We start from the raw sequence: 144,179 nt of genomic DNA on the forward strand, positions 1-144,179 counted from the left end.
TTGAATAAATGCATACATTTCAAGTCAAAGACCAGCTGAATAAAATTAATAGCAGAACTTGGTTTCTATTATTATTTCTTTTTAAAAATAGATATTTATTCCCTGTTAAAGAATGAGAGAGGGTAAAGAGAAAGAAAAGATACAACCTTGTGTAATGTGGGTTGAATCTGTGGCCTCTGGGACCTCAGCCATGCAAACTGGTGCTTTAACAGATTAAGTTATCTCTCCAGCCGATTAGCTGCCTTTATAATAAGCAGTTTGCAACTGATCAAAGATGGCCAAGTTTTATTCCTTTACTATATCGTTCCGTCCAAATTCTGAGAAACACTGAATGTGATGGGGGTAAGGGAGCGACAACATACACTTTGTGTGTTAACAAGAAAGTGAAAGGGTGAGTTATACAGGAAAATGAGCCGTACCTCTTGAACAGTATTCTTAAAGTATTTCTTAAACAGTCTCCTAGAAAGCTCCCTACTTTTATTTTTAAAATTTTTTCTTTTGTTAATATGAACCATCATCATTTGTTTTTATAGTTCATTTGGGAAACAAACTAAGAGAAGATACTGTTTTTGTTGAAAACATGAACTTTTTTCTTTTTGACTTGAGAAACCATTTATTCTTCTGATTTGTAAGCATATTTTACATATTATCTTAAAACACCAAATGTATATAATATGGGGATTCTCTAAGGAATGATAAAACGTTACAACTCAGCTACAATTACATTAAGCTATTAGACAGTACAACAGCATATACATATTATATTCTTTTCACTGACAGAGGAACATGCTTTCAAAAATATTTTATTGGATGAAACTTTCTTACTCTCGTGAAATTTTTTATTTCTTTTAATATAGTTTATTATGCCTTTTAAAATTCTGTTTGATAAAAGCATTGGTACATTATAAATACCTGTAAAGAAAATAGAGTTTAAAATTCCAAGAGAAATATTATATAGGTTTCCTCTTTCACATTTTCACAAAAATCACACAGGCACTAAAAAGAGACTGACAAAAATACTTTGTATCTGATCAATATACTCCAGACTGGGGGAAAAAACATGACTTAATTTAAACGTTAAAGCTTCCTGTAGCATGAAACTTTGGCTGCAATCCGTTAAGTTGAGTGTGGCTTTAACTAGGAGGACTATTAAAAACTTCATATAACTTCATATAGTTAGTTCCTGCTAAGGAATGGGGAAGGATGACTTTTCATTTATTCCCACTTATTTACCTATCTGAGCCCTATTTTTGTTTCTTACCTGAAGAGTTACCTAATCCCTCTCAGCTTCTTTTCAGTGTTAATTTTTTTTGATATACTGCAATATTCAAAATTAGACCCAGCACTGCAAATGAAACAACGTGTAAAACACCAAGGACAGTGTGACATTACAACTTCTTTAGGAGAACTTCCTCTAAGCATTACAGGTGTTACTCTAGAGCTACTCTCATTCTGCCCAAAATCAAATGGTAGAGTAAGGGGTGAAGGCAAAGCAGAGTGGGTAAAACATTACCAATCATTTTTTTTTTTTACTTATTGACTTTAATTTTTTAATTATCTTTAATTATTGGATAGAGACAGCCAGAGATGGAGAGGGGAAAAGGTGACAGAGATGGAGAGAAACAGAGAGTCACCCGCAAAAATGTTTCACCACTTACAAAGCTTGCCCCGCACTCTGCAGGTGAGGACCAGGAGCTCTAACCCGGGTCCTTGCACACTGCAACATATGCGTTAACCAGGTGAGTCACCACCTACTCCTCCCCCCAACCCATCATTTTTCAAACTGTAATAAATCATTCTCTTTCTGGCTTGTTTCAGTGATGTGTAGCCTTATTAAAAAGAGGGGGTGGGCGGGGCTAATAAGTTGACAAATAATCAATTAAGAAAGAAGCATATTCAGGTAAGGTAAGAGTTAGTGAATATATATTGCAGATGAACTTTCAAGGTCCAAAGTAATAACTATTGGCTAAAAAGTAATTACAATATAGCACATTTTCATAGTTGTTATACAGATTCTTCCTTCCGAAAAGAAGTTGAGGATATTTGTGTGCTAATGCATTTATACTTCGTGCATGCTCAATTAATGCAGGAAGGGGCAAAATCAAATGCCTGTCAAATGCTGCCCAGCAGAGTGGTAAGCCACATGGCACAGGTCTGTCTGGGTAGCTGCCACTCAACTCCAGCCAACTGCCACTGTGCAGAAAGATCTGATGAACAGGTGCTGTGTGAAAGCTCAGGCATCCAAAAGACATATTTGCAAAAACATTTTATTTCTAAACAAAATCTACCCAAATGGGTCAGGTAGTGATGCACCTGGTAGAACACATGCATTACCATGCACAAGGACACAGGTTCAAGCCCCAGCTCCACCTGCAGGGGGTGGGAGGGAAAGCTTCGCTAGCTGCAGGGAGTGGGAGCAGTGCTACGGGTATCTCTCTTTCTGTTTCCTTCTTTCTCCTCTCTCTATTTCAAATTGTCTCTATCAAAAAGGGAAAGAAAAGCAAATAAATAAATAAAAGGAAAGAAAAATGGGTAGCCAGGATCAGTAGAGATATCACTCGGGCTCAGCTCTGGTGATTTACAACTGGCGGAAATGGAAAAAAAATCGATCTGAGGGATAAATACAGTTCGTGGACTACCAGCTTGTATCCTCTGAGCTAAAGTCGAGCAGCGATTTGGTTACAATTTGGATACTATTATCAGTAAGACTGGGGAAGGTCCTTTGAGTTAAAAAGAATAAGAAACACACACTCACAGTATGACAGACCCATTAAAATATTTGTTGGTTCATCTGGTTGTGCCTTGTCAATTCACTCATGGGGCTAGATTAGTGTCCGAACACCACACATTACTCCAAGTTATTCCACAGGGGAAGTTCTAGTGCTGTAATGTCTTTCCCTTCTTTTCTCCCCACACCATATCTCTCTCTATCTCTCTCTCTCTCTCTCTCTCTCTCTCTATATATATATATATATATATATATATATATAGAGAGAGAGAGAGAGAGAGAGATATAGATATATATATCTATATATATATATAGAGAGAGAGATAGAGAGAGAGAGAAAGAGAGAGAAATAAAAGACTACAAAAGTTGATCTGGAAGCAGTGAACTCAAACCAACCAAACAAAAAGAAACTCCTGTTCAAAAGGATATATCAAACAAAGCAAGCAGGTGAAAAACCTCCCACTAGCTCCCCCCATTAACATTTCCAGTTATTATATTATCTATGGTTCTCTGTGTTTGTGACTTCTTTCCTTAATTATCATTAACCAAATATATATCTAGGAATTTGTCAAGTCTCAAACATAGGTTTGTTCACAAGAATGGGTATAAATAGCTCTCTTGGGATTTAGTTTGTGGCTAAGAAAGGAGACAGGTAATGAAAGCCTTTAAAAGAACGAAAACAGAGGCAGGTGAGAGCACTCGACCCGAGTCAGAGCTACCTTTGGATACCTGGAGGCCTCTGCATGGTACACCAAGCAAAGAGGAAAGTTCTTAAATTGTTCAAACCAGATAATTTGCATCACAATATCTGTTTCTGGATTCAAAATAATCCATCTTTTCTCCAATCTAACCAGAGGACCACTCTCTGAAAGAGAAGTCCTTCGAAGTGGGAAAAGCTAGATGATAGATCTAACATTTATCTCTTCCACTGAGAAGTTACAAAGTATCTGTTGATATCAAAATCGTAATAACCACATGGCAAAGACAAGTTGTAGGAACGATTCTCTTTCTCTATCATTCTTTTTCCAATTACTTTTTCAAAGTAATCTCTCATCCAGGTAATGTCTTTTCTTTTAAGAAATGAGATGGGAGGACTCAAGAAAGCATTTGAATGTGGTGTGAGGACCATGGGTAGTGTGCAGCTTCTGAAAGAACCAACTCTTACTTTTACACACAGGGAAGACAAGTTTTGAAGGAACTTTGATCCATTCAAGTTTGATTTACTACATAAACTCATTCCCTTCAAATGACCACTTTAGGGAGAAAAAGAAGTGCCACAATGAGTACTATAAACATAGTAATGACAAAAACAATCACTTCAGATACAGGCGAATCTAAGGAAAATGAAGAAGTGTGAATATTTTCAATTTAGGACCACAGGCTTATTTTAATTTTCGTCTCTAAGAATGTCCACCAAAGCTTGCAGCAATCGGTCATCTCTGTGCTTATAAGGTTTTGTGTTGTAGAAACCATCCACATAATCATTATACAGACTGTCCTCAGAGTCTTTAAGCTGGGAAGGCTTGTTCAGCTTTTCCAGGGCCTCATAGAAATTTTTTAAGGGAATGTTGAGCTTTGCACTTGGGGGTTTCTTTGGCAATTGCCTTGGAGATGAGTTTTTGCTGAAAGCACTTTGCAGGAGTCTCAGCATGGCCTCTGAAGGGGCTCCCTCTGCCACCTCGTTCCTCCCGCCCCCCACCATAGCACCGGTGGGAAGAGCTGAGGTCAGGATGTTCTCATGCAGGTTCTCTTGTGTCGGTTGCTCCTAAAATACAGAATGTCACCAACAAAGAGAAGAAGACTCATTAGTTACAGTCAGGCACGTCAGTTACAGCATGTGGCTATGACCTGTTTAGGGGTTAGAGAGAGCAAAAGGTGTGCAGTCACAATAACTCAGATTTTCATCTTTCTATTACTGCTTACTGACTGACCCTCGGTATAATTTTACTCTTTCTGAACCTCACCTATAAAACGGAAGTATGAATACCTCCAGTTCTGTGGTACTGAGGTGATGCTTACAGGCACTCATAACTGTTAGTCTCCTGTACTTGCCAGTTAAATAGCTATTAAACTTCATGTTAAGGCATTTAATACTACTGAATTCATTAATTTTAATTTTTAAAATTCTGAGTTAATTAGTAATTAAAACCATAAGTTCCTATCCTATGGAAAACATACAATTTACCATTCTAGTTCCCTTTATTTCCCATCCATCTTTGGAGAAGGAGCTGATGTTAAAACATGGAATGTCTTAAAAAATGAAAAAAAAATTGATGAAGCAGCCATGTTGGAGCTGTTTCTCAACCCTTTGCTCTGCAAAAACTGGAAAATGGGGCCTGGGGAGAGATAAAGGTAATGGGTTGGATAAAAGGGAATTGAAGAAATTAGAGAAGCAGTTCTTTGTGAATAGTTGTGGAAGAATTATAAATTTCTTGAAGAAATGCTATGTTCTTGTATCTTCCAAAGTACCCATCACAGAGCCAGACTTCTAAGGTCATTTTTGAAAGTTTTGATAACCTACCTGATACATTTGATATGCTGGGCTGGGTATACAGAGATCAAGGAAATATGCTTCCTGCCTACTGTCTGATAAGGAAATGGCCAACAACCTTCATGGGCTGAGACCCAGAGACATGAATAAGTGATTTGAGTTATCCTCAGAAATTTTCTGAGAGAAATTATGACTCTGTACCACTCCTCTGAGTGCCCAAGAAGTTTTGACTAAGAATTCATTAAGGCATGCCAATGGAATTTGATCACGTGAACCTTAGGGATTATTGGTTAAATGAAACCATTTAAACAAACATACAAGCACTTGGGTGCAATATAAACGTTAGGTTCATGTGATCTTGCACAAAGGTAGCTGTCTTCATTAGTGACCATTAGTTACAACTTGAGGAAATTCACATCAGAGAACTTAATCATTATATATATATATTTTTTTTTTAGAGGGAAAGAGAGAGTTCACTAATGGAGAGGGAAGTTGGGTAGAGATGGGGAAAGAAACAGAGAGACACCTGCAGCATTGGTTCAGCACAGATGATGTTTCATTGCAGGTGGGAAGTGGACTGAGTCTTGAACACCAGCTCCTGACACAATGCTAATATGTGTACTCTATTGGGTTCACCACCATCCAACGCTGATAACTTAATAGTCTTTAATAATTTATTAATTTATGTTTGTAAATAAATTCCTGAGTAAAGGAATACATTTAAAGGTAATAGGGTTTCACCTTATAGAAAACAGACAGCTTGTCATTCCTATTTCATTTGCTCCACAAATGTTTGACTCACTCTCACTCACCCAGAAAGGTAGGTGCAACTTTATCAGTTTCATTTTCTATTACAGCTAAAAGACAGCATGCCAAGAACCTAGTCAGACAGACCTCTCCAGGAGCCACCATCTTCTCTACCCCTCTTCTGTCATTCTGAACAGTGTTGTAGGATGTGTACACACGAGGTTGGTTCATGTGTTCTGGTTGAGAAGAGGTCCCATGCAAAATCAGCTTCCAGTTCACAATCCTTCCTTCATTTTGTATTCTTCCAGACTAATAAATAAACATACATAATTTTACATGAGTGTTTACATCCAACTGCTTCCAAACACTTTAAAAAGATTTCATCGTTAAAAAACCAAGCTTAAAATGTTGTGCATTCCAAGTGCAGAGCTCAGCATACAACCATGTAGATCATTGGGTTCACTCTTGCTATGACAATTGACAGATTAATATCTGGAGCTTGAAGGAATTCTGCTAAGTGAAGCAAGTCAGATAGGACAAGATAGATGCCATATGGTTTCACTCCCATACAAAATATAAAGAAGCAAAACAAAAAAAACAAACAACACAAAACAAAAACAAACTGATAAAGAGAACAGATTAATGATTCATAGAAGAGAAGGGGTAGGTGGAATTAGTGAAGTGGGTAAAGCAGGTAATTGTGCGGTGGTAAGTGAAAACTTATTGGTAATCAGAACTCAGTCTATAGAGATGCTGAAAGATACACCCTATATAATCTTACAAAGATGTCACTTCAGTGATTTTTTTTAATTAATAAGTTCAAGGTGTTGAGAATTGACTGGCTAATTCATTTAATAAAATGCAGAAGGCCATATAAACCTGTTAAATGTGTTCCTCAACAGTTGATTACAGCTTCTATAGACAGAATTTCTTTTTTACCAATTATGAACTTGTATAATATTCCACTGGTAAAAAATATATATACACATATGTATTTCAGCTTCTATGGTGTCTAATAACTAGACTTTAGCATGAATTAGTCCTTAAATTTTACATTTGTGGAATGATAATTTTAGAAACTATCAAAAAGTGTTTGTAAATAGTAAGACAGGAATGAAAAATGCTTTCCATTGTATTTCATAATTTAAAAGAAAGATCTTTACTAAAAGAGTATATCTTGTCTAAAAGCAGTTACTTATATATAGCCACTGTAGAAAATACTGAAGTTCCAGGGCCAAGTGGTGGTGCACTTGGTTAAGCATACAAGTTACAATGAATGCACAAGGACCAGGTTCCAGCCCCAGGTTCCCTCCTGTAGTGGGGGAGAAACTTTGCAAGTGGTAAAGCAATATGTCCCCCTTCGCTGTTGATTTCCGGCTATCTCTATCCAATAAATAAAGACAATTTTAAAAAAGAAAATACTGAAGTTCCTTTATGTGTGTAGATTAAAGCTAATCTAGCAATCAAGCAACTTTCTTTTTCTTTTTCTTCTCTTCCTTCTTCTTCCTCTTCTTTCTTCTTCCTCTTCTTCTTTTTCTTCTTCCTCTTCTTTCTCCTTCCTCTTCTTCTGCTTCTTCTCCTTCTCCTTCTCCCTCTTTCTTCTCCTTCTCCTTCTCCTTCTTCTTCTTCCCCTTCTTTTCTACCATTGCTCAGCTCTGACTTATATTTGTGTCAGAGATTAAAACCTGAGCAGATCTTGCATTTAGCTATCTTAGTAAATTCAGGTGATTGTGATTGTAGAGGCTAAATTTCTTGCAGCTAACTGCACTCTAATGTTTTGATATGACACTTGGATTCATATCACAGTCTATCACAGTATGTATTAGTATATCTTTTATCCTTTACATAGAAGATAGCCTAAATTTTAAAAATAACCCAGGGACAACTAAATAGCTCACTTGCATAGGGTTTCTCTGTCTAAGAAGTAAATAGTCAAATGGGCAAGTCTTGAAATAAAACATGATTTCTTTAACTCTACTTTGAGATCATCAGAATTATTTAGGATCCTGATTAATGGTGATACCAAAATAAAAACACTTCAAGGTTTTTCAAGTGAGATTGTGTTTATATATCATCTCATTCATACTTACCATATCTGTAATTCGCAAAGTCCAGGTGCCTATAGGATTCTCTCCCCATGTGTGAACAGACATAAAGTCCCAGTTCTTGAAGCCATTGGGAGATGTGTCCCGTTCTCTTTCAGCCAACAGTATGGTGCTGGTCCCTATTTTCATGCAATAGATAGATAGAAATGAATAAATATGCTGAGAGCTTTGAAAAGGATGCATTTTAGTATCTGATAACTGAAAAAATTGGTACTCATCTTGTCTTTTTTTTTTTAGTGCAAAACCAGGACTGAGACATTCACAAGAAAAATATTTCTATACACAATACTTAAGGAATTATCTAGCATGTAATACATTATTAATAAGTGTCAATATAAAAATAGTAATCTAGCAATCTCATATGATATAAAAACTAAAATGAACTTTTCATTTAAAAAAATGAAAACTTTAAAAACTTTTCATTATAAAAACTAAAATGAACTTTTCATTTTAAATTTTCAAATTTAAGCTCTCTCTAGGTCAACAAATAATGTTTCTTTCTATAAAAAGGAAAGTAAGGATTAAAATTTAGGACAGCTGTGATCTATTGCACCAAAGTCAAGGGCTCCAAAGAAAAGAGTTCAAAATGGGCTGAGAAAGCATTGGAGACTCAGTGCAAAATGGCAGAAAAGGACTCCAGCTGGTGGTGGGAGGTGCATAGACAACTATCAAGATAAGAAATTGTACTTATATGATAACTACTTTCTTATAAATTTTTATTTCCACCCATAAAGTGGTTTTAATAAAATGGTGTCTCTTTTAATAAAATGGTGTAAATTGGCCTGAATTTTGAACTATATGGTCGTCAATGAAAATTCAGGCCAAATTTTTTATTTTTAAGGCCAATTCTAAAATGCAAAAAGCATAACTCCAGAGTTAACAGAATCCACAAATCTCTAGGGAGTTTGTATTCTATAAGAAAATTATATAAGTAGCTCAACTCTGTAGGCCAACAAATAATGTTTCTTTCTCAAGAAAGGGGAAATACAGAGGGGAAACTCCAATAGAATATAACATAAAACACAGCTACAGAAATTAAATTTAGTTCCCCAAAATCCAGTCTAACATGAAAGGCATGAAAGTCTAACTGGCATCAGTGTTTACTGATCAGATTGTGGGTTGTGGTCAAAAGCAGGTGTCAGCCACAGCTTATCTAAATTGGTATATTCTCAGGAAAATACAGCTTTCATATTTGGCTTGAATCATATCATTATGGAAATTTTGCTATTCTAAGCACTCTCTAGATCCACAACTTTTTCATGCTATTTATTGAATATACCTTGTTATATTTATTAATAAATTATCAGTTACTTTAACTAACATAGTCCCTGAGAGAAATGAATGATAGATCAGTGAACTGGGAAACTGAACTCAGTCTGAAAGTGTGTTTACTCCAGAAAGCTTCCTTTATTGCATTGGTTAGAGTGAACAGGGAGAGAAAAATGAAAAATATGCATATACTTTAAGACCTAAAAATATCTATTGGAAGATTGAGTCCTATCAATAAAATACTGGTTCACTGATTTGGAATCATTCGACTTACATAACACTTTAAAACCTGTGGTTTAGATGAAATATTGAAAAAAAAATTACCAGCAGCAGAAGTGAGTGTGACATGAAGATCCCCTCTACGGGAATATTCGATTGTTGCTTCGAATTGTACATGTTCCAGGGATTTAATAGCATTTTCTTGTCCTTCACAGGCTTTTGTTGGAATTTCAATAACAACTTCTCCATTTGCTTTTAGTTCTCTAGATACAATAAAGATCATGTGAAATCATTCAATTTACTGATGAAGAACCATCTCCCATGATTTTTATGAATGTATAAACATGCACGTTGATGAAATATTCAGTTAAGCTTCTCGCTCCCTACAACAAATGGAGTCCCCTTTGATGTTAATTAAGAATGAATTTTATTTTGGTTCCCTACTCCAAATTCAGTCAAATACTACTTTGTGTTCCCCTTTCTGTTCTTCTTTCTCAACTTCTGATCATCCCATATTCATCTTTATCTTTCTGACTTAGCTCGCTTAGCATAATTCCTTCTAGCTCCATCCAAGATGGGTCAGAGAAGGTGGGTTCATTGTTCTTAATAGCTGTGTAGTATTCCATTGTGTATATATAACACAGCTTTCTCAGTCACTCATCTGTTGTGGGGCACCTGGATTGCATCAAATTGATGGAGGTTACAGTCAACAATATTTATGCCTCTTTCCCATATTTGAGAGCCACTCTCTTCCCTGATCCAGCTTTCTGGTCCTTTTTCCAGTCATGACATCATGTTCCCAGACAATAACTTGGATCCACCTGCATATCAGATTTCAGGCTCAGGAAAAAAAAAAATACAACTAGTATAGCTACAGGCCCTTTGGAATATAACTAAAATATGCCTAATAGCTATCTACAAAATGGAGACCCCCCCCCCAAATCTTCATCTGCACTATTCAAGCCTTTAGGTTCACGATTAGTCAACAATTTGTTTGGCTTTATATGTTAACCATCTTTTCAGTCACCAGGTTCCAGATGCTAGTATGATGCCAACCAGACTTCCCTGGACAGACAACCCCACCAATATGTCCTGGAGCTCCGCTTCCCCAGAACCCTGCCCCACTAAGGAAAGAGAGAGGCAGACTGGGAGTATGGATCAACCTGTCAATGCCCATGTTCAGCTGGGAAACAATTACAGAAGCCAGACCTTCCACCTTCTGCATCCCACAATGACCTTGGGTCCATACTCCCAGAGGATCAAAGAATAGGAAAGCTATCAGGGGAGGGGATGGGATACAGAGTTATGGTGGTGTGAGTTGTGTGGAGTTATACCCCTCTTATCCTATAGTTTTGCCAGTGTTTCCTTTTTATAAATAAAATAAAAATAAAGTAATTTTAATATATATAAAATCATACCATTTTTACAAATTCGTAGAAAACAAAAAATGCTCAAAAGTAGTGATCATAATATTTATGATCACTGAGTTAATGATCAGAGAAATGTAACATCAGTCAGATAGCAATTACATATAAAATCTAGGTGAGGATGTGGAGAAATTATTGTTCACTGGTGGAAATATGGAAAAGTACAATCACTATGGAAAACAATATGAAAGTTCCTTGAAGAATATTAAAAATAGAACTACCATATGCTCCCACAATCCCCTGGCTGAATATCTCCTAAAATAACTGATGAGATCAGATCCTGGTGAGATCCCATGTTCACTGCATCACCATTTACAATAGCCAGTTTGTGTAAACAAGATAAATGTCCACAAACAGATGAATTAATGAAAAGTAAAGTCTACCTCACCAATGTGTCCTGGAACCTCACCTCCCCATAGACCTGCCCCACTAAGGAAAGATAGAAACAGGCTGGGAGTATGGATCGACCTGCCAACACCCATGTCCAGTGGGGAAGCAATTACAGAAACCAGAACTTCCACCTTCTGCACCCCATAAAGATCTTTGGTCCATACTCCTAGAGGGATAAAGAATAGGAAAGTTTCCAATGGAGGGAATGGAATCAGAACTCTGGTTGTGGGAACTGTATGGAATTGTATCCCTCTTATCCCACAATTTTGCCAATAATTACTAAATCACTAATAAAAAAAGAAGTTGAAAAATAAGAAGCACCAAGCAGAACTTGGACTGGTTTTTTTTGTATTGCACAAAAGTAAAAGACTCTGGGGTGGGGGTGGGAGGGTTCAGGTCCTGAAACATGATGGCAGAGGAGGATGTAGAGGAGGTGGAATTGTTATGTGAAAAACTTAGAAAAGTTACACATGTACAAACTACTGTATTTTACTGTTGACTGTAAACCATTAATCCTTAATAAGGAAAAAAAGAAGAAGAAGAAGAAGTGGTAGGGGCAACCAGGAGGAAATAACGTAATAATAGGGTAGAGCATTTGCATGTGGGAGGTCACAGTTCCTACCCCTGCAACACCAGTGGCCAGAACTGAGCAATATTCTCATCAAAAGCATAAAAACTGGATTTTAATATATACATACAAGGGAGCATTGCTAAACTTTTAACAAAAATAAATCCTTCGATATGCAACTATATTTAACATTTGCTACAGGACATAAGTCAGCTACAGAATAAATATTATAGGATTCCACTTACACAAAGTATATAAAATAGTCAAAATTCATAGGATCAAGGAGTGAAATGGTGGTTGTGACATAAGGGAGGATGAAATGTAGAGTTACTAACAAGCTTGATGTTTCAAGTAAACAAGATGAATAATTTCATCTACAGTATAGTCAATAATAATTACTATGAAATTGAAGTTTATAGTTTTTATACTCCATAATGGCCTTGGGTCCATACTCCCAGAGGGTTAAAGAATAGGAAAGCTATCAGGGGAGGGGATGGGATACGGAGTTCTGGTGGTGGGAATTGTGTGGAGTTGTACCCCTCTTATTCTATGGTTTTGCCAATGTTTCCTTTCTATAAGTTAAAAAAAAATAGCAAGGGAGGGCAGGAGGTGGTATATATGGTTAAGCATATATGTTAATACATGCAAGGACACGGGTTCAAGCTCCCACTCCCTATCTGCAGGGGGGGGGGGGGAATGCTTCATAAGGAGTGAAGCAGGTCTGCAGGTATTTTCATCTCTTAACTCTCTATCTCCCCCTCCTGTCTCAATTTCTTCCTGTCCCATCAAAAATAGGAAGAAAAAAAAAAAGGAAAAAGTGGTCAGTGAGAAGAGCAGATCTGTAATCCTGGCACTATGCCCCACCCTGGTGGTTTAAAGAAAAAATAAAAAGCTAGATATATCATATATAATTTAGTAAGTTTTTTCTTGAGTTCAACATTAAAACGGTCCATTACTTCAATTATTTTCCTCTTAAGAAGTTTTTTTTTGGGAATCCGGCGGTAGCGCAGTGGGTTAAGTGCACGTGGCACAAAGCGCAAGAACTGATTTAAAGATCCAATTTAAGCCCCCGGACCCCCACCTGCAGGGAAGTTGATTCATGGGCTGTGAAGCAGGTCTGCAGGTGTCTTTCTCTCCCCCTCTCTATCTTCCACTCCTCTCTCCATGAAGAAGAAGAAAAAGAAAAGATTGTTTTTTTTTTTTTCTTTTCTTTCTTTCTGTCTTTTTTTTTTTAATGGATGGAATTAAGCTAACTACCCTTGGGTCTTTTGTGTGAGTGGGTCTTCATATAATTACAGTTGCCTTGGCAAAATCAACAAAAGAATTACACCATACCATGCTTCTGTGATCAATTGTGGTGGGCCAGACTTTATGTATGTGAGCACTAGGAGAGAAGTTCTTTCATATACGTTAAGTCATGAATCACTTGAGTTTATTGTGATAATGCTAGTGCTACTTCCCAGACCCTGCATTTCATAAATTTTAAGGTGAAATTTTTCAACATTATAACATCTTTGAATCTGGAGGCATTTTAAAATTGATGGTGGATAAGTTATATTAGCAATAATTTTTACAAAAATATTTTATAATCTTTATATATTTGGTAGAAACAGCCAGAAATCGAGAGGGAAGGGGGTGATAGAGGAGAGACACCTGCAATATTGCTTCACCACTTGTAAAGCTTTCCCCCTGCTGGTGAGGACAGGGAGGGGCTTGATCCAGGGTCCTTGTGCATTGTAACATGTGCACTCAACCAAGTATGCCACCACCTGGCCCTGACAATGATTTTACTATGATATGTATGATATCAACGTTATATATCCTAAATATAATATTACATGGTCAGTAGACCACAAAAGGAATATGCAAACAAAATTTGCATATCTATTGTCTTTCAACGAGTCCCTATGGACCCACATGACAAATACCATTTCCATCTACCTCAGAAGAGAAGATGAGGAAAACCAAGTCAGGACAAATATGATCCAATAATGTTGCAGGCACACATTTGTTCAAAGACCCTAAAGACACTTACCTAGGCTCAAAGCTGTTGTCCTTTACAACACATTCCTTCTTTTCAGGCACAGTCCTCCACGTCTTTGGATCAGCCAAGTCCACCAGAGCTTTGGCATTTAGCAATCCGAATCCAAACCGACTGTTTACCATCAAGCCTGCTCCATTCTTCTTCCATCCAGGGTTACTGGCCAGAGGGTCATACTCAGAGGTCCAGACAACCAGGTGCTGCATATCTCGCCAGGTGAGATTTGGGCTGGTGAGGAAAAGACCCAAAATATCATCCAGAAATAAGAGTAAATTTCATTGCAAAGCAAGTGCCAGAAATAAACATCTCCATTCAGACGTTATTATGTGTCCTTTGCATCCATATTTAATTAATTCTAGTGTGCATTACTGTTGGTATGTCTTTCCATTCAGAACTCAAGATACAGTCCGGAAGGCTTTTCACCATGCAAATTAAGTTTTTACTTCAAGCAAAACTCAGTCTTCATTATTGTAGAAAGTGAGATTTGTTCCTTGATATCTACTCTAACTGAAACAAAAATTAAAAATGACAATACTTCCTCCATGTCTTCTACTAACAGTATTGGTACCTTTCAGCATTAAGAACCCACATAATGAGGGGAGAGGTAGTAGCATACCTGGTTAAGTGTACATAGTATCATATGCAAGGGCCTGGGTTCAAAGCCCCCACTCCCCACCTGCCAGGGGAAGCTTCATGGATGGTGAAGCAAGTCTGCAGGTATCTGTATTTCTGTTTCTCTATCTCCCTTCTCCTCTCAATTTCTCTCTGTCCTATCAAGTATAATATAAGGGAAAATTAAAAAGGAAAAAAAAAAGAGCCCATATAATGGGACTTTGACTTCCTTTTTAAGATGACTCAGATTTTAAAGACACAATTTGAATAATTACTCATTTTACCCTCCCCTGCCCCCGGGGCACTAATCAACTCTGGTTTATGGTGGTTGGTAGACTGAACCTGGTACTTTGGAGCCTCAGGCATGACAGCCTCTTTGCATAACCACAATGCTATGTAACCCCTCTCCCAGCCCGCTAATTACTCTTTATTTTATTTTCCTTTTATTAAATCAAGACAGAGAAGTCAAGAAGGAAGGGGAAGGTAGAGAGATAGAAAGGTAAGTACCTACAGTACTGCTTCCCCACTCAGAAGTGAAACTCCCCACATGGATCTGGTTCTTGAGCGTTATAATGTATGCACTTAGTCAGATGCACCAACACCCGGCCCCTTAACTGCTCTTAAGTATCTTTCCCTGCTTTTCTCACAGGGTCCACCCACCTTGCACCTACCAGCCTGTTTTATTTTTTGTTTGATTGTTTTTCAGATAGATGGTGATGGTGTAGATAGATAAGATAGATAGATAGGTAGATAGATAGATAGATAGATAGATAGATAGATAGATAGATAGATAGATAGATAGATAGATAGATAGATAGAGGGAGTCCGGCAGTAGTGCAGCCGGTTAAGCGCACATGGCGCAAAGCACAAGGACGGGTTTAAGGATTCCGGTTGTAGGTGTCTATCTTTCTCTCCTTCTCTCTGTCTTCCCATCCTCTCTCCATTTCTCTCTGTCCTATCCAACAACGATGACATCAACAACAATAATAATAACTACAACAATAAAAACAACAAGGGCAACAAAAGGAAAATAAATATTTAAAAAAGATAGAAAAAAAAAGATGGGGGAATGGGACGGAATGGGACCAGACAGGATGAGACAGGACAGGATAGGACGGGACAGATGGATATAGATGGATACATGGGTAGATAACTCAGTACCAAATCTTCCTCCAGTACAGTGGGAGACAGGTTCAAACTTGGTTTGTACACATGGCAAGGTAGACACGCTATTCAAGTAAGCGTGCTTTTTGACCTTGTTTGTTTGATTTTTTTGACGCTACTTCTTTACTTTTTTTTTTTTTTTGCCTCCAAGATTATTGCTGGGGCTCAGTGCCTGCACTGCGAATCCACTGCTTCTGGAGGCTACTTTTCTCCTTTTTCCCTTGTTGTTTATCGTTGATGTTGTTGTTATTGTTGGATAGGACAGAGAGAAATGGAGAGAGGAGGGGAAGACCGGGGTGGGAGAAAGATAGACACTTGCAGACTTGCGTCACTGCTTGTGAAGCGACTCCCCTGCAGGTGGGGTCTGGGGTCTGGGGTCTGGGGGCTCGAACCAGGATCCTTACGCCGGTCCTTATGCTTTGAGCCATGTATGCTTAACCCGCACTACCACTCAGGCCTCCCCTACTGTTTCTTTTCTTTTTTCCTGCTTCTTTCCTAGCAATGTCTCTTATTCCTTCCTCACCTTAAAATCCACTACCAGATCACATGTCCCAACCCCAACACACACAGACTGTCAACTGGTGCACCTTTTCTTTTTTCTTTTTTAAAATATACATTTAATTTAATGAAAGAAAGAGAGATACAGAAAGAAAGATTCAGAGAGACCAGGACACTTCTTAGCTTTGACCCTGGGGCTTTTGAAAGTCTCCTTCCCTCCTTCCTAGTTACATTTTTTTTCCCTCTCTCTCTTTTTTTTTTTCCTTTATTGGGGGTATTAATGGTTTATACTCGACAGTAAAATATAGTAGTTGGTGCTTGCATGAGTAACATATCTGTTTCCTGCATAACACTCTAACCCCCCTCCTAGGGCCTCCTCACCCATTATGTTCCAGAGTCCTTTACTTTGGTGCAATACACCAAATCCTGTCCAAGTTCTGCTCTGTGTTTTCCCTTCTGTTCTTATTTTTCAGCTTCTATCTATGAGTTGGATCATCCCATATTAATCCTTCTGTTTCTGGCTTATCTCACTTAACATGATTCCTTCAAGCTCCATCCAAGATGAGGTGAAGAATGTAAATTCACCACGAGTAGTATTCCATTGTATATATATCTGGTGCAACTTTTTATGGGGAAAGTGAAATGAGGGGAGTAAGAATTGTTTCTGGTTTCAGACTTCTGCCTATACAATCAAAGTGAACTATTAAAAGCCAAACTCCTTCATTTTTGGTATCTTCTTTTTAATTACCTCCTCCAACACCTGACACATTAGCAAGTTTCTCTTCTTCAGCCCAACTGAATTATTTACAAACATACCACTAAATCCAGAGAGTGAGTAGTGAAAACCTCCAGTGATTCTCATGGAGTCACTTGCGTCAAAATCATCTGGAACATTTAAAAATTATGAACATTTCTGAGAGGGCTGGGCAGTAGCACACCAAGTTAAGTGCACATAGTATGAAGTGCAAGGATGCTGGTTTGAGGCCCTGGCTCCCCACCTGCAGGGGGATCACTTCACAAGCAGTGAGGCAGTGAAGCAGGTGTCTTTCTCTCTCCCTCTCTATCTCCCCCTCCCCTGTCAATGTCTCTTTTTCCTATGCAATAAAGTGAAAAAAGCCAGTCACCAGGAGCAGTGGATTCGTAGTGCGTGCCTAAAGCCCCAGCAATAGCCATGGAGGGGGAAAAAAATCCATGTTCAATCCTAACCCCACTGAACCAAATATCTTTGGTTAAGATATAATTTTTTTTCAAAACTTACTAGTTCTGTGTTACAGATAAAATAGAGAGAGTTAGAATGGGGGGGAAATGTAAGTATAAAATCACTTGAGAGAAGTAGAAGTCATTTCAAATCATGAGATCTGAATAGAAGGTAATGAAAAGCATGTTATTTTTATTATTTTTTTTATCACTAATGTCCTGTGTTATCTTAAGCAAATCATTCATATCCCTAGGTTTAAGGTGACTTAGCTAAAGGTGAGAGAGCTGAGTAAACAACTTCCAGAATTCTTTACTACTTAAATGCTCTTAAATGCTCAGTATCATAAATACCTCTATGCAGAGTTTGTTTTCACCTTGATCATTGCACATTCAGGAATAATTACCAGATGAGGTATTACTTTAAAAAATTAACTATTCTCTCAGTATAGAAACAAATTCTTTATAATAAATCCTTATTACTGGAATTATTATTACTGAAATTATTGCTTCGTTGTTGCGTTTCATATGGAATTTTAGATAAAAAAAAAAAAGACTCTTACCAAGGTAGTAAATGAGCAACATGCCAAGTCTCCGACTGAACCTGGGACATGACGGAGCCTCAGGCATGAGAGTCTGTGTGCATAGCCATTATGCTGTCTACCCCTACCCAAGTCTCCATTGCGTCATCAATGCCAGCAGGTGTGTATATGGAAGCTGAGATAGGGTAGCAGATTAAGAAGTCATAAGACAGACTTGACAATCATGATAGCCAATCACAAAGACAGACTTGATTTTTATACCGGCATCTATTTTATATTAAGTTTCCTATTTTGTTTTGCTTTCCTTAATTTTCTTCAACTTACCATTTGCAAAATATTCAAGGGGGCTTCGCCGTCATAAAATCAAGCCTATTTCCCTAACCACTATTCCTCATTTGTATAATTGCATTTCATAAATGAAAGGAGCTGTGAACAACAGAGTATCTCATTTCTGACAGCCTTCCTTTGTTAGTTAGTGTTCAATGATCCACAATAATTAGATAAAGAAAACTGCACTGGGTTGCTAATCAAGGATATGTTTATAGAAAATAAATTTTACGAAATTAAATATTGAATTTAGGAATGGAATCTAATTAGTAGAATGTTCGTAAGTTAATCTAGAGATAAAATTCTAAATTGAAAGAGTTTCAGAGGCTACCTGGTTCAGTCTCTCATGACACTAAGGTGAGCCTAGATGTTGAAGATTTTCTAACCTGGAAACTTGCCAAAGTTTCATACCCACATAATCAAGGATTTATCCAGTGTGATTTATCCAATGGTTTTATACACCATTGAAGGCCCATTTCTTTTTCCCCTACTATTGATAAAAACAGAGGATTAGAGCACCTGTTTAAAGCCTTCAAGGATGCAAGGGGATTCAGCAGTTCATGTCATAATATATGTTCTCTGTTAAAAATTTTTCTCTCTCTTCTCAGAATAGTGAGGTGACTGTCATCTTTCTTAGGTAATATACATACATACACATATATGTGTGTGTACATATATATATATATTAAGTTTGTGACAGTTTATTTAATAATGATGCTACAGGCATTACACACACACACATACACACACATATGGAGAGAAAGGGAGAGAGAGAAAGAAAGAGAGAGATTACAGGAGACCACAGCATGGAACCTTCCTTCAGTGGGTGGTCCTAGCGTCAAACTTGGACCACACATACAGCATAGCAGTACACTATCCACATGAGCTATTTTGCTGGCCCACATTTTTTTGAAATAATTCCTACTATAATATGTGTGTGCATTTTTTTCTTAAAAGGATTACATTACTAAAATAAAGCCATACACGTACTAACCAAAATGGGAGTTAAAGATCTGAATTAGAATCACTTTGTAAGTTATTGGTTACATCTCTCCACCTCTCTTAGTTTATTCATTTATAGATAAAACTCATAATTTCTATAATACAAGAACGTCAGAATTATTATCGTACAAGAAGTTAGCACAGTTTCTAACTCATAATAACCTGATAAAATGCCAAGTTTTATTATCCTTAATAAATTTAGCTTAGAAGTTTTCTTCAGTTTCCACTGTTGATCTTTGAAGAACAGGACATATTTACAGGTCTCTTTCAATGTAGATTATCTAGCAATAAAGCTTGATCAGACGTAAAATTCCGTAATTTGGATGGTTTCGAATTATCATCTTGGTATAAATGATTAAACACAGCTCTGAAAAACGATTCCTTTAAGAACAGATATCTTGATAATAACCATGAACTTCGGCAGAAAGGCTATGAATGCTAAGATAGTTTCTCAGTCATGAACCAATCAAAAATGGAAAGAATTAAATTCTTTTTATATGAGCCAGAGATCATAAGCTCATAACATCTCTTAAATCATGAACAGTGTGAGAATTTTAAGGAGCTTATTATGCATTCTGCCTCAGAAAATATTCACAGGTCTGCAACAATTTCAAAATATGTGTTCTTCTGCAAACTTGTCAGTGTACTTCCTCACAATCTATGGGACCTCTACTTTAGAAATTCTCCATAATAAATTAATTTAGATTGAAGAAAATACCATTTTTACATTATTTTCTCCTCCTATGATGAAAGGTTTGAAGTATTAGAAACCAGAGACTGAAGTTTTAAAACTTCAATTTTGTGTGCTACTAATAATACATCTGTTTAGTTAAATATTTGCACTCTACTGATCATTATGCAAGTATATTCTAGGATTGGCTAGTTATATTTACATCCATCTGGTAAGTGCTGGGTAAAAATATAAAAGAGGGGAGTCGGGCTGTAGCGCAGCGGGTTAAGCGCAGGTGGCGCAAAGTGCAAGGACTGGCATAAGGATCCCGGTTCAAGCCCCGGCTCCCCACCTGCAGGGGAGTCCCTTCACAAGCGGTGAAGCAGGTCTGCAGGTGTCTATCTTTCTCTCCCTCTCTCTGTCTTCCCCCCTCCTCTCTCCATTTCTTTCTGTCCTATCCAACAACAACGACAACAATAATAACTATAACAATAAAACAACAAGGGCAACAAAAGGGAATATATATATATATATATATATATATATATATATATATATATAAAAGAGGTTTAAATTTTTAAGGATAGGTTTCTATTAGTAGTTCCTTGTAGCTAATGCCTTATGCCCTGAAGTCATAAGTATCATGTGCCTGTTTTACCACCTACATGTAACTGTTTTTTTTTTTTTTTTCTTACTCTGGACCCCTTAGCATTGGCTTTGATAATTCATGTTGGATGATCTATACTAATATCTTCAATTTCAAACCTCTGAATCTACTTATTTTATTTTTATTTAATATTTATTTTCTTTTATCTGAGATCAAGTGACTAGAGTGCTACTCTGACATATGTCTATAGTATCTGAGATCAAACCCAGGGCTTCAACCATGCAGGTCCAAGCTCAATCACTTAGACATCTCCATAGAAGCTTAATTCTGAGACCTTATAAAGAAAAGGATTAAACCAACTGAGGTCGGGAGTCAGGTGGTAGTGCAGTGGGTTAAATGCACATGGTGCGAAGCATAAGGTCCGGCTGCAGGGGAGTCACTTCACAGGTGGTGAAGCAGGTCTGCAGGTGTCTTTCTCTCCCTCTCTCTGTCTTTCTCTCCTCTCTCCATTTCTCTCTGACCTATCCAACAACAATGACATCAGCAATAGTGACAATAATAACTATAACAATAAAAAACAACAAAGGTGAAGTAAGCCCCCACCCCTATGGACATCTAATCTTTGACAAAGGGGCCCAGACTATTAAATGGGGAAAGCAGAGTCTCTTCAACAAATGGTGTTGGAAACAATGGGTTGAAACATGCAGAAGAATGAAACTGAAACACTGTATTTCGCCAAATACAAAAGTAAATCCCAAGTGGTTCAGGGACTTGGATGTTAGACCAGAAACTATCAGATACTTAGAGGAAAATATTGGCAGAACTCTTTTCCACATACATTTTAAAGACATCTTCAATGAAACGAATCCAATTACAAAGAAGACTAAGGCAAGTATAAACCTATGGGACTACAACAAATTAAAAAGCTTCCTCACAGCAAAAGAAACCACTACCCAAACCAAGAGACCCTTCACAGAATGGGAGAAGATCTTTACATGCCATACATCAGACAAGTGGCTAATAATCAACATATATAAAGAGCTTGCAAATCTCAACAACAAGACAACAAATAACCCCATCTAAAAATGGGGGGAAGACATGGACAGAATATTCACCACAGAAGAGATCCAAAAGGCTGAGAAAAACATGAAAAATGCCCCAAGTCTCTGATTGTCAGAGAAATGCAAATCAAGACAACAATGAGATACCACTTCACTCCTGTGAGAATGTCATACATCAGAAAAGGTAACAGCAGCAATTGCTGGAGAGGGTGTGGGGTCAAAGGAACCCTCCTGCACTGCTGGTGGGAATGTAAATTGGTCTAACCTCTGTGGAGAATAGTCTGGAGTACTCTCAGAAGGCTAGAAATGGACCTACCCTATCATCCTGCAATTCCTCTCCTGGGGATATATCCTAAGGAACCCAGCACATCCATCCAAAAAGATCTGTGTACACATATGTTCTCAGCAGCACAATTTGTAATAGCCAAAACCTGGAAGCAACCCAGGTGTCCAACAACAGATGAGTGACTGAGCAAGTTGTGGTATATATACACAATGGAATGCTACTCAGCTGTAAAACATGGTGACTTCAGCGTTTTCAGCTGATCTTGAGTGGAGCTTGAAAAATTCATGTTAAGTGAAATAAGTCAGAAACAGAAGGATTAATATGGGATGATCTCACTCTCAGGCAGAAGTTGAAAAACAAGATCAGGAGGAAAAAAAACAAGTAGAACCTGAAATGGAATTGGCATATTGCATCAAAGTAAAAGACTGTGGGGTGGGGGTGGATGGGTGGGGAAAATACAGGTCCAAGGATGACAGAAGACCTAGTGGTGGTTGTATTGTTATATGGGAAATTGGGGAATGTTATGCATGTACAAACTATTGTATTTACTGTTGAATGTAAAACATTCTTCTTCTTCTAGCGTTTGCCCTTCTTCTGTAGCCAGTCAACAGCGTCAGGTTGAGCCTGATGTAAAGTTTCGAGACCTCCTTTGTATCTGGAGAGGTGGCAGTCGTTGACTATGTGGGTCATAGTCTGTCTGGAGCCGCAGGGGCAATTTGGGTCGTCTCTGGCTCCCCAGCGATGGAACATAGCGGCGCACCGGCCATGGCCTGGCCCAGTCATAACGTGCTAGGTCAAAGCCGGGTTGACGCTTGCAGGGGTCTGTGATGAGGTGTTTGTTCTTTACCTCGGCTGACTGCCAACTCTGTTTCCAAGAGTCTGGAACAGAGAAGTTCAGTGTAGGCATAGGGGACCAGATTGGGTGACGAGACATCAAGCGTTGGACAGGGTGGGCGAAGATATCCGCGTATATTGGCAGGTCCGGTCGAGCATAGACGTGGGAAATGAACTTAGATGATGCCGCATCCCGACGAATATCTGGTGGGGCGATGTTGCTAAGAACTGGCAGCCATGGAACCGGGGTGGAACGGATGGTTCCAGAAATTATCCTCATGGAGGAATATAATTTGGAATCGACCAAGTGGACATGGGGGCTACGGAACCATACTGGGGCACAGTATTCTGCAGTGGAATAGCAGAATGCCAGAGATGATGATCGTAGTGTGGAAGCGCTCGCGCCCCATGAGGAGCTGGCCAGTCTTGCAATGATGTGATTCCTCGCGCCCACCTTTGCTGCAGTTTTTATGAGATGTTCGTGAAATGACAGAGTGCGATCGAGAGTAACGCCAAGATAGACTGGCTGGGCTTCATGCCGGATTCTCGTATCGTCAAGCTGCACATTAAGCTCACGCGAGGCCGAGGCATGGTGTAGATGGAAAACAGATGATACCGTTTTTGCAGTGCTAGGGATTAGTCGCCATTTTTTACAGTAATCACATATAAGAGACACATTAATTCCCCAATAAAGAAATAAAAAAACAACAACGAAGGCAACAAAATGGAATCAATAAATATTTTTTAAAAACTGAGGTCTTAAGTTACTCTATTTTATAGACAGTAAACTCAATGTTCAATTATGGATTAATATGCCTAAAGTCACACAGTGATATAGCTAGAACTTAAAGTCAGATGGTCCCTGCACTTTTACTACTTAAACTTCCTCACATCTGGTTTGGATTGGCAGATATTAGTTGTAGCTCATGTTTGTAGGCGTTTTTTTTTTTTTCCTGTCTATCCCATTCCAGTTACAAGTAAGCATGATTCTGAACACAGACTCTCCTGAGCTTCAATGGTTCCAAGCTTCCCTCTGTATTCACTCAGCACCTGGACTAACTCTTCCTTTACAGACATCTCACAAACCTTTCCAAGTAGCTACTCATGCTAAGCCTGTCTTACTCTGTGAATGTATATAGTAGTTGTCTCACAGCTAAGGTACTGGAGACTGAGTCAGTTTCAAAGGAAGACCCAAGGCTCTCAGGTCCCAAGGGACAAAGACTCTGCAACTTCAGGGCATTGAATTCCAGCTATGACACAAGCCAAGATGTTCTACTTTTTTGTTACTTAGCACCTTGTCCACTCAGTATGACATGAAGGGCAGTTCTGTTCTCTTTCTAGACAACTGTGAATGTTTTCAAGGACAACCTCCTTATTAAGAGGGATTATAGTAATTTGCAAGTTTAGTCACTTCCTCTAACATGCAACCATAGCATCTGACTTGACATTTAGATTTCTCACTGCACAAGAGCAGAGCACAGAAACGAGGACAAATAAAAAGTTATGACTATATACTGTGAAACAGACTGTTCCTTTGTATTATATATTGAGCTATTTGGTAACTGTTATAAAGTAAAATTACATTATTTTTATTTATTTATTTGTTTTACATATATATTTATTTACCCTTTTTTTAAATTGTTGTTGTTATTGATGTTGTCATTGTTAGATAGGACAGGGAGAAATGGATAGAGGAGGGGAAGACAGAGAGGGGGAGAGAAAGATAGACACCTGCAGACCTGCTTCACCGCCTGTGAAACAACCCCCCTGCAGGTGGGGAACCGGGGGCTCAAACTGGGATCCTTACACAGGTCCTTGCACTTTGCACCACATGCGCTTAAGCTGCTGCTCTACCACGCAACTCCAAAAATTAAATTATTTTTAACTGTACGCACTAATATAATATCCAGTATGCACTATAATAATATAACTTTAATATAGTAAAAGGCCCAATAATAAAAGGCATAAATAAGTGGGTTGCACCAAAGTAAGACACTCTGGGGTAGGGGGGAAGTCTAAGGTCCTGGAACATGATGGCAGAGGAGAACCTAGTGGGGCTTGAACTGTTATGTGGAAAACTGATGAATGTTACACATGTACAGACTATTATATTTTCTGTTGACTGTAAACCATTAATCCACCAATAAAGAATACATTTATGTTTATTAAACATAATTATTAATAAACATAATTTATTAAACATAATCTGTTTAGAGGGTGTGGAAATTTTTCTAAACATAAAAGGTAAGGGGAAAACCCTAAAAACTAATGTGCTGAGAAATAGAAAACTATAACTACTTATAATAAATACAAATCCTATTAATTTATAATCTTATAAATCACTGTTAACATATCAGGGGTGGAAAATAGATTTAATACTTCAAGTTCTCTAAAAGTATTTAATATTTCATATGTGTAGGATGATCTAATTCTGACAGTGAGTGTAAATTATTCAATGAGCGAGCTCTTGCTCTCTCTGAGTGTGTGTGTGTGTGTGTGTGTGTTTTAAATACTTATGTTACCTACAAGCTTAGGTCAGCTATGTCAAAACTATTTGGCCCTGTCAGTAGCTAAAATGGTGATTAGTAGATACCCCTAAAGGGCACAAAGCACTTTTAAACTCTTTCTAAGACTACAAGGAACCCTTCCCATTCTCTTTAGGATACTTATTTCTCCTAATCCTGGAACTTCTAAGACTATGGCCATATTGCTTGATATTTCTTCTCTCTGATCCCTTACCTCTGTTGACCTCAACTAAATTAACGCTACCGGTACTTCCAGGTCACTTTATGTTGCTATTGACTTATTACTACAAATTGTTGCCAGAGACACCAAGACTGAGATATCAGCCTCCTAACTCCTCTAATATGGGGAGATCTTTCCTAACACATATGACCACCTAGTTCCATTTCAAAATGCACATAATCTAACAGAGTTATGAACACTAGATATAGGCTAAGGTTTAGAGTACTGGGAACAGTATACATGTATCCATAAGCAAGAGGCAATTATACAACTCAAAGTTAAAGTGTTCAATAGCCCTCTATAATTAGACTTGAATTTAATAAGACTGGAGTCCTAGTAGAATGAGATAAAGAAGACATTATAAATTCCCTAACTGATCAGATATAGAACAAATGAGCTTGGCATTCTAAATGAAAGTCCCAAAGAAGGTAGACCCCCAGAAACCCCTAATACTGGTTTGGATACAACAAATACTTTAATAAGTAGGGGAAAGTCTAAACTCATCTGATAAAGAAAGGACCACAAAATCTGGATAAGGGTAAGAGACTGGCTGGCTCAATAACGGCCTTTTTAGTCAATACCAGACAACCCTATCATCTAGGGCCCTAGTTAGGGAATCTTTGGATTCCCACACAGGTATGTTAGGCCTAGACCTCTAATAGATCCCTCTCTTCATCATCACTAATCACTTCCATCAGGAGCATCAATGTAAGCCCTCCCATGGGTTACTCCAAGAATTTGTCTCCCTTATAAATTAGCAACAGTAGGCGTAGGGACTTTCCGAAGTGAGGGTGGGTCACTGTACCTTGCCACTCAGAAAGACTGGTCCTGAAATTAGTGAAACCTAGAATGTTCCTAGCTGTGATCATGAACTACAAGCTCAGACCAACAGGGACTCAGAGGTTACACAGGCTTCTATGTTAAATATAAATATATATGGGCCCTGGGTCAGGCTGATGGGGTAAATTATAAATTTTATTCATAGATTTTCTTTAAGTTTGAGAACTACTCTCTGCCCTCATCCAACTTTCTAGCCTTATTCTCAACTCTTGACACCATCTTCTCAGACAGTATTTTTGTCTACCTCCATGTTAGTTATCAAACTCAAGCAAAACTATGGTAGCTGTGGGCCCCTTGGAACATGTCTAGAATGGACTTCCTAGCTTCTTTCTACCCTAAGATCTCTAATATCATCTGCTATGTTCCTATGTTTTTGGCTCCTGTTAATTAATAATATTGTTATGCTTTGCATTTTACCACCTTTCACCCACCAAGTTGCAGATGCTATACAATTCCATGCTGACTTCCTCAGGTAGATGACCTCACCAATGTGTCTGGGAACCTCACCCTTCCTGAGCCCTAACCTACCAGGGAAAAATAGAAACAGGGTAGGGATATGGATTGATGTGCCAATGCCCATGATCAGCATAAAAGCAATTATAGAAGCTAGAAACCTCCCCAAATTTTTTTTTTGGGCCAGTGGGGGAGAAATGATAGAGGAAGATGACCATCTCCAACTCCATCAGGACCCTGAGAGAGAAGGAAAAAGGTAGGAGATTTGGAAGTAGTAATAGGTGTAGGTTTGACTTAGAAAGAGAAAGAGAAGGCAGGACCATAAAAATTAGGCAAATACATACAGATAGTTACAGATATGCTAGTTAACCCATATCTGCAACCTTGGGAGAACTACTGTAGCTTCCAGTGGAGGCAAAGGGAACACAGATCTCTGGTGGTGGGAACAGTGTGAAACTATACCCCTGTTATCGTTATAATTTTGTAAATCAATATCAAGTCACTAATAAAATTTTTAAAAAAAGAAAATAGGCACTTTCATGCATATAGATCTGGTGGGAATATAAAATGTTACAAATTTGCAGACAAATTATTATTATGTGACCTTATTATTAAAACACGCATGCCCTTCAACCCCAAATTTTCAGTTCCCAGTGTTCATTCAATATTTATGGACAAAGGTATTTGTGTAATCATTATTAGGTGAGCTTAATAAAATTTACGTTTATATAGTAGAGTGCTATGAAAAGACAGAAATCCCAGTCGTAATGCTCATGTCTTCTTCTGTAGCACATCTGTTATAGAACTAGACTTATATAATCTAAAAAACAAAGATTTATTTTTATTTATTTATTTATTTATTTATTTATTTATTTTACTAGAGTACTGATCAGCTCTGGCTAATGGTGGTGCAGGGGACTGAACCTGGGACTTTGGAGCCTCAGGCATGAGAGTCTGCTTGCATAACCATTATGCTCTCTACCCACTGCCCACAAAGATATTTTATACACTTTTTTCTTCTGATACTACCCACAGTCTGGAGCAGGTCTTATCTATGGAGAATTAAATGAAGGATGAAGTCCTTACAACTGAGTAGGAGACAGATTGGGAGGAGATCAGGAATGTTTAAAGGTCAGGAAACACTTAGAAATGAAAGCGGGGTGGTGGCACGCCCACTTGAGTGCATATGTTACCTTGTACAAGAAACGAGGTCCAAGCCCCTGGCTCCCACCTCTCTATCTTCCCTTTCCCTCTCAATTTCTCTACTTCTCTATCAAAATGAAAAGAAGGAAGGAAGGAAGGAAGGAAGGAAGGAAGGAAGGAAGGAAGGAAGGAAGGGAGGAAGGAAGGAAGGAAGGAAGAAATGATAGCCCCTGGGAGAGGTAGCTTCATTGTGTAGACACCAAGCCTCAGCAATTAACTTCATGGCAATTCAAAAAATTAATTAAAATCATATTTTCTAATTAGAATAAATGAGCAGGCTGAAGACATCTCAGAAGGAAGAGCACATGGTTTGATCCCAGACAATCCCTGGAACACCAAAAACAGCCATAAAGGGAGCTCCATGTATGGTGGAGTATTGCTGTGATGTCTCTTCCTCCCCCCTTGCTCTCTGTCTAATTTTCTCAGTATATAGGATAAAATAAATAGGACTGGATGGCCTGCTAAGCATCTTTATGCATGTATAAGGGTGGTGATTCATGCCCACGTGCTACATACAAAAACAGAGATGAGAAGGTGCTTCTAATGTAGCCTAGGTAGATATATTAATTGCAAAATAATGTGTATGTTAAGATTCCAGTTTGGTAATATGTGTGTATTAAAATTACATGGATAGGTGGGGAAGACAGAATAATGGTTATGCAAAATTACACGGATATGTGAACAAGAAGAGAGCTTAACTTTATTATTTTTTTTCTAGTTTTCTAAGTGTTCTGCTGTAACTGGGTATTCAGAAAACAGTATATGATATGGAGAAGAAATTTTAGCTATGGATTGACCTGCCAACATCAATATTCAGCAGAGAAGCAGTTATAGAAGCCAAACCTTCCACCTTCTGCACCCCATAAAGAATTTTGGTTTATACTCCCAGAGGGGGAGAAATATTAGGGGAGGATGACCAAAGGACTCTGAATACCAATTCCATTAGGATCTGGAGACCAAAGAAGAAAAAAAGGAAGCACACTAGGAAGTAGTAATAGGTATAGGTGTAACTTAGAAAGGAAGAGAAGGCAGAATTATAGGGAAAAAAAGGGGGTGTATAAATATAGATAGATAGATACATACATACATACATACATACATATATACATAGATATAGATAGATAGATAGATAGATAGATAGATAGATAGATAGATAGATAGACAGAGAAATGAGAGTCAACCCGTGTCTGGCCTTTGGAGTACTACCGATATTTCCATTGGAGGGAATGGGGCACAGAACTCTGGTGGTTGAAATGGTGTGGTACTGGACTTCTGTCATCACGTAGTTTTGTGAGTCAATAAAAAGTCACTACTAAAATTTTTAAAAATAAAATAAAACCTTAAAAACTAAAAATCGTATGAGAGTCAGGCAGTAGCAAAGCTGGTTAAGCACACATGGCGCAAAGCGCAAGGACCTGCATAAGGATCCTGGTTCCAGCTTCTAGCTCCCCACCTGTAGGGGAGTCGCTTCACAATCGGTGAAGCAGGTCTGCAGGTGTCTGTCTTTCTCTCCCCCTCTCTGTCTTCCCCTCCTCTCTCCATTTCTCTTTGTCCTATCTAGCAACAACGACATCAATAACAACAAAAATAACTGCAACAATAATAAAAAAGGGCAACAAATGGAAAATAAATAAATATAGAAAAAATTTTTTAAAAATAACAATAAAAATCATAAACAGCCTGGGTTATTGCTCAGAGGCTGGACAACCCCAGGCTTGATTCCCTACATCCAATGTTCCAGAGCAATGTTCTAGTCTCTTTCTTTCATAAAATAAATAAACCCTTTAAAAATTGTGTGTGTGGGGAGTCTGGCTGTAGTGCAGCGGGCTAAGCGCAGGTGGCGCAAAGCACAAGGACCGGCATAAGGATCCCGGTTCGAACCCCGGCTCCCCACCTGCAGGGGAGTCACTTCACAGGCGGTGAAGCAGGTCTGCAGGTGTCTGTCTTTCTCTCCTCCTCTCTGTCTTCCCCTCCTCTCTCCATTTCTCTCTGTCCTATCCAACAACGACAACAACAATAATAACTACAACAATAAAACAACAAGGGCAACAAAAGGGAATAGATAAAATAAATATAAAAAAATTAAAAAAAAATTGTGTGTGTGTGCGTGTGTGTGTGTGTGTGTGTGTGTGTGTGAGAGAGAGAGAGAGAAGCCACCTTAATAAACATGATCAGAAGCTCTCTGGACCTTACTTGGCTTCCAGGGCCAGAGCGAAGATACCAGCAGCCAAAGGTGCGGAGGCCGAGGTGCCAGTGTGGGTTTCTGTGCAGTCATTGTGCAGGTCAGCGCTCGTCTGGATGGCAACAAGGAGGAAAGAAACGAAGGAGAACATGTGAGGAGCGTGATGTGATCCTGTCCCCAGCAGTTAACCTCACTGAAGGCTGAATCTGATCAGGAAACTCAGCTGATTTGATTCCACATTTCCTCTTCTAAAGCACAGGCGGATGTTAGCCATCTGCTGATATTTCGCTTCACTCTCCTCTACATACAACTTGCCTATAATTCTGGCATCAGGACGCCTTTTCTAAGGATGAAGTTACTCCCACTATGAATATTTTCTGAGATTCACAAACAAAATGCTATATGTAAAAGAAACGGGGGGGAGAGGGGAGGGTGGTTTCAAAATCACTGTGAATCAGGCTAGCCCATTAATCATCGGGTCCATTGTGTTTGGCCTGGCGTATTTAGAAATTCTGCCTTGTGCAAAATTCTCTTTTGCCTTCAGATTGACATCTAACTGTTTCTTCAGCACAAAACTCTAAAATGTTGACCACTGGAAAACGTAACACAAATTTTGCTTAGTTCAGACTCACTGTTGATTTGATGCCTGTGAATTAGTTTCTTGTTCATACTTGGGTGAAAATAGTGTTTCTAGTGCAAAGTGTTTTAGACATAAATACATATTCGAAATTCTTAATCTCCTACATGGTAGATGTGTCCCATCACAACTCAATTGGTTTTTCCATCTGTTCAATGCAGTTGATATTCTTGACTCATATTCTGAAGTCCTGTCTATAAAAACATTTTTTACGCAGTGGTGTTGTGCACAAATTTACTCAGGATAATTTTATCATAATAAAAATGTCACTAAGACAAAGGGAAGAAAACAAGAATTCCAATCAATCTGTCTTAAGTTTCACAGCATTGCTAGTTGAACAAGTCACTGAGCTAAAGAACTGCTAGCAAGACACCCACCCAGGAGCCAGTACTATGGTTTTTGGCTAGAGACTTCAATGTGTGGGAGGGAGGTGTAAAAAAATAATTTGTTCTATTATCACCTCTTTGGTTTCCCACTTGGAGTCTCCAAATTATGGGAGCTCTGCTCCTGCTCAAACTACAGAAGCAAGGTTATCTTTTTTCATTTTCTTCTTCTTCTTTTTTTTTTTTTTAACCTGTTGACGCAAGTAAGCCCCCAGAGATGACTGTGTGGAGGAAGAGGTTTGCGTAAGACAGAGGGTATGATATTGCAACGGTCTCAAATAGAATCTACCAGCTGTCTGTGATTTACAAAGATGGAAACTCTCCCTCCTACTTCAGAAAAGAGTAGCCAACATGAGAGACAGCTTGAAATGGTGACCTGGAAATGTATTGAGTCCAACCTGCCATTTTTTTCTGAAAGGTGACTTCTTAATCCTCTCAGGGCCAGTTATGGCTGGGTACTCTGAACGTAAGTGTGGATATGCCTTATATTCCCCTTTCACAGACTATGAAATATACCTGTCATAAAGAATCTCTGGCCAGGATGTCACTGTCTAGTTGAAGAATTGAATACACAGACAAGAGAGGGATGCCAGTGCTTTTAGGTTGAGACCACAGTTTCACAGCCTAGAGTAGAGTAGGTAGCAGAGGCACAGTGACTTCCAGAGGAGGGATCCTGTATGAGGAAGGTAAGAGTTCTTATAATTTTGTTGAGGTGCCATTAATATGAATTTTACCTCTGTGTCTAGGTCTAATCATTACAGATTTCACCTACAGTCTAATGGGATCTTGGACTGTTATTTTATTGAGATTAAGATATACATACATTACTTTTGAGAGTCTGCCCTGTATCAGGAGTTAAATTGAGGGCTTTAAAGTTGTAAATTAAAAGTGCTTCATTTTGTTCTCAAAGCCCCTAGATGGTCCTTTATCACTGTGTCCTTGAGGGGAAATCTAATAATTGCCCTTGGCAGCCTGACTCATGGATGCTAAGGCACAGCTGAGCGTGGGCTGGAGATACTCACTGAGCATATAACCTTCCTGAACTGCTTCTTCAGATGATGAGAAGATCACCTCAGGGAAAATTAAGACTGTTATTTTCCTGTGGGTTGTTTGTTCTTGGATAACAGAGCTGCTGTATGTTCTGTATTTTTATCGTCTGCTAAAGAGCAAGTCAGACCAGATCTCTGATATTAAAGGATCAACAAGTGTGTGAATTTTAGATAAAGCCCTCATAGCCCCAGACTCTCCTTTAAGACTGGAAAGCAAAATAGACATCTGGAGTGTTGACTCCATGTAATAATGGGTTTGGTGGCTTCTCGGGACTGAGTTTAAAAAGGACAAAGAGTTTGAAAATGACATCCTATTGACTGAAGGGTCATTATCTCCAAGAGAGAAAACTTGCCAATGTATGTCAGTCTTTCTTTCAAGCGAGTACTGACTGAAGTGTGTGCCTCCCCAACAGAGACATCACGCCTAAGCGAATCAATTTTACCGAAGACATTGACCAAAAGTACCCATCTGAATGTGAGGCATGCTCTCCCACCCAAGCAGAGAGAGCCAGACACAAAGAACCTACAATTCGCTGGTCCGTGTAATCCCCGCTGCTGTAGGAGGTGGCCAGTGTGGAGGAGCACTTCTCAGCATACCAGGGGGAGAGTCCCTGCTGCGAGGCGCTGCTGATGGAGATGGTGTAGATGCTGTCCGTGTAGCCATCACAGTCACAGTTATCCCCCTGACGTCCACCATTCCCAGAGGCCCAGACAAAGATGGAGCCCTTTCCTTGACGTCCCTGAAAGAAAAGTCACAATATGTCCTGTGTGCTATCACATACTGGGGTCACTGTCATACCCCAATAAAACTGCCAATAGGTTTGTGCATGATATTCTCAGGATCTCTTTTTGACTCCAGCATTAAGATTAAAAACCTCACAGGAGGGGGTCAGGCTGTAGTAGCTGGTTAAGCTCATGTAGCAAAAGCACAAGAACCCACGTAAGGATTCCGGTTCCAGCCCCAGGCTCCCCACCAGAAGGGGGGTCGCTTCACAGGCTGTGAAGCAGGTCTGCAGGTATCTATCTTTCTCTCCCTTTCTCTGTCTTCCCTCTTCTCTCGATTTCTCTCTGTCCTATCCAACAATGATGGCATCAACAACAACAACAATAACAACTATAACAACAATAAAACAGCAAGGGCAACAAAAGGGAAAAACAAACAAACAAAAAACACCTCACAGGACTGCATAGGAAACATTGGGCTCCTGCTCAATCCTGCTTTATGGGGTAGGGCTGAGAAAGTGTTTCTCCTTCTTTCTTTTCTTTATTATGTAGATGCATAATCTGGCCTTTAGCACTTGCTCATGTTTTTTCACTCTTCCCTTGGTTTCTGTTACTATGTTCAAATCTTTGAACTGTCTTTCTGCTTAAATCTTCTGGCTGGCTGATAGAATATCAAAATCAGGCATTATTCAAATCTGTTTTGCAGCTGCATTAAAAAAAAAAAAGGACTCTTCAATTCAATGGAACTCATCAAGTCTACCCTTTCTATGATTTTTTTTCACTTTGTGTTCTCCAAAGTACATATTTTTTTTTGTTTCATTCTCTGAGGAACAAGAGCTTACAATGCTTGCAAGAGCACAATAAACTCGAACAACAGAGCAACACACCAGTAAGTATCTGCCATAGGGAGGCCACACATGGCTATTATTTAAGGACACAATTTTCAGAGCCTTTGGAAAAAAAAATTTGGTAGTAGTTTACCTAGTATAAAAGTCTGAGGGGAGCATGAAAATGAAAAGGGACAAATCCAGAGTATATTTAAATATTCTAATCATAATGGGTTGCTATTGAATGTCAGACCTAACAGGAGAAACTTTCTTTATTTTCGACTTGAAGAAAAGTTGGCTTTCTAAATGCATTTCAAATATGAAGAGATGGTAAGAAATTCACAACCATTTCTTTCCATATAAACTAAGCACTTTCCCCTTTATATCCAAGTGGTCCCCTTTCATTTTAGGTCAAAGATCTTACCTGTTTGACACCATATTCAAAAGCTTTCTGGGCTAATCTGCCAGGCCCTTCCACAGTTTTCCCATCATCATTAGGGCCCCAGCTTGCACTGTAAATATCCACATGTCCAGGATTGAACCCAATTGAACTGGCCTCAATAGCATCGGTCACAATGCCGTCCAGCATTCTTATGCCTGTGCAACAATACAAACAAATCTGTAAGCTGACGTCAGCACAATACTCCTAATAATCAGGTTTAAAAGGCCTTGAAATGGAGTTCAAAAAGGGGGAGCGGATCATCAGATTCCTCCAAATGTCCATGTTCTAGAAAGCTGACAGAGGAAGATATATGTCACTGCCTCCATAAGCTTTTTCATTTGTCTGCCCTGAAGAGATAACTGTATGTGTCATGCAGTGGTCATGGTTGCCAATTACAAATGTTCCTCTTCTGATACCATTAACCTAAAACTGACAGGACAGCTTGCAAGGATAGCTGTTGAATACCCCTCCCTCATGACATTGTCATGAACATGCTTGTTCATGACAATGTCTCTAACGGCTGCCTTCTGGTCTGCACCATTCAAAGGATTTTGTATAAGAAACTGCAGCTTGAAAAGATCTATCTATAATAAGGAAATAACAAACAGGAAGAGACCTCTTGCTTCTAAGCACTGATTAAAAATAACCCAGGGGTCATCCTTTTGTGTGTTTGCTAAGAAGCATTTTCAAGGAACATGCTTCCTCTTCTAAATAATCTCAAGGATATAATTCATTGCTGTGGATTTCACTCCTGAGGGGGAATCATTTTTCATCAAGAGAAGGCAGGCATAGTCGCTCAGGCTGTCGCCCATCATCAGACTCATGGATTGAGAGCCAAGAAGGCAAAGGCAGTTTAGACAGATACAGGCAGCTACCTGGATATTCCTGGCTTCAGGCTGATAGCGCAATGGAGTACACAGCCTTAGATTTTCACACAACTGCTTATTATGGAGCAAAGATAAAAGAACATGTAACTGACATGATCGAAGTCATATTTGTATAATAAAATTGTTTAAAAATGCATTTGAAAAAGAAGATTCCATTTCTGCTACTAGTTGTGTGATCTTGGGCAAATTACTTAGCCTCACTGTGCTTCAGTATCTTAAACTGTAAAATGTACATGACAACCATTCATGTATATTAAGGATATTAAAAGAAGCCACTGCTTTATAGGTTTTTTTGTTTGTTGCTACTAAGGTTATCACTGGGGCTCAGAGTTTACATAAAGGATACACTGCTCTTGGTGGCTGTTTCTTTTTTTTTTTTATTATCTTTATTTATTGGATATGGATAGTCAGAAATCAAGAGGGAAGGGGGTCATAGAGAGCAAGAGAGAGAGGGAGAGAGAAAGAGATCTCCAACACTGCTTCACCACTCACAAAGTTTTCTCCCTGCAGATGGGGACTGGGGGATCGAACCTGGAACCTTGCACATTATAGCAAGTGTGCTCAACCAGGTGTGCCACAAACTGGCCCCCCTTTTTTTCTTTTTCTTATAGAAACAGAAATAGGGAGGAGATACCTGAAACACTGTTCCTCCCCTTGTGAAGCTTCCTCCCTGTAGATGGAGGTTGGGTACTTTAACTCGAATCCTTGAATATCATGTGTACTATACCACTCAGCTTCTTCTGTAGGTATTAAATGTATGGATTCTTCTAACTTCATGACCATTTAAGCTTGGTGCTATAAGTTTCCCCCTATTACAGATGGCAAGACTGAGGCCACAGAGTACAGTGACTTGCTGAACTTGTACAACTTGAAACTGGGGAGCCAGAATTGATATACAGGAATCTGGCACACAACTCTATTTAATTAACATCCGGTGTTCACAGTCTGTGATGTGTTGTGAGATAAATGGCAGATGCCTGCAAAATGAAAATTAGTGTTTGGAAAATGCATTTGGACTATACTATTGAAAAGTGAGGGGGAAAGGGCAGACTTGAAATGGAAAGCCTTATGTTAGAATTCCATGTTGTTACAAAGCTACATCTTGAGAATCTCGCTTCTTGTTTCTGTTCTAAAAGGTGAAGGAATCTCTCTCTCTCTCTCTCTCTCTCTCTCTCTCTCTGCACCCAGTGCTATTGCTGGGGCTCGGTACCCTTTTGTTGCCCTTGTTGTTTATCTTTGTTATTATTATTGTTATTGGTGTTGTTGCTGTTGGATAGGACAGAGAGAGGCTGGGAAGACAGAGAGAGGAAGAGAAAGATAGACACCTGGAAACTTGCTTCACTGCCCATGAAGTGACCCCCCTTGCAGGTTGGGAGCAGGGGCTCGAACCAGGATCCTTATGATGGTTCATGCGCTTTGCGCCATGTGCGCTTAACCCACTGAGCTACCAACCGCCCCCCCCATAACTTATGGAGGCTGGGCAGTGCCACACTGGGTTAAGCCCACATAGTATTAGGTGCAAGGACTCAAGGAAGGATCCCAGTTCGAGCCCCCCAGCTCCCCACCTGCAGGAGGGTCCCTTTACAAACAGTGAAGCAGGTCTGCAAGTGTCTGTCTCTCTATTGCTATATCTCCCCGCCCTTCTCAATTACTCTCTGTCTTATCCAGTAAAAGTGAAAAATAGCCTCCAGGAGCAGTGGATTCATTCATAGTGCAGGCACTGAGCCCCAGCAATAACTCTGGATAAATAAATAAATGAAGAAGAAAGAAAGAAAGAAAGAAAGAAAGAAAGAAAGAAAGAAACTTAATCCTGACTTTTAAAAAGGTAATTCTTTACTTTTCAGGTAATTGTATAATTTGCGTATCTTCCATCACTTTTCTTAAAATAAGATGATACTTTACAGATGGAAAACAATCATAAATAGTGGTCCAGGAGGTGGCACAGTGGGTAAAGCATTGGATTCTCAAGCATGAGGTCCTGAGTTCAATTCCCAGCAGCACAAGTACCAGAGTGATGTCTAGTTCTTTCTCTCTCTCTCCTCCTATCTTTTTCATTAAAATAAAATTTAAAAAAAAGAATCAGAAATACTTATAATCTAAGAATATGCTCTCTTAGTGAGGCATGTTTTCTAAGTGCTAGGATGCATAATTATTTGGTTTCTTAGGACTACTACATCACCAAATCCAAGGTATTCTTATGTAGAATCCAAAGGACTCTTACTGTCACCAGTAGGTTCCACAACTGTTTATTTTTGTATGTTTTTTATTATTATTTAAAGCTGAACCTAAAATGTATAGCATATCTGTGGAAGTCTAATGTAGGGAAAATATAAAAACAAGAGACAATTTTTCAATTCTCCGTGAGTCTCTGCAAATACACTTCCCATGCTTAGTCACAGAAGTGTTGCATTCCCATAGGGTTCAGCCCTCCTCGATCGCTATTGAACAGGCCATGGCCAGTGCACCGCTATGTTCCATTGCTGGGGAGCCAGAGACGACCCGAATTGCCCCTGCGGCTACAGACAGACTATGACCCACATAGTCAACGACTGCCACCTCTCCAGATACAAAGGAGGTCTCGAAACTTTACATCAGGCTCAACCTGATGCTGTTGACTGGCTACGGAAGAAGGGCAAACGCTAGAAGAAGAAGAAGAAGAATGGTTCAGCCAGTAGAAGACAGAAACAAGAGTTTGGGGGTGATGTGTGGTGAGAGGATTCTAATAGCTCTATTGCAGTCAGGACCACAGCTGTCCAGTGTCTGTCTTATAGCCACAGCTTCCTTTCTTCAGTTGCCACTGGCCAGTCTTTCCCCTTGTTTTTTAGGTCTTCATACAGTTGTATCTGCCCATATTTTTAGTGTGTGCTTCTTTTAACTCAGAAACAATTTCTTTGTGAAAATGCCTTCATGGAACTTGTTATATGTTTTCCCTAAAAGATTCTGACTGAAGCTACTAGAAATTCCATATTTTTGCTATCAGAGATACCCGTTGACTTCTTAATATAACAAGCACATGCTTGAGACTGCACTATGAAATTAATAACTACAGAAATGAGTGTTAGGGAATGTCTTTGCCCAAATTTACCTCCTCCTTCTGTTCCCTTTGCAAGCATTCAATAACAAACCCTTCTAAATCAGAACACTGAGAAAATTAGATTTGCCTCAAATGCTATTCAACATTTGCATATTTTCCCCATTCAAATAAGTATGGGCTATATTCAGCTATAATTTTCTAGGAATACAGATTGATTTGTTCCCAAAACATATGCCAGTTCTGCAGCAATTTTTGCATTGAATCCATTTCTTCCCCTTGTTTGGTTAAAATTCTTTTCCCTACCCCTCATACTCAGGGTAGTGCAAGGCTCAGATTAAAGTACAAAACCAGAGGAATCACCCTCTGCTTTACCTCCAACTTTGGAATTGTATGCAACTCCAACCCCACACTTGTAATTATTTGCTTCCATGGCAATTTCTCCTGCACATCTGGTCCCATGTCTGAGGATTAAGAAATAAGAAATATAAAAATATTAATAAAGACAAATACTTGTATATGAATCAATGGCACATACATACCATTTTTTAGTCGACTTGGTGACTGACATATCAGTCCATTCCAGATTTTCCTTGCAACAGAATTAGAGGATATATAGTTGTTAGAGGAAGCCTACAGGTATTAGAACCCAAGTATGTGAGTGAAAATTCTGTTTTCTGCCACCAGCCACTGGTGTGGTCTTGATTATTTGTCTTCAAAATATTCTGATAGTACATAGAAACATGAACTATACTGTACAGAGTACTTGGAAAAGTGGTAGACTAGATAAGAACACAATAATATTAGCTATTGGTATTACTATGAGCAACTGACCTTTTCAGAAACCATTTAAAATAAATGACTTAGGCTCCATACGTTTTAATAATGAAATAGATCTTTAATTGTCCCTTAGTGACGTCCTCAAATTATGTTATCTTAGACTAGCCCTAGTAGTATATATAGCACATAGTGCCTTCTTCAAGTCTCCATCCCTCCTCTAACTGTACATCAAACTAAACCATACATCAAAACAAAAATGCCTAAGGGATCTTTAATACTAGGAGAGGAGACAGTGTAAGTTTTCACAAGATATGTGAACTAATTTCAGACTATTTCTTCAACATTGTTTGGGTCAAAAATCCTAAATAAGATTTCTTTTGCAATCATATGAGGGAAATTAATGATGTGACTATTTGGGGGTAAAAATCTACCTCTAAAACAGTCCACAAATAAAGCATAGATACTGAAACTATAGGGACAAAAATTTCTTTCCCATTATTCTGGTTATCGATGGACCAATAAGTCAAGAGAACTATAATATTAACTTGTTTATTTCAGGACTATTTCCATTGTGGAAGCACCTTGGAACAGTGTAAATGATGTTGATACCTTGAAGAAACTATTGACTAAATATGATGACATAGTGGAAAAGAAAATAAAAAATTTATGATCATAGAACAAAAGCTAGAGATGTTATCTGGAATCAGAAAAGATCTACAATCACCGAAACAATCTTGAGAAAAAAGAACAGAACTGGAGGCATCACACTCCCGGATCTCAAATCATATTATAGGGCCATTGTAATAATAACTGCCTGGTACTGAAACAAAAAAAGATACACTGACCAGTGGAATGAAACTGAGAACCCAGAAATAAGCCTCCACCTAAGAACATATAATTTTGACAAAGGTGCCCAGACTATTAAATAAGGAAAGGAGAGCCTCTTCAACAAATGGTATTGTAAAAGTGAGTTGAAATATGCAGAGAAATGAAACTGAAACAATACATTTCACCAGACACAAAAGCAATTTCCAAATGGATCAAGGACTTGAATGTCAGACAAGAAACTATCAGATACTTAGAGGAAAATATTGGCAGAACTCATTTCTATCTAAATTTTATAGGCACCTTCAATGATACCATTCCAATTGCAAGGAAGACTAAAACAAAAATAAACCTTTGGGACTACATCAAATTAAAAAGCTTCTGCACAGCAAAAGAAACAAGAACCCAAACAAAGAGGCCCCTCCAGAAGGGAAGAAGATCCTTACATGCCATACAGCAGCTAAGAGGCTAATAACCAAATATATAAAGAGCTCATCAAACTTAGCAACAACAGCAACAAAATGACCCCATCCAAAAATGGGGAGAGAATATGAACAGAATATTCACCAAAGAAGAGATCCAAAAGGCCAACAAACATGAAAAAAAAATTGTCCAAGCCACTGACGTTAGAGAAATACAAATAAAGATGACAGTGAGATACCACTTCACTCCCGTGAGAATGTCAAACATTAAAAAAGGTAGCAACACATTCTGGAGAGGATGTGAGCAAAGAAACACTTTTGTACTTCTAGTGGGAATATAAATTGGTCCAACCTCTATGGAGAGCAGTCTGGAGAACTCTCAGAAGGCTACAAGTGGACCTACCCTATAATCCGTGCAATTCCTCTCCTGGGGATATATCATAAGAAACCAAACACACCTATCCAAAAAGATCTCTGTTTATATATGTTCATAGCAATACAACTTGTAATACCCAAAACGTGGAAGCAACCCAGGTGTCCAACAACTGATGAGTAGCCGAGTAAGCTGTAGTGTATATGCACAATAGAATACTACTCAGTTATTAAAAATGAACTCATCTTCTTCACCCCATTTTGGATGAAGCTTGAAGGAATCATGTCAAGTGAGATCAGCCAGAAAGAGAAGGATGAATATGGGATGATACCATTCACAGACAGAAATTGAGAAATAAGAACAGAAGGGCAAACATAAAACTGAATTTGGACTGGGTTCAGTGTACTGCACCAAAGTGAAGGACTCTGGGGCAGGGGGTGGAGGTGAGTGTTCAGGTCCTGGGACATGATGGCAGATGAGCACCTAGAGGGGAGTTACAGTGTTGTGCAGAAAACTGAGAAATGTTACACATGTACCAACTACTGTATTTCACTGGTGACTATAAGCCATCAATTCTCCCATTAAATTAGATAGATAGATATATGATAGATAGATAGATAGATAGATAGATAGATAGATAGATAGATAGATAGATAGATAGGTACTTTTAGCCACTGCTGCAGTGTAAACATCATGAATTGGGAGTCCGGCAGTAGAGCAGCAGGTTAAGTACAGGCGGCCGCAAAGCACAAGGACCAGCATAAGGATCCCTGTTTGAACCCCCGGCTCTGCACCCGCAGGGGAGTCACTTCACAAGAGGTGAAGCAGGTCTGCAGGTGTCTTATCTTTCTCTCCCCCTCTCTGTCTTCTCCTCCTCTCTCCATTTCTCTCTGTCCTATCCAACAACGACGACATCAACAACAACAATAATAACTACAATAAAATAACAAGGGTAACAAAAGGGAATAAATAAATATTAGGGAGTCGGGCGGTAGCGCAGTGGATTAAGCGCACAAGGATGGGTGCAAGGATCAGGGTTCGAGCCCTAGGGGAGTTGTTTCACAGGCAGTGAAGCAGGTCTGTAGGTGTCTTTCTTTCCCCCTCTCCGTCTTCCCCTCCTCTCTCCATTTCTCTCTGTCCTATCTAACAACGACATCAATAACAATAACAATAATAACTACAACAACAATAAAAAACAATAAGGGCAACAAAAAGGAAAATAAATTTAAAAAATAAAAAAATAGAAATAAAATAAATAAACATCATGAGTTTAGCCTTCCATGGAATATAAGAATCCTAAATTGAGGGTCCAGGTGGTGGTACACTCAGTTAAACATGCATATTACCATACACTAGGATCAGGGTTCAGGCCCCCAGTACCCACCTGCCAAAGGGAAACTTCATGAGCAGCAAAGCTCACAGAAAAGTCCATACCTCCCCCCCCTCATATCACAGTTTCTTTCTGTCTTTATCCAATGAAATACTTTCTTAAAAATCCTAAATTTATAAGGCTATCCAAAAATAATTCTCCATCACTTATCTGTTTTTTTTTTTTAATACCAATGGTGATTTCCTGGACTCTTTTCCCTAAGTGAGGCTCCTTGTGTTTAATGTCAATTTTAGATAGGGATCCTAAAACAGAACAATATAATTATCTTTAATTCAAGGTCTTCCCTAATGCATCAGATTTTTTTTTTTCTATACTAATTTCCCCTTAGGGAAAATAGCCCTGGCTCACTCCTGATTCCTCCTCCCCAGACAGCTTTATAGACTTGATGCAGATTCTGGGGAAGACATTTATATTGTTTCTTCAGAACCTTGAGCTTTCACTTTCTTGTGAACCAGATGGATTCTGCTACCAGGCAGGATTCTATTGAAAACAAAGCTAAGTGGAAAAAAGCCATACCAGATGAGACAGAGACAGAGTGGCTTACATTCTGCTGACACATTATTTGAGTTCCTGGATTTGGTGGTACCTGAAACTAGAGTGAGTATACATTGTTTAAGATCTGAAGTCCCCATTTTGCTTGACCTTTGGGTTAGGATTCTTTCACTTGTCATTGAAACTGTCCTCACCAATATACCCATTCTCTGGGAGAAATGTGCACATCAGACCAGTAGAAAGTATCTTACACTTATTTATGGAATAGTCCTCTTTTCAGAAATTTAGTTTTCACCATTTCAGAAACTTGATCCCAAAATACACCACAGTTTGAATTATTATATACTGGGGAAAGGGTTCAGGAGAGCAAAAGAACTCAGTGCAAAGTCTCCAGCCTGAGGCAACAGAATCAAGCTGTTGGCAAACAGTACCAACTTTGTATCCTGCCCCAAAATGGATGCACAGTGACTCAACTTATTTTTTAATCTATTCTGACATCCTGAGAACTATTTTTTGACACATGCAGCAAAATCATAATACAAGTATGGATTTTTCTCCTTTTATCCTGATTTTTTCCACCTATACTTCTTGAGAACAAAGTGGCTATATGTCATTCTTCTTTCTTTCTTTCTTCCTTCCTTTCTTTCTTTCTTTGCCTCCAGGGTGATTGCTGGGTCTCAGTGCCAGCACTATGAATTCACTGCTCCTGGAGACTATTTTTTCCCTTTTTATTGCCCTTGTTTATCATTCTTGCTGTTGTTGTTATTATCGTTGTTGTTAGATAGGACAGAGAGAAACCAAGAGAGGAGGGGAAGACAGAGAGGGGGAGAGAAAGATAGACCTGCAGATTGGCTTCACCACTTGTCCTTGTGCTTCTTGCTATGGCCACGTGCACTTAACCCGCTGCGCTACTGCCCGACCCCTGCTATATGTCATTCTCTGTAGACCTGCCTCTTTTTCCCTTTTCCTTAAATCAAGGACTAAGTGATCAATGTGTCCTGGAGCTCCACTTCCTCAGAGCCCCACCCTACTAGGGAAAGAGAGAGGCAGCCTGACAGTATGGATTGACCAGTCAACACCCATGTTCAGCGGAGAAGCAATTATAGAAGCCAGACCTTCCACCCTCTGCAACCCACAAGGACCCTGGATCCATACTCCTAGAGAGACAGAGAATGGGAAGGCTATCAGGGGAGGGGATGGGATATGGAGATCGGGTTATGGGAATTGTGTGGAATTGTACCCCTCTTATTCTATGGTTTTGTTAATGTCTCCTTTCTTAAATAAAAAAAAAAAACTAAAAAAAAATCAAGAACTAAGATAAAAGAACCCTCTATTGTCTTAAAACAGTAATACTAACTTGCATATATGTAAATTGATTTTAAAGAAATTGTTCCACATGATAGTTTAAATACTACTATTATGCTGGTTAAAAATACCCTTGTCATATATGTTATAAAGTTAGAAAAGTATTTTGTAATTAGTCTTGAGATACTGAATACAGATTCATGTACATAATGATAAGAGTTACCTGCACTTCTAAGATTTTATCATTTAGGGATTCATTTGATTTGTAGGAGATAACGTAAATGCAGGCTCTGTTAATCTCATTTACATAGCAACAAAGAACAGAAACAATACAGATAGTTCATAAAGATTATACTTTCGGAATTGATTTAAAAAATAGGTCTCTAACTGCTATAAATGTCAGGACAAAATGGGCTAATCACTTTTTTTAAATTTATTTATTAATGAGAAAGATAGGAGGAGAGAGAGAAAGAACCCGACATCACTCTGGTACATGTGCTGCCAGAGACTGAACTCAGGATCTCATAGTTGGGAATTCAATGCTCTGTCCATTGCGCCACCTCACAGACCACAGGTAAATCACTTTTCAAACCTAAGAGATTTCTTTCTTTATTTTTCTTTAAAAATATATTTTATATGTATTTATTTATTTTCCCTTTTGTTGTCATTGTTGTTGTAGTTATTGTTGTTATTGATGTTGTCGTTGTTAGATAGGACAGAGAGAAATGGAGAGAGGAGGGGAAGACAGAGGGGGAGAAAAAGACAGACACCTGCAGACCTGCTTCACTGCCTGTGAAGCGACTCCCCTGCAGACTCCCAGGGATTTACTTCTGACAACATACTAAAAGGGCAATTCTTTTTTTTATACCTTTTGATAAATGATAGGAATACTACCATTTGGTTTGATAGTTCAGAGGGTCTGAGAGATAATTCATTGTGTAATTTCCAAATAGGCAATTCTGAATTAGCTCTGAAAATTGACTTGTCTCTGATTCTGCTCTTACTAAATGATTTTATTACTATCCTGTTGCTTTCTCATTGACAAGGGGTGGAGGGTGGGGTGTTTATTTTAGTTTCTAAAGGTGGACCCTCAACTGGTGTTATCATCAGTGTCAGTGTCGCAAACATCATCATCATAGCAAACAATTAACCTTTTTTATATATTATAAAAGTCAATTACATACACATATTTATTCAATCCTCAAAAGAACCCAATAAAAGGGATAAAGTAACCTCTTTGTGTTTTATCTTATCTTAAAACAATATGATAAAACTAAAACACAAAGAGATTGATTTTTTTCAAGTTCATTTAACTATCAAGTCTTAGTCTAAAATTTGATCTTAACCTGCACAGTCTGTATTTTCCAACTGTTTGGCTATGCCACAGTAACTCTATGCTATGTAGAAGGTCTGTGAAAGGCCATATCCTGGAAGCTTAGAAGGCTTAGGAACAAAAGGAATACCTTTTTGGTCTGCTTCCCTGGAGGTTTTAAAATTCCATGAGATTGTGGAAATGTGGTAAATATGAATAGTGTATTGTGAGATTCTCTCCTTTTGAGTGAGAGTAGAGAAATATCTGAGTTTCTCTTCCCATGAGTTGAGAAACTCTAGAGAATATAATTTCACTGGATATTCACCTATCATACGGCCACAACATGTATAACCATTCGCAGTGGACCCTGGGGTCAGATCTGGCATATACCACCTAGACAGGAGAAGGGCACTTAACAGCCTCCTTGGCTGCAGTCTGTGTGACTGGGAACATATTTTTAAGTTAGTCTTAATCAAGGGAGTAGAATTAGAATCTCATAATTACTTCATTTGAGGAAGTGTACCCCTTTTATCCTGAGTACTTTTCCTTAGAAAGGCTCTCTTAGGGAAGTATGGAACAGACTCCTTGTCATCTGTTTGAGGAGATGCAACTAAAAGTATATAGTGAGAGAGGTTCATGATTGTCTCATGACCACTCTAATGCTGATAAAACCATTACCATAAGCCAGGCTAACATCATAACATAATACTTAACCTTTCATTGCCTTAACTTGGCAATACAGCCAAGGGAATGGGCCATGGAACACCAGGTAAAGCATACACAATAGAGTGTGCAAATGCACAAGTTCAAGCCTCCAGTCCTCGACTTTGGAGGGGGGATCATGAGTAATGAAGCAGTGCTACAGATGTATCTCTTATTCTCTCGCTCTCTATCTCCCTCTTCTCTCTGTTTCTCTCTGCCACTATAAAAAAAATGGATACTCAGTGTGGTGGACTCATAGTGTGGGCATAGAGCTTCAGAGATAACCATCATGATGACAGAAAGAAAGGGAGAAAGGAAGGAAGGAAGGAAGGAAGGAAGGAAGGAAGGAAGGAAGGAAGGAAGGAAGGGAGGGAGGGAGGGAGGAAGGAACGAACGGAGGAAGGAAGGAACGAAGGAAGGAAGGAAGGGAGGGAGGGAGGGAGGGAGGAAGGAAGGAACGGAGGAAGGAAGGAAGGAAGGAAGGAAGGAAGGAAGGAAGGAAGGAAGAATGGAAAAGTATCTGAAGCCCTACTGTGAGTTCCCAAAACATTATCACCTTCCTCCAAAGACATCTCTTCCAGTGGTTCTTGTCATATTGTTATTGAAATGCTCTAACTACTGTCAGGAAGAAGAGGTGTGTTCTCCTAAGAAAGAAATCTTGTAAGGAGTCAGTGGTACTAAAAGAAGCAGTATCTTTGAACCATCTCTAAGGCCCTTCTTGTCTCAGAAATTGAGGCTAAGTCCAAGTCCATGACCCCCAACATCCTTTCTGTAGGGTTTCTGACCTTCTGTAGGGGTGCAATCTAAGGAAACAACTTTAAGTTATTATCAATTGCACCAACTAATGAAAGTTCTGAGAATAACAGAAAAGGGGAGAAAAGAAAGGGGATAGTAAGAGAAAGATAGGAAAGAGAGAAACACACTTGATTGACCTACACTGATTAATAGTTCAAAAGAGAGGGCCATTCAGAGGAACAAAAGGAAAGCATTTTATGTGGCAACCATATATATTTTCTCTTTCCATCCCCACTTGTAATAGCAAACCATAATTTTGTCTTAACTTTCATCTACTTCAGCAAATGTTTCTTCTGAGTGGAGCAAGTAAAGAGGAATGTTTGAATTTTGTCTTGATGTCCATGAGAATTATTTTTTTTTTAATTTTTTATTTAAGAAAGGATTAGTGAACAAAAACATAAGGTAGGAGGGGTACAACTCCACACAATTCCCACCACCCAATCCCCATAACCCACACCCTCCCATGGTAGCTTTCCCATTCTCTAGACCTCTGGGAGCATGGACCCAGGGTCGTTGAGGGTTGCAGAAGGTAGAAGGTCTGGCTTCTGTAATTGCTTCCCTGCTGAACATGGCCGTTGACTGGTCGGTCCATACTCCCAGTCTGCCTCTCTCTTTCCCTAGTAAGGTGTGTCTCTGGGGAATCTGAGCTCCAGGACACATTGGTGGGGTCTTCAATCCAGGGAAGCCTAGCCAGCATCCTGGTGGCAGTCCATGAGAATTATTAACAAAGATGAGTTCTCCCAAGGGTAAAGACACTTGAGGTCATGTGTTTAGAGGGTGAAGTGTCTTTATCAAGGTGAGAAACTATGTTGCCTGTGAGTCTTCCTTTGATCTGTTGGTTTTGTTTGTTTTTTTCTTTTTTTAAGTGATTTTTTTTATTAGTGATTTAATAATGACTGACAAGATTTGGGATGAGAGAGGTATAATTCTATACAATTCCTACCACCAGAGTTCCATATCTTATCCCCTCTATTGGAGGGTTCCCTATTCTTTATCCCTCTGGGAGTATGGACCAAAGATCTTTATGGGGAGAAGGAGGTGGGAGGTCTGGCTTCTGTAATTGTTTCTCTGCTGGACATGGGTGTTGACAGGTCAATCCATACCCTAGCCTGTTTCTGTCTTTCCCTAGTGAGGTAGGGCTCTATTTTTCCCAGTCCTGGAATCTCTGGGGCTCTATTTTTCCCAGTCCTGGAATCTCTGGGGCTTTGCTCATTTTTCCTTCATCCTTCTCTTAATCCATACCACTTGATTCTGCATCTGCTGATCTCAATCAAATCAATGCAACCACTATTACATTGACATTTTTCACTTCATTCTATGTCCAGAGATGCCAGGCTTAGGATGTCAACTCTTCAGCTCTAATAGTCTGGTTAGAACTTTCCTAGCTCACAGAACTCCTTAAGTTCCATTTCGGGTGGTGTACTTCCTAACAAAGTTACAGAACCCAGATATAGACCAGGGTCCATGAGATAGGGCATGTGTATCCATAAGTTGAGGCCTCTTATTTTGGCAGCTCTCATTCTTGGTCTCCCTCATCATCCTGTGGCTACTACACAGAGTTAATTTAGATATCTAATGTTATCATCTAGATCCTAATTATTTTTCTTCTTTTAACTCTAAAAGAGCCAGCAGGAACTCTGGAGCAGGCTATGTACTGGTCTGATGCCCCAGCAATTTTGTGGAAAAGTGGTGATACATTTTTGAATAGAAAAATATATCATGGCTTTTCTGACAACCCACAAGATTTTAGGGTCATGCCCCAGGGTGCATTTCTGTCATCTGAGAGTTGGGCGTGCTCTTCTGGGGGAGCTGGTGAGTGGCACTGAGGCTACCATAATAAGTCGTGGAAGCTTCTAATTGTGGTCATCTATATTTCTTTTCAGTAGTTAACATATCAAATGTTCCTAAGAGTAAAATAGTTTTATATAGAATTGACAAGGTATGGGGAAAACTTAAGATTTTTGCTCTTTATGTGTCAAACATTATTTTTAAGAATGTAACTTTTCTGTAAAGTGTAATGGGAATATTCCATAATATAGTTAGAAAGTTTAATTGAAATATGGCCTTTCTTTGTATTCCAGAAGGATATCTTAAAAATAGAAACTTGATTTCTGTTTTATTTTTCCTCTATTTTATTCAACAGGACAGAGAGAGATTGAGAGAAGAGGGAAAGGTAGAAGAGGAGAGAAAGATAGACACCTGCAGACCTGCTTCACCTCTTGTGAAGTGCTGCAGGTGGGGAGCAGGGGCTTTAACCCAGATCCTTAGGCATAGTACTAAATGCACTTAACAGAGTGAGCCAACACTGGGGCCCCCTTGATTCCTGCTTTTAAAGAACAAGATATTTTTAAGAACAAGGTATGGAAGGTATACACTAATATTTTCTAAGAGATAAAATGTAAATTGTATTTGTCATAATTTTTTTCAAAAATATGTTTATTATTTTATAGAGACAGAGATAAATTGAGAGGGGAGAAGGATACAGAGAGGAAGAAAGAGAGAGAGAGAGAGAGAGAGAGAGAGAGAGAGAGAGAGAGACACCTGCACCCCTGCTCCACAACTTAAGAAGCTTTCCCCTTGCAGGTGGGGACCAGGGGCTTGAGCCTGGTTCCCTGAACACTGTAATGTAAGTGCTTAGCCAGGTGCACCACCACCTGGTCCCCTTTTGTCATTTCTTTCTTTTTTTTTTTTTGAGATAAAATAAAAATCACTTCAAACACTTACTGGCCTCCAAACCACATGTACTTACTTGTTTTCATTTGTGGGATCATATCGGGGAAATGGATCATGGTCATTATCATTAAAATCATAACTAGCCTCTGGATCCTAAAGAGATAACAAAAAAGAGCACCATCGCATCGTTTTTAAAAACATAACTATTTTCAAGTCTCTTGTCCCTGCCCCATCTTTATCCATATTAATAGTTTAAAAATCTGAATTTCAGAATTTCTGGTTGAGCTGCTGATCACTTATTATATACATATCAGGGAGAGGAGATGTGCCTATCAACGTGACCCACAGTTTCTTTGGATCACTTTGGATATTACCAAACCTATAGCTCCTAGAAGTTCATAGGTCATAAGAACCCAAAAAGAATCAAAGATTACTTGGTTAACCAACCTCATTTTTCAAGTGAGAATGTTGAGATGTACATTCTTTACTAAGCTATGGAGCTAGCTAATTATAGCTGGATACTCATTTCTCTTGAGTATAAGTATAAAGACGTGACTGTAGAGTGCAACATGTGTGTACACAGTGCTCTCTTCAACTCTCCTAGGCACTTTGCACCAAGATGTAATTGAATTATAGAGTGTGTGTTTGAAATGCAAGACAAACTCTTGAGTCTTGCCCTCTTTTCCAACCAGTTTGCACCACTTAGACTTTCTCCCATACAGAAGGGGTGTCACTCACTACCATTGCTTTCCCATGTTTTTCTAACTTTCAACATTTTCGACTTTCTACTAACCTTCTCATTCCATTTTCCTTTGCACTTTACCTGGGGGATGTTGGGTGAGTGGAAAGGACAATGATTAATGACATGTAGGAACCTTAAAATTAGGGCACTGATCTAAAGGCCTGAGAACATGCAGATATTCACAATGAAGTAAATGGTTTTCATTGACTACTTTTTCCGTCTCTAGTAAACTTTGCCTTTCCCAGTCTGTCATTTTTGCACTGTTTGTTGTACACTTTGAATTTGGGTTTTTTTTATTTCTTATTTTTTGTTATCTTTATTTACTGGATAGATAGCCGGAAATCAAGAGCGAAGGGGGAGAGAAGGAAAAAGAGAGAGGGACCTGTAACACTGCTTCACCACTCACAAAGCTTTCCCCCTGCAGGTGGACACCAGGGGCTCGAACCTGGGTCCTTGCACATTGTAACAACCAGTGCACTTTAAATTTGTATGGAAGGAATCAGTTACATGTTTTTACAATTTCAGAGATTCTGACCACAATGATTATGAGAAGAAATACTGTGAAGATGATTCCAGGCATCAAGGTAAACATGGTTGCCTTAATGTACCAAATATTGGGTGGCATAGAGTTTGAATCACATTTTATAACTTAGTTTGTCTAGATTCTTATCCTGAGCTCCAAGGAAGATGACTTCTATATAACCCTTAGTCCCACTTAATTCTTTATTTTATTAATGATTTAATATTGATTTATAAAATTATAAGATAACAGGGGTATCATTTTGTACCATTCATACCACCAAAGTTCTGTATTCCCATTCCTGTCATTGTAAGCTACAATAGTTCTCCCAAGGTTGTAGATATGGGTTAACTACTATTTCTATAACTATCTGTTTATATTTGTATATATATTTTCCATTTGTCCCCATGGTCCCATCTTCTCTCCTTTCCAAGTCACACCTACTACACCTAGTACTACTTCTGAATGTCCCTCCCTTTTTCCTCTCTCTCATGGTCCTGATGGAATTAGAGTTCAGAGCCATCTAGTCATCTTACCCCTATCATTTCTCCCCCACTGGGAGTCTGGACCAAAATTATTTTTGGGGTGTAAAAGGTTAGTCCCACTTAATTCTTTAAGTGCCCACTGGTACATAAAGTATTCACATGGGGTGATGAGCAGATGAGATAAAACCTTGTCCGTCCTTCTGGACACTGAAGTTAGAGCAACCTTTTGCACAAGATAAAGTCCTACCCACTTATCTGTATAGACAGCTCCCAAACTTGCAGTCATAGGAGAAATTAGACTCACATAATTGGCATAGATGTCTGTGTGATTCCACTCTAAGCCATCATCCAGTACAGTGATAACAATTCCTTTGCCTGTGATGCCTTTTTGCCAAACAGGTATTACATGGAGATCTAGCTTGGGCAGAGCTGCAGTCATCCTGGTATCTTGCTAATAAAGAAAAATAAAGAAACCTTAGTAAATTTGTGATTTGCTTGCTGATAAACGAGAACTCAAGCTCCAACTTGGAGACCCTTCTTCATTTTTCTTAACAACATTAGAAGAAGACAATTAAGTGAAAGAACAAATAAAGGTGAGGGAGAGCCAGCTGAATCACCAGAATCTGCTCTTTCTCCAAATGCACCAAAGGAAAACCACTCAAAACCATGAATCACCCTGTACCCCCTTCTCTTTGAACTCTGTGGCTTTGAACAAGTTTGTTTCTGAGTTTATCTATGACAAACTCAAGCTTTTCATCTACTGAATCTTCATTTGATGTTCCCTGTTTTCATATGTTCAATTCTGAGCCACCATTTCCTCACTAAACCTACTTTTATATTGTCACTATAGATGTACGATGTATTTGTACTATAGAGGCTGAATATTGAGGCAGAAGGGAGGCGCTGAACAGTCACACACCTGGTTGAGTGCAAACATTACGAGGCACAAGGAACAGGTTTCAAGCACCCAGTCCCTATCTGCAGGTTTAGGTAAAGCATCAGCAGTTGAGGGGCAGTGTCGCAGGTCTCTCTCTCTTTCTCTCTCCATGTATAATTTCCTCTTCCTTCTTAATTTCTCTCTGTCATATAAAATAAAAGAAAAAAGAAAGAAAGACACAAAGAAAAAAATGGCCACTGCCTGCAGCAGATTCATTGTAGAGGCACCAAGGCTCTTCAGTAACCATGGTGGCAACAATAATAATAAAGATAATGAAAATAATAAAAATAATCAAAAAAGAAAAGGACTGGAGAGATAGATCACTTGAGTAGTCACCTGCACATGCCCAGGTTTGAGTTTGGTGTTCACCACAGCAGAAGAAGCTTCAGAACTCTGCTGTCTTTCCCTCTTTCCCTCTGTCTCTCTCTGAAAAAGTCCACCTAGAATGGTGAATACCCAGAAAAGACAAGAAATAAAAATAAAAACAAAAGAGAACAATACTGCAGAGAAGCAGAAGATTTTGTAAATTCTCTACTCAGTGACAATGCTTGATAAAGATTTGGCAGCCATCTTGAAGGCATGAAATCTTCCCATAGGATTTCATTATGTGTCTTCCTTTAGTCTAGTTCAGAAATCTTCACTTCATCATGTAAGAATTACCATCTAGGACTTTTTGTACCAAATCATGTTCATAGTATTCTTCAAGTGACTTATTTTTGACTCTGTTTATTATCTTTATTTGAGACAGCCAGAAATTGAGAGGACAAGGGAGATAGAGAGGGAGAGAGACAGAGAGACACCTGCAGCAGAGCTTCACCACCTGTGAAGCTTTTCCCATGCAGGTGAGGGCCAGGGGCTCGAACCTAGGTCCTTGCACACTATAACATGTGCGCTCAACCAGGTGCACCACCACCTGGACCCCCAAGTTACTTATTTTTTTTAACACTTATTTCATGTATTTCATAAGAAACAGCAAGATACCAGAACACCACTTTGGAATATGTAGTGCCTGATATCAAACCTGGGGCACTGAGCTGTTTCTCCAGTCATACATAGAGTGATTTAAATTGTTGTCAGGAATAACTTTTATCAGATGTGAATTCTGCTATTCATTTTGCTTAGAACCCCATACTTTGCAAGACATAATTCAATGCTCATTTGTGCATAAAAATGACAAAAAGGTAATAAATAATTCTTTCTCTGATATCACTAAGAGCTCTATTAGAGACAGCTAACATTCCTTGCTGAAGGCACCACAATTTAAAAAAAAAATACCAGTGTGCAACTAAAGAAGAGAAGTCAACCAAACCCTACACAACTCTTTCATACTCACCAAATACCACTGCTGATTCCACATTGGATCATTGAAGAGATTCAGTGCTGAGTCTCTTAGAACTGAGCGCTTACTTCTTTCTTTTTCATACTGTTGTTCAGCCCATATCACCTACAAGAATGTTAAGAGCAAGAAAACCAACAGTCAAATAGCCACCTCTATGGAATCATCTTCTTTTAATTGGCTCCAGTACCCTCTCCATCAGAGTTCAGGCAGCTCCACAGTGTCCTCATTTGACTACAGATCAAACTGACAGCTCAGTGAGAAGGAATTGCCCACTGGTGAGATGCACATCTCCTCTACTACATAAAGCTTATCTTTAGTGGGAGCCGAAGCAGTCAATAAAGAGATGACTCCCTTCAATTATTTACACTGTGATTATAGTGGAAGGCAAAGTTCACACAGCTTTATTCAGCAAATACTTCCTACCGCCCATTTTTATATTGCTATCTCAAGACTCTGTACCTGAAAATCTGCCCATTTTCTTAGAGTGAATCAACAAGATTGCAGAACCCCAGAGACAGTTACTACAGTACTCTGACAGCTGGCTTTCTCCTTCTCTAAGTGGAAAACGTAGACACTGCAAATGTTGCACAAGCCAGAATGAATATTGTGTCTTTGCGAATTTGAAATTCTAACTGCACTGCACTTCAGCATCTTGCTTAAGAGTAATACAAGGCTAGCAAGGTAGCTCACCTAGTAGGGTGCCTGCTAGGGAATGTGCATAAGCCAGGTTTGAGCCCGGCCCCCACTGCATTGGGGCAGGCTTCTGGGCTGAGGCTTCTTTCTATCTCTCTGTCTGTATCTGGAAAGGTCATCTGAAAGCTAAGAAAAACCCCAGCAAAGACAGACAAAAAGTGGAAAATTTTTTATAAGAAAAAAATTCAAGGTGGGGGGGGTGGGGGCGTAGATAGCATAATGGTAATGCAAAGAGACTCTCATGCCCGAGACTCAGGTTCAATCCCTCTACGCCATCATAAACCAGAGTTGATCAGTGCTCTGGTAAAACAAAAACAAACAAAAAAGAAATCAATTCAGGGTGAAGGATGAACACTACAGATCGTGCACACTTATCATTTATTTGTCTCATGTATTGTGCAGAGAGAGCTGGCAATACAAAGTCACTTGCTGTACATTTTATCGTTATTATCCTTTTATATTGAGGCCCTCAAAGGGTGATAGGATGCCTTGTGGTGACACTCGGTATGAGATAATACTATGATGTTATTTTGCTAGGCAACATGACCATTTCCTTCCAAAATCATATCCTCTATGTCATACAAATGATGACAGGCCAGTGTGTGATGGAATGTTGTTAATGTGAGACTACTAGTGAATCAAGACACAAAATAAAAACAAAACCAATTTGCAAGCAAAGGGTCAAAACATCCACTAAGACTGTTCTGAATTTTCAATTAGAAAATATACCACACACCTATTCTAAACATTGGGAGGGACTTGCAAGCTAGAAATTAGTCACTATCATTTATTTTTAAAGTGCCTATGTAGTCAAGCTTAATTGTTTTCGCTTAAAATACCTCGATGCTTGGAATATACTGCCTGTCATCTGAGTTTGTCTTTGGAAATTGGCTGCTAGGGAACAAGTACTGATCTTTCTGGGAGAGAACCACTTATAGTTGGAGATTTCATTAACAGATGTATGAAGATAGCCTATTGCTGAATTTCAGAGGGCAATTTAAAAGACTAAAATCAAAAGCAATTTTTAAGTGGAATATAGGAAGAGAAGTGGCCATCTGACCAGATAAACATTTAATTGTTAGAAACAGTGTTATGATTAATATCATTAACTCCAAAGCCCCATAATAGTCTTCAAATGAGAAGACTAAATAGAACAGAGAAAAATTAGTTATGCCTTTCTGTTATGTATATGAGTGGGGCATCTTGTATTTAAATGTAAATAAACTTTTTAATCTGGAAAGAGCATTTTAAAAATGCTCTACTCTAACCTTCCTCTGCAAGGTCTTAGGATTTTTTTTTTAATCTAAAATAAAATTATCTGAGGCCAGTGGGTGGCTCACCTGATAGAGTGGATGTGTTTCCAAGTGTGAGGTCCTGGGTTCAAATCCCTGGCTCCCACCTGCAAGGGGAAGTTTCACAAGCAGTGGAGAAGTGCTCTTTGTATCTGTCTGTTCTGTTTCTCTCTTTCTCTACTTGTTTTTGTCTCTGATCCTCTATCAGAAAAAAAAAAAAAGGTGGCCAGGCAGTATCTCAGAGGGTTAAGAGCACATGGCACAAAGCACAAGGATCCTGGTTCCAGCCCCCCTCCCCCTGGGGGGGGGGTGTTTCTCAAGCAATGAAGCACTTCTGTCTGTAGAGGGTTATCTTTCTCTCCCTCTGGCTTCTCCTCCTCTCTTGATTTCTCTCTGTACTATCCAGCAACAACAACAATAGCAATAACAACAAGGGTAACAAAAATGGGAAAAATGGCCTCCAGGAGTAGTGAGTTAGTAGTTCAGGTACGTAGTAACCCCAGCAGTAACCCTGGAGGCAAAAAAAAAAAAAAGAATGGCTGCTAGGAACTGTGGCATCTTAGTGGAGGCATCAGTCCCAACAATAACCCTGGTTACAAAAATAAATAATAATGATAAACTAATTCTGGGAATAATTTTTCTTTTTTATATTTATTTATTTTCCCTTTTGTTGTCTTTGCTTTTTTTTTTTTATTGTTGCGGTAGTTATTTTTGCTGCTGTTGTTGTTATTGCTGTCGTTGTTAGATAAGACAGAGAGAAATAGAGAGAGGAGGGGAAGACAGAGAGGAGGAGAGAAAGAGAGACACCTGCAGACCTGCTTCACCACCTGTGAAGCGACGCCCCAGCAAGTGGGGAACCAGGGGCTCGAACCCAGATCTTTATGCTGGTCCTTGATCTTCGCTCCACGTGTGCTTAACCGGCTGTGCTACCGCCCAACTCCCCAGGAATAATTTTTCATAAGAGTACATCGACTGGTTTTTTTATGAAGATAATTTGGGGAGCAAATTCTTTTTCTTTTTGGTCTCCAGGGTTATTGCTGGGGCTCAGAGCCTGCACTAAGAAAACACTGCTCCTGCTGACCATCTTTTTTCCCCATTGTTGTTGTTGCCATTGTGGTTGGAGAGGACAGAGAAAATTCGAGAGAGGCAGGGAGGACAGACCTGGGCTCGAACTGGGATCTTTGCGCAGGTCCTGTGCTTCACACTACATGCCCCTAACCCGGGGTGTGCTACTGCCCTGGAGAATAAATTCTTAGCTCTTATAAATCTTGGAATTTCCCTCCCAATTCAACTATTTTTTTTAGGACTATATAAAAAATAGAATTGTGTCATCTGTTCATCTTAGTGAGATATTTAGAATATTACAATAGGTATTTACACTCTACAATTTTTTCCTATGAAGATGAGAGGAAGGTCAGTTTTACTTCCTTGTACATCAGTGCCAGACATGCATTTAGGCAGAAAAGAAAACCTCTCTTGCCTCAGCCAAGGACTAAGCCTGGAAAGATAGCTGAATTGGTCTTACTTTTCAGAGTCTATATTCAAGGCACTGTCTTGTGTTGCTGAAGGGAAGACTTTACTGGATAAAAGTATGTTCAAGGTCTTTGATTTGAATTCCCACCCCTATCAATTTATGTGAGAAAAAAGAAATTAACAATGATTGCAAATAAGCAGAGGGTCTCTGTTGCAACACTCATCCTGATGCAACACTCTGTATTTTGAAAAGGTTATGTATTTATTTATTCTTTAGTTGTTTATTTGTGAGAGAGAAAGAAAAGGAGAGTGGGAACCAGAACATTCCTCTGGCATATTCAGTGTCTGGGGTTGAATTCAGTAACCCATGCTTGAGGTTCTAACAATTAACTGTAACACCTCCCAGGTCACAGTGATAATAATATTCTTTGGGCACAGTTGTTTCTTTGACATCTGAACTCTGAGAGCTAAGGCCCAATGTCCCTTACCCTTGTAATTTGTCTTCTTCCTCCTCGTCTTTTTTCTCTTTCTTTCTTCCTTCCTCCCTCCCTTCCTTCTTTCCTTCCTTCCTTCTTTCCTTCCTTCCTTTTGTCCTTCCTTCCTTCCTTCCTTCCTTCCTTCCTTCCTTTCTTCCTTCTTTTCCTTCTTACTTCTCTCTCTCTCTCTCATCAGCAGGGCCTAACCACTTCAAATTGACTCATTTAGATAAAGAATGAGAAAGATAGTGTGGGGTTGGGGTTGGGGAAAAACACTACAGCACCAAAGCTTTCTCCAATGAAGTAGGAGACTGCCTCAAACCCAGATTTTGTGCACGGCAAAGGAGAAGTAATATCCAAGTGAGCTATTTTGTTGACCCTCATCATCATCATTCTTTATACTTCTATCAGTTACAGAACAAATAAAATAGAAAGCTGTTTTACAGGATTTATAAATTCCATCTACATAAAAAAGACATATATATATATATATATATATATATATATATAATGAGCGCAAATAGGTGCAGCATTTTAAATTTAAAAAAATATTTACTGTATTTATTATGTATGAAAGAGAGTTTTATATAAGAAAGAGAGGAAAGAGAAAGGGGAAGAAGATTGATTCAGAGTAGCACTTCAGTACATGCTGTGTCAGGGATCAAATTGAGAATCTTAGGCATGAAAGATGCTCCATAAATGATTGGACTAACTCTCCAGCTGCTCCGTTTTTAGTATAGAAACATGGGGAACTTTGTGAATTTGCATTCAGTGTCTTTTTAAAACTTCTCACGCCTTTTCATGAATAAAAACTGTGTTTCCTTAGCAGTTGAAAAGTGTTTTATCTCTCACTAAACTCCTCTAATTTTCTAGGGTGTCCGAGGAGGCAACATGTACACAGATAGCAGACCAATAGGATAAATTTTACCAAAAGTATATATCCTTGAGTAAAAAAGCAGTATTGTCCCCACCTGCAGGGTGAAGACTTCATGAGCGGACATACAGGGCTGCAGGTGTCTCTCTGTCTCTTTTTGTCTCTGTCTCCTTCTCTTCTGTCAGTTTCTCTATCTCTATCCAATAATAAATAAAAATATTTTTTTAAAAAGCAGCATTGTGTAGGCAAATGATAATACTCCCAATATAGTATACATTTCTGTAATGATGTTACCAACTTAAAAATGGATTTCAAACACCAACATGATATATATACATATATATGTATAATTAATACATGTAATAATGTGGGCACAATTTCTTCAGATTGTGTCCACATTATTATGTGTATTCATTCTAGATACTTCCTGCCATTGCCTAGTTATTAGCTACATACACATAACCAAACAATACAGTACTTGTGGAAATATTTGCTTTATGATAAATCTCTGCTATTCTGCATGTCAGGATGTTTAATTATTTTCAGTCCCACTGAAATGTAATTAAAAGAAAGCTCCATATATTTCATTTATTTAGGGTTCCTACATCGGATATTAAAGTGCTTAGAACAAAATAAACACACACTGAAAGGCTGTTGATTGATTGTATTGTCAAAAATTTTCATTAGTGCTACTACTTGATTTTCAAGCTGATACTTTAATTATATAACATATATGTGTTAACTAATCAATATTCCATATAGGTGTAAGTTATACATTCATATTAGTTCAATAAATACAATCCAGCTATCATTAATGCTTAAGTATAAGCATTTCTAATACTCAGAAAGCAATATATAAATAACTGTAAACACAATTAAGAAGAGACATGTTAACACAATACTTTTGCTCTGTTTGACAAGCATAAGGAAATCAAATAGGCTAAGGGCTAGAAGACAAAAAGTACAACACTTACACGATCATCATCAGATAATCTTTTAGTGATATGAGGTGCACTTCTTCGAGACCTTCGTGGGTGATTTTTATGCTTGAATAAGTAGTGATTTTCAAGAGAGCCAATCTACGAAAGAAAGAAAGAAAGAAAGAAAGAAAAAAAGAAAGAAAGAAAGAAAGAAAGAAAGAAAGAAAATCATTTACTTTCCAAAATATGGACATATTGGCTTGTTTGAAACTCAACTAACTTGTGCTAGACAACTTTGTTAAGCTCATTCCTTGTACTCAAAGTAACTTCTCTTTTTTCATGACAACACACTGATAGAAGTCTTTCTTCACTTGTCAGAATGTTGAGTGAGATGAATTGCATGGTACAATTAGGCTCATAGTGTATTGGGTAGTGATGCTTTTGTCTCAAAGCAAATATCAGGAGTTTTCCATATGGCAATACTGTTCATTTAAATATAGTAACCCGTCAGGTAACAGTCATTTATGGAAAGTACAGCCTTTGGGTAGTATATGTGGTCAATGCTATATTTAGCTAAAACAGTTCTTTGTTTTTATAAAATATAACGATTGGGTCTATGATGATTATTAAAAGCTACTAATAATGACCATTTGACTTCCTACTAGATCAGATTTTGGGGAAGGCGAGTATGCCACTTTTAAGGTATTTTGCATACTTTAAAGTATACAAATGTCTTCTTTTAATTTATTTTTTTATTTGTGGTTAGTAGTAGGTTACAAAATTGTGAGATTACAGTGTACAGTTGCACACCACACCCACCACCAAAGTTCAGGTGCATCAGATCTCTAGATTCCACATACGAGTGAAACCATCTGGTAGTTGTCTTTCATCTCTTTATTTATGTTGCTAAGCATAATCAAAAATTCATCCATTTGGTCACAAAGAACACAGTATAATCTTTTTTTTTTTGACAGAAGAGCAACATTTCATGGAATACATATCCCATAATTTCTTTAGTCAGTTATGTGCTCATGAGCATTTAGGCTGCTTCCACTCTTTGTACTCTTTGGTTATTGTGAATTATGCAGCTATGAGCATAATGGTGCATATGTTCCTTCAAATTAGTGTTTTGCGTGTCCTTTTGGTAAAGTAATTCCATTTTTATTTGTTTAAAGACTCCCCATCCAGTCTTCCAAAGGGGTTGTACCAGTTCACATTCCCAACAGCACGGCAGCAGAGTTACCTTTTCTCCATAGCCTCTCCAACACCTGTCATTTCCCGGTTTGTTGATGTCAGCTGGAGTACGTAAACTTCTTTGGGTCTCTGTTAACACCTTGGGTTTACCTAGCACTGTGTTCATTATTCTTTTATATCAATGTTACTTTTGTTCAAAATAACACTTAACATGAAACTACCAAATTCTCTAAATGCCCTCTATTTTTATAAATTGAGAATCAACTAGTTGGCAACAGGTTGTTTCAGGAGACATGTTATTTAAGTTGGTAGTGCTCATCACTCAGAGAATTTTTAACTAGAGATAAATAGGCCCTCTTCCAAATTTGAACCTCAGGGAGTACACCTGCAATGAGCTGTAGTTGTGGTTGTAAGAAATCAATAGCCATAAAGCGCCTGACAGCACACAATTTGAGAGTACCTAGTTTCAAGACCCCAGTTCTCACCGGCTTCACCAATGGTGGAGTGGTGCTGCAAGTTTCTCTCCTCTCTTCTCCTCTCTCTCTTTCTGTCTGTCTGTCTTTCTATCACCTCTATAAAAAATAAAGGAAAAAAGAAGAGAGAGAGAATAAGGAAAATTAGGTCACCTGGACCAAGATTAAGTTTGGAAAAGGGAGAGTTACTAAGGTAAGGGTGGGAACCTACGTCTTTATGATGGAATAAGGCAAGGATTTAGTTGATGACAAAATGACCCATCTTGGGGAAATGTATACAACAAAAACCCTATATATATCAGCATTTCCTCAACAAAACAATATTATAATTTAAAAAAGGAGAAGGAAGAGGAGGAGGAAGAGGAAGAGGAGAAATGGAAGAAGGAGAATGCAAAATGACTGCTTGGGTCATGGGCACTAAGCCCAGTAAATAACCCTTGGTGGCTAAATATGTAAATAAATAAAATCACTAACATTTACTTCTATTTTTGTTGTCAACTAGCCTTGTTTCTGGTGACTTCCTAGTCTAACTTTATTCTGGAGCCCTTGAAGAGCACAAAATAGTACATGCAAAATTTATTGTAAATAAGAAGAAAATAAATAGAACTAAGGGAAAAAAACATAAACATAGACTTGTTATTTTTTAAATGGTGATTAACATCATCTCATTTTTACTGAAAATGGCTAAGAAAACAATACATAACATTATAGTATAGATGATTCCCCCCTGTGGCTATGCCTCCGCTGGGACTTGATGCCTGCATTACCAATCCACTGCTCTGGGAGGCCACCTTTTCTCTTTTTGTTGCCCTTGTTGTTTATCATTGCTGTCATTATTGTTTTTGTTATTGCTGTCCTTACTGTTGAATAGGACAGAGAGAAATCGAGAAAGGAGGGGAAAACAGAGAGGGGTAGAGAAAAATAGACAATTGAAGACCTGCTTCATTTCTTGTGAAGTGACCCCTCTACCTGCTCAAAGGCTATTTGATTAAGTACCTATCTCTTCCCCACCTGCACAGAACACACACGACTTCTACAACTATAGTCTCCACCAGTACATTTCCATCTACTGCACATTCTGTTTAGAATCCAACGATTTCTTGAAATTTACAACCTTACTACAATCCTGTTTTCATTGTGTCTCCCTGGTTTCTCAAAGTTGTTTCCCATGCTTGGGGTGTCTTCTCTAGCCCATTCTGTCTTCCTGGAGTTTTATTTTATATTAATATTATAATATTATTTTTCACAAGAGCATTGCTCAGCTCTGATTTATGGTGCTTGGGAATTGAACCTGGAGAATCCTAGGCTCAGGCATGAAATCTGTTTTGTAAATCCTTTAGCTGCTTCACTGGTCCTTCCTGGCAATTTTTGAGCCTCTTACTAAACCCCATTCAAATGTTTCCTCCCCTGTTTTGTCTTTTTTTTTTTTATTACTCCCTAATTCCCTTCCAATTTTATTTCTTCAGTCATCAAAAACTAGACCCAGCCTGTGTTTCATGCGACTGCAATTATTTGTTTCTAAATCAATTTCTAGGTCTTTGATCCTTGAATATTTCTTTTATTCCTATTATTCCTCAGTTTTAACACAGACCCTGACATAGACTAAGGAGATACACAAAACTTTAGCTGATAGTGTATTACAGACAAGTCAATTAGTGTATTGACTTTCCTGGTGGGCATCGCAAATACAGCAAGACATAAAGTTGGAGAATAGAGCCTCTGGCAAAGGGAGTCATATCCTCAGTGGATTCAATCTATGGAATCACCCACGCTGATTACTCATCCATGACTTCAGCCTCCTCCAGGAAAAAAGGGAAAAAAACGCGCCAAACACTTTACTATTCCCTCCTCCTCCTCCTCCTGGGCTTTCTAGCACAACTTCTAAAGCAAGTAGCAAGGGATTAAGTCTGGTCCACAGCAAAGGGTAGTTTAGAAGACAATTTCCATTTCCCTGGGGTTTTCCCCAGAATCACAGTTTAGCAGTACCACCATCCCTCGTGAAGTCTTAACATCAGCACCCCAACCCATCCCCCAACTCCCAGTTATCTATTAACCCACTCAACCCTCTCTAGTTCTGGCAAGTTTCCACCATAAATCGACAATCCCCGCCCCTGGCTTCACACAACCCAGTTGAGGAGGAGTCGACCTTCTCACCCTTCACCTCCTCCTACCCCTCCCTCCCCTCCCGCAGGCAATTCTGTGGTTTGACCCTAAGAAAGACTGAGGGAGCAAAGTTAAGATGCTAGGACTCTGCAAGTTCCAGGTGTAAACCTTACGCTTCGGTGGAGGAATGGGGAATTGGTACCAGGTCTTTCATTCACCTCTTCTTCGACCTGCTTCCCTGCCCACTCGGTGACCCCAGCAAGCTCAGGTTCTTCATCCCACACACTAGCGCTCTCCCAGAGCCCTTGGCATTACCGCAAAGGCCGCCTGCAGATAGCTCCAAGTCTGTCTGACCCTTTGCATCAGGACTTGGATCTGATTCTGCCATATTGAAAAGAAGCAGACAGCCGGTTCCTGACGCACACTGGCGGAGTCCCGGGGGGACCGAGCGCACCGCCTCTCCCAGGGGTACTTGGCTGCTGAAAGACTGAGAGCATCTCAAGTTCCGTGAACAAGCTTGGAGAAATTATTTCTTCCCAGACTGCGCGCGGGAACGAATTTAATTCCAAAGGGGACAAAAGAAAGAACAAGCTCTACCCAGCTGCAGCGGCTTCGTTCTGCCTGGCTCTGCCTAGTCGAAACAATAAATAATGTCAGCATCCTCTTTCCAAACACACCAGCGGCAAGCCCTGGAGAAGTACCCCTGGTCAATGCCACACTGGGCTCAGCAAGTGCAACCTCGGGTAGGCTCCCTCTTGGGAGACAGCGCTCCAGTCCTGCCAATCCCCTCGGGCCCCGGAAAGTTTCCTGAAAGTGCAAACTCTTACCTGACCCAAAAGGTCGTATCCCAGCTCCTGGGCTATAGCAGAGGCCGCCTCAGGTCCCCCGGGGATTTCTGCCGCCCATTCATTTACAAATTGCTTCTTCGCTTTTACACTCTGCAATGCAAACCAGGCGCAAAAGAGAGCTAAAACTGTACACTGCAGGGTCCAGGTTCTCTGCTCCATGGTTTTCACACTGGCTTGCACACAAGTGAAAAGGACAGAAGGAAAAGATGTGGAATTAAAAAAAAAAAAAAAAAAAAGCCAGGAAGACAAGTCCTTCCCAAGCTGCGCTCCTCTCTCTCTCTCTCTCTCTCTCTCTCTCTCTCTCTCTCTCTGTCGGTTGTTCTGGGAGGATATAGGAGGCGCGCTAATAGAAGCTGGGCGGTGGCAAGCGCTCAGTGCAGCGAGTTGGTCTCCCGGCTGAGTGGAGCCCCAGCTCTTCAGAGCCAGAATGGAAATGAGTGTTTACACGTCAAATCGACGAAAGCCATCTCTTGACGTCAGATCTACCTGGACTAAGATCTTGATGGTATTCCCGGAGGGGTGGAGAAGCGGCTAAAATAAGCAGCAAGGGATTAAGAAAAGGAAGGAACCGTTTGCTGGGAACAGTTAAGTCTGCTCCCTGTCAGACCATAAATTCTGTAACCTTAAGAGACGCTCTCAGTTTTCAAAGAGTAGTGCCCCATTTGAATATAACTACCAAATATGAAGGGGTCTTCTTTCACTATCTGTATGTTTACTTGATTATTTCCTCTGTGTGCTTATGTGTGTTTGTGTGTGTGTGTGTGGGGGGGGGCTTCTTATAATGCCTTTGCTTATATCAGCACCTGCTATAAAGAACAAGATTCTTAGATCTTTTACATCAGGTAGAAACTGGATCTTTTACATCAGGTAGAAACTGGGAGGGTAGAGTAAGGAGAAGGGTATCTTTTGTTCAGATTCTGATATAAATTACCTAAGGAAATGAGTACATTTTGAAATCAATGTTAAAGCAGTAATTTTGATGAGGTATATTTACTTATGTTCATTTTTTTCTCCACTGCTTCTTGATCTCAGAACAAAAAGGAATCTGAATTTCTAGCCCATATATTAATTGCAATGCTAATAGCACTATCATTTCAGTACTTATCAGAAAAGTTTTCAACCACATGATTTTAATAAACAGAAAATTATAGTCTTCTTTCAAAATCAACAAGGTACTCTAGGAACCCCAAGTATTGTACTGTTGAGTGAAAACAGGTTTCATCAATTCTGAACTTCTCATTGTACCTTCATTCTAACTCTTGACTTTACTGTTGAACTAAAGCTGTGGTCATTACTTTCCTATAAACTGCACAGTGCTCGTTGTAAAAGAATGTTCTCCTGTGGAAAGAGAATAATCAAAAGCCTGAATACCGCCCCCACCCAGGGTAAAGGAGTTAGTCTGATATGGAGAAGTTGGTTCAGATTCCTAGGACTTGAAACTGGTGCTAAATGCCCAATCAGCACCGAGGAATGGACAGCGCCACACACTCCCTGTGGAGGGAGCTGTCCTTTATTTCTAAGCTCCAAGGACTGTCCCCTTTTTTGCAGCAGATACAAAACAAGCTATTTCTTTTCTGACCTGTACTTTCCCCCTCTCTCTTTAAAATAGAGAAATAATAAATTGGCCGCAGGTGGTAAGTTTCGTTATAATTACGATCGTGACTACTTGTGTGTCCTCACGGGAACGCGTTGGAGTCAGCCCTAAAGTAAAATTGCAGATCTCCTCTGTAAAGATTATTTTAAAATCTCTCAGCCGCAGGGTGGCGCAGCCTATTCTGGAGAAGGGGGCGGGGGAACATGGAAAAGAGTGGATAGAAGGCGTGTGTGTTTGAAAGGAGGCAGGAGGTTCTTTACAGGAAGCAAATGAAAGGAAATTTAGTGGAAGATGTCTCAGAGTTGCACCAGTTCGTTTCCTTCCTGTCTGTAGAATTGTCTACTGGAATGATAATTTCTTTAAACATAAAGCATTTTAGCTAAACATAAATGACAATTTACATCCAAGTCACACAACGCAGTTATGTGTATTACAGTAATGTAATTACTCCCTGATGTGAAATCAACTCAGACTGGTATCTGTCTTCTCTGTAAATTCCTATGTGTGTGTTGATGGCTGGGTGTACTGTCTTTTCATGTCTCAGTCTGAGCTGTGGATTCAGCCTCTCTGGCTTGTTCCACTCCCACAACAGACAGATATGTGCTAGTAAGGTAAAAGGAATACACAGCAAATGTTTAATAATGGTAGAGTGTTGACAATGAATCTAGTAACTCCTCAATAAGGAATTTGTCTTAAATGGGGTACCAGACTATCTTGAGGTAAACATTGGGTTGATAGAAATAATAAGGCAGACTAAATTCTCACAGTAAGAAGTTAATACCCAGAGCCCCCATACTCTCTTATTTACCCTTTCTTTTGACTATCATCCACCTCCAGATATCTGCTTATCTCTTCCATTAGCATGAAGTCTATTTGCCACGTTTCTTCTTACATGAGTTGAAATTAATTTTGCAATATTGTGTATTCCATTCACTTTGCAACAGTTTTTTTCCTAGCTTATTTTCTTTGTGAGTTGCTGCTGTTTTTCTTCTGATACATAATAAGTTACCTGAGTGTTGAGTATTTCACTTTTGTATCATTTACATTCAAATGAGGTGAGTTAGGTTTTTTTGTTTGTTTGTTTTTTTACAAATTATTGTAAAAATGACCTGAGAGGGCTGGGCATGGGGCACAACTTACCCAGGTGAGCATTTGCTTTACCATGTGTGAAGACCTGGGTTTGAACCCTGGCACTGCAAGGGAACACGATGGAAGGAACCTGGACAGCTTTGTGTACAGTGAAGGACTGCTGTGGTGTCTCCACTACCGCTTCACTTTCTCTTCTCCTCTTTCTTACTAAATGAAAAAAAAAATGAGTTCATGAGATAACTCAGAGATGTTCTGTGTGCTAGAAGGCATGAGTTCATATCCTTTACTTCTTTTTTTCTTTTTAATTCTTTATGGGAGAATTAATGGTTTGCAGTCAACAGTAAAATAAAAAAACAACCAAACAATAGATTGTAAATGAATAATATTTCTCAGTTTTCCACATAACCATTCAATCTCCACTAGGTCCTCCTCTGCCATCATATTCCAGGACCTGAACGCCCCCCAATACAAATCTTTAAAAAAAAATCAGATCTAAAATCTATTTTTAAAAAATAATTTTACTGGAGGGTTAATGCTTTGCAGGACAGTAGTTGACACATGAGTACAATTTCTCATCTCCTTGTGGTAGATCCCCAGATATTTTTGCTTTGGTGAAATACACCTAACTCAGTCCAGTAGAAATGTGCATTAATCAATGCTTGGTTCTTACATCCTGAAGAGGAACTAGTAGGTGACAAGAGTTCATTCCTACACATTAATTTGGGAAAATCATGTACATGTGGGCAAGAAGTGGAAGATATTGCAGCATGGTGAATAGGTCAATTTTAGGATACACATATTATTCAGACTCTCCAGTCTAAATTAATCAGGAATCTAGAGTGGCATCATCTCTATACATGGGAAAATGTAGAGGGGGTGGTTGGCATTATGAAAGCTAGGAAAAAAACTGGGTATGAGAAAGCATTTTGGATATGATAAGATTGGTGTTTATCGTTGAGGGATGAAGGCTGGCATAAAACCTGTGTTGGCAGGAGCAGTGTGAAACTACACCTACTAATAATCTTTTGATCTTATAAATCACTATTAAATCGGCTTGCCAAGGAAAAAAGATTTAATGATTCAAGTTTTTGAACTGCCTAGATTTTAGTTCTGAATTTATTATTTGGTCTAAATATTCATGTTTCAAATGTGTAAGCTGATGAAATGCTGATACTGAGTTTAAATTATTTAAGCAGTTCTATTTTTTTTTAATATCTATGTTACCTAGAACCTCATGCCACATAGATCAGAATCATTGAGTCCTGTCAGTGTACTAAAACATTGCTATTAATGAAAATCCTAAAAGTGCATAAAGCATAGTAAGGTCAAATATATTATGGTAAATTCTAATTATTAGGTTTTCAAAGAAAAATAAGCTCCTGCCTATTATTGGTTATAGTAATAATTAACTATTGTTATTTCAAATTCATTTCAAATGACATATTCAGTTCATATTCAGCTCATATCTATGACCTTGGTACAACAGTGGCAGTTTCCACTGAACTGGGATGGGGAAAAAGAACTCTGATGAAAGGAATGATGAGGAATTATACCCCTATTATCTTATAATTTTGTGAATCAATATGAAATCATTAAAAATACCTATAAAAAAAGAAGACATTTTGAGGAGTGCACTGACTGGTAAATTAGCTTCTCCACCGCACTCTGTGACTAGGCAAAGCAGTAGCAAGTGTCTAAGTTTACTTAGAAGGCTAGTTGAGAATCCATAGCAAAGCTAACACCATGTGACAAACCAGGCTTGGACTCTCCTTTAAAAACAGTCTGTACAGAAATATGCGTAGTCTGGAGTCAGAATGCCTGGGTTTGTATCAAAGTTCAGCCACTTATTAGCTAAGAATGTTGGTGGCATATTTTTCATATTTAATTGCTTCAGTCTCCTTTTTATAAAACGGAATTTTAATAGGAGCATACTTGACCTGAGTTATTGTATATAATATACAGCATTGTCTATATACAACATTGTAATGATAGTGGCTTTTATTGAGGAAAAGAAGTACCTTGGATATAATATATATATATATATATATATATATATATATATATATATATATCATCTACTTGTCTTTATTCCTTTTCTTATATTTACTTATTTTCCCTTTTGTTGCCCTTGTTGTCTTTATTGTTGTTGTAGTTATTATTGTTGTTATTGATGTTGTCATTGTTGGATCAGACAGAGAGAAATGGAGAGGGGAGGGGAAGACAGAGAGCAGGACAGAAGGATAGACACCTGCAGACCTGCTTCACCTCCTGTGAACTGACTCCCCTGCAGGTGGGGAGCCCAGGGCCTCCAACCAGGATCCTTATGCTGGTCCTTGCACTTCCCACCACGTGCGCTTAACGCCCGACTCCCTATTCTTTTTTTTTTTTTAGTAGAGACTGAGAGAAATTGAAAGATAAAGGGGAGATAGAGAGGAAGAGAGGGTGAGAGATACCTACAGTACAGTTTCACTGCTCATGAAGCTTTTTCTCTGCAGGTGTAGCAATTCTTAAACTCATATCTTTGCACATTATAATATTGTGTGTTTGCAGAGGCTGATAAGACAAGTTGTTGATTTTAGAACCTAAACCCGTCTAGCTCTGATACTCAATGCTCACTTTTCACTTTTTATTTTCCTACTAAATAATTTCTAGTGTGCCAAACTTCCTCCTTTTTTTTTTCAGAATCTTGAATATTTTTTAAATGTTTTCTCCCCCAATGCCTGTCAAGTTAAAGCAGATTTGATTAGCTCTAGGTCACTGCAACGCAGAATAGTAAATTAATTTGCCCATAATTCACAAAGACTGCTTCAGACATTTGAATTTTGGTGCAGGATCTTTCCTCTTTGAGCACTTGCCATTAAATATCACTGTGACAGTTAAACAGTGTCAGCATTAAAGGCATCAGAGAGACCTGGAAACTTGTTCTCTATAAACACAATCTAAAAAATATTTACAAAATTCTCTAAAAATAGCACCTCAAAAATAACCAATATTTATGCAAAACAACTTTCATACCTGAGGCTGTAAGGTCCCAGGTTCAATACCCAGCATCACAACAAGTCTGGGCTGAGCAGTAAGTACCCTGGTGTTTCTTTCTGTGTCTTTCTCTGGTTATTTCTCTTATTCAAATAAAATTAATTAAATTTAAAAAAACCTTATTGTCTCAATATTGTCAAGTGTTTTAGAAATGTCTTAAATGTGAAAATAGGAGTCATTATGTTCATAGTTCTTGAGGTACACAAAGAAAATAATTAGAAGGGACACTTTCATTTTAAAATTTACTTCCCTCCCAGGGACAGGTGGTGGCACACCAGGTTGAACATACATATTATAATGAGCAAGGACCTGGGTTCAAACCTCCAGTCCTCATCTGCAGCGGGAAAGCTTTATGAGTGGTCAAGAGTGCTGCAGGCATCTCTCTGTTTCTCCCTGTCTATCTTCCCACTCCCTTCTTGATTTCTCTCTGTCTCTATCCAATAAATAAATAAATAAAATTAGGGGGCCGGGTATTGTACAAAGTGCAAGGACCTGTGCAAGGATCCCGGTTAGAGGTCCCGGATCCCCACCTGCGGGGGCCAGGGGGTTGATTCACAAGCTATGAAGCAGGTCTTCAAGTGTCTATCTTTCCCTCTCCCTCTCTGTTTTCCCCTCCTCTCTCAATTTCTCTGCCCTATACAAAAAAAAAAAAAAAAAAAAAAAAAACCAAAAAGAAAAAAAAATAGGACCAGACCACCAAGCTCCAGTGAACCATTTTCTCATGTCTAGACCCTTTGAATAGTCAGAAATCAGTAGTCTAAGACCAAGACTTGTTTTGAGTTCGCCATCATTTCAAGTTCAATAGCACCTAATTAAATCTGTTTTCCCTTGCACTGCTCCTTGTATCTTGATTAATTGACGTTTTGGGTGGTAAGCAGTGAACCTCTAATTTAGTAACTTTCACCTCACAAACATTGTTACTATTCCCATATCACAAACAGGTGAGGCAAGGAAGGTTTGCATAATAAATCTAAGAGAACTGGAACTGGAACTAGGGTTTGCTGTGCTTCTGTCTTCCAATCGCATGGCATGGCTCAGTATCAAATATTTGAACAATTGAAGGTTTGAGTCCTGTTTGCCATATAATTGCCTTGTTACATCGTACAATTTATTACATTTCCTGAAGCTTAAGGAGGAACTGACAAAAGGGGAAGTCATACTGACTTATTTAGGAGAACTGAATGTGACTAAATCATGTAAATCATTTAGAACAATGGTTTACCCTTGACACAGGGTAAATACTTAGTAAACACTAGCTGTCATCATTCTGAGTCTCTTGTAGCTTATGTCGGTTTGCTCCACGGAGAAATGCTTGTGGTGTGAGATTAATTCCAGATACACTATGTCCTTAGGTTTACATATCACCTTAAAATAGACATGGGTTCCAGATCAGATTAATGGAGTTTACAGTTAATGGTATTTATATACTTTTCCCACATTTAGGAGCTACTCTCTGCCCTGATTCAGCTTTCTAGTCCTATTTCCAGCTCTGACACCATTTTACCAGACAATACCTTTAGTCCGCCTGCATGTTAGCTCCCTGGGTCAGGTTATAATTAGTAAAGTCATGGGCCCCTTAGGATATACCTAAAACAGACTTCCTAGTTTTTTCCAAAATGGAGAACCCCAAATCTCATCTTCTGTATTCTTACCTTTAGGCTCCTGATTATTAAACAATTTACTCTGCTTTGTATCTTAATGCTTTTCAGCCACCAAGTTGCAGAGGCCAACCTGGCTTCCTTGGACAGATGATCTCACCAATGTGTCCTGGAACCCCACCTCTCCAAAGCCCTGTCCCACTAGGGAAAGATAGAAACAGGCTAGCAGTATGGATCAGCCTGCCAACACCCATATCCAGAGAAGAAGCAATTACAGAAGCCAGACCTCCCACCTTCTGCACTGTATAAAGAATTTTGGTTCATGCACCCAGAGGGATAAAGAATAGGGATGCTTTCAATGGAGGGGATGAGGTGCAGAACTCTTCTGGTGGGAACTGTACCCTTCTTTTCTTACGGTTTTGTCGATCGTTATTAAATAAATAATATATATATATATACATATATATATATACACACACACATATATATATTCACACACATATTATTATTATTTGTTGCCTAGGTAAAACTGGAAGCTTGAATAGTAAATGAGTTGAATAGAACAGCGTTTCTGGCATCAATGCTCAGCCTGTCTTAGGTCAATAATTTTCAAATAGTTTATCATGCAAAAAGGTTTTTTGGAGTGCTTGTTTAAAATGCAAATTCCAAAGCACCCTATCTCTATTATGCTTCTGGGAAAGTATAATGTCTAAGAATCTGCAAACTTTAACAGATATGGAGGTCATAAGAAAACTAACTCCCCATTAACTCCTATCCTGTGCTGCAGCCACTGCTCTTTGAACTCCTTCGCTTTTCTGGTCATCATTATCATCATCACCCTCTTTGCTTTCTAGCTACTTTCTCCTTTATCTTCTCATTTATTTTTTTCTTCTCTTCTCTTTCAAAGCATTTCAAATAGACGGCCTGAGGTTTTTTTCCACTATTATACTAACTCTATTATTATCTCTTTAGAGAAAATGCCACTGAACCTAGGGAGAAAAATAGAGTAATTATTCAAAGAAAAAAAATATATAACTTCCTTGGAGCCAATTAGGAAGACAATCATTAAACTGAAGTGATCTCTTGCTCACATATTGATGTAGGGCTCAGACCCTCTAACAAAGGGTCAAATAGCCATTTTTTCCTACAGTTTATTAATTTTATGCTCAAATTTCATGCCTTGGCAGTAAGTTCTAATATCTGACCCCCCAAGAAACTGAACATAGGTAATTATCCTTATAACTTAATAGAAACCTTACTTACATTGATGTTTTATTTTAAGTCATGTAGGCACTCCAAAAAAGATATCAACTTCCACTATCTACCCCAATTCCTAACTTATTGCATCTAACTGCTAGGAGACTAGACAAGAAATCCAAATGCCAACTAAGAAAACAAAGGACATAAATAATTTGCAATTGTTAGCTTTTAGAGAAAATAGCTCTCCAGACTGCTCTTCACAGAGATCAGACAATCCACATTCCCACCAGCAGTACAGTAAGGTTTCTTTGTCCCCACAAACTCTCCAGTATTTGGTGCTGCTATCATTTCTGATGTAAGACATTCTCAGAGGGGTAAGGTGTTATCTCAATGTTGTCTTTATTTGCATTTCTCTGATAATCAGTGACCTGGGACAGTTTTTTATATGCTTTTTAGCCTTCTGGATCTCTTCTGTAGTGAATATTCTGTTCATATCCTCTGATCATTTTTGGATGATATCATTCGGTTTTTTGTTGCTAAGTTTGGTGAGCTCTTGATATATTTTGGTTATTAGTCTCTTGTCTGATGTATGGCATATGAAGATCTCCCATTTTGTGAGGGGTCTCTCTGGGTAATGGTTTCTTTTGCTGTGCAGAAGCTTTTTAATTTGATATAGTCCTATTGATTTGTTTTTGTTTTAGTGTTCCTTGCACTTGGGTTTGTATCATTGAAGATGTCCTTGAGACCTTTCTTAGCTCATAGGAGTCAATAAATGAAACAAGCAAGTAGAACAACCCAAAAAGACACCTTAAAGTACCTGATGAAATAGTTTCTACTTAGACCTAGATACCCTCCTTACCTACTTCCTATTACACTTCCCTCGATCACTCCAAAACTAACCTTGTCAGACAAAGTAAGGACTACAAAAGCTAAATAAGGGGAAGAGACAGGCAATTTTCATCTGCAATATTCTTGCCTTTAGGTTCATGATTAGTCAACAATTCATTCTGCTTTACATCTTAACATTTTTAAGCCACCAAGTTCCAGATTATACCATGATGCCAACCAGACTTCCTTGAGCAGAGGACCCCACCATGTGTATTGGAGACCCACCTCCCCAGATCCCTGCCACAGTAGGGACAAAGAGAGACAGACTGGGAGTATGGATGAACATGTCAATGCCCATGTTCAGTGGAGAAGGAATTACAGTAGCCAGACCTTCCACCTTCTGCATCCCATAATGATCCTGGGTCCATAGTCTCAGAGGGATAAAGAATAGGGAAGCTATCAAGGAAGGAGATAGGATACAGAGGTCTGGGGGTAGGCATTGTATGGAAATGCACCCCTCTAATCCTATAGTCTTGTCAGTATTTCCATTTTATAAATAAATATATAAATATATAAATAAAATTTTTAAAAAGAAAACAGTTAACTTTAGCCATTCAACTAGCTAAAGTTATTTTGACTTTCGTCAAGCTCTGGCAATTAACAATAAAGTTGCAATATACAAAAAAAAAAAATAGCTGGGACCAAGTGATGGTGTACCTGGTTGCACACTCATGTTAACATGTACAAGGACCCAGGTACAATTCCCTGTCCCTGTCTGCAGGGCAGAAGCTTCACGAGTTATGAAGCAGGACTGCAGGTGTTCCTCTGTCTCCCTCTTTTTCTATTTGCCCCTCCCTCTAAATTTCTCTCTTTCCTATCAAATGAAAAAAGAAGGAGAGCAAGGAAGAAAGAGAGGGAAAGAGAAAAGGAGGGAGGGAGAGGAGGAGGGAAAAACTGATTACTGGAAGTGGTAGGGTTTTCTTGTAGGCCCCAGATTACATCAATAACATGCATTAACAATAACTTAAAAAAAAAAAAAAAGAACAGAAAACAGCCAATTTAAAGTTCAACCTTCAAGGTATATTTTTTCCCTAAGTTATAGAATGGATTATCACTGATAATCAATCCCTTCTATACAGTAGAATCAGTTTTAAAAGCCTTACATCTAATACCAACAAAGTAAAATTTGCAGCATGAGGCTTATTGGAAATTTGTAATTTCAATGTGCCAATTTTCAATGAGAACTGAAAAGGCCTATACCAGAAATTCAGTCTACAAAGAAAACAGGGTTGATGTCAATCTCCTGTAGATGGTTTTCTTAAGCTCCAGAATGGGTGAAGTGGAGGGAATGATGTCTTAGCACCAGTGGCTGTTTCTACAACTAGAAAAATTGTTGACCAGCAAACTTAATTTGGCTTTTATCTTTATTTCTGAAATTGCTGAGCTTCATTTATTATATCCTGGAGATTTCACGTTATTAGATCTTAAGAATATTTTGACAAGATCAATTATATTCAAGCAACACAGAATGAATAATTGAGATAAGAAGAAATGCAACACGTAATATTCTACTTCCCAAATATGCAGACTGTTAAAATCTTTTAAAAATACTCTGCTCAGGGAGTTAGGCTGTAGCACAGCGGGTTAAGTGCACGTGGCATGAAGCGCAAGGACTGGCATAAGGATCCTGGTTCAAGCCCCTGGCTCCCCACCTGCAGGGGGGTCGCTTCACTGGTGGTGAAGCAGGTCTGCAGGTGTCTATCTTTCTCTCCCCCTCTCTGTCTTCCCTTCCTCTCTCCATTTCTCTCTGTCCTATTCAACAATAATGATATCAATAACAACAGCAATAACAACTACAACAACAAAACAATAAGAGCAACAAAAGGGGATAAATAAATAAATAAATATTTTTTAAAAATACTCTGTTCAGTTTTCCTCCTAGTTTAACTTTATAGTTTGCAGAAGTCTTTTACTTTGGTGCAATATACCAACTCCAGTCCAAGTTCTGCTTTGTGTTTCCCATTCTGTTCTTATTTCTCAACTTCTGTATATGAGTGAAATCATCCCATATTCTTCCTTCTGTTTCTGGCTTATTGCACTTAACATGATTCCTTCAAGCTCCATCCAAGATGAGATGAAGAAGGTGAATTCACCATTTTTAATAGCTGAGTGGTATTCCATTGTGTATATACCACAACTTTCTCAGCCACTCACAGCTGTTGGGCACCTGGATTGCTTCCAGGTTTTGGTTATTACTAATTGTGCTGCTATAAACATAGGTTTACACAAATCTTTTTGGATGGGTATGTTTGGTTCTTTAGGATATATCCCCAGTAGAGGAATTGCAGGGTCACAGGGTAGGTCCACTTCTAGCCTTTTGACAGTTCTCCAGACTGTTCTCCACAGCAATGAACTAATTTACATTCCTACCAGCAGTGCAGGAGAGTTCCTTTGTCTCCACAGTCTTTCCAGCATTTGTTGCTGCTACTTTTTCTGATGTATGACATTCTCACTGGAGTGAAATTGTATCTCATTGTCATCTTTATTTGCATTTCTCTGACAATCAATGACTTGGAGCATTTTTTTTTATATGTTTGTTGACTTTTTGGATCTCTTCTATGGTGAATATTTTGTTTATAACCTCTCCCCATTTTTAGATGGGGTCATTTTGTTGTTGTTGCTGCTGAGTTTGGTGAGCTCTTTATATATTTTGGTTATTAGCCTCTTGTCTGATGTATTGCATGTAAAGATCTTCTCCCATTCTGCAAGGGGTCTCTTTGAGTGGTGGTTTCTTTTGCTGTGCAGAAGCTTTTTAATTTGATATCTTTCCATTGGTTATTTTTGTTTTAGTCTTCTTTATAACTGAATTCATATCATTGAAGACACCTTTCAACTTTATAAGGGAAAGAATTCTGCCAATATTTTCCTCTAACTGTTTGCTAGTTTCTAGTCTAACATTCAAGTCCTTGATACATTTGGAGTTTATTTTTGTGTCTGGCGAAATTCTTGTATTCAGCTTCATTCTTCTGCATATTTCAACCCAACTTTTTCAACACCATTTGTTGAAAAGACTCTCCTTTCCCCATTTAACAGTCTGGGCACTTTTGTCAAAGACTAGATGTCCATAGGTGTGGGGACTTAATTCTGGACCCTCAATTATATTCCACTGGTCAGTGTGTCTGTTTTTGTTCCAGTACCAGGCAGTTTTGATTACAGTGGCCATATAATATGATTTGAGATCTATGAGCGTGATGCCTGCAGTTCTGTTCTTTCTTCTCAAAATTGTTTTGTCAATTCTAGGTCTTTTCTGATTCCAGATAAACATTTGTAGCTTTTGTTCTATTCTCCTAAAAGTATTGAGTGGGATCTTGATAGGGATAGCATTAAATTTGTATATGGCTCTGGGTAGTTTATTCATTTTTATGATGTTAATTCTTCCAACTCATGAACATGGAATATCTTTCTACTTCTTTGTGTCTTTTTCAATTCCCTTGAGTAGTGATTCATAATTTTCAGTATACAAGTCTTTCACTTCTTTTATTATGTTTATTCCTAGATATTTTATTGTTGTTGTTGTTGTTTTTGCCATAGTAAAAAGGATTGATTTCTGGATTTCTTCTCATAACTTAGTATTTGCATAGAGGAATACCATGGACTTTTTTACGTTAATTTTGTAACATGACACCTTATGGTATTGCCTGATAATTTTTGTCAGGTTGTGTTGCAGGGGAGAGAGAAGAGACCAGGAACTCGTGGCGGAGCAGGAACTCAAATATTTATTCATGTGGACGCCTCAGAATTGGGTGTTAACACAGTGGTTTAGGCCATGTGGAGCTAGCAAAATGGCCACCTCCCACTATGCCCACCAGCCCTTTTCTGGGTCAGGTCAGAAGAGAAAAGAGCAAAGAGAATGAAAGTGGAAACAAGAGAGGCTTTTATGGGAGAATTCCAGAAGTGGCAAGTCGGAACAGGATTGGCTAGGAAAGTGGGGTAGAGAGAGGCAGAAGGCATGTTGGGAAGGTGGAAGTGTCCTTAGCAACTCTTGCAATGGTTTTAACTGAATTAGCAATACCCTGAGGGGATAATGTGGTGGAGATCTGTAAATAATACTTGCATGGAAATATAGTGGTTTGTGGGCCCTGCCAGTGTTCAACCACATCTGCACAATTTCCCAACAAATTTCCAAGAGCTTCCTGCTACACTCTTTAGGTTTTCCTATGTATGCTATCATATCATCTGCAAATAGTGTGAGTTTGACTTCTCTTCCAATCTGTGTCCCCTTAATTCCTTGCTCTTGCCTGATTACTCTGGCAAGAACTTCTAACACTATGTTAAATAGTAATAGTGATAGTGGGAAGCCCTGTCTTGTACCTCATCTAAGGGAGAATGGTTTCAGTTTTTCACTACTGAGTATGATGTTGGCTGTAGCTTTGCTATATATGGATGGACTCCACTATCTTAAGGAATTTTCCACCTGTTCCCATTTTTGTAGTGTTTTAATCATGAAAAGCCTTTTGTCAAAGGCTTTCTCTGCATCTATTGATAGAACCATGTGGTTCTTTATCTTGTTTTTATTGATGTGGTGGGTCACGTTGATTTACATATGTTAAACCAACCTTGCATCCCTGGGATAAACCCCTTGTGGTCATGATGAACAATCTTTTTAATATACTGCTGTATTTGTTTGACTAAAATTTTGTTCAATAGTTTACTGTCTATGTTCAGCAGAGATAGTGGTCTGTAGTTTTCTTTTTTTGTTGTTGTGTCCCTGTCTGCTTTTAGTATTAGGCTTCATACAAGGTGGAAAGGAATATTCCTGTGTCTTCAATCATTTGAAAGAGCTTTAAAAGTAGAGGTATTAACTCTCAGGCAATCTAAATTTTGCCTCTTTTAATGCTGTATTCTGAGGAAATGAGTCCAAGATTTATGGCTTATTCTGAATTCAGGAGGGAAGTGCTGGGGTCCTATATGCACTTGCAAAATAAGTTTTAACTACCCAAAAGGACATCATATTAGGACATTTAAATTTCCTTTCTGCTAAACTCTGGATCTACATAAGCAATCCATCTTCTTACTGTTAGTTAAAGTTTTGACTTTGCTCTAGCAAAGAATAGTTCATTCATAACCCTGGATCACATTCCAAATTGTTCTATCACTGTCATATGTTTTTTGAAAAGTAATAATGGCCAAATGGTTCTGTGTAACTTCAGGGGATTTTTATATGTTTGAAAAAAAGCAGGGATTGGAAAGGTACATCACTCACATGTGTGAGACAGGATGGAATTTTGAGATATTACTTAGAGTCCTCAAGAAATCTCTCCTAATTGGTTGCAGTCATCACTTTAGAGAGAATTCAGAGTTTTATGCCAGGAATATGAAAACAAAAATAATCAATAAAGGTTTAGCTTTTAAATCTCTAACAACACAATTTAAACCTTATTGAAGAAAGAATAATCTATGAAGGCGAGGGTATTTATATTGAAGATCCAATTTTGTTTGGCAACAAAAGCCTGGAAGGGAGTCAAATTTACAGCTTGCACTAGAAAAAAAAAACAAAAACAGATCAAATAGAGACTAGAAGAATCACTGCTCCGTATTCTGAAGACTACCAAGGAAAATGAAAACAAGCAACAGTGTAATGTCAGCATAGGACTTCAATTCCTGACTTCAACAGATTAAAATCTGTGAGAAAGAAGAGGTGACAGAGCTTTCTATTACTCTGATCATTTGAGAGTAGTCAGGATTCTAAGTATTTATCAGTCAAAATGGGCAGTAATTGACCAATTAGAAGAAATATCCAATCAAGCTAAAGGATTATTTTCATGCATGTAGCTAAATAATAGACCAGGAGAAACAGGAGAAATTCTGGGTCCCCCTATTCCCCCTTGAGAATTCAGGGTTGCAGCAGTCTTGCATGTGTGCTTCATGTTATAGCGGCAATGGGACAGTAAAGTAAAAGTAAAGTAAAGCCATGGAGTGCAGTTCTCCATGAGTTTCTTTTAGGACACTGTAATGCAGACTGATGAAAGTGTGCAGCACTACAGGGCTAGAAATAGCAGGACACTAGCAGGTGTTAAGAAACTTGAACATATGTTAGAGTCTTAAGTAGCAGTAGAAGTTAGTTACAGGCATAACACCAATTTGCAAAAAGTACGTAAGACAATTTAAATAGAAACTTATGCCAGCAGAAAACTTTCTGACCATCTATATGCATCACACACACACACCCCTCTGCACAAGGCCTATTGAAAATTTAAATATTATTCAAAGAAGAAACAGAGAAGGGAGAAAAGGTAGAGCAGCAAATGCTGGAGAGGTTCTAGGGTCAAAGGAACCCTCCTGACTGCTGGTGGGGATGTAAGTTGGTCCAACCTCTGTGGAGAACAGTCTGGAGAACTCTCAGATGGCTAGAAATGGACTTACCCTATGTTCCTGCAATTCCTCTCCTGGGGATATATCCTAAGGAACCCAACACACCCATCCAAAAAGATCCGTGTACACATATGTTCTTAGCAGCACAATTTGTAATAGCTAAAACCTGGAAGCAACTCAGGTGTTCAACAACAGATGTGTGGCTGAGCTAGTTGTGGTATATATACACAATGGAATACTACTCAACTATTAAAAATGGTGACTTCACCATTTTCAGCCAATCTTGGATGGATCTTGAAAAATTCATGTTAGGTGAAATAAGTAAGAAAGAAAAGGATGAATATGGGATGATCTCACTCTCAGGCAGAAGTTGAAAAACAAGATCAGAAGACAAAACACAAGTAGAATCTGAACAGGAATTGGTGTATTGCACCAAAGTAAAAGACTCTAGGGTGGGTGTGGGGGAGAATACAGGTCCAAAAAGGATGACAGAGGACCTAGTGGATGTTGTATTGTTATATGGAAAACTGGGAAATGTTATGTATGTACAAACTATTGTATTTAATGTTGAATGTAAAACATTAATTCCCCTATAAAGGAATTAAAAGAAAAAAACAGAGAAAGGGTAAAACCTTTTAATTGCTTGCATTTACAATTAAAATAATTGAGCAATAATACTTTGACTTACTTCACATGAGAAAACTTAATCATGCTTCCTGTTCTAAGAGGAAAATATGAGTTTTTAGTAGGAATTACATTTATTTGCAGAAAATAAATCTATATTTTATTTATTGAGATCCTACTGTGGTGTGTGCATAGTTGTGTCATATGTGCACTCACACATATGTACACATGCATTTAAAACTAACATGCCATTTTAAAGGGGCTTTCATTTGAAATTCTAAGTAAATTGAATCCACTACTGTCTACTATTTCCATTTTCTTCAGAAAATCTACAACTAAAAGTAAACTTCTGCTGTTGTTTTCAATGGGCTGGCTTCACAGGCAGGTAACAGACGACCCGGGACTCATGGCTGGGTTGTACGCAGTATCTCTTTATTCATGCGGGATGCAGTGCAATCTATACCAAGCTAAGCTAAACTCAAAACTAAAATGAACAATGTTGTCTTTATATATACTTCCCAAGTAGGATGTGAACAGGATGTGACATAGAGAGGATGGAGAGAAAAGTGACTGGTGAAAATCAGAGTGTGACAAGGAGAGGGGGCAGAGCAAAAACATATCATGAACCAGTGGGGATTGAACCAATGCCCTGCAGTGGTTATGTAAATAGAATACAATATTTATATAAATAGAATACAGTGTTAAGCAGGGGGTATTAAACTAATGAAACAGAAGGGTTTTTTAGAAGCATACCAACAATTCCCCCTTTCTTTTTAACTAATGGCCATAGTATCAGGATTGTGGGGTGAACAGAAACATATATCATATAGGCATTTTCAAAAGAACTGGCATAAGACATGGAAAACAAAATAGGCGAGCAGCAATAACCAGTGTGATGCCAAGGGGAATGTTTCTTGCCTCAAAGGGCAAGGCCTAGCAGGCGAAAGGGCATTTCTTGCCTCTGGGAGCGCTTCATGCCTCTGGGGGCATCTCTTGCCTCAAAGGGTGTTTCCTGCCTCTGTGGGCATAACCTAATAAGAAGGGGGACTTTTCCACCTCTGGGAGCAGAGCCTGCAGGCAAGGGGACATGGTCTATAAAGTCTCAAGGCAACTGGCTGAAGTTAGTCTTTGAGAAAAACAGCAGCGTGTACCAGTAAGTCCGATGGAGGTGTCAGTCCAAAGTAGCTGACCACAGAAGAAAATGCCAAAGGATGAAACGCTGCATGTCTGTCTCGATGGGGAATGTCGGCCACCAGAATTCTGCTTTTCTGTAGAGAGTGATCTTTGGAGTCTGTGAATCTGTTTCTTCAGGTCGTGCCAGATCACATCATTGGTTTCCGGGGGTGTGTTGTAGTCATTCCATCTTGTGGGTGATGTCAGAGAACAGGATCCAAATGGATTTCCAGGAATTCCATTTGAGTAGATGCTTTTTCATGTGAAGACTTGACAGATGAAATTCACTTACTTGTCGAACTTGTAGCAGAATAGAAGTTTACTATAATTGATAACTCCATTATAATTGGAAGTCCTTTCTAATATGATTTTAAGGTTTGTTTAAACAGTTTAAACTCAATAAAATGTGGAAAGGTAAACAGAAGAACCACGGTAGAAGCCTCAGGCATGAGAATAATTAACATAATCATTGTACTATCTGCCCCGCCCATAACTCATACCATTTCAGGATTAAACATTTCAGATTTATGCCAAGACGTAAAAAAAGAAATCAAAGGAGGAAAAAACAATTTTTTGGATTATTTCTGGATGTCTCTAGAAATCATGGCTGTGTCCAGCATTTTTTTTAAGTCAATGTCAAACAAAAATTTGCATAGTTGTGTCATATGTGAACTCACACATGTACACATGCATTTAAAACTAACATGCCATCTTAAAGGGGCTTTCATTTGAAATTCTAAGTAAGTTGAATCAAATACTGTCTATTCTTTCCATTTTCTTCAGAAAATCTACAACTAAAAGTAAACTTCTGCTCTGCTAAAATAGTTCTTTCTGCATTTACCACTAATGTCTGGTGAAGAAGCAATTATAGAAGCTAAACTTTCCACATTCTGCACCCCGTAATGGTTCTGGGTCCATACTCTCAGAGAGATAAAGAATAGGAAAGCTTCCAGTGGATGGGATGAGATATGGAACTCTGGTGGTGGGAAATGTGTGGAATTTTACCCCTTTTATCCTATGGTTTTGTTGATATTTTCTATCTTATAAATAAATTTAATTTAATTTAAGGAGAGCCCTTTCTTACATCAGTGGTTTTAGAGATTTTTAAATGGAGATATCACTTTGGAGTAAACTCTTTCATGCAAAGAAAAAAGAGAGGATAAAAAAAAAATCGAGCTCATTTTGATGGAGCAGAAACAAGGGATCAGGAATTTGCTATGGGTATTGGTCTCAAGTATTTTTATGGGACTGAATTACCTTCTAAAGGAAATCATTTTGTAAACCATTGTTCTTGCCATGTCTGCACTGGGTGAATTTCAGAAGGGTGGGTGTAGGGACTATAAATCTGAAAGTCCTAGATTTAACCTCAAATGACACTGGAGATTTAAGCACAACATATTTTTAACTATACCCCTTGATGGATTTGATTTTTTCAAAGTTGTTGACATGCTTGATTTTTAAAAAGTGAAAGTAAGTAGCCAAATATTTCCTTTGACAAATGCACACTATTTGGATCCAAAAAAGAGCTGGTTATATTTTGTTCAAACACACACACACACACTCACACACTCCTCCATTCTCCTCAGTTTCTCCCATTTTTCATCCCTCCAAGAGAGCCCTTTTCTCTTCCTTAGCTAGTAGCTTTTACTTTCATATTATTTTATTTTTATTTTTTAAGTATTTGGGTTTTGTCTCTTTTAATATTTTATTTATTGGAATAGACAGGACTTGGAAATGACCCAGATGTCCAATGCCAGATGAGTGGCAAAAAAATGAACAAACAACTGTGATATATATATATGTAATAAAATACTACTCAGCTGTTAAAAAATGATGAAGCTATCTCCTTTGCAACCTCTTGGATAGAACTTGAGGACATTATGTTAAGTGAGAGAAGCCAAAAAGAGAAGGATGGATATCAAATGATCTCACACAGTGGAATGATTTAATAAATAGGGACAGGGAGGTAGAACATAAAGTGAAACATGGACTATACATGGTGCATTTCATCAAAGCAAAGGACTTTCTTGGGGCCAGCCCATGGTGCACCTGGTTAAGTACATAAATCACACTGTTTCAGGACCCTGGTTTAAGCTCCTGGTCCCCACCTGCATGGGAAAGCTTCATAAGTGGTGAAGTTGGGCTGCAAGTGTCTCTCTGCCTCTTTCCCTCTCTATCTACCCTACTTTCTCAGTTTTTTTCTGTCTCTCTCTAATATATAGATAACTTAAGGGGCCTGGTATATAATGAAATTGTATGCAGGTGTCAATTTTTGCACTGCAAGACATTAATCTTCTCAATAAAAAAATAAAAAGAGAAAAACATTTATGAGTAATATATACAACAAAAATTATATACCATAACTTTAGGGAATGCCGTAGTCCAGCTGCAGTGGGTAAGGGTCCCCGAAGGTGAGTATAGGGCAGCGACGGAGAAGAATGAGACCAGACACGAAGATGTGAATGAAATAAAGAGCAACAGACTTGTGGTCTGGTGTCCGTCTGATTTATTCAAGCAAGCAAGCTTTTTTTTTTTTATATATACTTTGCAGTAAAGCTGTTTGTGTCAAGAGTTACAGTAAAATGAAAGTAACCTTTTAAAAGTTTCCTATAATTTCCTTTAAAAAAGTGATAAACAGATTATATTGTAACAGAGCACAATAACCTTTATTATATCTCTGGTTAATATCTTCTTACTGCATACCCATTCTCAGCAACACTTTTTTGTAATACTGGTTTAACTGCTTAATTATAGCTTGTTTTTGATCCTTAGTGCGTATGCACCAAGGTAGACCTTGTCTAGCCAATCTTTCCATGAACCCTAGCCAAGAATGCATTGTTCTTACTTCGTTAATATTTACCCAATGAATGCCTTTCCCATCATATGCTTCTGTATAGATATGGAGGGTCTGGAAGTCTCTGTAATCCTCTAGACCTAGGTGGATACCAGAGTTTCCCATTAAACTTGTAAGCTATCCATGGGGGGTGGGGAGTTCCCTGTGCTGTGGGAACTATCTTTCTGTTATTAGTTTTCTTACTTTTGTAGGGTTGGGGTCTAGGTGCTTGAGTAGACCAAAGAGCTAACAGCTCAGACCTTTGTAATGTTTTCATAAAATATCCATTGAGTTTGTTTGTCTGGTAATTTCTGACAAAAGGGATTATTTGCAATATTCTCAGGGTGGTTTCTGCAATTGCTTCAGTATAGGTACAACTCAATGTTCCAGTCATTCCTAGTAAGAATAACATCCCCCCTATTATGCCACATCCTTTCCCAGAATGAGTCCTTCCTTGAAGTAGTCCTTTTCCTGCTGAGACCTTGTCATGCAGCTTGGATGGAAGAGGATGTGGCATTTCCCCCTTTTTTATTTTTTAATTTGAACTGATTAAATTGAGTTTGTAGAGTCCTCAAGGACAAGAAGACTGTTCTGAGGATGACTGGAAAAACAAGGAGAAGTACAAGAATTATTAATACTGTAACACCATTATGGATTAAAGTAAACCACCAGTTCATGGGAGAGGCCAAATTAGTTAAGGAGTCTAATATGAAACATGCCAAATCTGAGCCTATAGGAGTAGTAATATGGGCATGACTAATGTCTTTAATCATTTGTTGTAGGTGTGTTAAATGTGGTCCTAATTGTGTATCTGTCCAGATTCCCATCAAATGTGACTTAACTTTATTCCATGGGATATCTGATTGATTATACTTATATGGAGTAATACATATCCATTTAAATGAAGCATGACATTTGGTAGTCATCTGTGTCTTAATATTCTGTATCTGATTTCCTAAATAAATAGCTGTATCTTCTAGAGCATTAATCCTAGTTTCTAACTTCTTATTTATGGCTTCTTGTAATGCTAAAGCTGTAGACACATTGTAAGAAGGCTGATTTACATATTGAGCAGTTGATATCTGCTGTGCAAGAACAGTGGAGGATAAGGTGAGGGATGCTATAATGCTAATAAGTGGAGTAATTCCCAGAATTAATGCTGCTACAAATCTTTTATGCCTCACAAGGCTAGATATCTGTTGTAGAACATAAAGTCCAGGATCATCATACCAGGTATCATTAAGAACAACAGGAATCATAACATAGAATGGTTGATAGACCAACATAAATACAGTATAGTTTTTTGGTAGTTCTGAATTAATGCAATTACCAGTAAGCAAAAGGAACAAGAAATAGAATAAGAGCCATTAACATTTATCTGGAAGCTTTGTGCTGTGCCAAGTAGAATAGCATGAGGAGTATTAATGCACACTCTAAAAGCGACAGGTTGAGGAATAGTGTTAGTATATCTGCTATATAATAAAACATTAGTAGCTGCAAACAAGCTAGTAAGCTTCTTGATTTGTCCCCAAGTGGGGATGGCTCCACCACGAGTGTATTTTGCCTGTGGAATAGAAGACAAGGTTAATCCTTCAACCCCTGGGATGAGTTGTTCCACTTCATCTGTTGCTTCCTTTTTGATTTTCGGCTCTTTTGACATCCATGTGGGCACCAGTGCAGGATGTTGTCTCTTGTGGTGTAAACATGATGAGGCAATCCGGGATCCATATGGGGCAGTCTGCATCCTGTGGAAAGATACAAGCATACCTGTCATTATTAGGACATCTGGACCTTTCCATTGATTAGTTAATACATCTTTCCATTTTACCATTATTAGAGGTTTTTGCATTTTCTCCCAATGTTACATGACAGGTGTGATGCCTTCTTCATTTGATGATTAATAGTAAATAAAATTCATTAAGATGATTAATAGTAAATAAAATATGGTTTAGTTTGTGGTGGGGTGAATAATATTTAAGTGATTTTTCTTGTTTAATCAGATAAGATTTTAAATTTTGATCAGATCTTTCCACTATGGCTTGTCCTTGTGGATTGTATGGTATACCTGTGGTATGAGTTATATAAAAATTTTCACAAAAAGTTGAAAAAGCCTTAGAGGTATAGGCAGGGCCATTATCTATTTTTATATGGCTATGATTCCCCATATAAGAAAAGGCCTGAAACAAATGTTGAATCACATCTTTAACTGCTTCCCCAGTTCTGGCAGAGGCAAATATAAATTGAAAATATGTATCTATACAGACATGCACAAATTAGAGTTTTCCAAATTTTTTAATATGAGTGACATCCATTTGCCAAATTACATTGGGTTTTAATCCTCTATGGTTAACACCTATAGACATCGCTCGTATGAGTGACACATTCAGGAAAATTCTTAACAATAGCTCTGGCTTGTTCTCTAGTAAGAGAATATCTTAGAGAATTGGCATTTTGATGATGCAAAGCGTGTGCCTTAGATGCTTCATCATAGGCCAAGGCCACTATATTCTGTGTGCATTTATGTGCTTCATTATTACCCTCAGCTAGGGGCCCTGGCAAATTAGAATGCACTCCACTATGTCCTATATAAAATGGATGCAGCCTCTGTTGAATTAGTAACTGTAATTGCAAAAGTAAGTCATATATAGAGGAAAGATAAGAAATTATAACAGTTTAAATAGCAGGAAAAACAGAAGTAACATATTTAGAGTCTGAAAATAAATTAAATGGTTGAGAAAAAGTCTTAAAAACTTCTATAACAGCTATTATTTCTGCTTTTTGAGCAGACTTTTCTGAGGTTTGTAATATCCTTTTTTCTTTTCCTATAATTAAGGCTGCAATACCTTTAGAGGAACCATCAGTAAGCACTTGTATCACTGGGGATGGCAAAGGACTGTCCCTATATTTCTTAGGGAAAATCTTATCTGTGGTATTGATAAAATGAAATATAGGTTCTGCTGGTAAGTGGGAAAGTATTTTTCCTGTGTACCCTATTAAGGCTATAGCCCAGTCATCACTGTCTTGTAAGAGATATTCTAATTGATCTTGAGTATAAGGAATTGTAATCTCTTGCGTTTCCTGACCAAACAGTTCTTTACTTCTAAGTCTTCCTTTACCAATCAATTCAGATACCATAGTGGTATAGGCTAGTAGTCTCTTTTTTGGAGTCACTGCAACATGTATCCATTCTAATGGTCTCTCTTGCCATAAACAAGCAGTGGGTGAATGCTTTGTTTTTAACACTATTAACTGCCATGGTTTTTGATAGTTAATTTGCAGAAGAAAATTCTTCTGTATAGCTTGAGTGACCCTTTGTAAAGCTTGCTGAGCTTCAGGGGAAAGGCTTCTAAGAGAAGTAGGAGAAGAGTCTCCTTTTAGGGTTTCAAAGAGAGGCTTTAATTCTTGAGTAGTCAGTTTGAAATATGGTCTTATCCAATTAATGTCTCCTAGTAATTTTTGAAAATCATTTAAGGTACATAAGGAATCTTGGTGAATCTCAATATTCTGGGTGGATATTACAGAGGATTTGATTGTTCTAAGTAAGAAAATGGTGGATTCTTTTGTATTTCATCTGGAGCTACTATTAATCCATAACTAGTAAGTTCTTTCACAGTATCTGTTAGCATTTGTTCTACTATTCAAGATATCTTATGAGATAAAAGGATATCATCCATGTAGTGAATAATGTAAGCATCAGGATATTTCTTCCTAATATTATTGAGTACCATATCTATGAACTTTTGGCATAAAGTAGGGTTATTTTTCATTCCTTGTGGCTGTACCTTCCATTGATATCTCTGATAGGTTCTCTGAAAGTTAGGAGAAGGCAAGCTAAATGCAAATCTCTTACAGTCTTTAGGATCTAAGGGTATTGTGAAAAAAGAATGTTGCAGGTCTATAATTACTATATGAAAATCTTTTGGGACTCCCACGGGAGAAGGGAGGCCAGGTTGAAGTGCCCCCACAGGTACCATAGTCTCATTGATTGCCCTTAGGTCTTGTAATAGTCTCCACTTTCCTGATTTCTTCTTTATGACAAAGATGGGTGTATTCCAGGGACTATTACTAGGTTCAATATGACCCAACCGTAATTGTTCTTCTATTAATCTAGAAGCTGATTCTAATTTTTCAGAAGTTAGGGGTCACTGCTCCTTCCACACTGGTTGATCTGAATACCATTCTATATAGAGTCAGCTTAGTATTGAGCAGTGGCCATACTTATAAAAAATTATTGGTATTTTCTGGCACTACTAACTGCATTCCTAGTCCTTCTAGTATATCCCTTCTCCATAAGGTTATAGACAAGGAGGGAATAACATATGGTTGAAAATTACCCTCAATATTGCCTTGCCTCCAATGTAATATGGAGGAGCTTTTTGCAGTATTGGAAGAGGTTCCTAGACCTATTAATTTGTACTTGACACAGGCCATTCTCTGGGCCAGTCTTTTCCTGAAATACGGGAAACATCAGCTCCAGTGTCTATTAGTCCTTCAAATTTCTTTCCTTCTACATATATTGTTTTTGTGGGTCTGTGTGCACTAATCTTTTGCACCCAGGCTACAGGTCTGAAGACCCAAAACCCAAAATTACTCTTTCTTCCACTAATGAGTGGACATTGAATTTTAAATACAGGATTAAGAGTAACTGTGCTATTCTTTGTCCAGAGATTATTTGTGTAGTTTTTAATGGAGAACCAGTCATAGTTTTTATTTCACCAGTAAAGTCAGAATCAACTACTCTGGGAGCACCATTATTCCACTCTTGTGAGGCAGAGCTTCTTCCTATTATAACTCCTACTACCCCTTCTGGTAAGGGCCCAAAAATCCCAGTAGGGACCAATATGGTTCCACTGTCTGTAGGGATTATGACTGATATTCGAGAAGGGAGATCCAAACCAGCGCTCCCAGGTGAAGCCCTGACAAAATCTTGTACAGTTTTTTTTGTCCTCAATTGAACTTGGGGACTTGAGGAGGGCCCCTACTGCTGTTTTTTGAATTGCAATTTTCTGAATCTTGTAAGCTTTCCTGATTCAGTGGATGTCCATCTTTATGATATTCAAAGCAGCATTCTTTTGCCCAATGAAAACCCTTTCTTACATCTAGGACAGATAGAGGAGGGACGTTTATCATTCTGATCATTGACTGGATTCCTTCCTCTATTACTTCGCTTAGTACATTCTCTGCTAAAATGTCCCATTTCTCCACAATTGAAACATCTTTTAACCTTCCCTCCCTTAGGCATATCTTTTATGAATTGAGTATATGTTTGTCCTTTCAGGGCTGCCGCCATAGCTATTCCTTGTACATAAGCTGGAGAGGCCTCCATGCATGCTTTGATGAAATCACTGATAGTTCCTCTCCTTCTTATGGGTCTTAGTAATGCTTGGCAAGTAGTGTTAGCATTTTTCAAATGCAAGTTGCTTAAGTATCAACTCTTCTGCTTCAGGGTTCCCTATTGCCTTAGATACAGCTTCCTCTAGTTTTGCTACAAATTCCTCATACATTTCTTCTGGTCCTTGTTTAATTGAACTTAAGAAATGTATCTTTAAATCAGGAGACAGAAGCTAATGTCAAGCTAAAACTGCAAGCCTAGATATTTCCTGCAAAGCTGGTTTTGTAAGTTCCAGCTGGGCTTGCGGCATTGTAAATTCTCTGGTGCCTAATAACATGGAAAGTAAAATTTTTTCTCTTCCTCTTTTTAGTATATGCTTTTGGGCTATTAATTTAGCTCTCTTCTCAAACTCTGCTTTCCAGAGTAAATACTGACCTGGCAAAAGTCAAGATTTTGTCATTAGGAACCAATCAAAATGAGTTAACAATTCACTCGCTATATTATCTACCAACTGGATCATATAAGGACAGGATGGCCCAAAATCTTTGACTAATTTAAGTAATTTAAAAGGTAATGGCTCCCAATATGGAGGCTCATCCTTGTCCCCAAATATAACTGGAAAACAGCCTAAAGGAGTTTCTCCTGCCTGTTTGGCTTCCTGAAATGCTCCTATGAATCCTACCTTTAAAGGTAAGATTTTTTTTTTACTTGTTTCTTTTGTCTACATTATCTCTTTTTATTTTCTGATATTTTTGGAGGAAGAGTTCTAATTATATTCTTAATCGTTTTCTTCTTCTGATGAGCCTCCTGGATCTAGACTTAATGAATCCTTTGCTGGGCAAGGAGAGTATCCCTTGTTCTTTTCATTATTTAACAGCAAGCGAATCTCCTTGCCTTCACGTTCTTTGGCTAGGCAGAATACCTCATGAGTAGGATCCAGGCCATCCTTTAAAATATTCCATAAAGAAAAGGCATCTATAGGAACTTGCTCTGGTCCATTGCTGGTATAATATTGTTTCATTTCCTTTCCTATTTTCATCCAAGTTTCCAAGCTTAATGTTCCTTTCTTAGGAAACCAGGGACTACATGTTTCTATAAATTTAAAAAATTCTACCATTCTTCTTGTGGAGACTTTAATTCCTCTTTTCTTAAGCATATGTTGCACAATGTCTATAAAGAGCTCTCTTTCTTTAGATTCTGTAGTTCCCATTTTGTTCTGCTCACTCCTACCTTTTCCTACTTCCTAGCCTGTCCTCTGATAGGGGTTCTGCAGCACCCAGGAACTCGAGTGACATCGATAGCCTAACCAAGAAAGAAGACTTACCTTCAGGTCCCTGTTCAGGCACCTCCTGCCGCAGTCCAGCTGCAGTTGGTAAGGGTCCCTGAAGGTGGGTGTAGGGCAGCGACGGAGAAGAATGAGACCAGACACGAAGATGTGAGTGAAATCGAGAACAACAGACTCGAGGTCTGGTGTCCGTCTGTTTTATTCAAGCAAGCAAGCAAGCTTTTTTTTATATATCTATACTTTGCAGTAAAGCTGTTTGTGGCAAGAGTTACAGTAAAATGAAAGTAACCTTTTAGAAGTTTCCTATAATTTCCTTTAAATAAGTGATAGATTATATTGTAACAGAGCACAATAACCTTTATTATATCTCTGGTTAATATTTTCTTACTGCGTACCCATTCTCAGCAACATTTTTTGTAATACTGGTTTAACTGCTTAATTATAGTTGTTTTTGATCCTTAATGTGTATGCACCAAGGTGGACCTTGTATAGCCAATCTTTCCATGAACCGTAGCCAAGAATACATTGTTCTTATTCCGTTAATATTTACCCAATGAATGCCTTTCTCATCATATGCTCCTGTATAGGGCAATGGAGGGTCAGAAAGTCTCTGTACCCCTCTGGACCTAGGTGGATACCAGAGTTTCCCATTAAACTTGTAAGCTATCCATGGGGGGTGGGGAGTTTCCTGTGCTGTGGGAACTATCTTTCTGTTATTAGTTTTCTTATTCTTGTAGGGTTGGGGTCTAGGTGCTTGAGTAGACCAAAGAGCTAACAGCTCAGACCTTTGTAATGCTTTCATAAAATATCCATTGGGTTAGTATGGCAATTTCTGACAAAAGGGATTATTTACAATATTCTCAGGGTGGTTTCTGCAATTGCTTCAGTATAGGTACAACTCAATGTTCCAGTCATTCCTAGTAAGAATCACATTCCCCCTATCATGCACATCCTTTCCCAGAATGAGTCCTTCCTTGAAGTAGTCCTTTTCCTGCTGAGACCTTGTCATGCAGCTTGGATGGAAGAGGACGTGGCAAGGGAACTCTCAAAACAATGAACCAGTTAATTAAAATTTTAATAAGTTTTAAAATTAAAACTTTATCAACTAAGGTTTATGTATGAAAATGGATGCTTAAAAAGATACCTTACATCATTAACTTCAAGAAAGTGTAAAATAAAACTATAATAATAGGATTATGCATATTTATTAGAAAGACTATCACTAAACATGGTAAGATTACCAAAGGGTGAAGCCATTACTAGACACTCAGAGCTCTCTCCTACTTTGCTGGCTGGAGTGCAGTATTTGCTCACTCTGGGAAATTGCTTGTTTCTTATTAATATTTATTTATTTATTTCCTTTTTGTTGCCCTTGTGGTTTTTATTGTTGTTGTAGTTATTGTTGTTGATGTCATCGTTGTTGGATAGGACAGAGAGCAATGGAGAGAGGAGGGGAAGACAGAGGGGGAGAGAAAGATAAACACCTGCTTCACTGCCTATGAAACGATTCCCCTGCGGATGGGGAGCAGGGGGCTCTAACAGGGATCCTTCCTCCGGTCCTTGCGCTTTGTGCTTAACCTGTTGTGCTACCGCCCGACTCCTGGTTTGTTTCTTATTAAACATATGCTACTCATATAATCATGTAACACTATTCTGAATATTTATAGTAGGGAAAAATAACAATTGTTTTTCACACAAAATTCTATGATTGAGTATTTATAGTTACTCTGTTAATAGTAACCAGATGTGCAATGTCAGGTGAATGGTTAAAACAAAAACTTTGGTGTATATAAATACATGTTGGAATGCTACTCAGCTATTAAAAATGATGAAGTTATCTCCGCATCATCGTGGATGGAATTTGAAGCTATCATGTTCACTGCGATAAACCAAAAGGAGGAAAAATACTGAGTGATCTCACTTTTAAGTAGGATTTAACATATGGAGTCAGGGAAGGAGAACGCAAAGCGAAATGTGGACTGGACACAGTGTATAGCACCAAAGCAAAAAGACTCTGGGGAAGCAGGGGCAGGGAGGGGTGGAAGAGAACTTGGAGGTCCTGGTGCATAATAAAAGTGCACCCGTGGATCAATCAACACACTGTAGACCATTAATCTCCTCAATACAAAAAAAAAAGTCGATATGATGGGCATGGTCTGTCCTGAAAGCCCCAATGTTGTGACCCTCTCACTTTTCCTGAAGAAAGCTTAAAATTCTTGAAAATCATAAAAAAAATTCAGTCACAAAGATTCAAACTAGCTAGGGAATGATTTCAGTTAATGAAAACATGGAACAACAATGCTTTGTTGAGGTTAAGGATAAATAAAAATGAACCCACAATCAGGTGGGTAAGTAAGTGATAGAGCACAGAGTTTGCATGCAATGTGGTCCCAAGTTGTATCCCCAACATGGTATATGCCTGGAGTCATGATTTGAAGAAACAGGTCTGTATAGCATTGGAAGAAAAGTAGGGTCTCCGGGCCGGGTTGTGGCTCACCTGGTTGGGTGCACATATTAACAGTGCGCAAGGACCTAGGTTTGAGCCCCCAGTCCCCACCTGCAGGGGGAAAGCTTTGCAAGTGATGAAGCAGTGTGGCAGGTGTCTCTCTGTCTCTCACGCTCTCTATCCCTCCCTTCCCTCTCAATTCTGACAGTCTCTATCTAATATAAATAAATAAATAAATAAATAAAAAGAAAAGTAGGGTCTCAGGGTAGAAGATATAGCATAATGATCATTCAAAAGACTTTCATGCCTGGCTTTCCCAAGTCCCACGTTCAATTCTCTGCACCACCACAAGCCAGAAATGAGCAGTGCTTTTAGTGAAAAAAATAAAAAGAAGAGGTCCTCGAAGTAATTGTTCCTGAATATAAAAACACAACCTTACTTTAAAATGTCAGCTGAATGCTTTTTGTTCTGTTTACTTTTTCCCCCTTTGTATATACATAAACCCAAATTACATCTTCTTGAAATTGATTTGGGCAAAGTTATTAACTGTATTTAAGGAGAGTATTTAAGTAACACAATTTTGCTAGTTGGTATAGAAAATTATTTTCTGGATCATCTTTATTTTGCTACAACTTATGTGTGCTGAAACTTAACAGAATGCTGTTTGAAGGATCTGTAAGTAAAAGAAATTGAATTATAAGGGAACAGAATGTTTTATGAAATCAAGAGTGGAAAAAGAAAAAATGAAATCCTTTGTATATCACAATAATGTAGCAATACAGCTACAGGAGGTTTTTAGGGCATCATCAGAAAGCACTCTTGGTTCAGCACCAAGTGTGGTTTTTCTATTGACCATGGGCTGCCTGAACCACTCTGCGGACAATGTTTAGGTGAAGTCTGCATGTGCGCTTGTTTTCAAAGTGCGTGGTGCACGATTCATCGACCTTTCAGGAAGCTAGACTCAATCAAAAGTTTTGCCATATTAGGCTAGTCAGAAGTGCTTCAGCATTATGTAAGAAAAATAATCTAAAATTAATCTTTCAATATGCTCAAACATCCTTAAAACAAGTGGTACATCTTTTGTCTCATGTTAGAGCTGCATTGTGCTACAAAAGCACTCAAATGGATAAAGGCAAAAATAAATCAATACAGACTGGCCTTGTTTAATTCTAATGTGAGAATGTTTTTTAAATCTGGGATGCCTGCATAATTGTCTCAAATCTTCCCTCTAATTTATATCCACAAAATTGATTTTAGTACTTTGCCAAATTCTCTAAGTATATTTTTCTTTGTCAACTATAATAAAAGAATTATTTTAATCTAGGTTATACCATAAAAATACTTGAAGCCCTACTATGGGCCCATAATATTACCTATATTACCTCACTAATCATGTTAACATTCCTATGAAAAAGTCACTATCATATCAAACTTCTTAAAGGAAAAGAAACAGAGGTTAAAGATATGAAACAGACCAACCAGGTTCTAGTGAGCCCCTCAGATTTGGGCCAAAGTCAATTTGCCTTTAAGGATTCTACACTGTGACAGTTTATGTCATAGACTGATAGTCCCAGCCCCGTGATTTCTCTTATTCAGTGTTCAGTGAATTTGCCATACAAAATTCCTTGTAATCAAAAACAGCTATTTTGTGTGTATATGGCAGAGGTAGCTTTTCAGGCATGGTTGTAGGCACTAAGTTGGTGGTTACTGAGGTGTCTGCCCTGCACTTACCTCTTCTCTAAATCTAACTGGACACACAAAACACTGGATATTTCCCCTTTTTGATAAACCAAAAGCATTGCTTTGAATAATTACTTTGTTTGAGGGGAGATGGAATAAGGTTATGCAGAAGACTCTCATTTAATCCTGAGTACCAACCACTAAGGATCCAAACTCTGGTCTATGGTCTCTCTCTCTCCCTCTAGATCTTTTGCTCTCTCTCTCTATTGTTCTTATTAAAATAATCACACCATTTTAAAATTATTTTATTTCCCAAGAATTTTACCAGAGGAAAATTAAATAATGTTAAGTGCTTCACTTATATCTCACTTAAGTCATAATAAACTAATGAGCCTCAAAAAGAAATGTGTTTCCTTTTCTATCCTTCTGCTGATCAACAAGAATGGTGACAGAATGTCTTTGAAACTCCTATTAACGTCTACATTCATTCATTCATTAATTCTTTCTTTCTTTCTTCCTTCCTTCCCCTCTTTTTTATAAGTTATTTAATATATATTTATAAGATTATAAAGCAATCAGAGTATAATTCCACACTGTTCCCACCACCAGAGTTCTGTGTCCCCATCCCTTCCATTGGAAACTGCAGTAATTCCCCCAAGGTCACGGATATTGGTTAAGTTTATATGTATCACTCCCTATATCTTTATTTATATATCTTTTATTTTATTTATTTATTTATAAAAAGGAAACATTGTCAAAACCATAGGATAAGAGGGGTACAACTCCACACAATTCCCATCACTTTTTTGCACATTTTTTCTCTATGCTCCTGCCTTCACTTCCTTTCTAAATCACACCCATACCTATTACTTCCGAGTGTCTTTTCCCTTTTTCGGATAAGAGGAAGAGTACCTGGTGTTTTCTAGATTTTCCTCCCTTCCAGTGATGATATAAGAACAAGATTTGTGGTCATGCAGTGGTGCTCCTGATTAAGCACACACATTGCACTCCACAAGGACCTGGGTTCAAGCCCCTGGTCTCCATCTGCAGGAGAAAAGCTTTACTAGTGGTAAAATAGGTCTGTAGGTATCTTTCTGTCTCTTTTCCTATTTATTTCCCCCTCCCTTCTCAATTTCTTGCTGTCTTTACCCATTAATTAATTTAAAGAAAAGAAAAAAATAACAAAAACATGATTCTGGTGACAGATGCTTCAGGTTCTGATGGAATTGTGGTTCAGAGTCCTCTGGTTATCCTTGCCTATAATTTACCTCTCTAGGAGTGTTACCTAAATTCTTTTTTGTGGTGCAGAAGGCTAGAGTTCTGGCTTCTATAATTGCTTCTCTGTTGGACATGGATGTTGACAGGTTGATTCATACCTCCAGCTTATTTCTGAGTTTCCCTAGTGGGGTAGAGCTCTGGAGACTAATCTCTTTTTTCTTATAAAAGGGAAACAGGCATTTGGTATAAAGGTTCTGGCAAGTAATGGAGCATTTTTTAATTTTACTGGCATTCTCTATTTATGGCAATTAAAGTTAGCTTCCCATTTGTGACAGTGATAGAAATTGCCCTTTCCAAATGAATTTAGATAGAAAAAATGGGTCAGTTGGAATAAATATTTTAAATAGTAATGCAAAAATTATATATATATATATATATATATATATATATATATATATATATATATATATATATCCCCTAAAATCTGATGCTTAAATTGAGACACTTAAATTATACCAAAAAAAGACACTGGGTTTTGGACAGTTATTCCTGAAATATGTTATAGACCATTTTCTTTCTCTCTTTTCAGTTCCAAAGAATCTGTCCCCAACTTGTTCTTTGAAGAATGAATAAAAGTAGAAAATTCATTTCTAAAGAAGAGTTGTACATTAAAAGGATTACTCATATAAGCCTTGCTCTCAGTAAATAGGGGCTGTCATAAATAAAGCGACCAATAGGTGACTTTCATTCCAGGGAAACTGTAAATTACCTTTACAAACAAGATTGAGTTGATTATGAAAAGATAGAAATAATAAACCTATAGGTTTATAAAATGGTTTCACTGATGTTTTCTTCTATATATCTGAGAATTTCTGGTATAACACCCATGTTCTTGATTCATTTTGATTTGTACAGTGCAACTTGTAAGTATGAGGTTCTGAGTTCAAACCTAGCACTGCATATGCCAGAGTGATACTCTGGTTCTCTCAAATAAATAAATAAATAAATCTTATTAATAAAATACAAAAATACCACAGCAGCAAAATTTCTCTATTGCTGTAGTTTCCCCATGCCATGTAACAGGACTAGAAAGGTGGTTACACATATTGCAAAGTACTCTCCCTATGAGGAGAGCTCATGGATCTTCAAATCTCTTCTTTGCTTGAAAGCAAGTTTGAATGATTATTACTGACCAAATATTTTTGAGTGAATTTTTTAAGTTTTTTTTTTTTTTAATAAAATGGGAACACTAGCAAGACAATACGATGAAAGGGATACAATTCCACATAATTCCCACTGGAACTCCATATCCCATCCCCTCCCCTGATAGCTTTCCTATTCTTTAACTCTTTGGGAGCATGGACCCAAGGACATTATGGGGTGCAGAAGGTGGAAGGTCTGGCTTCTGTAATTGCTTCTCTGCTAAACATGGGTGTTGGCAGGTCTATCCATACTCCCAGTCTGTTTCTATCTTTCCTTAGTGGGGTAAGGCTCTGGAGAAGTGGGGTTCCAGGGTACATTGGTGATGTTGTCTGCTCAGGGAAGTAAGATTGGCATCATGGTAGCATCTGCAACTTGGTGGCTGAAAAAGCATTAAGATATAAAGCAGAACAAATTGTTTAATAATCAGGAACCTAAAAGTAAGAATACAGCAGGTGATATTTGTGCTCTCCACTTTGGGAAAAGCATTAGGTCTATTTTAGGTATATTCCAAGGGTCCCATGACTACTAATTCTTGCCTGAGCCCGACAGTTAGCATGCAGATGGGCTAAAGGTATTGTCTGGGGAGATGGTTTTAGAGTTGGAAATAGGATTAAAATCTGGATCAGGGAAGAGAGTAGTTCCCAAATATGAGAAAAGTACATAGATATTATTAGCTGTAAACCCCATCGATTTGATCTAAGGCACTTATTCAGCACAGGAGCCTGTGGAAACTTTGCATCCCTGTAGGTCTGAGTTAGCATTCTGTAGTCATAGCTAAATACCCTTCTCACTTACTTCCTATATCACTTCTCTCAATTACTCTAAGGCTAACCTTGTCAAAGTAAGGACTATAGAAGCTGGATAAGGACAAGAGACCAGCATTCTTTTATGATATACTTGGTCATTACCAGGCCACCCCATCATACTGGGCCCTAGTCAGGGAATCCTGGGATTCCCACATAGATATGATGAGCTTAGACCTCTGACAGATCCCTCTGTCCACCATCACTGGTCATCTGCATCAGGAACAGCATTGTAGACCTGCTTGTGGGCTTTTCCATGACCTTGTCCTCAATGTGGGTCAACATTGGTAGGGACTGCTCCATTTCTGAAGGGAGGTTGAGTCTACATACTCTGCCACTCGAGGAAGACAGGTCCTGCAATGAGTGAAGCCTAGAATGTTCCTAGCTATGACCACAGAATGTGAACTCAGACCTCCTTTTGATAGTGATGCGAAAACACTAAGTTCCTGTCCCCTCATAGTGTCTGCTGTACTGTTCCTTTAGTTGACAGTGCTTTCCAAACCCCCTGGCTTTTCACATAACTTCACTGAAGTCATATTAGAAACACTTTCTGTTGAACAAATCATTTAAAGTATATCTCCCCTCCATATCAGTCCCTCGTTGCAATTTACCTTTGTCTTCATAACTTTTACTATAATTCTACTATCTTTTTGCTTGCCCCTCCCCTTTTTTTTTCCTGTCGCTTCCTTTATGCACTAAGGTCTGCAATGGGAAGTATTCTGCCTGCTTAGACAGGGCCATATCTCCATAGCCTGTCCTCAGATGTTGATGAAAGCAAAAGAAGGACCTGACAATTCACCTTCAGCCTCTAACCTCCATAATAAGTGAACACTTCTCTTTCTTGAGTTCAGCTCTCCACATCACTCAGAGTAAAACCAATTCTTGCATTGCCCCACCTGGCCTAAATATGGTTACATTTCCTCCTCACTGGCTACTTTCTTTCATAGAACTTGGGTCCTCAATCACCCCAAACACACCTCCCAACGCAGGGCTTGGCTTGTGCTCTTGTTTCTGCATGACAGTCTTCTAACAGATATGAATATGCCTTTTGCCTTCTCTCTTCAGGTCTCTGCTCAGATGTCATTTTATCCATGAGACCTACGATAAATACTACAGAAGGACCACTCATCTCCTTATCTTGCCTTTACATTTCTCCAGAACACTTGTCACTATCTTATTTGTTGCTTACTTACCTGTTAAGTAACCTGATCTCTGTTTTTCTCCACTAAGATTCAATTTCCATGAAGACACGTAATTAATACAAATACTTTGTGCTTCTTGGAACAATAGGTACTTAAAATTTACCAGTGGATGGATGAATTATAGGATGATACAGATGCTAAGGATATATCTGGTTTAGGCTTGACACACAGTTGGAGGCTTTACTTATTGTAAAGGCACATTTTAAAAATTTTTGTAGAGGCACATTTTAGTCTTTTAATAAATGTTTATTTATTATTTAGTAAGATAAAGAAAACTAGTGCATCACTCTGGTACATGTCATGCTGGTGATCAAACTTGGGAACTTGGTCTTGAGAGTCCAACATGATCCAGTGCACTACTTCCCCAACTGTATGACACATCAGACACTCTTAAATTTAGACCTGAAGGATAAGTAAGAAGTGTCATACTACAGTGAAATGATATGTGTGTGTGTGTGTGGTTGTGTACACATCTGTGTGCAGAGAGAGTCAGGAGACAACTGGAAGTTTCAATAACCTACAAGAAATCCATATAAAACTATAGCAAAAATGAATGAAATGAGATAGAAGTTAAGTCATTAAGAATAATTTGGATCAGGGCCTGGTGGTGGTGCACCTGGTTGAGCACACATGTTACAATGCCCAAAGACATGGGTTTGAACCCCTCATCCCTGCCTGCAGGGAGAAAGTTTTGCTTGTGGTGAACTAGTGCAGCTGGTGTCTTTCTTCCTCCCTTTCTTTCTTTCTTTCTTTCTTTCTTTCTTTCTTTCTTTCTTTCTCTCTCTCTCTCTCTCTCTCTTTCTTCCTTTCCTTCTTTCTTTCTTTTTCTTCCTCTCTATGTCTCCATTCCTACTTGATTTCTGACTCTCTATACCCAATAAATAAATACAGATAATAACAATTTTTTCAAAAAAAGAATTTGGATCAAATCCCCAGTTCCCATCTGCTGGAGGAAAGCTTCACAGGTGGTTAAGCAGTGCTGCCAGTGCCTCTCTATCCATATCTATCTGTCTGTCTGTCTGTCTGTCTGTCTGTCTATCTGTCTATTTCAACCCTTAACTCTTAATTTCTGGTTGTCTCTATTCAATAAATAAATGTAATAAAAAGTTAATAATTAAAAAAGAATAATTTGAAACTGTGGAAATCCAGTTACTCCTATGCTTTTAACAGCATAAGAATGCAGTCAGCATGTTAGTGTTCCAAGTTCTTCTGACTTTTCAAGAGAAACTGGATTTTTAATATATATTTTACTAGTGAGTCAATAATGATTTATAAGATTACAGAATAATAGCTGTATAATTTCACACTGCTCCCACCATAAAAGTTCTGTTCTCCAAGCCCCCTCTAACAGTAACCACCATAGTTCTCCAAGGTCATAGAGATGGGTTGACTCTGTATATGTTTTTTTTTTTTCTTCTTTCAAGTCCTTGTGTTTCAATTCTTTATCTTTCATTTATGAGTTAAAGCATCCTGTAGTTGTCCTTTATGTCCTTACTTAATTCACTAAACATAATCACTGTCAGTCCCAACCATTTTGTCCCAATGGGCACATTATAGTCTTTTTAAAATTATTTTTTAATTGGTGATTTAATAATGATTAACAAGATTGTAAAATAATAGGGGCACAAGTCCATACAGTTTCCATCACCAGAGTTACACATCCTACCCCCTCCACTGGAAGCTTCTCTATTTTTTATCCTTCTGGGAGTATGGACCAAAATTATTTATGCAGTGCAGAAGGTGGGGGGTCCGGCTTTTTAATTGCTTCTCCACTGAACATGGACATTGGCAGGTTAATTCATACCTCCAAGCCTGTTTCTGTCTTTTCCTAATAAGGTAGAACTCTGGGGAGATGAAGTTCCAGAACACATTGGTGAGGTCATCTGCCCAAGGAAGTCATGATGGCCTTATGGTAACATCAACAACTTAGTGGCTGAAAAGCATTAAGATATAAAGCAGAACAAATTATTTAATAATCAGGAACCTAAAGGTAAGAATAGAGCGGATGCAACTAAAGGTCTTTGTGTGGGAAGAAGCTAAGAAGTCTATTTTAGGTATATTCCAAGGGGCCATTGACTTTGCTAATTTTTGCCTGAGCCTGACAGCTAACATGCAGGTGGGCTAAAAGTATAGTCTTATAATCTGGTGTTAGAATTGAAAATAGGCTGGGAGTCAGGCAGTAGTGCAGCAGGTTAAGCACATGTGGCACAAAGTGCAAGGACTGGTGTAAGGATCCCAGTTCGAGCCCCCAGCTCCCCACCTGTATGGGAGTCGCTTCACAGGTGGTGATGCAGGTCTACAGATGTCTATCTTTCTCTCCCCCTCTCTGCCTTTCCCTCCTCTCTCCATTTCTCTCTGTCCTAACAACTATGACATCAGTAACAATAACAGTAACTACAACAACCATGAAAAACAACAAGGGCAACAAAAGGGAAAAATATATATATATATATATAATTGAGAATAGGCCTAGAAAACTGGGTCAGAGTAGAGAGTAGCTCCCAAATATGGGGAGAGTATATACATACTGTTAACTGTAAACCTCATCGATCTGCCCTAGGGCCCATATCTATTCATATTTAGCACCAGAACTTTATCTCTTCAGGGGGATATATTTTCTTTCTTTTCTAAAAGGTAGAGATATGGATACGCTGAGAGAGTTGGAGAGAAGGAGAAATGTCTACTTGCAGCACTGCTTCGATGCTTGTGAAGCACCTTTCCTGTAGGTGGGGAAGGAGGGCTTGATTATGTGTCCTCATGCATTCAACTGCGTGTGCCACAGCATGGCCCAGAGAAATCTGATTTAAGATATTGACTCTAATATATAGAAATGCTGCAGAGACAAAACAAAGATCCTCTATGTTCGTCGTAGCTTCTGAAAATGTTCTGTTCAGCATAGTTGACAGAAAATTTAAGTGTAGTTGCTGATTTTCTGACAACTGTGTATAGTTTCTGATCTCTGATCTCCAAAATGAGGTGCAAAATTTTAGCTCTCCTTAACCTCTGCTGTTTGCAACTTTATCTTTGGTTATTCCTGTGCCTTTGTCCACACCTTTCCTTTATGCATTGTCTTTCCAAATTCAGTGTAAGTGTTCCTATGGCCACAGTTGAGTCCTTTGGAATCCTTAACTCCTGTCTATCTGGATCATATTTTCTCTAGGGAAAGACCCTTGTCTCTTGAGCTCAGTATAGAACAATGACAATGCTCCACTTAAAAGCCACTCTGACCAGCAAAGAAATTACGTCGGGACATGGACCTGACCAGGGCCACCCAGACAGGCAGCTGTGATTTTTCTCTCTGCTGGGTATGAAATTCACTTGTGTAAGTTATAGTTGTGTTTTTATTTTATTTATTTTAAATTTTATTTATAAAAAGGAAACTCCACACAATTCCCACCACTAGAACTCTGTCTCCCATCCTCTTCCTTCCTTGATAGCTTTCCTATTCTTTAACCTTCTGGGAGTATGGATCCAAGGTCACTGTGGGATGCAGAAGGTGGAAGGTCTGGCTTCTGTCATTGCTTCCCCACTGAACATATAGTTGTGGTTTTTTTTTTTTTTTAACTTTTTTTTATATTTATTTTATTTATTTTTTCCTTTTGTTGCCCTTGCTGTTTTATTGTTGTAGTTATTATTATTGTTGTTGTTGTTGGATATAGTTGTGTTTTTAAACAATGCTTTTCAAGGTCAGCAAGATAGTTCAGAGGAATGAACTTGCTTTTCCATGTGCAAACAAGGCCCACAAGGTAATAGCTCCATTTCTTTCTCCTTCTATGTGAAAAAAGTCTACCCAGAGCTATACAATTTTGGACATGTAAATAAAGAATGCTTTTCATCCCTTTTTATTTCCCGATTTTGCCTTTAAAAATCAATTAGGGGTTATATATATTTACATAAAAGGAAATTGTTAAACTGAGGTTTGTTACTCCCTGCTCAAACATTTTATGACATACGAAATGTATATGAAATCCATATTTCAGAACATGTAAATGAAAGTTTATTGGAATGCAGTCACATTTATCTGTTTATGTATTGTCTAATGGTTGCTTATGCACTGCAAAATCAGAACTGAGTAATTGCAGAAGATATCAAGATACTGTAAAGATTACAAACAGTAAAATGCTTCCTATCTAACCATTAGAGAAATTTAAATCTAGGGAATTAAATATAAAACATTGGTATTCTTGGTCACCGGGCAGTAGTACAGTGGGTTAAGTGCATGTGGTTCAAAGCTCAAGGACCTGCTCAAGCCCCCTGCTCCCCACTTCACAGGCAGTAAAGCAGGTCTGCAGGTGTCTTCCCCTTCTCTATCCATTTTTCTCTGTCCTATCCAACAACAACGACATCATCAACAACAATAAAAAAACAAGGACAACAAAAGGGAAAATAAATTTTAAAAATTAAAAAAAAAACTTTGGTATTCATGGTATTCACTTGGTGGTGAACCTGGCAGAGCACACAGGTTACAATGGCCAAGGACCTAGGTTCAAACCGCTGGACCCCAGCTACAGCGGGGGAAATTTCACAAGCAGTGAAGTAGGCTTGTAGGTGTCTCTTTCTCTATCTCCCCTCCCTTCTCAGTTTCTCTTTGTGTTCTCAAAGGGGTTATTCAGATAAAATACTGAGGTTGAGAAATAACTTGAATCATTCTCTTTACTAGAAACAAATGACTGCTTTCCAGGGCTAGTTAGGATGGTTTAGTGTTGGCAGTGCAAACATGGAAGAACAAGGGGCCAGACAGTGCACCACCAGATTAAGCACGCATATTAAAGTGCAAGGATCCTAGTTCGAGCCCCCAGCTCCCCACCTGTAGTGAGAGGGGTCACTTTACCAGCAATGAAGCAAGTCTGCAGGTGTCTATCTTTCTCCCTCTCTATCTTCCCCTCCCCTCTCAATTTTTCTGTCCTATCAAAAGAAAAAAAAAAAAAAAAGAAAAAAAATGGCCACAGGAGCAGTGGTGATTCCTAGTGCAGCTACTGAGCCTCAATGATAACGCTGGAGACAAAAAAAAAAAAAAAAAAAAAGGAAGAACATCTCCCACTACCTCTTTTTATATAATTAATTTCCCTTATGGTCACATAATATGATAGAGATAAAAACTTAATAGCATTTTGCAAATTGAGTCATGAAGCACCAAGACAAGTAAGGTCTCTATCAAAATGGGAAACTGAGTTAATAAAGTCTGTGATCATCCAGAAATAACATTAAGATGAAAACTAATGTAGCAGTTGAAATATATAATTTTCTGACTTAGAAAAATGAACCATTCAAGGCTCTTTAAAAAATTAAGTAATTACAGGATTCAGCTGCTTAAGATTTAATTCAACACAGGACCAAAGAGCTCTGAGGACACCCATGGAGTTTTCTCTCTCCCTCTCTGCTGGAGCTAACCCTGTAGAATAATTCAGAAATAATTTCAGAGTAGCCACACATGTAGGCAATCAGACGCAATATAGGAACACCTGTTTTTACTTCTATTCTGGCCTGCTTAGTAATAGGGCATGTTTGCCTTGGGAGATTGTGTTTGCTTATGTAATTGTGCATAACACATTTTGTGATTTTACTGCAGATGGATCTCAAAAGCAGTTGAGTGAGTGTGTCTGGGTAAGCAAGACAAATTAAAAAGCCTTCCTCATCTTCTGTGCAAACAGATGTAAGCAGATTGTGGCCTTGGCCTATCCTCTGCCCACACGGCAGGGCAAACAGGAAGCAGTTGGCTAGCAGTTTTGGTCTTTCCAGGCTTAGCAACCAGGCTTCTTCTGTTTGTTGAACAATTCCAGAGGCATCCAAGCAAAAGGGGTAGAAAATGCACAGGTCAACAGCTCGACAATGAAAGCCCTGACAAGTAGCCCTGATATCCTAGAATTTAGAAGAGGTTCTGATACTGCAGTGCATGCTTAGAGTATCTGAGTTTTATTACAATGTCTATTGGCTGCATTTTAAAAAAAAGTGTTTTAGCATCTAACCCACAAGGAAGATGTTCTCAGTCACGACAGAATGGGAGGAGCCACAGCCAACTCAGTAACATCAAAAATAGAGACAGGGAGGGGGAGATAGCATATTGGTTATGCAAACAGACTCTCATGCCTGAGGCTCCTAAGTCCCAGGTTCAGTCCCCAATAAACCACCACAAGCCAGAGCTGAGCAGTGCTCTGGGGCTTCTTTCCGTCTCTCTGTCTCTCTCTCTCTCTCTCTCTGCATCTCTCTCAAAAATAAAATAAATATTAAAGAAATAGAGAAAAGAAAAAGAGACAGAATAATTGCAAGAGGAACATGATTAGAGAAGAAATAAAAATACAAGTCCGAAGAGCCAATTCAAAATGAAAAGTAGCATTTAACAACTTTTTTTTTTCATATTTGCGAATGGAAATAAAATTTAAAAAATGGAGAACAGGATGGAAATAAAAGTGGTGCAAAAAGTAACTGCATATCAGTGGTAAAAGTATCTTTAGGCTTGAATTAATTTACATCTTTTCTCAAATTTTTACATTGCTTTGGGTGAACATAAATATGTAAAATATTCAAATTTGTCACAATTGGGCACAATTTTATGTGTTATATTAAAAAAATACATTATTATGGGAGAGCAGAAAGAGAGAGGTACACACACAGAAAGAGAGAGACGCTATAGCACTGTTCATCTCTGGTATAAAGTGGTGACATGGATTGAAACTGATGTATCTGGACCTTAGGCATACAAATTGGTACTCTAAGAAGCTGAGTTATCTCTCTAGCAACAGATGTTATCTGTATGAAATAAAATTCACACACTGTGAACTTCACCATTTTAAAATATACTGTTCAGCTAAAACACATGAACTTGCAAAAAACAAACAAATAAACACCCAGAAGTAAACAGTCTCTAAGACTCCCAGAAAGCTATGGGGGATAAAACTTTGGTGGTGGCTGTGGTGTAGAACCATACTCTGTAATTTTACAATCTTACAAATCACTATTAATCACAAATTTAAGAAAAAAGGCCTGACAAAATTAATAATAATAATAATAATTACAATTCAGGAGCAACAAGGTATCTTACTTGGATAATGTTTCTGCTTGGTCATGTATGCAGACCAGGTTTGAGCCCAGCACCCACTGCATTAAACGAACCTTTAATGCTGTGGTATCTTTCCTGTTCTCCCTTTGACTCTATCTCTTTTTATCTGAAGAAGTCAGTCCAGTGTGGTGAAGCTCCAGAAGCAACAAAGAAACAAACAAAATAAATAAATAATCTGTACAATTCTGTGGGTCTCTTTTTCATATTTTCCTATAGTTATGTCACCATTACTACCACCAAAATACAAACATTTGAACACCTCTCCCCTGTAAATAGTATACCTCCATTCCTCTCTTCTTCCTAGGTCCTTGTCCACTCATTATCTTTCTGTTTATTTGGATTTGCTTATTGTGAGGAGCTTATTTTTTCCCAATTTTTAAAAATTTATTAAAAATGGAAGGGGGAGTTGGGTGGTAGTACAGTGAGCTAAGCACACGTGGGGCAAAGCTCCAGGGCTGGCGTAAGGATCCCCACTTACAGGGGAGTCGCTTCACAAGCGGTGAAGCAGGTCTGCAGGTGTCTATCTTTCTCTCCCCCTCTCTGTCTTCCCCTCCTCTCTCCATTTCTCTCTGTCCTATCCAACAATGACATCAATAATAATGACAACAATAAAACAGCAAGGGCATAAATAAATAAATAAATAAAACCTAAAAAAAATTTTAAAAAAAGAAAGAAAGAATGGAAGGGAGAAGGAATAGAAGACATATCACAGGGCTCTTCTGATGTCTTCTATGGGGTGTCCTTATAGTGTCAGGACTCAAATTCAGTCCTTCACACATGATAAAGCAAACACTACTGGGTAAGCTATCCCTCTCAGGTCATTATAACCATAGAAATATACTATTAATCGTACCAAGCAATGTAATATGAAGATCCCACATTTTGCTCATCCAGTCAGCTGTTAATGGAACTTTAGGTTGTGTGACACATAAGGTACCTCTGTAAAGTGTAAAATGGGATGTTACTAGTACCCAGCTCATTGTGTTATTTGGACTACATTTATTAAGATGCTTAAAACTGGTGACACACAGGAGACAAAAATATTAAGTATTATCATTGTTTTTATTCTCATTTGCAAGTATCAACTTCTCAATAAAAACTTTTTTAAAAAATATTTTATTCATTTATTTATTAATGAGAATGATAGGAGGAGAGAGAAAGAACCAGACATCGCACTGGTGCATGTGCTGCCAGGGGTTGAACTCAGGACCTCATGCTTGAGAGTTCAGTGTTTTATCCATTGTGCCACCTCCTGGATCACTCAGTAGAAACTTTAAAGTGATAGTTAAGTTCTCACTAACATGGCTACCAAGTGCCAACATTCTGATGGTATGTTTATTAGTGTAATGGTCTACATCCATGCTCTTTATGAATGTTCAATTTTGGAGCTGGTGGCATGGTGTCCATGGATAATGTACACATAGGAGCTTGACAGTGGAATGGTCTCATTTCATTCACAGAGACAACATTACATTCAATAAGTGCTGTTTTTCTGTAAGTCATTTATAAACTAGCATTTCATTTTACTCTTGTAAATTCATGAAGTGCAGTGAAACACTAGAGTAGATTTAGAAAAGTTGCAGAAAATATCAAATGCCCTCCCTTTTCTGTGAAATCAAATTCTGTGAATTGGCTGCTTTTTGATTTAGAAAAAGTCATCATCATGAACTATTTCAAATTCCCAAAGTGAATATCAGATAACAATTCTTCTGTGGGAGTCACCTTACAGGTAAAGCACAGACCTCTTATAAATTGTTCTCAGTATACCTTGAAACTCAAAACTTGATTTTCTGTTTCTACCTAGGAGGGAAACACAGTACTTTCAATTAACACAGTACTTTCTGATTACGATATTGCAAAGAATACTAAATTTTAAACTTTTTTTTAGTACCAGGGTTTTGTGCATGCAATGACTTCATCACTCCCATAATGACTCCTCAATTTTTTTTTTTTTATTTTAGATAGAGACTACAGAAGGGTGGAGGAATAGATACTGAAGCATGGCATTCACAGGTAGTTCTGGGAGTTGGACCTGGGCAGTACGTGTGGCAAGGCATATGCTCTACAGGATGAGTTACATTACTGCATATGGATATTAACTAGTTTCTGAGTTTAAAGGAAGTTCTTATTTTATCCAATCACAATGACTATAAATATGCAAAATGAGATTATAAGCCAACCATGCTTATAAATCACAATGTTTACACTGCTGTTTTGCATCAGTTGCAGATCAGTATATCTGTGATGATAATGCTAAAGATTTTTTAAATATGTAAGTGATTAAAGTTCATCTTATAAATCATTTAAATGTGCAATTTTTGAGACAGAAAACAAAGAATATATAAAATGAGGATGTAACATTTTTGTGTGACGTTGGGTATGTTAGTATTCTTTCACACTCAAAAATCCTCCACTAGAATCTGATAACCTGGAGTGAAAAAGCAGAAAGATGCATCTTTTATTGCTAATCTAAAGCTAACTGGAAAAAATAAAGGTTAAACAGGGTTTCCTTTTGAATAAGTAACTTTTTAAGTTACACTTACACTAAAAAACATGTGTACTTGAATTAGACATGAACTTAAATTTTTATATCAATTTTATTTCTACTTGACTACTAACTTAATGAAATATATTGATATTAAAACCACATTTACGGGAGTCAGGTGGTAGTGCAGTGGTTAAGCGCAGGTGGCACAAAGCGCAAGGACTGGCGTAAGGATCTGGGTTCAAGCCCCTGGCTCCCCACCTGCAGGGGCGTCACTTCACAAGTGGTGAAGCAGGGCTGCAGGTGTCTGTTTTTCTCTCCCCGCTGTCTTCCCCTCCTCTCTCCATTTATCTCTGTCCAATTCAACAACAAAGACATCAATAACAATAGCAATAATAATTACAACAATAAAAAAACAAGGACAACAAAAAGGGAAAATGAATAAATAAATATAAAAAAACACATTTACTAGCTAGAAACCATAACAGAATAATGTTGTCTTGATGTCTCTTATTCCTGTGTTAGTATTGATATAGGCAGCCAGTGACAGCAAGACCACAGCTATGATACATTCACGAGTATTTGTCTACAAGTAATTTTTTGTGGCAGTTCAACCACTGAGTTATTTCATATTTCTAAATAGATGGCAAAGTACATCAGTATGATTGAATACACTCCCACAAGAACAATTGTTTGTTCTCAATATCAGCATGTAGCTTGTACAACTCTAATTTGAGAGTCTAGATGTTCAAAAACACCTGTCACATTATATAGAATATGATTGTTTTGTGAAGGAGGATTGCGTGTGACAAACTCAGGCTCTTGACTGAAAAAGTAAAATATGAAGTGGTCTCTTTCTTGCAATAAGGATCCAAATGCAAAAGTGATGTATTTTCTATTGTCTAAAAATTTTCCATTATCTACAAAATTAAAAAGCTTAAAGATCATATTTGCATACTTTAAATTCATCATTTTTTTGCAGTTGGATATCTTTTTAGGTGAGTGATTTTGAGAAATCAAAAACAAGCTGAGATACTAACTTCCATGGTTTCTTTCTTTCTTTCTTTCTTTCTTTCTTTCTTTCTTTCTTTCTTTTTCTTTCTTTTTTTTTTTTTACCAAAGCACTGTTCAGCTCTGGCTTATGGTGGTTCAGGGGAACCTGGGACTTTGAAGCTTCAGGCATGAGAGTCTCTTTGCATAACCATTATGCTATCTACTCCTGCCCATGTTTGTTTGTTTGTTTCAAATGGGGAAACAGAACACTTTGAAATTAAACGTCAACTCTGACAGATCCCTTTCTCTACCATCACTAATCACTTCCACCAGGAATATCAGCATAAGCCCTCTCATGGATCCCTCCAGGAATGTGTCCTCCCTATAAAGCAGCAATGTTAAGGACTGCTCCAGTCTCCAAAGGAGGCGGGGTCATTCTACTTTGCCACTGGAAGAAGACTGGCCCCAAACTAGTGAAGCCTAGAATGTTCCCAGCTGTGACTATGAACTGCAAGCTCAGATAAACAAGGATTCAGAGGTATACAGGCTCCTGTGTTAAATATGAATATTTAGGCCCTGGGTTAGGCTGATGGGGTAAATAGTTAATTTTATTCATAGGTTTTCTTCAAGATTGGGAACTACTCTCTGCCCAAATCCAACTTTATAGCCCTATTCTCAACTCTGACACCATCTTCTCAGACAGTATTTGTGTCCAACTCCATGTTAGCTATCAAACTCAACTACAAAAGTCTTAGTCTAGGAACATACTTCTAATAGACTCCCTAGCTTCTTTCCACCCTAAGGTCCCTATTCTCATCTACTCTATCCCTACTTTTTGATTCCTGTTTGTTAAACTTTTTGCTCTGCTTTATATCTTACTGCCTTTCAGCTACCAAGTTTCAGATGCTATCTTAGTTCCCCCCTGACTTCCCTGGGCAGATGACCTCACTAATATTTGGGAACTTCACCTCTCCAGAGCCCTTCTCTACTAAGGAAAGATAGAAACAGGATGGGGGTACAAATCTACCTGCCAACACCCATGTTCAGCGGAGAAGCAATGACAAAAGCCAAATTGCCCACCTTCTGCATCCCATAAAGAATTTTGACCTATATTCCCAGTGGGGGAGAAGTAACGGGGGAGATGACTAGAGGACTCTGAACTCTAATTCTACCAGGACCCCGAGAGAGAACAAAAAGCAAAAACACTCAGAAGCAGTAACAGGTATAGGTATGACTTGGAAAGGACTAGAAGACAGGACCATAGGAAAAATGAGTAAATATATACAAATATAAACAGATAGTTATAGAAATAATGGAAAACCCATATCTGCAACTTTGGGAGAACTGTTATAGATTCCAATGGAGGAAATGGGGATACAGAACTCTGATGATGGGCATAATGTGGAATTATACCCCTGTTGACTTATAATTTTATAAATAAATATTAGTCACTAATAAAATTTTAAAAATTGTCAAGATGGTATACCATAAATAAAACCACATTTACATATATATGACTTGCATTGAATTTTTTTTCTGGCTTGGCTATGACATGTAGTATTTTGAAAAATATCTTTATGAAGGGCCATCACTCACATCAATGAAGGAAAGAAAAGGGAAAAGATATATACTTTATGTTTACAGACATTTTCCAAGGAAGGCATATGCTTTGCTTAAGGGACTTTAACATTATTACAGAGGAAGTATGAGCTAAAATTTCTTTTTACTTTTTTTTGCCATTTTTTCCCTTTTGTTGCCCTTGTTGTTTATCATTTTTATTATTATTGTTGTTGTTGCTATTGCTCTCATTGTTGTTGGATAAAACAGAGTAGTCGGGTGAGGAGAGGAAGACAGAGAGGGGGAGAGAAAGATAGACACCTGCAGACCTGCTTCACCGCTTGTGAAAGCAACTTCCCTGCAGGTGGGGAACCAGGCGGGGGCTCGAACCAGGATCCTTATGCTGGTCTTTGCACTTTGTGTTGTGTGTGCTTAACCCTCTGTGCTACCGCCCGGCCCCCAAGCTAAAATAATTTTAAGGACTTAGTGGCATATCTGTGTTACTATCATGCATTATATCTTAGTTCTATACATCATGGTATCTCAGACTTCTTAAGTATGACCTTTTGGGCTAGATCACACCTATCATCCTACCCTTTTCGCACTTCCCAGAGAGAAAAAGACCTGAGAAGACAAAGGATTATAAGTATATAAGCAAACATACACATTTATGGAGGAGAGAAAGAGCAGTCTGATTTTAGAACTAGTGGAATGGCTGATTCATACTGATGCGGCATAATATAGACAGAAAAAAAATCCAGTGATAACAGAAATTATGGGGCACAGACCAAAATGGTGTTGGTCTAACATACATCATTGTACACTAAATCATTAACCAAGCTACCACAATAAATACATAATAACATAGCCAAAAATAATTGCAAAAGATAGAGTGAAAAGGCAAGAACATGATCTGAAGATGATATTTATCTATATTTATCTATATATGCATATGCCTAGCATTCAAGTTATATGTATGCATGAAATATTTTAACTCTAGCACATTTTATAGTATAGTAACAGCTGGTCTTCACAGTTAATACTGAATTCAAGTCCTGGTAGTTTCAGTTAGCTGGAAATTATTTTGTGAGTATCAGATTTAAGTACTTTTTAAAAAATATTTATTTTATTTATTTATTCCCTTTTGTTGCCCTTGTTGTTTTTTTATTGTTGTAGTTATTATTGTTGTTGTCGTTGTTGGATAGGACAGAGAGAAATGGAGAGAGGAGGGGAAGACAGAGAGGAGGAGAGAAAGATAGACACCTGCAGACCTGCTTCACTGCCTGTGAAGCGACTCCCCTGCAGGTGGGGAGCCGGGTTTCGAACCGGGATCCTTATGCCGGTCCTTGTGCTTTGCACCACCTGTGCTTAACCCGCTGCGCTACAGCCCGACTCCCAGATTTAAGTACTTCTAATAGCTCACCATTAATTTAGATACAAATAACCTTAACTCCTATGTGAAAATAAGTCAATGGATTTGTATAATCCTTACATGTGAGAATTGAGAAGGAAATTGCATTTTGAGAGTTGTGAAATATGTCAGTAGTGCATCTTTAAGCTTACTTTAAGGCAATTGGTCTTCATGACCAAAGGAAAAGTGAATAATGTTCTTAATAGCTAAAAATTGTAGTACTCAGATATCTCAATTTTTTTCTTACTGGATAATTTCATACTGTCAAAACCTTAATGAGATTCTTGGCTCAATTTCACTGATTAAACTGACCTCAGGACCTCTTCTTTTTTACATTTAAATTTTTTTATTAGTGACCTCTTCTTTTTTACATTTAAATGTTTATTTTTTATAATGACTGACAAAATTGTAGGATAAGAGGGGTACAATTCCATACAATTGAGTTCCCACCATCAGAATTCCATATCCTTTTCACCACTTCCCCCTTAGAAGTTTCCCTACTCTTTATCCCTCTGGGAGTATGAACCAAAGATACTTATAGGGAGCATAAGTGGAAGATCTGGTTTTTGTAATTGCTTCTCCACTGGGAATGGGTACTGATATGTCAATCCATACTCCCAGCCTGTTTCTAGCTTTCCCTAGTTGGGTAGGGCTCTGTGGAGGTTGGGTTCCAGAACACAGTGGTGAGGGCATCTGCCCAGGAAGTCAGGTTGGCATCATGGTAGCATCTGCAACTTGGTGGCTGAAAACATTAAGATGTAAAGCAGAACAAATTGTTTAATAATCAGAAGCCTAAAGGTAAGAGTATAACAGATGAGATTTGGGGTCTTCATGTTGAAAGGAGCTATGAAATCTATTTTAGATATATTCCAAGAGGCCCATGACTTTACTAAATTTTGCCTGAGCTCAACAGCCAACATGTAGCTAAGATTAAGTACTTTATGGTATCTTTTCTAGGTCTTTCTACCTGCTTGTTACACCGATTGAGTCACTGTAGACTATTGCACACCTTCACTTTAAGGTATGTTTTCCCCCAACTATGGATACATGTGCACATGTGCCCTATCTCATGGCCCTGGTCTATATCTAGATTCTATCACTTTGTCAGCAAGTGAGCCACCTGAAATGGAACTAAGGAGTCCTACTGAGCTAGGAAAGGTCTCACCAGAGTATTGGATCTGGAGGGTCGACATCCTAGCCTTGGCATCCCTGAACACATTCCAAAATGGAACATGTCAAGGTGGCATTGGTTGCCTTGATTTGGTTGGGATCAGCAGATGCAGTATCAAATGATATAGGTCAAGAGAAGAAAAATGAACAAAGCCCCATAGGTTCCAGGATGGGTGAAATACAGGTTTTATAGAGAATGAGGAAGGTTCCTTGCTATCTTAGAGTTTAAGAAGGCACTAGATAATTAATATTATAACCAACTTATTTGTGAAGTTGGTTTACTTTGAAAATCCCATGGTTAGGATTTACTGTACCATACAAAACCTTATCATGATTTATGTCATTTAATGCTATGTACAAATATTGTTCTGAAAAGATCGGTTGCTTCTGGTCTCTTGGTATAAGATTATAGGTGATTTACTAGTTTAAAAAAGTTATTATTCTAAGTGCTATAACAATTTAAGCCCAATGTTAAAATTCAATCAGTTTACTCATTTGAAATCTTAAATGCTTAGATTGAAGGAATACATACTCAGAACTAAAGTCTATGCATTAAAAAGCTCGGGGAGTCGGGCTGTAGCGCAGCGGGTTAAGCGCAGGTGGTGCAAAGCACAAGGACCGGCATAAGGATCGCGGTTCGAACCCCGGCTCCCCACCTACAGGGGAGTCGCTTCACAGGCGGTGAAGCAGGTCTGCAGGTGTCTATCTTTCTCTCCCCCTCTCTGTCTTCCCCTCCTCTCTCTGTTTCTCTCTGTCCTATCCAACAACGACGACAACAACAATAATAACTACAACAATAAAACAACAAGGGCAACAAAAGGGAATAAATAAATAAAATAAAATATTAAAAAAAAAAAGCTCAAGACATTCAAGTTATTTTCCCCTTTCACGTTGACTAAACAGTTACTCATAAGACTATAAGTTAATAGAAGTATATATTAATACCATTCCTGCCAACCAATACCTGTGTCCCTACCCTCACCCCTCTATTTTCAGTGGAGCTGAAAATCTACTCTTCCTCTACCCCCAGAATTTTTTTACTTTGGTGCAATATTCCAAACTCAGTCAAATTCTGCTTTGCATTTCCCTTTCTGTTTTTCTTCCTCAACTTCTGTTTATGAATGGGACCACCTCATACTCATCTTTCTCTTTCTGGTTTATCTCACTTAACATAATTCCTTCTAGTTCTATCCAAATGGGGCAAAGAAGGTGGATTCATTATTATTCATAGCTGAGGAGTATTTCATTGAGTATATGGACCACAACTTTCTCAGCCATTGATCTATTGTTGGTCACGTGGGTTGTTTCTAGGTTTTGGCTATTACAAATTATGCTGCTAAGAACATAGGTGTGCATATCGTTTTGGATGGGTGTGTTTGACTCGGAATATATTCCTAGGAGAGGAATTACTGGGTTAGGGAAAGTCTATTTCTAGCTTTGTGAAGGTTCTCTATACTGCTCTCCACAATGGTTGAACCAATTTACATTCCCACCAGCAATGTAGGTGGGTTCCTTTGTCCCTACAACCTCTCCAGCAGTTGTTGATTTGCTGTTGCTGTTGTTTCTGATGTATGACACTCTCACAGGGTTGAGGTGTATCTCATTGTCTTTATTTGCATTTATCTGACAATTAATGACTTGGATCAATTTTTCATATGCCTGCTGATCTTTTGTATCTCTTCTGCAGTAAATACCCTGTTCATATCCTCTCCCCACTTTTGAATTGAGTCATTTGCTTTTTTTGTTGTTGTTGCTAAGTGAGGAGTCTCTTTGTTTGGGTGATGATTTCTTTTGCTGTGCAGAAGCTTTTCTATTGGTATAGTCCCATTGGTTTATTTTTGCTTTAGTCTTCCTTGCAACTGGGTCTGTGTCATCAAAAATGCCCTTGAGATTTAGATAGAAAAGAATTCCACCAATATTTTCCTCTGATATTGGGTCTCACATCCAGAGGACCTCTTCTCACAAAAATACATTGCAGAATTGAGAAGGGCTCGAAGGTCTTAGAAAGACCTTATTCTTCTGAATAAGCCTGTGTCTGGCTCAGTCAGATTTGGCAACCCCTATACTCCTGTTAGAGTCTAAGGGTCATGATAGTTTTATTTTTACAGTAGTTTGAAGTGATGTGATTAATGGCACAAGTCCAACAAAAGACAGGCTAAGTCTGCATAATTATGTGATTGCCAATTGAATTAATAATTCCTCAGATAGAAGCTGACATTGAATAAAACATTTGGCAGAATATTCATCAGAACACTCACACTGAAGCCAGATCTGACTTTGAATCTAAGTGTCTCACTGAGAGGACCATCATATCCCATAGTTTGCTCAGACTTCAGCCAACATGAAGTTTAATTTCCTTTTTATCCACTCAAATTACAGTTCAGAAAAATGCTTGAAATAGCCAGACTAAAAATGAAAAAGAGACCTCAGGCATAGTCAAAGGACATAGTTTAACATAAGTTGAACTCCTAGCATATCAATATAAAAATTGCTACTTTACACAGACTGAGTACTTTAGGACTATCAAAGACATTGAAATGTTTATTAATCTGGAAAAAGGATTTGTTACACAGCATCTGTTTCCATCTGTCTCACAAAATTTTAAAAGCAGCTTGGAGCATTTTTTTCACATGTTTGTTGGGCTTTTGGATATCTTCTGTGGTGAATATTCTATTCATATCCTCTCCTCATTTTTGGATGGGGTCATTTGTTTTTTTGTTGCTGAGTTTGGTGAGCTCTTTATATATTTTGATTATCTGAGATCAAGGAAAAACCTTAAGTGACACACATTCAAAACATCAGTCTTACTAAAAAAAAATTCAAAGCGTTCTGTTATTTAACCTATTTCTTTCTTTTTGTTCCTTCTTCTCCTCCTCCTCCTCCTCCTTCTCCTCCTCCTCCTCCTCCTTCTCTTTCTCCTCCTCTTCCTCCTCCTCTTCCTTCTCCTTCTCCTTCTTTTCCTCTAAGGTTGTGGCTAGGGCTCAGTGCTAGCACTACAAATCCACTGCTCCTGGTGGCCTTTCCCCCCCACTTTATTGGATAGGACAGAGAGAACAGGGGAGCTAGAGAGGGGGAGAGAAAGAAAGATATCAACAGTTCTGCTTAATTGTTATAAAGTGTCCTCCCTGCAAGTGGGGGACTTGGGGCTCAAACCAGGATCCCTGATTGGGTTCCTTCATTTAGTGCTATGTGAGCTTAACTTGGTATGCACAACCACTGCCTGCCCCCCTGGCCTATTTCTTTCTATTGTCCTTTTGTGAAGAGGAAATTATGCTTTAAAATTGAATGTGTGGGTAAGAGTATGTAATTGTAGATTGGATTGATTAAGTCTCTAAATTTGACTTACACTTTTCAGCTATTTCTCAAAACTTCTGCTAAAGTCTTGTTAAATCTTTACCAGTTTTATTCTGGAATAACTAACACAGTTATTTAAAGCAACTTAAGATATGTACAAAATGCTAGCTCTTACTCTGTAATGGAAAATGAAACTTTACATTATGAATAAGGCTCTGAACTCCTGGAGATACTAATTTAGACAGAAAAATGTCCTTATGTCTTACATTATGCTAAATAAGGTGTGTCAGACAGAGAAAAACAAATTCTATGCAATCTTACTTAGATGTAGAAGTGTAAAATGAAAGAGAAATAAAAGGCTCCAAGATACTGAGATGTGATTGACCGGTAGTTGTCAGAGGCATGATATAATGTGCAGTGACAATAGTTAATGACACTCTTCTGCATTTTGAAAATTGCTGAGAGTGAACTTTAAGTGCCCTCATCACAAGAAAAATATTAGAACTCCATGTATTGTAAAGGATATTACCTAGATTATTATGATGATAATTTCACACTATGTACAAATGCAAATACATTGTATTATACATCTGAAACTAATATGATACTAAAAGTTAACTAAACCAAAATAAGAAAGGAAGGAAGGATGAATGTATGAAAGAAAGAAAGAGAGAAAGAAAGAGATAAGAAAGAAGGGAGGGAGGAAGAGCAAGCTAGCTATACTGGAGGCAAGACTGCACTGTCCCTGTCCCTAGATTAAGTCATAAATGCAGCTGGACTGTATAGTCTATCAGAATAAAGCCACGTCTCAGCTTGAAGACATATGAAGCATCAGAACTAGGTGAGTCTCTGATGACTTAATATGAGACCATGCCTACCCTGCTTTTCCTCTTGGTAGTATCTTCATCTCTAATGGATTCATAAGGATTTATTGCCATGGTGCTTTCCTCTCTCTGCACCTGAGAAACCAAAGTCTCTAAATCCCACTATGATTAAGCTCCAGCTCTAGTTGCAGGAAGACATAAATAATGAAAAGCCTCTGTTATTCTCCTTTGCATTTTGCACCAACTAAGCCAAGAGAAAGTAACCTGGACATTGAGCTTTCAGTCCCTGCAACTTGTCTTGTTGATTAATAATAGAATCCTGGTTCACATAATTGGGTGCACACATTACCAGCAGGAGGGAGGTATCACTAGTGGCAAAGCAGTGCTGCAGGTGTCTCCTTTTTCTTTCCCTCTCTCTATTTTTTCTCTCCTCTCAATTTCTTTCTGTCCTGTAGAATAAAAAATACAAATAAAAAAGGAAAAATGGTTGCTGGGAGTGGTGTATTTGTTATGCAGGCCCTAAGCCCTGGCAATAAAAAACAACAATAATAATAATAACAATAATAATAGAATAGACTTCTTCAGGCTAATCAAACCACAGGTTTGCCAATTGGAGGAATTACTACAATAGTGGTGAAGGAGTAGCCTAGAATGATTACTCTGGTAAATTCATGTGACTAGCAGTTCCTAAAAGTCCCATCATCAGGGGTTATGGTAGTAGTGCACCGGGTTAAGCACACATAGTGTGAAGCACAAGGACCAGCAAAAGAACCCCAGTTTGAGCCCCCGACACTCCACCTGCAGGGGGGGGTCACTTCACAATCAGTGAAGCAGGTCTGCAGGCATCTATCTTTCTCTCCTCCTTTGTGTCTCCTCCTCCTCCCTCAATTTCTCTCTGTCTTATCCAACAACAACAAAACCAAAAGAAAAAAAAAAAAAAGGCCACCAAAAGCAGTGGCCAGCAATAAACCTGGAGGAATAAAAGAGACTTTCTCTCCTCTCCGGGATCAACTAGGAATACCAAAGGAGACCACCTGGGACCGAAACAAGACAGGACTAGAATGACCACAGGAACCCACTAAATCACCTGCGAGTACAAACACATGTGACAGAGAGGAGAGAGGAGCCTAAGGAGAGATTAAGTGACTGCTAACAGTCCAGAAGTTTGTCAGTTGAGACACCAGCTCCAGTCTGCTCCACCCACAAGGGGACAGCTGAAGGGAGGAGAGGACTCCCCAGAGACTCACCAAGTGCAACTCTGAGTCTCCATTGCTACTACCCTCAGAATCTGGAGCAGTGACAGGGAGGGACACCAGGGGACAGAAATTTAACCAGGAAACTCAGGAGAAGACCTATACCTCATGGCATAGCTGAGGGGCTGTGAAAGTCTCTTTGCATAACCACTGGATTATCTCTGCCACACCCTGCTTTATCTCTTGGTCAGGAGTCAGTGATTAAGCGGAAGCCTATTGATAGTTTAAAAGCCCTCAGGCTCCCAAAACCTACAGGGAAGAAAAAAAAAAGAGGCTTTTAAACCACTGAGCTCCAACTCAGGGATTAAAATACTATTGAAACAACTGTTAATTTTCACCACTATGAACCCTTGAATTAACTTACTTAGACACAAGTCAATCCAGGCAATAGTGATCAGTAATTTGAAAAGTACTGATAAAGGGAACTCATAACATAATATATAAAATGGTTAAAACAACAAGAAGAAATATTGGAGAATCGAATGAAGACAAGAGTCCAGCTAAAAGTCCTCCAGAGGGTGAAACACAAAATAACGAGTTCAACATCCAAATATTAGCTAAGGAAATATTAACAGGAGTGAGTAAAGAATTTGAAAAAATTTTAATCAGAAATACAGGAACAACAAATGAGACTATGGAAGAAAATACTAATTATCTCATGGTTATTAGAGAGCTGAAAGCTGAAATCGCTGAGCTAAGAACGCAACTAGCTGAAAAAACTAAAACAGTATCAGAACAGGGCAACAAAATCGATGAACTCCAGAAAACAGTAGAGGGCAGAGAGAATAGAATCAATGAGGCTGAAGACAGAATTAGCAAGATTGAGAATGAATTAGAGACAACTAAAAAAGAAGTAAGAGATCTCAAAAAGAGATTAAGAGATGCAGAAAACAACAACAGAGTCCTATAGGATGACTTCAAAAGAAGCAATATACGCATTATTGGCATACCAGGGGAAGAAAGAGAAGGAGAGGAAGAAAGCATTTTCCAGGCCATAATAGCTGAAAACTTCTCTAGTCTAGTCAACATCAAAGACATAAATATTCAAGAAGCCCAGAGGGTCCCAAATAGAATTAACCCAGACCTAAAGACACCAAGACATATCATAGTTAGAATGGAAAGGAATAAGGATAAAGAAAGGATCCTGGAGGCTGCAAGAGAAAAACAGTCACCTACAAAGGAAAACCCATAAGATTACAGCAGACTTCTCCATACAAACACTACATGCCAAAAGAGAATGGCAAGATATCTATCGAGTGCTCAATGAGAAAGGTTTTCAGCCAAGAATACTATATCCTGCTAGACTGTCATTCAGACTAGATGGAGGCATCAGTACCTTCTCAGACAAGCAACAATTGAAGGAATCAACTATCACCAAGCCTGCCCTGAAAGAAGTTCTAAAAGTTCTCCTATAAACAACCAGACCACCACAAATAGGACATATATCAAAACACTAAAACTCTAAAAGAACGGCATTAAAATATCTTCAATCTTTGATATCAATAAATGTCAATGGCCTGAATTCACCTATTAAAAGACACAGAGTAGGAAGATGGATCAGAAAATACAACCCAACAATATGCTGTCTACAGGAAACCCACCAAACTCAACAAGACAAACACAGACTTAAAGTGAAAGAATGGAAAACTATCATACAAGTCAATGGCCCACAAAAAAAGGGCAGGAACAGCTATTCTCATATCTGACACGATAGACTTTAAAATAGATAAGATTTAAAAAGATAGGAATGGACACTACTTAATGCTCAGAGGATCAGTCAATCAGGAGGACTTAACAATTATTAACATCTATGCCCCCAATGAGAAGCCATCTAAATATATCAAACTTCTAGCTCTGAAAGAGCTACAGCAATATATTAACAGCAACACAATCATAGTAGGGGACTTCAACACCCCACTCTCTCAACTTGACAGATCATCCAGGAAGAAAATCAATAAAGACATAAGGGAGCTAAATGAAGAGATAGATAAACTGGAACTACTGGACATTTTCAGAGTGATTCATCCCAAGAAACTGGAAAACACATTTTACTCAAATCCACATGGGTCATTCTCAAGGACAGACCATATATTAGGCCACAAAGACAGCATCAGCCAATTCAAGAGCATTGAAATCATCCCAAGCATCTTCTCAGACCACAGTGGAATTAAACTAACACTTAACAATCAACAAAAGATTGATAACAGTCCCAAAATGTGGAAGCTCAACAGTACACTTCTTAAAAACTTCTGGGTCAAAGAGAAAATAAAGGAAGAAATCAAAATCTTTTGAGACTTCAATGAAAATGAAGACACAAGCTATCAAAATATTTGGGACACAGCTAAAGCAGTCCTAAGAGGGAAGTTCATAGCTATACAAGCACACATGAGGAAACAAGAAAAAGCACAAATAAACAGCCTGATTGCACATCTTAAAGACCTAGAAGAAGAACAACAAAGGAACCCTAAAGCAACCAGAAGGACAAAAATCACTAAAGTTAGAGCAGAAATCAATAACATTGAGAATAAGAAAACCATACAAAAGATCAACAAAAGTAAATGTTGGTTCTTCGAAAGAGTAAACAAAATCGACAAACCTTTAGCCAGACTCACAAAACAAAAAAGGGAGAAGACCCAAATAAATCAGATAGTAAATGAAAGAGGAGACATCACAACAGACACCGCAGAAATTCAACATATCATGCAAGGCTTCTATGAATAACTATATGCCATCAAGCAAGGAACCTGGAAGAAATGGACAATTTCCTAGATACCTACCAACGTCCAAAACTAAGTAAAGAGGAAGTGGATAATATGAACGGGCCCATCACAGCTAATGAAATTGAAACAGTTATCAAAAATCTCCCCAAAAAAAAGTCCTGGACCAGATGGTTTTACAAATGAATTCTACAAAACCTTCAAAGAAGAACTAATACCTCTACTTTTAAAAGTCTTCCAGAAGATTGAAGACACTGGAATACTCCCTGCCAGCTTCTATGAAGCCAACATCACTCTGATACCAAAATCAGACAGGGACACAACCAAAAAAGAAAACTACAGACCAACATCTCTGACGAACATAGATGTGAAAATATTGAACAAAATTCTAGGCAATCGGATACAGCAGTATATCAAAAAGATTGTTCATCACGACTAAGTGGGGTTTATCTCAGGCATGCAAGGTTGGTTTAATATACGTAAATCAATCAATGTGATCCACCACATCAACAAAAGCAAGATGAAAAACCACATGGTCATATCAATAGATGCAGAGAAAGCCTTTGACAAAATACAACATCCCTTTATGATCAAAACACTACAAAAAATGGGAATAGATGGAAAATTCCTGAAGATAGTGGAGTCTATATATAGCAAACCTACAGCCAACATCATACTCAACGGTGAAAAACTGGAAGCATTTCCACTCAGATCAGGTACTAGACAGGGATGCCCACTATCACCATTACTATTCAACATAGTATTGGAAGTTCTTGCCATAGCAATCAGGCAGGAGCGAGGAATTAAAGGGATACAGATTGGAAGAAAAGAAGTCAAACTCTCCTTATTTGCAGATGACATTATAGTATACATGAAAAAACCTAAGGAATCCAGCAAGAAGCTTTTGGAAATCATCAGGCAATACAGTAAGGTGTCAGGCTATAAAATTAACATTCAAAAGTCAGTGGCATTCCTCTATGCAAACACTAAGTTAGAAGAAGATGAAATCCAGAGATCAATTCCTTTCACTATAGCAACAACAACAACAAAAAAAAATCTAGGAGTAAATCTAACCAAAGAAGTGAAAGACTTGTACACTTAAAATTATGAATCACTACTCAAAGAAATTGAAAAAGACACAAAGAAGTGGAAAGATATTCCATGTTCATGGGTTGGAAGAATTAACATCATCAAAATGAATATATTACCCAGAGCCATCTACAAATTTAATGCTATCCCCATCAAGATCCCAAGCACATTTTTTAGGAGAATAGAAAAAATGCTACAAATGTTTATCTGGAACCAGAAAAGACCTAGAATTGCCAAAACAATCTTGAGAAAAAAGAACAGAACCGGAGGCATCACAATCCCAGATTTCAAATTATATTATAGGGCCATTGTCATCAAAACTGCTTGGTACTGGAACATGAATAGACACACTGACCAGTGGAATAGAATTGAGAGCCCAGAAATGAGGCCCCACATGTATGGACATCTAATCTTTGACAAAGGTGCCCAGACTATTACATGGGGAAAGCAGAGTCTCTTCAACAAATGGTGTTGGAAACAATGGGTTGAAACATGCAGAAGAATGAAACTGAATCACTGTATTTCACCAAATACAAAAGTAAATTCCAAGTGGATAAAGGACTTGGATGTTAGACCACAAACTATCAGATAGTTAGAGGAAAATATTGGCAGAGCTCTTTTCCGCATAAATTTTAAAGACATTTTCAATGAAATTAATCCAATTACAAAGAAGACTAAGGCAAGTATAAACCTATGGGACTACATCAAATTAAAAGGTTCTTCACAGCAAAAGAAACCACTACCCAAACCAAGAGACCCTTCACAGAATGGGAGAAGATCTTTACATGCCATATATCAGATAAGAGTTTAATAACCAACATATATAAAGAGCTTCCCAGACTCAACAACAAGACAACAAATAACCCCATCCAAAAATGGGGGGAGGACTTGGATAGAATATTCACCACAGAAGAGATCCAAAAGGCCTAGAAACAGATGAAAAAATGCTCCAAGTCTCTGATTGTCAGAGAAATGCAAGTAAAGACAACAATGAGATATCACTTCACTCCTGTGAGAATGTCATACATCAGAAAAGGTAACAGCAGCAAATGCTGGAGAAGGTGTGGTGTTAAAGGAACCCTCCTGCACTGCTGGTGGGAATGTCAATTGGTCCAACCTCTGTGGAGAACAGTCTGGAGAACTCTCAGAAGGCTAGAAATAGACCTACCCTATGACCCTGCAATTCCTCTCCTGGGGATATATCCTAAGGAACCCAACACATCTGTCCAAAAAGATATGTGTACACATATGTTCTTGGCAGCACAATTTGTAATAGCCAAAACCTGGAAGCAACCCAGGTGTCCAACAACAGATGAGTGGCTGAGCAAGTTGTGGTATATATACACAATGGAATACTACTCAGCTGTAAAAAAATGGTGACTTCACCGTTTTCAGCCGATCTTGGATGGACCTTGAAAAATTCATGCTATGTGAAATAAGTCAGAAACAGAAGGATTAATATGGGATGATCTCACTCTCAGGCAGAAGTTGAAAAACAATATCAGAAATGAAAACACAAGTAGAACCTGAAATGTAATTGGCATATCGCACCAAAGTAAAAGACTCTGGGGTGGGTGGGTGGGGAGAATACAGGTCCATGAAGGATGATAAATGACATAGTGAGGGTTGTATTGTTATATGGGAAACTGGGGAATGTTATGCATATACAAACTATTGTATTTGTTGTTGAATATAAAACATTAATTCCCCAATAAAGAAATAAATTTTAAAAAATAATAATAATAATAAAAGACACCAAAAAAAATTAAATCCCATCACCCTTCAGTGAAAAGATGTGGACTGGCCAACATTTAAGGGTGACACTAAAATTCTAGGTTTATTTCCTCCCTATCTTGAGGCCAGACCCCATAAACCTAATACTGGTTTGGATACAACAAATAACTCTCAATGTTTTAACAACTGGAAGAAATTATAAAATTGTCATAAAGGACTACAAAAAGAAAACTGGATAAGGACAAGAGACTAGCTCACTTGGTGTATTTTTGGGTCAATACCAGGCCACCTCATCATCTGGGACACTAGTCAGGGAATCGTTGGATTCCCACATAGATAATGTGGGCCTAGACTTCTAATAGACTCCTCTCTCCACCATCACTGGTCACTTCCACTAAGAACATCATTATAAGCCCTCTTGTGGGCCTCGCTAGGACCTTGCCCTCACTATAAAGCAGCAATGGTAGGAACGGCCCAACTCTCCAAATGGAGGCTGGGTCATCCTACCCTGCCATTTGAGGAAGATTGGTCCTGAAATAAATGCAGCCTAGAATGTTCCCAGTTGTGAGTATGGACTATGGGTTCAGACTGACAGGGACTCAGAAGTTACACAGGCTCCTGTGCTAAATGTAAATATATATGGGTCCTGTGTAAACAGTTAATTATATTTGCATGAAGTAAATAGTTAATTGTATTTATATACTTTCTTCATGTTTGGAAACTACACTCTGCCCTAATCCAGCTTACTAGCCCTATTCTCAATGCTGACTACATCTCCCCAGACAGTATTTTTAGTCTACCTGCATGTTAGCTGTCAAGCTTAAGTAAAAATTACTGAAGTCATAGGCCTTTTGGGACATACCTAAAATAGACTTCCTAGCTTCTTTACACCCTAAGATACGTGATCTCATCTGTTCTTTTCCTACTTTTTGGTTTCTGTTTATTTAACACTTTGTCCTGCTTTATATCTCACTGCCTTTCAGCCACCAAGTTGCAAATGCTGCTATGATTCCATCCTGACTTCCCTGGTCAGAAGACCTCACCAATATGTCCTGGAACCTCACCTCTCCTGAGCCCTACTTCACTATGGAAAGAAAGAAACATACCAGAGGTACAGATTGATGTGCCCATGTCCAGTAGAGAAACAATTACAGAAGCCAGAACTTCCACCTTCTGCACTTCATAAAGAATTTTGATCCATACTCCAAGAGCAGGAGAAATTATAGGGGGAGATAAACAGAATGTGCCGGGCTAGCTCATGGGTGGGAGAGAGAGACGACCAGGGACTCATGGCTGAGTGGTACGCAGTTCAGTCTTTATTCATGTGGAACACAGCACAATCTAAGCTATCTCTAATCACAATCCTGTCCTTATATATACTCGCCAAGTAGGGTGGAAACAGGATGTGACATAGAGAGGGTGGAGGGAAAAAAGACTGGTGGAAATGAGGGTGTACTAGGAGAGGGGGCAGAGCAAAAAGACATCATGAACCAGTGGGGATTAAACCAATGTCCTGCAGGCAGGGAGGTGCTTAGTTAACAGTGGTTATGTAAATAGAATACAGTGTTAAGCAGGGGGGATTAAACCAATGAAACAGAAGGGGTTTTAGAAGCATACCAATAAGAGGGCTCTGAACTCCAACCTCATCAAGACCCTTAGAGAGAAGATGAAAATAGGAAGGACATTTAGAAGTAGCAATAGGTGTAGGCGTGACTTAGAAAGGCTTCTAAGCTGAATATGCACCCCAAATCACATCAAATCAATTGGGTTTATAGTCAGCAATATTTATACACCTTTCTCATATATGGGAGCTACTCTCTTCCCTGATACAGCTTTCTGGTCCTTTTTCTAGCCATGACATCATCTCCTCAGACAATAACTTGGATCCACCTGCATATCAGATTTCAGGCTCAAGAAAAAAAAAACTAGTATAGCCACAGGACCTTTGGAATATAACTAAAATATGCCTACTAGCTAAACTAAACGGAGACCCCTCCCCCAACTCTTCATCTGCACTACTCCAGCCTTTAGGTTCATGATTATTAGTCAACAATTTGTTTGGCTTTATATGTTAACTCTCTTTGCAGCCACCAGGTTTCAGATGCTAGCATGACGCCAACTAGACTTCTCTGGACAGACAGCCCCACCAGTGTGTACTGGAGCTCCAATTCCCCCAGAGCCCCGCCCCACTAGGGAAAGAGAGAGGCAGGCTGGAAGTATGGATCGACCTGTCGACACCTATGTTCAACAAGGAAGCAATTACAGAAACCAGACCTTCCATCTTCTGCACCCCACAATGACCTTGGGTCCATACTCCCAGAGGGTTTAAGAATAGGAAGGATATTAGGGGAGGGGTTAGGATACGGAGTTCTGGTGGTGGGAATTGTGTGGTGTTGTACCCCTCTTATCCTATGGTTTTGTCAGTGTTTCCTTTTTATAAATTAAATTAAATTTAAAAAGAAAGGCAGGACCATAGATGAAAATGGGCAAGTATGCATGAAAATATAGTTATAGAAATAACAGTCATCCCATATCTGTGATCTTGAGAGAAGTACTGCAGTTTTCAATGGAGAGAATAGGGGCACAGAATTCTGGTGGTGGGAAAGGTGTGGAATTATACCCCTGCTATCTCATAATCTTGTAAATCAATATTAAATCACTAATAAAAATATGAAGGGTGAAATATCAGGTGACCATTAAAGTGACCGAGGAACAGAGAGCACAGAGCTGAGGCCATAATTATGTGAAGTTCATCTTCTCAAATGGTCAGTCCAAACCAGCTACAGCTGCAACTCAACCAATTCAGAGAAAGTGCAAAACAGGCACACCAAGAAAAGAGAAGTGAGGATCTAGTGCAGTTAGTGGATCAATCTTGATACCTGTTGCTCCTTCCATGGGGATATGGTTTGCCTACAAATACCAGAACTCCATTGCTTCATCATAAGCAGGAAAATGGACTCATCTAGATTAAGTCATTTCATCTCTCTGATTAGCTATTAAACATTCAAAAAAAAGAGATCATTTAAACTAGAAGATGAATGTTATGGTCTGGCAAGTCTTTTCCCTATTAGATGGTACCTCATAAAGAAGGTTGTTTCACAGGCAGTTTTTCAAGGCAGCTCTTTGGCAGAATGTGAAGGGATGCACATTTGAGGTTATAGCAAGGAAGTTTAAGATGCAGCCACTTTTTGAGTTAGACAACTGCATCAATTATTTTCAATAAACTTTTTAGTTTTCAGATGGCAAAAAAATGTTTTTACCCTTTTCCCATGTTTATATAACTCAGTTACTTCTTGATATCACTAGCTTGAAAAAGTGTCATGGTTATATGACACTGAATGGACCATTTATCATCATTCCCAGTAACACTCACTTCTAAAATAATGCTAAGAATTATGTAGACTGATAATTGTCCAGATCCTTGGTCAAAATTTTCTAGATTCAGAAAAGAACAGTGCAACTCTTGGCTTCCTCAGTTTGTGCTCATTATTACTTATACCCAAATATTTGGAACATTTTCAACTGTAAGCTCCAAAAAATTGTGAATAAATCTCAAAACATCAGTTTGCCACAAGTAATGTGGCAAAATTCATGATAGACAGGAAGGTAACTTGGCAATCTGAGTCCTCTTCTCTCTCTCTCTCTCTCTCTCAACCTCTCTCAATCTCTCTCTTTCAACATATGCATGTCATAATTGTCTCAAAATAAGAAAGCAGCCTATGCTTTTGTGAAACAAGAAAGGCTTTCAAAACCAGTCATGATGTGAAAAACTGTCTGCTGTCAAAAGAAGTATCCACAGTCTTAGTAAACTTAAAAGACTACCTTTCATGCTCCATAGCATAAGAAAGAATAAAAATCTACAAATATAATTTACTGAGTCTATTTAATCTAAGTAGGCTATTTATTCTATTTAAGGGGAGTTCTGTAGTTTAAGTCAGGCAATATAGAAACAAATGGGTAGAGAGAGCAGGAAATACACATAGTAAAATTTACCCCTACAAACACAACTTGAGACCCTCTAGACTTTGTATGTATGACTCATTCATTTCTTCCTTTGACTCTTCTAATAAATTCATCAACCTGCGCTAAATAACACCTTTATGAAGCACTTTTACAAAATTACTAATTCTCTGGATACCAACCACATTCACCAATTGCTTTTCCAGACTTTATTATTAGCAATTACTTTATAATAGTGATGATATTTTGACCTATGGTGCTTCAGCATTCAATGATGGCATCCAATTTCATTATATTATTAGTACAGCTTATTCTACAGTTTCAGTGTGACTCTAAGACTATTTTAAGAAACCTTAAGTTAAAAATCTGCATGTCCTTTTCTCCTAGTCATCATTACCCTATCATTTCTTTTGCAGGTGAGAATATTCATTTTCTCTCACCAATTTGATTCAATTACCTAGGTTGCAAGTGCCAGATTGGAACATATAATCAAGACTCTAAAATGAGAATAAAGGACATCTGAGAGGATGAGAGAGTGGGAGGAGAGAAAGACTTGTTGATTTTCCTCATCAAACAAACCTGGTAAAAAGGCACCTTCAGACACAGAGGCTGGAGATAATAACAAGGGCAGCTGACAGTGGGACCAAAAGTACCTGTATTACCCAGAGACACAAACAAAATATTCAAATATGCATATTCACATCCCTGATTTCATGTATGTATATATCTAAAGAGAATTACTCAATGAGTATCTTCTATAGGACTTCTGGAGGCATGGCTATGGAAAAATAGGAGACTTGCTTTACTCTCCCCAACAAACTAGAAAAAGCAACAAAAATCACCTGAAAACTCAACATAATACAACCAGGATTTCCTCATAAAATCTAAGCCACAGGTGAGTACAGACACGTGTGGCTTGTGGACATTAATGGGGTAAGAGAGAGATTCTCAGCACTAACAAGTTATATACTCAGTGATGTCTGGTGCTAAATTGGGAGTTACCCAGTAGACCACATGCTAGTGGCAGGAAAATATATCAGAGAAATCTAACACCTTAGCCACAGTGAGTTCCTGTTGGCACAACAACGAAAGCCACACTAAATGCGAAAACGAATACTCAGACAGCAATGACAGAACACCCAAATGACCAGACAGACACAGATTTAGAAGAAAATGACAGAGATAGAGTTCTTCTAGATATCATGGGCACAACAGGTGTCAGCAATAAAATGCATCTAACTTTGGAGTTAAGGATCATTCTGATCACTGAACAGTTATATGATCTTAGATAAGCTTAAACTTCTCCTCTATTAAATAAATGACTTTGCAAGATTGACTTGAGTGAATACATCAAATGGCATGTAAGACATGGTCATGATAATAATGAAAGAGGAAAAACATAAAAATAAGGTGCTTGGGAGTCGGGCGGTAGCACAGCGGGTTAAATGCAAGTGGCTCAAAGCGCAAGGACCTGCGCGCACGGAAGGATCCCAGTTGGAGCACCACTGGGCTCCCCACCTGCAAGGGAGTCACTTTACAGGCTGTGAAGCAGGTTTGCAGATGTCTTTCTCTCCCCCTCTCTGTCTTCCCCTCCTCTCTCCACTTCTCTCTGTCCTATCTAATGACAACTATATCAATAATAACTACAATAAAACAACAAGGGCAACAAAAGGGAATAAATAAATATTTTTTAAAAATAAGGTGCTATCTGATGTGACTGAAGAAGCAAAACTCTAGTAGAAATAGAAAAACCAGAAAGCAGTGAGGAGGATCCACACTGAGCAGAGTATCTACCAGCAGAAACTGTGCTAGTTTCCAAGATACCAGGGGAGACACCACATATAGAAGTCTGCATGCTGGGGGCAGGCAGTAGTGCAGTGGGTTAAGCACACATGGCACAAAGCACAAAGACAAGCATAAAGATCCCAGTTCTAGCCCCTTCCCACCTTCAGGGGGGTCACTTCACAAGCAACGAAGCAGGTCTGCAGGTGTCTATCTTTCTCTCCTCCTCTCTATCTTGCCCTCCTCTCTCGAGTTCTCTCTGTCCTATCCAACAACAATAGCAATGGCAACAATAACAACAACAACAAGGGCAACAAAATGGGAAAAATGGCCTCCAGGAGCAGTGGATTCCTAGTGCAGGCACCGAGTCCCAGCAATAACACTGGAGGGGGAAAAAAATGAAGTCTGCATACTGACATCTGCCTGTTTCACTCTCTTTCTAGGAGACCTGCAGGCATCATCTAGAGATTAAAAGCTCCAATGTCACTATTTACAGAAAAACTCAAATCACCAGTAGCTATTTATGGATATGATTGTCTATTTAATCGAATTATCAGACAATCAGCTTAGCAACACCGGATCAACCTTGAAAGTCAAACTGTGTACAGCGAGGGTATTTTGGGGGGAAAAAGTCCCTGTGATGTTTGTGTCTGAAATGTATTCAGTCCTTTGAAAAGAGATTTCATGAGTAACCACCATTTGCGAAGCACCTATGAACAGGAAGAAAATTATAATAAATTACAAGAGAGAAAATACAGCTGAAACCTTAGGGGAAGAATACTAGTTTACCTGGTTGTGGCTTTTTTAGGGGGGAGGGGGAAGGTGGAAAAGTAAGAGCAGGACAGGCAATAGCAGTATGTGCAGTTCATCTAAGGGGAGGGAAAACCCAGTTCTGTGAAATAACCATGGGGTGAAGCGGGGAGGGTGCTGGGTTTAACAAGAGAAGAGGCAGGGGCCAGGTAGTAGTGCACCTGGTTAAACACACTCATTAAAGAGTGCAAGGACCCGGGTTCAAGCCCCTGGTCCCCACCTGCAGGGGGTAAGTTTCACAAGTGATGAAAAAGGTCTGCTGGTGTCTCTCTGCCTCTTTCCCTTTCTACCACCCTCCCCTCTCAATTTCTCTCTGTCTCTGTCCAATAATAAATAAAATAAATAAAGATATTTTTTAGAAAAGAGGAGAGACTAAAAAATTAAGAAGAAACCAGAAACCAGAACAAATAGGTAATTGTAAGCCTCATTACAGAGCTTGAATTTTATCCTAAGAGCTTTGGAAAGACATTCGTGGCTTTAAGTGAGGAAAATGGAGAACCCTGCCCAACTAGGGAAAAAGAGAAGCAGGCTGGGAGTATGGATCAATGTGCCAATGCCCATGTTCAGCGGGGAAGCAATTACAGAAGCCAGACCTTCAACCATCTGCATCTCACAATGACCTTGGGGCCATACTCCTAGAGGGTTTAAGAATAGGAAAGCTATCAAGGGATGGGATGGGGTATGGAGTTCTAGTGGTGGGAATTGTGTGGAGTTGTACCCCTCTTATAATATGGTTTTGCCAGTGTTTCCTTTTTTAAAAAAATGTTTATTTATTTATTTATTTATTTACTTATACCCTTTTATTGCCATTGTTGTTTTATTATTATAGTTATTATTGATGTCATTGTTGTTGGATAGCACAGAGAGAAATTGAGAGAGGAGGGGAAGAGAGAGAGGGGGAGAGAAAGATAAGACACCTTGAGACCTGTTTCACCGCTTGTGAAGCAACTCCCCTGCAGGTGGGGAGCTGGGGGCTTGAACTGGTATCCTTATGCCAGTCCTTGTTCTTTGCGCCACCTGTGTTTAACCAGCTGCGCTACCACCCAATTCCCTCAGTGTTTCCTTTTTATAAATAAATAAATAATAATTAAATAAATAAATAAAATAATTTAAAAATAAAATACTGATGCTTAGTGGATATTCCTCATAAAAAAATAGAGAGGAAAATGGCATGATGAGATTTATAAGAAAGAAAGCTAACTGACTATGGAGTGGAGTGAGAGGTGCAGGTAATTATAACAGGAGTTAGAACAATCAGAAAGCTCATGGGGTGGGGACAAGGGGAATGGAGACAGAGAGAACTGTTGACCTGGACTGAAGTTATTATGACAGAGAATATAAAAACTGTTCTAGGTTCACTCCTAGAAAACTTTTAAATTGTTGTGGAGAATGAGCATAGGGAAGGTCTGTGACACTTGGGATTTGGAGAGAGAATCAACTCATTCCTGGATAGGTAGATATTTTAGTACCTGCAATATATCTAGATAGATAGGTCTTTAGTCAAGGGGCCTGGTACGTTAACAAATAAACTAAATAAGAATATATAATGAAATACATGGTTTATATATGTATAAGAGATTGTGCATATTCAAGGTCCTGTTGACAGCACACACACACACATACACACACACACACACACACACATGGACAAAAATCAAAAGATGGAGAAGAAAACTAAATATTGAGGTGACAAAGAAATCAAAACAAGAGAGTACTTTATGAAGGGTAGGATGTTCTATAGTGTTAAGATTCCTGAGAGAGGTAATCAGTGACCTTATGGAAGCAGTTCGAGTGAATGGAGCAGGCATAAACCAAATTAAAGAGAAAGCAGACTAGTGAAGGTGGTGAAAAATAGAGATAATTGGAATAAATCTTTCAAGAATTTGGGGCAGTGCTGTAGTGGTTTTTCTCTTTCTTTCTTTCCATATTTATCTCTCTCTAGCTGAAAAAGTCTCTGAGAAGACCTGGTGACAACCAAATAAATGAAAAAAAAAGAATAATGGCTATGAAAGGGAGAAGAGAATTAGGACAATGTTGGGGAAATATTATAATGGTTATGCAAAAGATCTTTCAACAGAATTAGTCAGACAGAGGATGAGTTAGAGAAAACTAAGAAAGAGGTGAAAGAGCTCAAAAAGAGATTGAGAGACACTGAAAACAACAACAGAGACATATGGAATGATCTCAAAAGAAGTAGCATTCGTATAATTGGCCTGGCAGAGGAAGAAAGAGAGGAAGGGGAAGAAAACATTCTAGAGGAAATAATAGAAGAAAACTTCCCAGACCTGAATAACAGAAAGGACATCAAGATTCAAGAGGCCCAGAGAGTTCCAAACAGAATCAACCCAGACCTGAAGACACAAAGACACATCATAGTCACAATGAGAAGCAGTAAGGATAAAGAAAGGATCCTAAAGGTTGCAAGAGAGAAACAAAAAGTCACATACAGGGGAAAACCCATAAGACTATCAGCAGACTTCTCCACTCAAACTCTAAAAGCCAGAAGAGAATGGCAAGATATCTATCGAGCCCTGAATGAAAAAGGGTTTCCACCAAGGATAATATATCCTGCTAGACTTTCATTCAAACTAGATGGAGGGATCAAAACCTTCTTAGACAAACAACAGTTAAAGGAGGCAACCATCACCAAACCGGCCCTGAAAGAGGTTCTAAAAGCCCTCTTATAAACAAGAACATCACTATAATACTTGCAATATAACAGAGCAAAGAAAAACTTGTTGAACAATGGCACTACAATACATTAAATCCATAATATCAATAAATGTCAATGGCTTAAATACACCATCAAAAGGCACAGAATGGGGGGATGGATCAGAAAACATAACCCAACCATATGCTGCTTGCAAGAATCCCATCTGGCACAACAAGATAAACACAGACTTAAAGTGAAAGGATGGAAAATTATCCAGCAGCCAAACAGACCACAAAGAAAGGCAGGAACAGACACTCTCATCTCAGACACAATACATTTTAAATTAAATAAAGTAATAAAAGATAGGCAAGGACATCACATAATGATTAGAGGATCAATCAGCCAAGAAGACTTAACAATTATTAACATTTATGCACCCAGTGAGGAAACATCTAAATACATCAAGCAGCTACTGAAAGAACTTCAAAAATATATCAATAGTAATAAAATAATAGTGGGACACTTTAATACCCCACTCTCACACTTAGACAGATCAACAAAGCAGAGAATCAACAAAGATAGAAGAGAATTGAATGAAGAGATTGACAGACTAGACCTCTTGGACATTTTCAGACTCCTCCACCCCAAAAAACTGGAATACACCTTCTTTTCAAATCCAGATAACACATACTCAAGGATAGACTACATGTTAGGCCACAAAGACAGCATCAATAAATTCAAGAGCATTGAAATCATCCCAAGTATCTTCTCAGACCACAGTGGAGTAAAACTAACATTTAACAACAAACATCAAATTATTAAAAGTCACAGAATTTGGAAACTCAACAACATACTCCTTAAGAACCACTGGGTCAGAGATTCACTCAAGCAGGAAATTCAAATGTTCCTGGAAACTAATGAAAATGAAGACACAACCTATCAAAATATTTGGGACACAGCTAAAGCAGTACTGAGAGGGAAATTTATAGACATACAATCACATATTAAACACCAACATGAAGCTCAAATGAACGACCTTATTGCACACCTCAAGGACTTAGAGGAAGAGGAACAAAGGAACCCTAAATCAACCAGAAGGACAGAAATCACTAAAGTTAGAGCAGAAATAAACAACATCGAAAATAAAAGAACCATACAAAAGACCAATAAGCCAAATGTTGGTTCTTTGAAAGATTAAACAAAATAGACAAACCCCTAGTCAGACTCACCAAACAAAAAAGAGAGAAGACTCAAATTACTAGAATTGTAAACGATGCAGGAGATATCACAACTGACACCACAGAAATCCAGGGAATCCTGCGAAACTTCTATAAAGAACTATATGCCACCAAGCTAGAGAATCTGGAAGAAATGGAAAAATTCCTAGAAGCATATGCCCTTCCAAAACTGAACCAAGAAGAACTACAAAATCTAAATGCACCAATCACAGAAAAGAAATTGAAACCGTTATTAAGAATCTCCCCAATAACAAAAGTTCTTTACCAGATGGCCTCACAAATGAATTCTACAAAACTTTCAGGAAACACTTAGTACCCATACTTATTAAGCTTTTCCATAAGATTGAAGAAACAGGAATACTCCCTTCCACCTTCTGTGAAGCCAACATCACCCTGATATCAAAAGCTGATAGGGACAGAACAAAAAAGGAAAACTAAAGACCAATATCTCTGATGAACATAGATGCCAAAATATTAAACAAAATCTTGGCCAACCGGATACAGCAACATATCAAAAAGATTGTTCATCACTACCAAGTGGGATTCATCCCAGAAATACAAAGCTTGTTCAACATCCGTAAGTCAATCAATGTCATTCACCACATCAATAAAAGCAAAGCCAAAAACCACATGAATATCTCAATAGATGCAGAGAAAGCCTTTGACAAAATACAACACCCATTCATGCTCAAAACTCTACAAAAAATGGGAATAGATGGGAAATTCCTCAAGATAGTGGAATCCATATATAGCAAACCTACAGCCAACATCATATTCAATGGACAGAAGCTGAAAGCATTCCACTTCAGATCAGGGACTAGACAGGGCTGTCCACTGTCACCATTACTCTTCAACATAGTATTGGAAGTTCTTGCCATAGCAATCAGGCAAGAAAAAGGAATCAAAGAAATACAGATTGGAAGGGAAGAAGTCAAGCTCTCACTATTTGCAAATGATATGATAGTATACATAGCAAAACCTAAGTAATCCAGCAGAAAACTACTGGAAGTTACTAGGCAATATAGCAAGGTGTCAGGCTACAAAATCAGTGGCAATTCTTTATGCAAACACTAAATCTGAAGAAGAAGACATCCAGAAATCACTCCCATTTACTGTTTCAGAAAAATCAATAAAATACCTAGGAATAAAGTTGACCAAAGAAGTGAAAGACTTGTATACTGAAAACAATGAGTCACTACACAAGGAAATAGAAACTGATACCAAGAAATGGAAAGATATCTCATGCTCATGGATTGGAAGAATAAATATCATGAAAACGAATATTCTCCCCAGAGCCATATACAAATTTAATGCAATACACATCAAAATTCCACCAAGCTTCTTTAAGACAATAGAACAAACACTACAATCATTTATCTGGAACCTGAAAACACCTAAAATTGCCAAAACTATCTTGAGGAAAAGAAACAGAAATGGAGGCATCACACTCCCAGACCTCAAACTATATTATAAAGCCATCATCATCAAAACAGCATGGTACTGGAACAAAAATAGGCACACAGACCAGTGGAACAGAATTGAAAGCCCAGAAATAAATCCCAACACCTATGATGTCTAATCTTTGATAAGGGGGCCCAAAGCATTAAATGGTAGAAGGAGGCTCTCTTAAATAAATGGTCCTGGGAAAACTGGGTTGTAACATGAGAAGAATGAAATTGAACCACTTTATCTCACCAGAAACAAAAATCAACTCCAAATGGATCAAAGACTTGCATGTTAGACCAGAAACAATCAAATACTTAGAGGAAAACATTGGTAAAACAGTTTCCTAGCTACACCTCAAGGTCATCTTTGATGAAATAAACCCAATTGCAAGAAAGATTAAAGAAGAAACAAACCAATGGGACTACATCAAATTGAAAAGCTTCCGCACATCCAAAGAAACTAACAAACAGAGAGACCCCTCACCGAATGGGAGAAGATCTTCACATGCCACACATCAGACAAGAAACTAATCACCAAAATATAGAAAAAGCTCAGCAAATTTAGCACCAAAAAAGCAAGTGACCCCATCCAAAAATGGGCAGAGGATATGAACAAAACATTCACTACAGAGGAGATCCAAAAGGCTAACAAACATATGAAAAACTGTTCTAGGTCACTGATTGTCAGAGAAATGCAAATTAAGACAACATTGAGATACTACCTCACTCCTGTAAGAATGGCGTACATCAAAAAGGACAGCAGCAACAAATGCTGGAGAGCCTGTGGGGACAGAAAAACCCTTTTATATTGCTGGTGGGAATGTAAATTAGTCCAGCCTCTGTGGAGAGCAGTCTGGAAAACTCTCACAAGGCTAAACATGGACCTTCCATATGACCCAGTAATTCCTCTCCTGGGGTTATATCCCAATGGCTCCATAACACCCAACCAAAAAGAGGTGTGTACTCCTATGTTCATAGCAGCACAATTCATAATAGCTAAAACCTGGAAGCAACCCAGGTGCCCAACACTAGATGGGTGGCTGAGAAAGCTGTGGTATATATACACAATGGAATACTATACAGCTATCAAGAACAATGAACCCACCTTCTCTGACCCATCTTGGACAGAGCTAGAAGGAATTATGTTAAGTGAGCTAAGTCAGAAAGATAAAGTTGAGTATGGGATGATCCCACTCATTAACAGAAGTTGAGAAAGAAGATCTGAAAGGGAAACTAAAAGCAGGATCTGACTAAATTGAAAGTAGGGCACCAACGTAAAAACCCTGTGGTGAGGGGTAGACATGCAGCTTCCTGGGCTGGTAGGGGGTGGGGGTGGGTGGGTCGGATGGGACACAGTCTTTTGGTGGTGGGAATGGTGTTTATGTACACTCCTAGTAAAGTGTAGTCATATAAACCACTAGATAATTAATATGAGAGGGGGGAAATTAATTGTATGTCTCAAAGTTTTTTAAACACAGACTGAGTCTTTTTAATATATAGGCTGTGTATTGATATGCGGACTCTCTCAAAAGTCTAGACCAAGTAGATCAGAAGCAACCAGTGGCACAGCTATATACAAGATACTGGGTACTGTCCAGCAAACCCTAACAAAAGGACTTTTCAAAAGTTAACTCAATTACCAAATAATGTGATGATAACATTAACTATCCATTGTCTTTTTGAACCTTAAGACAGCAGGAACCTTACATCTCCACTATAGAGCCTATATTTCTCCCAGTCCTGGAACCTTAGGATAGGGCCCACTTTCTAGCATGCCTCTCCCAATCCATATCAAATAATATTGCATCAGCCGATCGCAACCTAATCAACGCAATGATTGCCACCTCAACATGCTTCAGTTCAGACTATGTCCAGAGACTTCACGTGTGGAATGACAACCCTTCAGTTTCATTACTCGGGTGAGACCTTTCCTTTCACAGTATTCTCTAATTTCATCCCAGGTGGATCACTTTCTAACAAAGTCCCAAAACCTAGATATAGACCAGGTTCTGTGAGAGAGAACATATGTTCACATGTATCCATAAACTAGAGCAAAATATATACCTGAAAGCAAAAGTACACTAGAGTTTGCAGTGAGTAAGCCCCCAACACTTCCTCTCCACTATTGCAACCTTTGGGTCCATGATTGCTCAACAATTTGTTTGGCTTTGCATGTTAACTCTCTTTTCAGCCACCATGTTCCAGATGCCATCAGGATGCCGGCCAGGCTTCCCTGGACTGAAGACCCCACCAATGTGTCCTGGAGCTCCGTTTCCCCAGAGACCCACCCTACTAGGGAAAGAGAGAGGCAGACTGGGAGTATGGACCAACCAGTCAACGCCCATGTTCAGCGGGGAAGCAATTACAGAAGCCAGACCTTCTACCTTCTGCAACCCACAATGACCCTGGGTCCATGCTCCCAGAGGGATAGAGAATGGGAAAGCTATCAGGGGAGGGGATGGGATATGGAGATTGGGTGGTGGGAATTGTGTGTAGTTATACCCCTCCTACCCTATGGTTTTGTTAATTTATCCTTTCTTAAAGAAATAAATAAATAAATAAATAAATAAACAAATAACAGGTGATTCTTTCAGATCCTTGAAGAGCAGTTTTGACTATGTTTTCTAGCATTCTAATTACATATGTTAATATCTAATTTATAATCCAAGAAACCTATCTGTTCCCCCCCCCCCCCCATAGGACTTCTAAGCTCTGGCTTATGGTGGTGCTGGGAATTGAATCTAGTACTTTAGAACTTCAGACACGTGAGTCTTGGTACAACCATTCTCCTATCTCCCTCCCCCACTTACAAACTCCTGGGCTATTTTTTGTTTAACATTCACATAAAAGTGAAATGTTTATATGCATTTACAAAAGAAAAGTTTTTTCGGCCACATCATATCCATAACACTTCAGGAATAGTCCTTAATCTTTTCCTGCCCATGCAACAAAGCATCTTTTCCTATCTAGAAAAATACGTAAGGTATTTGGATTTGGATTAAGTTCACATAGTTTGAAGCTCAAGGACTAGCAAGCACAAGCAGTTTTTTGATTTTTTTTTTCTGGTTTTTGTTTGAAAAATACACAGAAAGTATTTAAGTGAAAAAATACTTGCAAAAATACCAATGCATAGATTTTCTGGAAGTCAGGGAGAGTACTTATTTACATTTGTTGAATTTAAATGGGAATGTAACTAATGATAGCAACCTATTCTTAAAAATTGCCCACACATGTCTGCAGGGCAAGTAATAAAATATTGTACTAAGAAAAAGCAATAACCACAATCACTGTGGATCTATAAAGCCTTATTAAATATCCCTTGACAGAATTTTGAAAAAAAAAATTTTCAGTAATTATCAAGACTCTTTTTAAACTAAAACCTGACTTGGTGTCTCCCATCACTCTTACACACACATTGTCGCAAAGGAGATTTATGATGACTCTATGTATATTTCTGAGGAGTTAGCTGGCTGGCTATCCTTATGATATAATCTCCTTCCACCACAATTTAATTAAAACATTGAAAGATCTGACCTTTGTTGGAGATTTTCTTATCCATAGCACTAAAAATATCCTCTGGAAGTAATCTGTCAATATGATCTTTCAAGTACAATCCTGCTAGGACTTGAGAAGAGAAAGGAAATGAGAAAAGCCAAAAACAGCATCCACAAAGGTTAGCACAGGTTGGCACATGGTTAGTTGTCATGGTACCAGGATTCCAAGGTTGTGTAAAAGGAGGATGAGAGACGCAGATAGTCTAACTAATTGCATAAGACAAACAACAGAACTTCCTCTACCATTTAACGTTCACATATAATAACAGCACCATCAATGAGAATCACCTCTCATTTCTTTTCCAGGAAATTACTGTTGAGCCTATTTTGTTTTCGATAAATCTTAAAGGTTTCAGCACCTTAGTTTATTATTTATTTGTGAGAAGTCTTGCTGTTCCTTAACCTCCTGAAGCCTGAGAACTCTACAACAAAAGGTTGTGTGAATGCAGAGAGTGACATCTTATTGATGCTAATGGGATTTTGTTATTCACTCTGGATGATGGAAATGTCATTGCCTGCTCATAGGGTAAAATGCCATTTTTGTAACTATGATGAACGAGGAAATTTACTCTACTTCACAGTGTGAAAGTAGGTTTTCAACTTTTAGCACAATCTGATAGATTAGAAACAGAAGTACTCGAGAGAATTTGAGTATAGTTCAAAGACAGTTGGAGTCCATGATGGAGAAAAAGCCCTACGAATCATTCTAATCATCTAATAAAGATTGGGAAAACAAACAAACACTTTTGTCTCTGAGGTCAAACATACCTGTCATAAACTTCTTAACTATGTTTTAGTCATCATTCCTTAGAAAACACACTACACATCTGAGTTACCCATTTTGCCTAAAAGGTGAGTTTAGTATTATCAATTGTATAGACTTGTCAGGATAATAGGGATAATATCAGTGTATCATTTAGTATTTTATGTTTATTAATTGGTAGAAACTTTTAGTAACAATTGGGAAAATAAAACTTCACTAAAGAAACTAAAGGTTAACACAGGAAGCTATATATTCCCCAATGAAATGTAAACTTAAAATTAGATTCTATTAATCCAGGGAATATCTCAGCTTATAGAGAGCAGTATTTGATTGCTTGAAACTGAAAATTTAATCTTTAGTGCTGTTTTTACAGGAGTGGTACTCTGGCTTCTCTTTATTCCTCTTTCTATGTCATATTAACAAATAAAATAAATCAACAGAAATTATATTCTAATGATAAAAGTCATATTATGGAACAAGTATATTGGCACATTTTTTATTATCTTTATTTGTTGGATAGAGCCAGCCAGAAACTGAGAGGAAAGGGGTGAAAGAGAGGACAAGAGACAGAGAGACACCTGCAACACTGCTTCACCACTCGCAAAACTTTCTTCCCACAGGTGGGGACTGGGGCTCAAATCCAGGTCCTTGCATATTGTAGCATATGAGCTCAACCAGGTGCACCACCACCCAACCCCTGAAATTGGCCCACTTCAGTGCAATAAAATCAGTTCACTGAAGTCAGTGCATGATAGTCATTTAAACTAACTAGAAATCCAACACTGTATCCTTTAATGGGTGCCCCATGGTAACTGTGCAGTTGAAAATCTGATTTGAGTATATGACATGACCAAATGCTAGGAGAAACTCTACTTAATTCACATTTGTGGCTTAGCTCATCAGTGTGGAATAGACATTAATCAAAAGGCATAAGTACGAATAAAAGATTAGGTGTTTAAGGGAAGATTAGCATTTATTTATCCATAATGTCTAACATTATAATTTACATAGAACATCTGTTCAATTAATATTTATTGAACTGAATTCATACTATGTTAACCTGATAACGTCACAAAAGTGACCCTAGTACATTTAAATTAACAATGACTAATTGAGGATTAATGTAAAATTTATCCTGATTTTTTTCCCTAAGATATTTTTCAGTTTTTGTAGATCATCTTGAGACAATTGTCTGATTTGAATTTGATTGTGCTTTTAAATAATAACTTCTTTATTTGGTAGATCATATAATTGCAAACAGTCTACAATGATTTACAATCCATAAGAAATTCTACTGGGATTTTTTTTTCACAGCTCTTGAAAAATGAGAAAACAAGACCAGCAAGATTAAGCAATTTGCCAAATCAGCCTACTAGTGAAATGCTGAGTCAAGACTTACACTCAAATCAGCCTACTAGTGAAATGCTGAGTAAAGACTTACACTCAAATCAGGTTTTATGTCCAGTGCTGTTTTTTCTACCCCATGCATACTCTTGATGGCCTATATAAATTCAACATCTGGCGTTACTTGGAGCATATTTAACCTTTAATGGCAATTAACTCTCCTTAGATGCTCACTTTCTTGTGTGCTATGCTTCAGCACCTGGCATACTTATAATTTATACATAAGTTAGTACATGTGATTGCAAGGACTTGTGTATGTTTTTACACAATCAGCACTGTCTGGTACTCATGAGAAGCTGGAATTTCTCTTAGTCTATTCTCACATATTCAAGTTTGCAGTTATCTAGGGCTGTGCATACCATCACAACTGTTCGATTTTCCCTAAATATTATACCTTCAGTGCTGCTAATGATTTCAGAGGAATAAAAAGGGGTTACCAGAAAAATGGAAACCAAGTCATCACTATTTCATTTGAAATGAAGCAAAAATACTCAGCCCTTCTATATCTGTTTTTAAATTAAGTACAAACTTTAATAATTATGCTCAGTAAAGGCCTCTGGAAGATGTGTTGTTACTTGTTGGCAGCAGACACCAGATGAGTTATTCAGTCTGGAACAGATGGTAGATTTTTACTGAATAATGATAAACCTGGACTCCCTCAGCCCCCTCCACACACACATACACACACACTCACACTTATGATTTTCATTTTCTATTCATAAGTTTATGATTTTGCCTTAACTAAGCATTCTAAATTATTCTTTCTAAACTCTTATGGTTTTTTAAGAGAAAAAGAGGAGACATTTTCCCTTGTATCAGTAAATATATCTCAAGTAATTCTGGAGTTGAAAAATGAAGTCATGAAAATATGATTGAACTAGAATTTTATCATTTTTAAAAATATTTATTTATTTATTCTCTTCTGTTGCCCTTGTTGTTTTATTGTTGTTATTATTGATGTTATTGTTGCACAGAGAGAAATTGAGAGAGGAGGGGAAGAGATAGATAGACACCTACAGACCTGCTTCACCACTTGTGAACTGACTTCCCTGCAGGTGGGGTGGCAGGGGGCTGGAACCGGGATCCTTATATCCATCCTTGTGCTTCGCACCATGTGCGCTTAACCCACTGTGCTACCTCCCAACTCCTGTTCATCATCATTTTTATGATTATACATTTATGATTTTTCTATTCTTTCTCTGTCAATTTTAATTAAAGTTACTACCATATTCATAATTCTTACCTCCTAGAGTCTAAAATTACATTGACATGTTATTCACCATTTTATTTTAAATATACAATTAAGAAAGTATAGTTTTAAAATTGAAAGAGAACTGACTCAGTGGTGTGAAGAGGAGAGCAACCAGGCAATGTGTATAAGAAATGAGCCAGATGCTAGCATGATGCCAACCAGACTTCTCTGGACAGATGACCCAACAATGTGTCTTAGAGCTCTGCTTCCCAGAGTCCCACCCTACTAGGGAAAGAGAGAGGCAGGCTGGGAGTATGGATCAACCAGTCAATGCCCATGCTCAGCGGGGAAGCAATTACAGAAGCCAGACCTTCCACCTTCTGCATCTCACAATGACCTTGGGTCCATACTTCCGGAGGAATAAAGAATAGGAAAGCTATCAGGGGAGGGGATGGAATACAGAGATCTGGTGGTGGGAATTGTGTGGAGTTGTACCCCTCTTATCCTATAGTTTAGTCAATGTTTCCTTTTTATAAATAAAAATTTTTTGAAAAAAAAGAAATGAGAGTAGGGGAGTATGAGAGAAAAGAGATGTTCAAATTAAAACAGTTCAAAACCTGAATCACTAAAGAAAACCGTGTTTTGCTTTGAGCTCA

General features: G+C 38.3%; 1 protein-coding gene across 1 annotated transcript; it reads right to left on the reverse strand.

Moving 5' to 3' along the window:
- Window positions 1-3,084: 3,084 nt before the first annotated feature.
- PCSK1 (proprotein convertase subtilisin/kexin type 1) lies at window positions 3,085-63,902 on the reverse strand. Its single transcript, XM_007529911.3, has 14 exons — window positions 63,602-63,902; window positions 59,059-59,163; window positions 53,271-53,381; window positions 51,305-51,451; window positions 49,330-49,406; window positions 38,560-38,648; window positions 34,249-34,421; window positions 32,802-33,014; window positions 30,217-30,317; window positions 13,980-14,213; window positions 9,665-9,822; window positions 8,057-8,190; window positions 6,114-6,275; window positions 3,085-4,493 (listed from the first exon to the last, which is right to left on the reverse strand). The coding sequence occupies exons 1-14, from the start codon at window positions 63,779-63,781 to the stop codon at window positions 4,116-4,118; spliced, it is 2,262 nt and encodes a 753-aa protein (XP_007529973.1). The 5' UTR covers window positions 63,782-63,902; the 3' UTR covers window positions 3,085-4,115.
- Window positions 63,903-144,179: the final 80,277 nt, after the last annotated feature.

This window comes from Erinaceus europaeus, chromosome 11 (assembly GCF_950295315.1).
Source record: "Erinaceus europaeus chromosome 11, mEriEur2.1, whole genome shotgun sequence".
In the NCBI taxonomy this organism is placed as follows: Eukaryota; Metazoa; Chordata; class Mammalia; order Eulipotyphla; family Erinaceidae; genus Erinaceus; species Erinaceus europaeus.

Coding starts and splice junctions, on each gene's coding strand:
- PCSK1 (XM_007529911.3), bottom strand. CDS start 63,781: ATGGAGCAGAGAACCTGGACCCTGCAGTGTACAGTTTTAGCTCTCTTT. Junction 33,015..34,248: donor TTGAATATGGTGTCAAACAG/GTAAGATCTTTG, acceptor CTTTTCTTTCAG/GGACGTCAAGGAAAGGGCTC. Junction 8,191..9,664: donor CACACTCACTTCTGCTGCTG/GTAATTTTTTTT, acceptor GCATGAAAATAG/GGACCAGCACCATACTGTTG.